This window comes from Nicotiana tomentosiformis, chromosome 9 (assembly GCF_000390325.3).
Source record: "Nicotiana tomentosiformis chromosome 9, ASM39032v3, whole genome shotgun sequence".
Classification (NCBI taxonomy): domain Eukaryota; kingdom Viridiplantae; phylum Streptophyta; class Magnoliopsida; order Solanales; family Solanaceae; genus Nicotiana; species Nicotiana tomentosiformis.
The window spans coordinates 16,275,883-16,420,061 of NC_090820.1; the positions used below are offsets into that span (position 1 = coordinate 16,275,883).

Here is a 144,179-nt window from a genome sequence, read left to right on the forward strand (position 1 = left end):
CGAGCCAGACCTTGCTGCCCATGCTGCCGAGGAGGTGTTTCAGATGTTCACCAACCCCGTTGTTCTCCGAGCAGAGGATGATGAGATCCAGTTGGAGGAGCCCGATGGTGGTGATGCTGCCATGCACCGTGAGACCACATAGGGAGTTTTATTTACTCTCTACCCTCCCTTATTTTGATTTTGCTAAGCATTGGGGACAATGCTTATTTTTATTCAAGGGGTGGTCTATTTTGGTTAGTTTGATTTGATGACATTGGCCTGTAATAACTTTAATAATATTTTTATTTTATCTTTATTTTCTCTTTCATTATGTATATATTCCTCCCTCTCTTTTGATGTATATATTCTATTCCCCTCGGTTTGTATATTCATTTGTCTTACTTTCAATAGCTTATTTTATATCTTCTTTATTTTGTTTTCTTAGTAGTCTAGCTTCTTATTTATGTTAATAGCTTCTTTTTTATTCGGTAGCTTCTTTTTATGTTTAAGTGAGCAATAAGCCTTTGGTTTTCTTAATGCTACGGTTCTTTCCAAATGTGGGTTTTGTGTGAACCGGGTGGATCTTCCCAACGATGGATGGCGTGACAATCTTCTTAAGGGATTGAGTCTGTTTTTGATGTTTAGGTAGAAATAATAGTGTTAATGAATAAAAAAGGATCAAGCATGCTTTACTTGGTACCAACACACTTAACTACACGCTTATGGTTAAAAACAAGCTTTTGGAAAGAAATAGCTCTAGTTAGTAACCTTGTGACTCTTGTGTTGACTTAGGCAATCATCGGGTGGTTTAGTTGAACAATTAGCGATCTTCAATCTTGAATAAGGTTGTTGTGGGCCCTCGACTCTATCCTCTTTAAAAATCCGATTGTGTGAGAGGTGAGACATTTTGTTACAAGTCCAAGTACCCGTGCGAATGGTCTAGAACTTGGCCCAAATGTGTTTCTAGGCAAAATTCTAAGATTGCTTGGATTGAGAAGTGATTATAGGCTCTCCTTGACCCATTTTGAAACCTTTCATGGCCTACCAATGATGTTATCCTTAGTCAAACCTTTTGAGCCTAAAGCCCTTTTCATTCGATAATCATGTTACAAGACTTTACCTGTTTTATAATGACCCTCTCTTGGCACCCGAGCTTTCCTTAGCACTCATGAGAAACAAATGGAGAAAACATAAGTTTGGGGGAGAGATGAGGAGTTTGAAAGTGGTATCAAGGAACAAGAATAGAAAATAAATGAAGAAAAGAAAAGGCAAAGAAAAAGAAAGAAAGAACAAAATAAAAACACAAAAAGAGAATGAATAATTTGAAGGGTTGAAAGGATTCAAAAGAAAGAAAAAGTGAAAAGCATGGAGAAAATAAAGAAGGATAATATGAATATCATGACCAAGAAAGAGTGATGTCAGTTCTCTCTAGTTCCCCTAAGGAAAAATAAAATGATTCAAAGAGTCGGTAAAGTATGAGCCAAAAAGAGAAAATGGAGTGTTAAAGGAAAGATGAACCCGTTCCATTCCAATATTTCCCCCTTAGTCCTAAAGCCTTCATTACATGCCGAAAAAGTCCTACGCGATTTCAAGTCGAGTAAGCTTACATTAGTGGTGATCTACATGAGGGGCAAGCATATGATACTTAGAGCCGTACTTGTGACATTCTTTTGAGAGTGATGAGCGAACCTTTCACGAATCATTGAATTGATTGCTACATTCTTGAGTGAGATGAGCTTACGGAGAGTATAAGAGAAGGAGTTTGGGATTCACAGTGACCTACATGAAAGTGAGAACTTCCTTGATGAGTAAAGTCAACTCTTGATGCTCAAGTGTCACATTAGAGATATTTGTGTTATAACATTCAAAACATGGCCTTGTTGATAATTCATGAGTGCGTGGGTAATTGTTGGTCCCAATAGATGTGTGTTTGATGCAACTTAGGCCAGTTGAAATAGCTATTTTCCTGAGGAGGTGGGAATTACCTTATTTGCTCAAGGACAAGCAAAATCTTAAGTTTGGGGAAGTTGATAAGTAGGAATTTTGACTACTTATTTCCACTCTTTTACTTTAGTTTTAGCTCAAAAATGCTTAAAGGTACTCCTGAAAACTGATAAAATGTGCTTACTTGCAGGAGCATTGAAAAAAGAGCCAAAACGATGAAATTCAACTCAAGAAGGAGTATTTTGGGACAAGGACTAAAACCAAGCAAAGAGAGCAAAGTGCGGACCGCAAACTATGAAGGACCTATGATAGAATTACTTTGTAAAGTGCGGACCGCACAATTATTGTGCGGCCGCAGAAGATGAGGTTTAGAGAGATGTAGTTATGAGTCCATGAAGAAGTGCGGACCACACTATTATTGTGTGGCCACAGAATACAAGACTGCGACTTCTCTCAGAAATATGCGGTCCGCTGAAGTCCATCATGTCAAGCTCAAATTCAAGAGTCCGGCCGCACCCTAAAATGTGCGGTCCGCACCCTAAAATGTACGGTCCGCACTCAGAAATGTGCGGTTCGCAGAATCTGAAGATGTGCGTCCGCAACCCAGAATTGTGCGGCCGTAGAAGTCCATCTTGTCAAGCCCAGCTTCAAAGTCCAGACCACACACAAAATTGAGTAAACAACCTTGGAATCGGTATTTGACGGCCTTAATAGGTTTGTATGATTATTTCGGACTTGGACGTATGCTCGGATCGGGTTTTGGATGACTCGGGAGCGTTTCGACGCCTAATAGTGAAGGTTGGTTCTTTGAAGGTTTAGAAGTTCTTTAAATTTGGTTTGGAGCGGGTTTTGGTGATATTGAGGTCCAAATGAAATTCCCAGACTGGGGATGGTTCCATAATGTCATTTAAGACTTGCACACAAAATTTGTTGTCAATCCGAGTAGTTTAGGTACGTTTCGGCGCATTGGGAGTAAATTGAAGAACATGAAGTTCATAAGTTTGATTCAATTGGTTTTGGGGTGCGATTCTTAGTTTAAATGTTGTTCCGGGCATTCTGAGAGTTCGAGCGAGTCCGTTTTATAATTCCAAACTTGTTGGTATGCTCAGGCGGGGCCAAGGGGGGCGCGAGTGTCAATCGGACGAGGCTCGGACCAAGATGGAAGTTTGGAGCAACTGCTGAAGCTCTAGTTCTGTCATAATCATACCTGCGCTTGGCCAGCCGCTAGTGCAAGCTCGTAGGTGTGAACCAAGAGCCGCAGAAGAAAACCATTAAAGACAGCCCAGCCATCGCAGATGCGAAATATTTGGCGCACTTGCATGACCGCAGGTGCGAGGGACCTGATCGCAGGAGCGGACGTGCTCCCAGAAGCGGCCCCGATGATCTGCAGATGTGGAGCCTGGCCAGGTGAGAGGAATGCACACCTGCGGGGATTTTGCCGCAGGTGCAGAAATCGCTGGGCAGAAGGGTTCATTTAATACGAGACTTAGGCCATTCTAACATATTTTCTTTCACTCTTGGGAGATTTGAGAGCTTTTAAGGAGGGGATTTCGACCTAGCTTTTGAAGGTAAGTAATTTCTACCTAATGTAAGTTTAATACATAGATTATGGGTATATTGTAACATGAAAATTTGTGGAAATCATGTGTTTAGGTGAAAAACCTAGGTTTTAATAAAAATGAGATTTTACCAAAAAAAATGGTTATGGAATATAGTGAAAATCATATATTTATGTTTCTAAGGTTACATGTAGCAACGTTCTTTGATATTTTCTAGAATCAGAGCACGTGGGCCCGGTGGTGAATTTTTAGAATCTTACATTTAGGGTTGGGTAACCCCTATAATAGTTGGAATACGAACTCTTGAGCACGTATTGATTAGTTGTATATTATTTGATTAGTTTTGATTGATTCGGTACCGACTTGAGGGTGTGAGTGCATTCTTGAACCGGGAAGTAGGCTTTGAGACGAGGTAAGTCTCTTTTCTAACCTTGTAAGAGGGAATTAACCCCATAGGTGAACTTAGTCAATATGTACTTCTATTTGTGGGGGGGCTACGTACGCGCGATATGACGAGAGTCCGTGCGTAGGTACTATTCATGCTCATGTCCGGGTAGATTTAGGCTTACACCATGCTTTGTTGATACCGTTGCTTGTTTATCCTCACTAGTTGTTTGATTAAAGTTGAAGTTGAGGGTTTCAATATTTAAAGCTCCAAGTTGAATTTCTTATTTTTAGAAAGGAATTGAGAAATACTACGATGAATTGAGAAATTATATGTTAAACCGCTTCACAAAAATATTCCGAGAGTGGGTTAAACTTCCACTACTCTCATGGGAGCGGGATGTTTGCCTCGGCAGGATTTATTGATATATTATATGGTTCGGGCCGTTCGACCCTAGGCAGTGCACAATATATTATTATGTATATTTGGATCGGGCCTTACGTCCTCGGCATAACTCGTGCGTAGAGATACCGAAATCCCTTTTTATATTTAGTAATATTTCACGGGCATGAAAGGTGAAAGGAATAGATGAGAGAAATGGTTTGATTCTTACTTGAAAGAAGGATTTGCTTACTTACTTATTGTTTTGAGAGCTATAATCATTGTATATTACATGCTTAATTAGAACTTCCTATTATTATGTTTTTGGCCCTTAGTGAGTGTCGGAGTCGACCCCTCGTCACTACTTCTTCGAGGTTAGACTAGATATTTACTGGGTACATGTTGTTTATGTACTCACGATACACTTATGCACTTGATGTGCCAGATCTGCGATAGGTGTATCTAGTTACCAGTTCGGCGTGCATACTTGACTTCTAGCTTGAGACTAAACGATGAGCTGCCCTTCCGAGCCGTTCAGCAGCAACCAGAGTCTCTCTTTTGGATTTATATTTCTGTATATTTCCTTGAGACACTAGATTAGTATTCTTTTGTATATGTTGCTAGTAGCCCACACACATCTGACACCAGGTCTTAGCACATACTAGTAGACTTATGATTTTGGATTTATTGTTATGACTTCGATTTGCACTCAGTTGCTTTTGTTTAATTACTTTACAACAGTAAATTTCTAAAACCTTTATCCTTGAGGAAAGTTGTTCATTTTGCAAACATATTAAAAGTGGAAACCACTAGATTTATCAGTGTTGGCTTGCCTAACAACGGTATTGGGCGCCATCACGGCCTATGAGGAAATTGGGTCGTGACAGTACCCAACCAAGAAATGCTACAATTAATACTAAGCAACAAGACAAGCGAAATATATGACAATTAAAGTGTACAAGTAAGACAATTAAGGCAAGTAGCAATTAATCATGGAAGCATGGACAAAACTGTAATTTTAATACGGGAATAATAAATGACAAGTAGCAAGTGAAGGCATAGGAGGCGATTATATCATGTAACAATTAAGACATGGAATACAATAATTAATATAGTATAGGAAAGCCTGAAAAAATTACTTTGACGGCGTATATACACTCGTCACCTTGCATATATACCGCTACACATGTAATTCACATAACACATAGCTCAAGGGTTCCTATTCTCTCAAATCAAGGTAAGACCCAACACTTACCTCGCTCCCCAAGTAAATTAAAGCTCTATCGAGGCCTTTCCTCTAAAATCCGCCTCCAAACCAATCGAATCTAACCAAAATTGACTCAATAACATCAAACAATTCTAGGGAAATCAATTACAATACATAAAGTTAAGATCTTTACACTTTTTTCAAAAAGTCCACAAAAGTTAACCCCGAGCCCGCTTGGTCAAAACGTGAGATTCGACCAAAACCCATTTACCCATTCACCCCCGAGCCCGAGTATGTAATTATTCTTGAAATCCAACCTCGATTTTAGGTCTAAATCCCAAATTTACAAAAAATCCAATTCTTCCCAAATCCCTAATTTCTACCATGAAAATACTATATTTGATGATGAAAACTTATGAAATGTAATGGGTAATTGAAAAGAAATAGATTAAAGTCACTTACCAATGAATTTAGGAAGCAGATCTCTTGGCAAAATCGCCTCTAGGGAGTTTCGGGTTGAGATTTTGAAAGAAATGAGCTAAATCCCGTTTCCCCCCTCTTTTACCTACTGTAGATGTCGAATTTGCGATATCTTGTTTGCAATTACGAACATTGCAAATGCGAGCAAGAGGTCACAAATGCGAATCCTTCTCGAAAGTCAGTCATCGCAAATGCGATGTTTTGGTCGCAAATGTGAACCCATACCACTCGCAAGTGTGGACCATTCATTCTCATGTGCTAAGGTAGCTCAGGACACACTAAGTCGCAAATGTGTCTCTGGCTTCGCAAAAGCGGCAGCTGCAAGTTCGCAAATGCGAACATTTACCTCATAAATGAGAGACTCCCTCAATCCATGCCATGCACGCTAATGCGAAGCCTTGTTCGCAAAAGCGAGGCTCGCAAATGCGAGATCTGCAGCAGAGCACCAACAACAATAAATGCATCAGATATACTTCTAAGTTCAAAATCATCCGTAGCCTATCCGAAACTTTTCGAGCCCCTCGGACTCCAAACCAAACATGCATACAAGTGTAAAAATATTATATGAAATCTGTCGCGTGATCAAAACACCAAAATAACACCTAAAACTACGAATCCGACACCCAAACGAATGAAATTTTCAATGAAACTTAAGAACATGCAATTTTTCAACCGGACGTCCGAATCAAGTCAAATCAACTCCGTTTTACACCAAATTTTGCAGACAAGTCATAATACTATAATAAACTCATACCAAGTTCCGGAACCAAAATGCGAATCCGATAGCAATAAAGTCAACTTACGGTCAAACTTAGGAATTCTTTAAACCTTTAAATTACTAGTTTTCAACAATTTACGTTAAATCAAACTAGGGTCTTCCAAATTCGATTCCCGGCATACTTCCAAGTCCCAAATCATGATACGGTCCCATCAGGACCGTAAAAACACTGATCCGGGTATGTTTACACAAAACATTGACTATAGTCAACTCAAATGAGTTTTAAGGCACAATTTCACATTTTAATCATTTTTCTCATAAAAACCTTCCTGAAAAAGGGCACGAACTGCGCACGTAAATTAATAAAGGCTAAACGGAGCTATTCGAGGTCTCGAAATATAGAAATAAAGGGTAAAACTATAAATAACCTATCGGGTCATCACATGTAATTTCCTCTTAAATATTATTTTCATGAACCAGATGCAAAAGAATTCTTTTATGTGATACAATTTTTAGCGAATAATTAATTAATGAGAAAATTCATAAAGTAATTATTATTTACCAATTATTAAAGAACAACTAAGAATTTGTTTATGAATATAAATGTATGAGAAAGAGTCAATACCATTGATGATTTTGCAAACATAAAGATCTAAAAGTTGAATGTTAGATCGATCTTTCTACTCTTTGAAAAATAATATTTATAGTGGATAAAATTATAATTACAATTAAATATTCAAAATAAGAGATGAACTAATATTAAGAATCCGAATCAACAGAAAATAACTTATTTTTTTCTGTTAAGACCAAATAATCAAATCTTTCAATTAATTATTTAGCAAGAGATCCAATTCAATTATTTCTTAAATTCATCATATGAGTAAAATTATTTTTCAAGTTAAAATAAAATCTTAAGGTACATAAATCTATTCCATAAAAGAGAGTTAGAGATTAACAAAAATTAGACCACAAAGTAAAAATTATTAATATAGTATTAAGAAGGCCATACAAGTGTCAGAGGAAGCATAATCAAAGATAAATAGTGAACAAGAACATGCTTTCAAGACTAATAAAGAGTCGAATATGGTATAGGGGGATTATCCTTTGTAGATGTCTCTGGCGGAATTAAAATAATATTCCTATATCACGCATTACTTACAAATGTCAAATCAAGAGGCATGATATTGTTAGTGATACTAAAAAGTGGTGTGTACCCGCAACGATCTCATTACAACTCACTTTAGATTTGATATACCTCTTCAAAACACTGAAATAAACAACAACAACAATAACAATAAAATATCCAGCTTAATCCCATACGCAGGATCTGGGGACGATAATGTGTACGCAACCTTACCCCTACCATATAAAGTCAGAGAGGATATTTACGACAGACCCTCGACTCAAGAAACGGTAAAAATAAAGCAATAAGCAATAACAACAGTAATATAATAAGTTAATGAAAGCGAGTTACATAACAAGTAATAAAGAACTAGGATAAACACTGAAATAACCATCACAAAAATATTAAAGCTGAGCAATATTACTAAATTTATAAGGAAAGCCAAATTGTTAATATGGGATGAAGCACTTATGGCTAAGCGTCAAAGGATCGAAATAATTGCCGAAAGTTTTAGAGATATATTGGATATCAATGAACCGTTTGGTAGAAAAGTAATAGTTTGGTGATTTCTGTCAAGTACTATCAGTAGTTCCAAAATCGACGAAAGCAAAGTTTGTAAAAGCTAGCTTGCCAATATTGTACTTATAGACTCGAATGAAAAAAATTTAAACTAATAAGAAATATAAAAGTAAGAATAGATCTAACATTCAGTGACTTCTTACTTCCAGTAGAAAACGATAAAGTGCATCCAATAAAAGATAATTTGGTTCTTCTAGAACATTTGTTTATCAACCCCAATAATAATAATAGTGCATTTAATATGAAAAAATATTTCCATCATTAGATTAAACACAATTTGTTCAAACTAGATAATAGAAATTAAAGAGTTATCTTAGCTAGCAGAAAGGAATATATTGATCAATTAAATAAAAGGTTGATTGCTAAGTTTTATGATAAAAATAAAATATTTTTAGTTTTGACTCAGCAAAAGATTATACCAACAATTACTACCAAGAAGAATACTTAAATACTTTAATATCAAATGTACTTCTACCATCCAGGTTTGTTGTCAACTTCATTATTTCTTACGTATGTTATTGTCGCCATATGTATATAATAGACTAAGTTAAAATTGATCTTCCATTGCATATAGGTAGATTTTGAAGAAAACTGTGCTCGTCATGCTACTGAAAAACTTAAATCCGCCAAATAGATTATATATTAGTACACAGATAGTATATCAAAGTTTTGACAATAACATCATGTGTAACGACCTGACCGGTCATTTTGAGCTCTAGTGCATTGTTTGGCAGTTTGAGACCTTGAGTAGCTTCACTTCATATTTTATGACTTGTACTCATGGTCGGAATTGAACTTCGAAAAGTTCGGAGTGGTTTCGGAAGGAAATTTCTTAATTCGGAAGCTTTAAGTTGGAAGAGTTGACCAAGATTTGACTTTTGAGTAAACGACCTTGGAATCAAAATTTGAAGGTTCTAATAGGTTCGTATGATGATTTCGCATTTGGGCGTATGTTCAGGTTGAGTATCGGACCACCTGGGAGCATTTTAGCGCTTATTGTGGAAAATTGGCATTTTGAAGGTTTTAGAATTTCATAAGTTTGATTTGAAGTGAATTTTGGTGTTATTGATGTTCGTTTGGGGTTCCAAGCCTTGTGATAGGTTCGTATCATGATTTTTGACTTGCACGTATAGTTTGGCGTCATTCCGGAATGTTTAAGTATAATTCGGATGCGTTCGACAAAGTTTGAATATTTGAAAATTTAAAGAAAGGTTTTGATCGTCAATTCGTAATTTTGATATTGTTTGACGTGGTTTGAGGCTTCGATTAAGTCCGTATCGTATTTTGGGATGTGTTGATATATTTGGATGGGATCCCGGGGGCCTCAGGTGCGAATCAGATTGGAAACAAATCGAGTTTGGACTTGGAAGAATTGCTGAGGCAACTGAGATTTGGTGCAATCGCACCTGCGTGGAAAGGGCCACAGGTGCGAGCTCACAGAAGCGGTCAAAGGGGTTGTAGAAGTAGAGGGGAGTGAGGTTGGCCGGATTCGTAGGTGCGAGGAATCCACTGCACTTGCGATCTTGCAGAAGCGAAATAGGGGAGGTATTTCTGCAGAAGCAGAGGAACGGGCGCAGGTGCACCTTAGTAGGTGCGAAAGCTTGTCCGCAGATGTGGAGGACGGGAGGCCTTAAGAGAACCGCAGAAGCGGTATTTTGGCCACACCTGCGGGATCGCAGATGCGGTCAAGTGACTGCAGGTGCGTTGATCGCTGGACAGAGGGCCATGATAAGTGCGTGGGTTTGGCTCATTTTCATTGCATTTCTTCCATGGGAGCCGGCCTTGGAGCGATTTTGGAGCGCCATTTTTATCGTTTATCATGAGGTAAATAATTTCTACAAGTTGCGAGTTAAATATATGAATTTGTGCTTGTAAATACAAGGAAAATTGTGGGAATTTTTGGATTTTAAGAGAACCTAGAAATTGGTATTTCGGATTTTGACCATGATTTTGGAAGTGAAGATAGGAATAAAATATGTATTTGAGTTCGTAATATTATGGGTAAAGTTTATCTTCGAAAATTTTCAGAACCCGGGCACGTGGGCCTGAGGGTTGACTTTATTGAATTTTTGAGCGAAGTTGAAATTTTTTATAAATTGATTAATTATAAGCATTGGAGTATATTTTGATTGATTTGCATATTGTTGACTAGTTTTAGATCGTTTGGCTTTGAGTCGAGGTGTTAGAGAGGCATTGAAGCCGGTTATGGAACTTCGGAGCGAGGTAAGTCTCCTGTCTAACCCCGTGAGAGGAAATTTACCCCGTAGGTGTTATATTCTTATGTGCTACATGTTGTGGGAGCTACGCACATATGAGGTAACGAGTGTCCATGTGTATGCTAGGATTCCTGATTTTTCTGGGTAGACTTAGGTTTACACCATGCTTCAATTGTAGTATTTGAGTTATTCTTGCATGTTTAATTCCTTTATTTTGTGTTACGACCTGAGACTAGTCTTGCATAGAGTTATAGACTCGCTATTGTAGAGATTTGATGAGCTAACTGATTAGCGAAGAATAATTGTGTTTACCTTACGAAATTCTCTCGCATAGTGCGTTTTCATTGAAAAGCTTCTTTACATTTCATAACTCACACGCATCTTCGTGAGTGGGATCAAGGACCCATTAAAGCTTCATATTCTAATGGGATCGGGCCATTCGACTCGGCAGTATCATATTCTCATGGTAGTGGGCTGTTCGCCTTGGCAGTATAGTAGATGTATCTATAGTTTATGTCGTTCGACCCTCGGCAGTGTACACATTATTATGGGATCAGGTCGTTCGCCTCGACATTTCTATAAATACTCTTATGGGATCGCGCCGTTCGCCTCGGCAGCGTCGTGCGTAATATTTGACAAGAAACCATCGTATCCGTGAGTTTTCCTGATTTGAGTTGTGACGACCTATCTAGTGGGAACCATTTTACATATATACTCCGGTTGAGGAGGCTACTGATAATTGAGAGCTTGTGTTTACTGTTCAAAGGAGGATTGTACAACTTACCTATATTTGTTTATATTGTTTATTTACCCAACCTCATATTTGTTTACTTTCTATTGTATTTGATTTATTGGACCACTAGTAAGTGTAGATGTCGACCCCTCGTCACTACTTCTCCGGGGTTAGGCTAGATACTTACTGAATATGCATTGATTTACGTACTCATGCTACACTTATTGTGTACTTATTGTGTGTGTGTATATATATATATATATATATATATATATATATATATATATATATGTGTGTGTGTGTATGTGTGTGTGTATGGTGGCCTTTGGGGCTCAACGGCGCTGCTATTGAGGGGACTTCACGGTGAGCTGCATTCCATGTTACAATCCGCAACATACAGAGTCTCCATCAAAGTTATTTACATTCTCCTGTCTAATTTGTATTCTAGACAGATATTGTATTTTATTATATTCCTAGTAGATGCGCATACACTTGTGACATCAGGTTTTGGGGGTTCTTAGTGGATGTTCATTATTGTAGTCACATAATTATTATCCTTTTATCTTGTAATTTATACTTTATATGGAAATTTGTAAAGAGGATGTCACGACCCAAAATCCGACTAGTCATGATGGCACCTAACCCAACCCTCTAGGTAAGCCAATTATCAAATATTCAATTCCAATAACAATTATTAAAGCAATTTAAGTAAAGAAATTATCTGAATCTTATACCTTCCCCAAGAACTGGTAGTCATGAGCTTCTAAGAATAGAGTTTACGAACCGGAAATGAAATAAATACATAGTCTGTTTGAATAGTACATAAACAGAGTTTTACAGATCTAAAGCTACCACGAACAATAGGAAGCTACAGTCGGGACGCATGTACATCTTCAATCCAGCTCCCATCGAACACAACAACATCAACAGCCAACATCTGCACGCAAGGTGCAGAAGTGTAGTATGAGTACAACCGAACCCATGTACTCAATAAGTAACAAACCTAACCTTCGGTTGAAAGTAGTGAAGAGCTAACAGAAAGGTCGGGTCCAACACCAATATTCCACAACAGTTCATAACAACAAAGTACGATAACAAAGAAGAATCTCAGAAATAAAAGCTTCGTTCGTTCACAGTTCCAGAAAAATATAGGCATTTCTTTTCAAGTATCTCAGTGAAAATCTAAATCTTTTACCGAAAAGCCAATATACGAGTAAGTTTGAAAACTGTGATTTTTCCCTAAAACTCCTTTCAACAAATAGTAAGATGTTTCATTTTTAGATAGCATGAGGAAGGTACTTCTCTATGCCTACATGTCAAGATACAGGTAAAATCATAAATGTCCCCAAACTGGGTAGTAGAAGAAAATGCACCTCTATGCATGTATCTCAGGTACGCATGTCAAATGCAATGCATCCCGATGATGATCTCATGTACTCACGCTCTCAGAGTGCTCAATCTCACTGCCTTGCATTCTTTATCACTATGCTCAGCACACTCAATCACTCAGCACTGTACAATACCCGCTGCGGCATGCAGCCCGATCCCTATTTATAGTCCACTGCGCTCACTGGGGGTGTGCAGACTCTGGAGGGGCTCCTTGCAGCACAAGCGCTATATCGATGTGGCGTGCAGCCCGACCCAATCATATAAATAGCCATAAAGCTCGTTGCGGCGTGCAACCCGATCCATATAATGTAATCAATATATCGCTGCGGCGTGCAGCCCGATCCCATAAAATGTAATCAATATAACATACTGCGGAATGTAGCCCGATCCCAAAATATCACTCTCACTTAGGCCCTCGTCCTCACTCAGTCATCAATCTCTCCAGTCTCTCTCACGCGCTCACAATGTTATGAAAGTAGCCCGATAATAATAATATGATGTATCAATAAATAACTTAGACTGAGATATGATATGAATGCATGAATATGAATGAGTACGAAATATCAATGAGATGACAGTAAGAGACGACCATTATGGGTCCAAACAATATCAGCATAATGCCCAAACATGATATCTAGCATAATTGACAGCTTAACTACTTTACCACATGGTGAAAACACGGATATCAACAAAATAGAGCCACTATACAGTGCCATGGAAACAATAGAGTCCCAATTCACATGGTGCACGCCCACACGCCCGTCACCTAGCATGGGCGTCACCTCAATATCGATCACATAACACGTATTTCAGGGTTTCATACCCTCAGCACTAAGATTAGAAGAGTTACTTACCTCGAACAAGCCAATACCAATACCGAACATCCTCCCCCACTTAAACATACGTTCGTCCTCGAACGTGTCAAAAATTGTTCTCAAAGCCATTAAACCGCCGTATAACCTTACCATGCACATACCCGGGGGTGATCTCACGTCACCCTATCCCATATAGGCCCGACAACAGAACATAGCTGTAGTTCTTAATTCCACCTAGCCCATAAACCTTAGAACCCAATTTCCTACATCCACAATTTCTATAAGATCAGAATCTCGCATCTACACACTGTATAAGTCTGAACAAGCTGTATCAAGCCATATCTATAACCCAAGATGTAATCACATGATGTACCACACAACTCAAATACTCAAAGCAAAAATTTCAAATCACAGTAGCTGCTCAAAACAACCCAATACCGGTAATAGACCTCATATCAAACAAAGCCTCGCTCTAAAACCTTCATACACTGCCGATGCTGAAAGAAACATGCAGAACTCATAACCATTCATCATATCAACCAGTCATGGAACTCTCTCTCATTCGACAAGAACTATAGCAAATTCTAAGCCGACTTTCGATATTATCCTTGCAAACATGCTGTAATCAAATCTGATAGTATCCATCCTAGGTCCTCATCTCATCCAACATGACCACTCTAGTGACATGACACATTAATACAATCTACAACCACAACCCGTGCAATCCTTGCATGAAATAACAACATTCCAAACGTATACAATCACGGGTGCCACCCCAATGCAATACTAGGAACCCATCACACTGTAGAACCATAACACACCAATCTAACACAAAGGATCATATCTCAACATAGCTCTGCCTCCATGCACGACCCCATCCAAACACTGAGCTATATGAAATACCTTAGCCACCATGCTCAAAATCAATAACCACGCGCAATCCGACATCGAGTACTCAGAGTGCATTACTATAACCATGTAGAAGCAAATGACGCAATGCCACACAAACCCAAAGGAACATAACCAATGCGTAATCAATCATGAAATACCCAACTACGAATCTCACTCTTTCCGCTATAAGACCACAACAGAACCGCACCATGTGTGCCTAAAACCAACGAATCACAATTCCTCGTAGCATAGAAGAGTAACTCACAGAAAATTTCAGAACACAAATAAGCTCAACAACAACCGAATGACACATCCCTCAACAATAGCAGTATGGAGCCAACTAATTCGGCTTGGTGTAGAATACACACCCTAATTGGGCCTACTAATGGACCCCCAAATCAACTCCGGGCACCCACACGTGGATAAATAACCCTCCGAAAGCCCACAATGACTGAATCGTAACACATACTATCGTCTAGCTAACTTGGGCCATGACTTCACAGTCCACAGCCATGAAATAACCTCCTATTGAGAACTCCCAGTCTACAAATTCATATAACACACGAATCACATGTCTGATACCAACTCCACCGCCATAATGTCTAACATATCTCTCATACACGATCATCCCAAGAGGAATACTTCTAAAATTCTTCCGTGCCACCTAGAAAAATTTGAATATCAGCAGTCGATCAACCAGGAGAGTGCTGCAATACCAATGAAGTATCCATAAATTAAAACACATTGCCCTTTCTGAAATGTATACTCTCATCAGGCCATACCGATTAGTAATGTCATTTACCTAGTCATCTGAAACCATCCATGCTGCCTACGAATTTATGTCCTTCCCTTCAAAACTGAACTCTGACCTTGCACATGCAAATCTCAATCCCACACAGCACACCTCGTCTACCATGCCATCCTGTGATGAGTACAAGAATCTCATAATAAACTCTGAGTCACTAGCAGAATACATACTGTTGCGACCAAACACACTCACGCAAGTATACATGGTCGTCAAGTAATATAGTAATGAGTAGAGTATCAATCCCATGAAGACTTATGATTAACTTTTGACTAACTCAAACTCAAATAACTTATCGATTCGAGCGATTTCTCACAAAATAAATAATTTTCTAATTTACTACCTAAAAACTATCAAGTAATGAAATACTAAAGATTAACCATAACACTTAAATGATTTCGAATAACAATCAATAGGAGATAATATTCCAGGGTCACAGGTTATCTAACAATCATGTTGCATTCTTAGATTAAAATAACTAATTGATTTATCTAGATTGTTGATTTACAGGGTTGATATTACTCATAAAAATCTGTCGAGTTCTTACTCGCCTATTCAAGATAACTTAATGCCTATATGTCTATGGAATTAAGATTAACAAGAATGCATTTACACTTCCTGTATTTCAACCGAGCAAGACAATTAGGTATATTTCTATCCTAATTCCGAATCCGTTCCCCGATGTCCGGGTTCAAGAACTTGCTCTATTTAATTCTATATGCAATCTAGAATTCTCACTTTCGAGTTCAACTCTAGATTCGTAGATAGTAATTCACTATTAGCTTCTCAGCAAATTAATTAAAAATAGAATTAAATAAACAACCCAATATGATAAAATCAACTTTGTCAAATTAAACTTCAAACATCAACATTCATGTATCGCCCATGACCCTAGAATAATAGGGTTCTTAGCCACTCATGTTCATGCAATCATCAAATAATTCACAAGAGTGCATAATAATCAATAAAAGAAGGAAAAGTAAGAACTCAAGATGAATTCCGTGGTTCCCCATCTTTGTCGTGGCTTTTCCCCCCTTCCCAATATGTTAGATCATCTAAAAGAGGCGTTTTTGGCTTATATATTGCGTACAAAAGTCGTGGGCCAAAGTTCTCCTATTCCTAATCCGACTCAGCTTCAGGGATTGATGCTGGGGTGGATGCGTCGCATCCACCTTGTCCTCCACTTCTCAGCTTCGCATGCTAGGGTGGATGTGTCGCATCCACCCTTTGTTCCTCCATCTCAGGTTTGCCCAGGTGCGGATGCTATGACAGATGCTATGGGCCGACTTCACTGCTAAGGGTGCACGAAAACTGATTTTTTCTCTAGATTGGATGCGATGCATCCAACCCCTCTTCCTCTACCTAGAGCACCTTTTCTTCATAATTTTGCACTCCAAAAATCCTAAATCATCACACACAACTCAATTAGTCATAAAATCAATAATTTAACCATGTTGGGCATTTTAAAGATCAAATAGCATCAAAAAGTGGTTAAAACATGGGTAAAGTAACATCAACACATATCGAAATATGCCCAACATCACCACCCCACACTTAAACCTTTGTTCGTCCTCGAACAAACCATCACTATATTAGACGAAACAAAATTAAGCTCTTATCATTCAAAGCACACTACACCTATGACCATGGTTATTTGCAACAATTAGGCTCTAGAATATGCATCACACACACTTCCCTTTACTTATGTCATTCTTTAAAAAAAAATATTAGAACAAAAACAACATGCTCACAACAATCCTAACCTCAAAAACCGACTCAATGTCATAATGCACTCATGGCTTGAACACCCAACATCATAGAGAAGTCTAATAACGTTACCTATCCCTCGTGAAACCATGTGCCCTCACAACAAGAACAAGAGAGCGAGTTCAATCCACACATTCGAATCTCATGATCAAATATATTTTAATGACTCACATATATCAAAGAAAATCGCTCACTCTCACAAAGAAGTCACATGCATGCAATTGGTACCATAGGCTTGCCCTTAATGTAAATCTCTACTAATGTAAGCTCGCTCGATCTAAAATCAATTAGGACTTTTTCATGATTGTAATGTGGGTTAAGGGATGGATAGGATATATTTAAGGAATAGTGACTCACCCTCCTAAGTACTTTAATACATCACAAAATTACTTTAAGCGTATTTTCTTCAACACCACTTCAATTTCACAAACAATATCACCCCCAAAACAGTCCCTTTTTCTTTAAGCACTACTTTAGTTCATACCCACTAGCAAGAACAAGACAACAATTTATTCATTTCTATTTTTCCTTCTTTTTTTTTTCAATTTCCGCTAGTGGTGTAGTATTTTACAAAACAAGTGCCCCTTCTTCCTTTCATTGGTTCCACTCAAAAGTCACCCCACACTTAGTCCCTTCTTACTTCTTTTAGCGCTCATCTACCAATTAAAGTGCTTTAAGAGGTAAAATGATCAAAACAATGTCAATTAAGAATAAAAAAGGTATAGGCTTGTAATGTGGGTACCAAATAAAAGTCAATAGGCTCAAAATAGTTAACTAGGGATAAATTTTATTTATGATAAGCAATAAGCTCAAAAAGATCAAAGAAAGCCTAAAATCATTTTTCAAACCGAGCATCACCTCAAATTTCGCTTCAACTCACATACCGGGCAAGTTCTAGATACAAGTACAATAGATGGACTACACAAACACAAGTACAATACATGGCCTTGCAGCCTCCACTCACATACCGGGCAAGTTCTAGACACAAGTACATTCCGACTCTCAAACAATGTAAGTATTCACGGAGCAACGAGATATTAAGCATTAAGTACAAGGTGAACATAAGTCATGTAAACGAGACATAGGCGCCACAAAACATGCTATCCAATTTAACAAGGCATCATCGATAATTTCAAATCATACAGAAGATACTACACATGCCAAAGCATAAATATGCTACTATCAAAGAAGTCAAGGGCGCCTAGGTTCATCATTCTTGCTCCTTTTATTCCCTAAATTCCTAATCTACTCTAAAAATAAACAATTACTACCCGGTTCAAAATACATCCCATGAAAAAGAACCGAGGCACAAAGAAAAACTACAGGAGATTATTACTACCTAAAGCAAATTTACTAACTACTCAAGGCTACTACTCTATTTTTGTGCTTTTCTTTAGTTTTTTGTCAATCTCCTAATACTAACACTAATTTCAAAAATCAAATGAAAATCTTTTTGTATTTTTCTAAGGACCTTAATCCCTCGAGAGAACTGTCTAGGTAGTCCGTCATTGGGAAAAGTCCTTTATTTTCTACGACTACACACAACAATGATAAGGCTACTTACTACGACTACACATAATAATGAACTGAGAGTTACTCAATATAGATGAATTTACTAACTATTACAGGCCATTAATCCAGTGAATATTATAGCCCTCAACAGTATCAAAATCAACAAAAATTGTAACAGTTAAGTACATTCATCCACAAAAATAAGAATAACCCCCCAACCCACACTTAAAATCGTTCTTTGTCCATAATGCACACAAATAAAATAAAGTAGGGTGAGAAGAAACTCCCTTAAGTCAAGGTGGAAGGCTCATCCGCAGTCTGTGGAAGAGCATCAGCATCCATGGCATTCATCAAGACCCCCTTCAGCCTTGCAATAGCATCCTCACGAATATGGAGAGTTGTCACAGTCATATCATCACCAACTGGAGCTGAGTCTGTAGCAGGTGGTACATCGGCCTCAGTAGGCATGGTGTGTGGAGCCTCAGGGACTATAGGAGGAGCAGAAGTGGATAGTCCAGCAGTGGACGATGCAAGCAGCTGTGAGATGTCTATATCTGCACATTGAACCAGAGCACGGAGCAGTAATGATACCTCCCTCATCATCGTGGCCTGCTCAGTCTAGACTCGGCTTAGATACGCACGAGTCTGACTCAACTCATCCCTGGTGGCACTCAACTCTACACGAGTCGCTATCAACTCAGCCTTGTTCTCTTGCACATCAGCTTACATATGCTCAAACAACTGTTAAATGGTGAGCTTAGAAGACCTTCCCTTGTTCGGCTCTAGTACATGAGTAACATCATATGGTCCTGGAGCTTTAGCCTCAATGTCGTCATTCTCCTTGTCCCATAGTACTCCCATCTCTGTCAAGAAAGCCGATAGGGTATTTGCAAAGAACAACCTCCACTTGTAGTTCATCCTGCTGTGCTGCATTTGGTCATGCATGATGGCTCCCAAGTTGAGCGGTATCCCCTCCAATAAAGAATACAATACTAGTGCTCGGTGTCGAGGGACATCAGTTTTGTGTTGGCATAGCATCAGGCGGTTGCATATGAAATTTAGAACCACACGTGCTAACACACTCATGAATTCCTTGGCCAGGGAATTGTACTCCATACTCCCATGCTTCCAATTTGCATCCTTCCTGGTAGGGAATAGGACCGACGTAATGTGTGCATAAACTGGTGCTTTGCATATGGCGTCAAACCTATTTGTTAGTGTGTGTGGCACCCCTAAGAAATTATTCAGAGCTTCAGCTGAGACATTAATATCCACCCCTCGTACTCTCACAATGCTTCCCCTGGAGTGATACCAATTGGCATAAAGCTCTCTAACGATAGTGAGGTTGGCCTTGCCGTGGCCCTTCAAGATAGGTCCCCATTGTTGCACCTCTCGAATTGATTTTAGAAACTCTGGGTACTTTTTCTTAAGTGCTCCGATGTTGATTGGCTTTTCTGGAATGTACTTCTTTGAACCCAGTATCTTATTATAAGCTCGAAATGCCTTTTCATTAACAAAGTTCTTCTCCCAAGCAGCTCGGTCTATTGGTTCACCCTCATCTTCGTCACTCATGTCGACATATAGAAGCTCATTATAAGAATCAAACTCGGACTCAGATTCTGCAGTAATCTTCTGCTTTCCTTTATCATTCGGGTCACTCTGTTAGGAGGCTTTTCTCTGGTTCGGCACAGGTTCTCTTATCTCTATCCCTTTGCTTGGCGGCTTTAATGATGTTATTGTAATACCCTTCTTCACTGTCCTCCTTACTAATGGTTCCTCTTCTTCTTGCTCTGACTCATCAATCAACTACCTAGTCTGCAGTTCCTTCTCCTTGTAAGTCCGCTTCCTTTTTTTCTATGGATTTGGTGCACTTGTTGCCTTTCCGGTAGGCTTTTTGGGCGGTTGCTTGTTATTATCTTTGTCTTGTTGCTTGGACTGTTTGCTCGTTGCTGCCATTTCTGAGCCTCAGTACCTGCAATGCAAAGAAATCAACAATTAGCGTATAGAACAGTGAAGTTCAGCTATAAAGCAGTTGCAACATCTTGCACTTCCAATCATTCGCATAGTCATGTCATTCATTGCTTCATGAAACTATAGCCCATGGCTTTCAGCAGGGATATGATAACTCTTTTCAAGTTTACAAATAAGCACTTTGCTATATAGATATCATTATGCACAACATGAGGTTTATCCGAGCGACGCTCACTAACCATGTTCAATTACACATAGCAGCTCACTCGACCCCACACTTATTCTCACGACATATAATTACGCATAGAGCTCACACAATTCAAATCGAGTAACACTTTACAATTCAAGACGTATAGCATGTGCCGGATATCCAATTTATTTAGACAATCTATCATAGGCTCAAAACATTCCGACAATGCTGTACACAATCAAGACAAACGACCCTACACTTATTCACTAGCATATACCAGTGTTGCTCGGTTACTTAGACTTCACCGGCACCTAAATTTACCTCACGGGCAATTCATCGAACATGTGATATACAACACTTGTGCCTAGTTTCTTCTATCAGTAGGGTAAGTTGACTACCCTCCCAAAATTAACGAGATGAAGGGAATTATAGTTTATCATCTCACAACCATTACAACTAACAGGAATGACATCCCCAAACCTCAAACTTTTTGAATCACATGTGTGACATTTAAATTGATAAAACTTAACCAAGGGGAATTTGGGGCAGGGGGTCTGTTGCTACCAGCGAAAGAGAGAAGAGAGGAGAATGAGGAGAGAAAAGAAAAAGAAACAATGAGGAAGAAGATACATACCTGTCGCATTTGGTGTGAGGCAGTGGTGGTGCGAGGGAGAGGAGATGTGGTGGTTGCAAGTGAGATAAGAGGGAGGGTCTGGGAAGAGGGGAATTTCACGTTTCACTGCTAAGGGATGTTGAGCATATGATGTGTTAAAATATAACACTTACCTGTGTGTGCAAGCTTGGATGCGACGCGTCCCCACTGCTTTCTCTGAAATTGTTTGGACGCGGCTGTGGACGCTATAGGCAGACTTCATTGCCTTGAGCAATTGGTCCATCAAATCTTTTTTTTATGCTGAGGGGGATGCGACGCATCCACCCTGTTTTCCTAAAAAAAATTAAAATATAAGAACTAATTCCTAAAAATTGTACTAACTATGAAAATAAAAGAAAAATAGGACTTGGGTGGCCTCCCAAGAAGCGCCTGATTTAACGTCGCGGCACGACGCAACATGTTCTTCACGCCTCCACCAAATCCATCGAGGTCTTGGGACGTGCAATGTCACCACCCTAAAAGTGTTTTACTCTCTGGCCATTTACCAAGAATGTCGCATTGGAACTCGTATCACGTAATTCCACCGCCCCATGAGGTTTCACACTAACCACTTCAAACGGACCCGACCATCGAGATTTAAGCTTTCCGGGAAAAAGCTTTAGCCTCGAATTAAACAAGAGAACTTCTTGACCTGGCTCAAACTCATGATGTTGGATGTGCTTATCATGCCACCTCTTTGTCTTTTCTTTATACAATTTGGCATTTTCATACGCATGCAATCGAAATTCATCAAGCTCGTTGAGTTGTAGCAATCTCTTCTCACCGGCCAAGTCTATCTCCATATTTAGCTTTTTAATCGCCCAATAGGCTTTGTGTTCAAGCTCAACGGGCAAGTGTCACGCCTTCCCATAAACCAACCTGTACGGAGAAGTACCTATGGGGGTCTTGTATGCAATGCGATATGCCCATAATGCATCATCCAGCTTTCAGGCCCAGTCCTTTCTATTTCCACTTACTGTTTTCTCCAAAATTTGCTTTACCTCTCTGTTGGAAACTTCTACTTGACCACTCGTTTGGGGATGATAGGTAGTGGAAACCTTATGCTTAACTCCATACTTTGCAAGAACATTATTCAGCAATTTATTACAAAAGTGAGTTCCCCCGTCGCTTATCAACACTCTTGGAGTCCCAAAACGTGTGAAGATGTGCTTATTTACAAAGCTTACCACTACCTTTGCATCATTAGTAGGAAGAGCAACGGCCTCCACCCACTTAGAAACATAGTCGACCGCCACCAAGATGTACCCGTGCCCATTAGAATATGGGAACGGTCCCATGAAATCAATCCCCCAAACATCAAAAAGCTCTACTACCAGAATATTTTGCAAGGGCATCTCGTGTTTCCTTGTGATAGTTCCGGTTCTTTGGCATCTGTCACAATTTTTAACAAAGGCATGTGCATCCTTAAACAATTTTGGCCAATAGAAACCTGATTTTAGCACTTTTTGGGCGGTTCTATCTCCGCCGTGATGACCTCCATATGGCGAAGCATGGTAGTCATGCAGTATAGCATTCATCTCTTCCTCAGGAACACACCTTCACACCAACTGATCTGTGCACTGCCTATATAAGAATGGCTCATCCCACATGTAGAGCCTCACATCATGTAAGAATCTTCTTCTATTGTCAGGTATCAATTCTAGTGGCGTCACCCCACTTGCAATAAAATTCACATAATCTGCATACCATGGGGCTTCACCTGAGGTGACTGCTAATAACTGCTCATCAGGAAATGTTTCTTTGATTGACCCTCCTTCAGCTACATGGTTCCGACTTTCTAATCTGGACAAGTGATCAGCCACTTGATTTTCTGTTCCTTTTCGATCTCGGATCTCTAAGTCAAATTCTTTCAAGAGGAGGACCCAACGAATCAGCCTCGACTTGGCGTCTTTATTTTCAAACAAGTATCTGATAGCTGAATGATCTATGTAAACGATGACTTTGGTTCCCACTAGATAGGATCTGAACTTGTCAAACGCCCACACCACTGCAAGCAACTCCTTTTCAGTAATTGTATAATTCATCTGAGCTGGATTCATAGTTTTGCTCACATAATAAATAGAGCAAAAGATTTAATCCCTCCTTTGCCCCAAAATAGCTCCGATTGCTATGTCACTTGCATCGCACATCAACTCAAATGATTGCGCCCAATCTGGGCCAATGATAATTGGTGCAGTCACCAACCTTCCCTTCAGCTCCTCAAATGCTCTCAAACAGGCATCATCAAACTTGAATGGCACATCTTTATCAAGAAGCCTGCACAAAGGAGAAGAAATTTTCGAAAAATCTTTAATGAAACGACGATAAAAACCTGCATGGCCCAAGAAACTGCGAATGCCTTTGACGGATGTCGGTGGGGGCAATTTTTCAATCGCCTCCACCTTCGCTTTGTCCACCTGCAAACCACTTTTGGACACACCTTGTGCCCCAAAACTATACCTTCACGTACCATGAAATGGCACTTTTCCCAGTTTAGCACCAAGTTCGTCTCTTCACACCTAGCAAGCACTTTATCAAGGTTCATTAAACAATTATCAAAAGAACATCCAAACACAGAAAAATCATCCATGAACACTTCTACAAATCTTTCAACCATGTCAGTAAAAATACCCATCATACACCTTTGAAAAGTCGCAGGTGCATTACAAAGACCAAAGGGCATTCTTTTGAACGCATACGTGCCATAAATACACGTAAAAGTCATTTTCTCTTGGTCTTCTGGGGCTATAGCAATCTGATTATACCCCGAATAACCATCCAGGAAACAGTAGTATTCCTGGATAGCTAACCTATCAAGCATTTGGTCAATAAAGGGGAGGGGAAAATGGTCTTTCCGGGTGGCATTGTTCAATTTTCTATAATCTATGCAAATTCTCCATCCAGTGACAGTTCTTGTAGGAATTAAGTCATTATTTTCATTAACTACTACAGTCATCCCCCTTTCTTCGGCACACATTGAACGGGGCTTACCCATTTGCTATCAGAGATTGGAAATACAATAGCTGCATCAAGCCACTTAATCACTTCTTTTCTTACCACCTCTTTCATGATTGGATTTAGTCGGCGTTGTTGCTCTACACTTGGCTTGTGTTCGTCCTCCATGAGGATTTTATGCATGCAGAAAGCTGGACTAATGCCTTTAATGTCAGACATTGTCCACCTAATTGCTCGCTTGTGCTCACGTAGCACCCTCAATAGCTTTTCTCCCTGCAATTTAGACAAGTGAGAAGAAACAATAACAGGTAAAGTGTCAGAACTACCCAAATAAGCATATTGAAGGTGAGGGGGTAGGGGTTTAAGCTCCAATTTTGGAGCTTCTTCAATTGACGGCTTTGGAGGGGGACCACTTGGCCTATTCAGGGGCTCAAACGGGTGTATTCCTTGCATGTAAGCACATGATGCATCTAGGATATGCATCATCTACTCAACCTCATCATCAATCATCAAGCTATGAAACAACATGAGTGCTTTTTCTAGAGAGTCATCTAGATATACACTCGTGTCAAGGAGTTGCTCATCCACCTCCATAACAGATATCATAGAGAGCTCCTCATAGTGGCGGGGAAGTTGGATTGCTTTGTAGACATTAAAGACTGCTTCCTCGTTGTCCACCCTCATAATCATTTTCCCTTCTCTCACTTTAATTATTGCATCACCAGTAGCCAAGAGAGGTCGTCCCAATATGATTGGAACTTGTTCATCAGCCTCAAAATCTAGAATAATGAAGTCAGCTGGGAAGATAAATTTCCCAATTTGCAGCAGCACATCTTCAATCACTCCTTCAGGGTAGGCTATGGACCTATTAGCTAATTGCAACATCACAGTGGTTGGTCTTGGAGCTCCCAGACCCAATTGCTTAAACAAGGACAATGGCATCAGATTTATGCTCGCCCCCAAATAACAAAGAGCACGACCCACATCAATATTACCGATTCGCACTGGAATAGTGAAGCTGCTAGGATCCTTAAGCTTTTGAGGAAGCTTGTTTTGGACCCTTGAAGTGCACTTCTCAGTAAGTGCAACTGTCTTGAACTCAGTCAATTTCCTCTTGTGAGCCACTATATCTTTTATGTACTTAGCATACTTTGGAATTTCACGAAGTACATCCACCAATGGTATATTTAATTGAACCTGACTCAACATAGAGAGAAATTTTTTGAACATACGATCGTCATTCTTTTTCTGCAATCTCTGGGGGAAAAGTGGTGGTGGCCTTGCAGCCTCCACTGGCTCTGAACTTGCATTATTTTTCTTTGACTCGTGTATTTCCTTAGGGGTCAGCTCCCCCTCAGGTATAAGTTTATCCTTTCTCTTCTTTGGCACTTCCTCTAGTTCCCTCCCGTTTCTGAGTGTAACTGCATTAACTTGAGGGTTCTTCTCTGTATCACTGGGAAGAGAGCCTGTAGGTCTAGTATTTTGATTTGCTGCTAACTGCCCCATTTGCCTCTTAAGATTTCTGAAATCGGTCCTGAGCTATTGATTGTCAAGTAACAACTTTTTTAGCAAGTCATTCGTACTCTCTTCTGTTTGTTGGGGTGGCTTCTGAGGCTGATTGAAATTTCCTTGAGGCCTATACTGATTCTAATTCTATTGATTTTCGCCCCATGAGAAGTTAGGATGATTCCTCCAATTTGGATTGTAAGTGTTCCCATATTGTGCATGCTGATTCATCGGACCTCTGTTTTGTTTCCCCACATAGTATATAGATTCAGGATTCATGGGGCACGTGTCACTCATATGACTGTCACCATATAGTTCATAGCAAATAGACATTTGCTGTATATGTTGCATCTGTTGTGTTTGTTGCATTGTCATTCTGTTCATCTGATTTGCCAGCTTTGCAATATCTGCTCTCATGGCTGAGAAGTCATCAAGCTCAATCACCCTGGCTGCCTTCTGTTTAATTGCTCTTCTTGCGTCCCCATCTCCTTGCCAATTATGGTCATTAGCAGTGAAGTTATTTAGCAAGAGTTGTATTTCACTATACGGCCTCGCCATGCAACTACCCCCATAAGCTGAATCAAGATTCATCTTTGATGCCTCGTCTAGCCCATCAACAAAAGTGTGACCCAATACCTCATCAGTCTGACAATGATGCGGGCAATCTCTGAGTAGTTTCTTGTATCTTTCCCAAGCTTGACGAAGTGTCTCACCATCCCGTTGTTGGAACCCAAGAATTTGGCTCCTCGGCGATTTTGTCTTCTTAGTAGAGAAAAACTTGATTAGGAATTTCCTTGCTAAATCATCCCAAGTGTGGATTGAGTTCGCAGGCTCCTTTTGCAACCATTCCTTAGCTTCCCCCAACAATGAAAAGGGAAATAGGGTCAGCCTGACATAGTCCTTGGAAACGTTCGGATAATTGTAAGTGTCCGCAATTTCCAAGAAGTTTTGAATGTGCCTCTGCGGGTCTTCATGAGATAGACCCACATATTGCCCTGTGGACTGAATCAGCTATACCATGTGCTGTTTGAGTTCAAAATGCCCCGTGATATCAAGCTTTACGAAAGCCTGAGTCATATTAGCAAGATTGGGCCTTGCGGCTTCTATCACCGGACGCTCCTCATTACCTGTCATCTCTATTGGATGTGGTTGAACTACGATGTCCAACTCTCTTTCTATTCTCGTTCTAGCTTCGACTTCCTCCTCACTCTATGAAGTGTTCGTTCAATTTCTGGATCAAAAGGAAGGAGGTTGTTTGCACTTCTACTCCTCCGCATTCAAGAGAAGATCCTGCGTTAACACAAACAAGGCAAACTGAAAATTAAAACTTGAACAAATAAGTAATAAAAGCATAACTCAGTCAAGTAGCTAATTTCAAGGTCCCCCGGCAACGACGCCAAAAACTTGTTGTGACCAAACACACTCACGCAAGTACACGTGGTCGTCAAGTAATATAGTAATGAGTAGAGTATCGTTCCCATGAAGACTTATGATTAACTTTTGACTAACTCAAACTCAAATAACTTATCGATTCGAGCGATTTCTCACAAAATAAATAATTTTCTAATTTACTACCTAAAAACTATCAAGTAATGAAATACTAAAGATCAACCACAACACTTAAATGATTTCGAATAACAATCAATAGGAGATAATATTCCAGGGTCACAGGTTATCTAACAATCATGTTGCATTCTTAGCTTAAAATAACTAATTGATTTATCTGGATTGTTGATTTACAGGGTTGATATTACTCATAAATATCTGTCGAGTTCTTACTCACCTATTCAAGCTAACTTAATGCTTATATGTCTATGGAATTAAGATTAACAAGAATGCATTTACACTTCCTGTATTTCAACCGAGCAAGACAATTAGGTATATTTCTATCCTAATTGCGAATCCGTTCCCCGATGTCCGGGTTCAAGAACTTGCCCTATTTAATTCTATATGCAATCTAGAATTCTCACTTTCGAGTTCAACTCTAGATTCGTAGATAGTAATTCACTGTTAGCTACTCAACTAATTAATTAAAAACAGAATTAAATAAATAACCCAATATGATAAAATCAACTTTGTCAAATTATACTTCAAACATCAACATTCATGTATCGCCCATGACCCTAGAATAATAGGGTTCTTAGCCACTCATGTTCATGCAATCATCAAATAATTCACAAGAGTGCATAATAATCAATAAAAGAAGGAAAAATAAGAACTCAAGATGAATTCCGTGGTTTCCCAGCTTTGTCGTGGCTTTTCCCCCCTTCCCAATATGTTAGATCACCTAAAAGAGGCGTTTTTGGCTTATATATTGCGTACAAAAGTCGTGGGCCAAAGTTCTCCTATTCCTAATCCGACTCAGCTTTAGGGATTGATGTTGGGGTGGATGCATCGCATCCACCTCGTCCTCCACTTCTCAGCTTCGCATGCTAGGTTGGATGCGTCGCATCCACCCTTTGTTCCACCATCTCAGCTTTGCCCAGGTGCGGATGCTATGGTGGATGCTATGGGCCGACTTCACTGCTAAGGGTGCATAAAATCTGATTTTTTTCTCTAGATTGGATGCGACGCATCCAACCCCTCTTCCTCTACCTAGAGCACCTTCTCTTCATATTTTTGCACTCCAAACACCCTAAATCATCACACATAACTCAATTAGTCATAAAACCAATAATTAAACGATGTTGGGAATTTTAAAGATCAAATAGCATCAAAAAGTGGTTAAAACATGGGTAAAGTAACATCAACACATATCGAAATATGCCCAACATCACATACCTGGTCAGTCGGAAACCTTCAATTTGATCTCATCCCGAAGAAAATTCCAATACGCACATATTTCTCACGCTGGTAAGGAATATACCCCTCGAGCCATGGTAAAAACCATTGAGAACTCTTCGAAACCATTTGCACACAACCACGCTATTAGAACCGAATATCTCTAACTCAACCCAGCTATGTAGGTCGACAAAACACAAGAGCATGCCACAAAACACTTGTGGAGACTAGCCACATCATAAGTACCCAAAGACTAGATTATATCTGTTACTGTGCTGATCCAAACTACTACCACGCTGTCCTATTTCTCCCAGTCATTTCCAAATTGCCTTCAAACTGATACTTCTCCTTGCTGGAACATCACGACCCTTAAACAAAATTTACCACACAAGAGACCCTAGTATAGAACCACAACGCCCTAAGGCCTATAAGCTGCTGACTTCTCTCTTAACCATTCCAAAGCACTACAACTGAGACATCCACTCTGAAAGACCTTATGTGAATTTAAAATTGTTCCTCTTCCCTTTTTGTTATACTAAAATGTATAATACATAGTCATACAGAATTACCGCAAGTTTCGACACCATCCAATGTAACTCTCAGTTTCTAGCCATATACACATCTTGAAAATTCCAAATCGCTACTTATAAATCTTGAATCCATTACAACCATTCTCGAGAGTCATCCACTCTACTCAAATCTCAATTAAACCGACCAAACGACCTGTGCCCCATTAGCACACCAACACCCGAGGGAGTAAAGAGTAACCTACACTCCTAAGCAACCGAGCAAATTCCTACTCCATGCACACTACATCCTTTGCAAATAACCACTCAATTATTCCATAATGCCCATATACCCATAGAGTGTAATGCAACCCGTATCCAGAAATTTCCTTACCCGAGTCATCCTTGACCTTGACCTCGACCTCTACATCTCATAACTGATTCACCAGTATACCTCAAATCGAAAAAAATACAACACATAATTGTGCAATCAACTTGTCGATAGAAGACTCCCCCACTTGGCTCAAAGCCATGGAATAAAACATCCGACTACTTACAATAACCATACCCCATTACTACCATGATACCACAGTGAGATTCCATTAAATCCTTCATTCGTTCATGCAACACAAACCATCTAGTACTTCAAATCATCTGTAGATCTCGCGTTCATCCTCGTGACGGTTAAGCCAACTTCCACAGGCGATCCAAACTCAAATTGCAACATATATCATTCACTAGTAAAAGAGAACTCTCTACCAAACATCATAAGGACCACACAACCTCAGGACACCTCGCAGGAGATAACCTACCTGCTCTACCTCAAATTGACATCTCTCTATACCCTTCCACAGTCACGACTACTACGCAATCACTTAATCTTCTTGATTCTGAACTCTTCAAAAGACAAGACAATCTACTTCATTCCACAACTAAACAACATGAGAGATCCCTCAACACACCCATAACTCGAGACCATATGCCAAATTAAGATAGAAATCAAATACCCTATAGTCCTTGCTACCTCTCAAGTAAACTCTTCTCGTCACATTCGAACGATCCGAACACATCTCGCAGTTACATCATACTCACCACATAGTCATTTCACCGCTCATCGAGCAACAAATTCCTCTCATAGGGACATTACCGGACATATGAGTACAAATGTATAAGTTACCACTAAAGCTACCGGGCTCAAGTTGTGATCTAACCATGGCCTCGAGTCCTCCAGAATGGCCCATCACCAAAACACGGAATATACATCTCGAACCTCGTTCATAGAATCACAAGCTGGCTATGCACAGCTGATACCGAGAGCTCATGTGCGCATACGAATGCGTGGAAGGAATTCAAAGAGTTATGCTTCAACCTGAATCAATGTCGCATGATAAGGAAAGAAAGATGGGAAGTATATCCTAAATTTCTTGTAGCCTCTCGAAGATAGGTATGGACGTCATCATACCGATCCGCAAGACTCTACTAGACACTTGCTCTTGACTTGTAGAACCTATGAACCTATAGCTCTGATACCACCTGTCACGACCCAAAATCTAGCTAGTCGTGATGGCACCTAACCCAACCCTCTAGGTAAGCCAATTATCAAATATCCAAGCCCAATAATAATTATTAAAGCAATTTAAGTAAAGAAATTATCTGATTCTTATACATTCCCCAAGAATTGGTAGTACAAATCACGAGCTTCTAAGAATAGAGTTTACGAACCGAAAATGAAATAAATACATAGTCTGTTTGAATAGTACATAAACAGAGTTTTACAGATCTAAAGCTACCACGAACAAGAGGCATCTATAGCCGGGACACAGGTATATCTTCAATCCAGCTCCCATTGAACACAACAACATCAGTAGCCAACATCTGCACGCAAGGTGCAGAAGTGTAGTATGAGTACAACAGACCCCATGTACTCAATAAGTAACAAACCTAACCTTAGGTTGAAAGTAGTGACGAGCTAACAGAAAGGTCGGGTCCAACACCAATATTCCACAATAGTTCATAACAACATAGTACGATAACAAAGAAGAAACTCAGAAATAAAAGGCTTAGTTCGTTCACAGTTCCAGAAACAAATAGGCATTTCTTTTTAAGTATCTCAGTGAAAATTCAAAATTTTTACCGAAAAGCCAATATACGAGTAACTTTGAAAACTGTTATTTTTCCAAAAACTCCTTTCTACAAAGAGTAAGATGTTTCATTTTCAGATAGCATGAGGAAGGCACTTCTCTATGCCTACATGTCAATATACAGGTAAAATCATAAATGTCCCCAAACTGGGTAGCATAAGGAAATGCACCACTATGTATGTATCTCAAGTACGCATGTCAAATGCACTGCATCCCGATGATGAGCTCATGTCTCACGCTCTCAGAGTACTTAATCTCACTGCCTCGCATTCTCTCTCACTATGCTCAGCACACTCAATAACTCAATGTTGTACAATACCCGCTGCGGCGTGTAGCTCGATCCATGTTTATAGTCGACTGCGCTCACTGGGGGTGTGCAGACTCCGAAGGGGATCCTTTCAGCCCATGCGCTATATCGCTGCGGCGTGCAGCCCGACCTAATCATAAAAGTAGCCATAAAGCACGTTGCGGCATGCAACTCGATCCACAAAATGTAATCAATATATCGTTGCGGCGTGCAGCATGATCCCATAAAAGGTAATCAATATAACATGTTGCGGCGTGCAAAACGATCCCAAAATATCACTCTCACTCAGGCCCTCAGCCTCACTCAGTCATCAATCTCTCCAGTCTCTCACACGGGCTCACAGTGTCATGAAACTAGCCCGACAATAATGATATGATGTATCAATAAATAACTAAGACTGAGATATGATATGAATGCATGAATATGACTGAGTACGAAATATCAGTGAAATCAGTGAGATGAGAAGCGACCACTATGGGTCCAAACAATATCGGCATAATGACCAAACATGATATCTAGCATGATTGATAGCTTAACTACTTTATCACATGGTGAAAACACGGATATCAACAAAGTAGGCCCACTATACAGTGCCATGGAAACAACAGAGTCCCAATTCACATGGTGCACACCCACACGCCCATCACCTAGCATGGGCGTCACCTCAATAACGATCATATAACACGTATTTTGGGGTTTCATACCCTCATCACTAAGATTAGAAGAGTTACTTACCTCGAACAAGCCAATACCAATGTCGAGCAAGCCAAGCGATGCTCCAAAGATGCCATCACGCGCATTCCGACCTCCAACGGCTCGAAACTAACCAAAAAAAACTCAAATACATCAAACAATCCTAAAGGAACCAATCCCGATCGAAAAAGATCAAATCTTGAATCAAAAGCCCAAAACCGGCCAAAATCCCAACCCGGGCCCGCACCTCGGAACCCGAATTTTTTTTAAAATTCAACAACCCATTCAATTATGAGTCCAATGATACTAGTTTCACTCAAATCCGACCCCGATGCGATGTTCAAAACTCAAAAATTCATATTATAAAACTTTAGGCCAAAACCTCAACAACTCCCATCAAAAGGATCATAAACCAAAGATGTTCTCAGAACATTTGATGAATGAATGTATAGAGGATGGCAGAGATGCGTGTAATCCTCCTCATGAAAAACGATGCGAGATGAGGAGGAGGTAGTAGATGAAGAATTATCGTCTAGTATTTCAGATATCAGAACCCTAATTTCACAATTGCATATGTAATACCAAAATATCAATTCACGAGCAAAACCCTAGCATTCAAGAAAATAATCAAAACTAACAAAATTGATGAATTGATAAATCAAATGAACTAATACATGAAGATTGCAGAGTATAAAATCATCGAAAAATTTCAAATTATTGGCGAAATTGCCGAAAAGATAGAGCAGCGGAAAGCAAAATCTCAACAAAATCGAACGAGAATAAGATTGATATGCAGCTAGTCACCATCAGAGGCTAGATATCTAGCTCTAATAGCATGTTAACATGAGAAAATCAAAGGAAAATGATATAATAACATGAGGATTCAGATGTATCGAAAGAGAAAACTCAATCTCATTATCAGCTAAAGAGGAAAATGTCAGAGAGCCTTTACAAGTATTGGGTCAGTGCTATATATACATGAACCCAATCCACTACCCATTGACTGAAAATAATAAAAGAAATACATGGGGTACATAATTACATTTTGGGCCGCCCAATATTAATAATAGCAGATAAAATAAATCTATAGGCTGCTAAGTAGGTTCATCAACAATATTATTTCCAACATCATCTAACAGAGAAGAATTTTGTTTGATTCCTTCACAAGAATTAATCTTATTCAACTTCTTTGTATTTATAAGAAAAATAATGCATGGTCTATATATGCTAAAAAGACCCAAAAAATTGATTCTTTATATTGATCTTTCATATTTAGTGTTCGGTACCTCCCTTTTCACTGTAAATTTCGTAAACTTAGTGTTGTCAAGCTAGCTATATGTAACGACCTAACTTGTCATTTTGAGAATTAACATTCCGTTCAGAGACTTAAGGTCCCGAGAAACTTTGTAATATGTATTATGACTTACGTGTGTGGTCGAGTTTGGTTTTTAGAATGTTCGGAATTTAATTAGAAGAACAATCCTTATTTTTGAAGTTTAAATGGAAAGAGTTGACCGGAGTTTGACTTTTAAGAAAACAACTCCGGAATGGGATTTTGATGGTGTCAATAGCTTCGTATGGTGATTTTGGGCTTAATCGTATGTCCGGATTTGGATTTGGAAGTCCATAATTCCATGCATTTTGACGAAAGTTGGAAAATGGAAGATTTTAAGAAAAACAATAATGTTTCCTCGGAGTTGACCTTGATGTATTGAGATTAGACTTCGATTCCGAAAATTTTAATAGTTTCGTTAAGTCATTAACGACTTGTGTGCAAATATTGAGATCATTCCGTATCGATTTGTTATGTTTCGGCACAAGACCTAACTTAGGACGAGAGTATCTATATATATATATATATAATGTGATGAAAAACCTATCAAATGAAAGATCTTCGAGACTAGTTTCTAACTCTTCAAACCGTTCGTCATTTGGATATTTCTATAAGAAGTTATGATCAAATTACCGAAGGCTGGCCGAGGAGACTGCTGATGCGAATCATCTGAGGCCGCATCCGAAAGAAGAGTTGGCAGTGAAGTATTGCAATAGAATCCGGGGCAGCATCCGAAACCCAAATATCTGGGCCTATAGATATCATTACGGGGTTCATTTTTTCCACTTCATTTGGACGAACTTTGGAGCTCTTCTCCACTCACTCAAGACCACCAAATCCTCTTTTCTTCAAGGTAAGCAATGCCCATTATCTTGCAATGAAATTCCATCATTTATACACTAGTATTGATGAAATCTACACACAAAATACTTAGATCTTCAAGAAAAATTTTCAAGAACTCAAAGGAGGGTTTTGCAAGATTTCATCCAAAAAGGTAATCCTTCACACTTAGACTTACATGTATGGATTTATTATGAGTATGTGATCAAGACATAGGTATTAACACTTATTGGATGGTACTTGGAAGCTATAAATACGTAAACTAGATTATTGGGTATTGTACAAATTTTGTAATAAATTAATTAGGAATAATTGGGTGGATATGAGTTCATTGATGATTTTAATGGTGCTAAAGAAGGTTGTTTGTAGACAAAGAATGGTTTAGTATATCTTGTTGGTGGGAAGGAGGGATTTTTGGATGAAGAAACACCATTACTAGAGGTAGTAAAATACTATGTACTCTAGGTGTTTGATAAAATGCCTAAATGAAAAATAATCTGGAAATTTGTTTACTAATAGTGGTGCAATTGTGTTGCATTATTGTAGATTAAAATTTGTTTAGTGTATTGGACCATTGTAATATTATTAAGGGGATAATTTCATATTTTAGCCGTCCGAAGGTAGCTTCACTCGCGAAGAATATTTAAAGCACTGGCTTAGTTTCGTCGAGGTAAGTATCTTGCCTAACCATGTGTGGAGAAATTTTTCCGTAGGCATTGAGTCTTATGTGAAAATTGTGTAATTAAAAACTATGTACGCGAGGTGACGAGTACGTACTTGGTTTATATGTGTAAATTATAACGGTTGAAATTCATAGACATCCATATGTATTAAATTGGAAAATTATTGGAACTTAGTAAATCCTTGATTTATCATGCCTCATTCCTTGTTTGTCGAGTTTGTATAGTATATGATAATTTGGTGTGATTGCCACATGGATTTTTATGTAAATTCCTCGTGTTTGTTGATTTGATATTTTTTGAAAATAATCACATCATGGATTTTTCATTTGCAATTAATTAAATAAGTTTAAATTGATGCGTTAATATATTTATCAAAATTTGGATTAAAGAAGGTGTTGTCCTATGCTGAGTTATTTTTCCATCTCTGTTGTTATTTTTGAGGTTTTATATACGTTGTGTGGATCCTTGGGCTTTTTGTTGAGAAATTTATTGATTTTGCTACATCTTTGGAATTTGGTTGTGGTTAGTGGGCAAATTGTGATATGAATTATTGTATTGTGTTGTCATTTAAATAATTTTCTCGATGTTATTTATGCTTCCTACCTTGCTTGTTAATGATATACATGTGCTTGGTAAGGAAGAGTGAAAATCACGAAGGGTGATGTCGTGCCATTTGAAAGTGTAAAGCACGAAGGGTGATGCCGTGCCATTTCAATTATAATATCATGTGAGGGAGAGTGTAAAGCACGAAGGGTGATGCCGTGCCATTTCAATTATAATATCATGTGAGGGAGAGTGTATAGCACGAAGGGTGATGTCGTGCCAATTGAGAGTGTAAAGTACGTAGGGCGATGTCGTGCCATTTCAATTATATTATCACGTAAGGATGAGAGTAAAAACACGAAGGGTGATGTTGTGCCGTTATTTTTATATTATTATATGTTCATGGCACGAAGGGTGTTTCTATGCAGGCGAGGACAAGAGACATACATTATATTATCTTTTCGTTGTGTATACATTCATGTCTTTATCTTGAGATGTAATTGTGCACCTATGTTTTCTCTGTGACTTGTAGTTGTTATTGCTTCCTGTGTGCCTACCACTTTATTTCTTTTATTGTTATTGTCATTTTCCCACCTAGTAGGTACTGTTATATGTATGCTCTATGAGAAAGAGATAAATGCACGAAGGTGTTGTCGTGCCAATTGATTTGATCCCCTCCCCCCTCTCGGCAATGCACACAGTATATATATATATATATATATATATATATATATATATATATATATATATATATATATATATATATATATATATATATATTGGGTGAGAATGAGACAAGTGCACGAAGGTATTGTCGTGTCATTTGATATGATATGTTTAATATACATATATATATTGGGTGAGAATGAGACAAGTGCACGTAGGTATTGCCGTGCCATTTGATGTGATAAATTGAATATATTTCTCACACCAGGAAAGTTAAAGTAGGTGTTAAATGGTGACTATTTAATTGAAAGAATTATATTTGAAAATAATTTATTTGAAAGAATTATATTCGAAAGATATTTATTTGAAGGAGGTATATTCAAAACATAATTATTGGAAAGTATTATATTCTAGAGTCTTTTATTGAAAAACTTATAGATAAAAGATGTATATTTTGAAGGACTTGATTATTTGTTGTACTTGTGTTCATTATCTGTTTGAGCAATATTTATGGAGTTCTTGTTGCCTTGCTATTTACCTCACTAGTTGATTATTATTTCTTTCACTGCTATTTGTTTTCTACTATTTTTGTATACTATGTTGCACAGGTTATTAGACTAGTGAGTGTCTTGACTGTACCTCGTCACTACTGCACTGAGGTTAGTCTTGATGCTTACTTGGTACCGACTGTGGTGTACTCGTACTACACTTCTGCATATTTTTGGGCAGAGCTAGGTATTAGAGATATCGAATTCGTACAAAAGATTAGAGTGTGATCGCAAGGATTCAAGGTAGGGATGTTTGGTCGTCGCAGTCCCTTTGAGTCTTTCCATTTTTATTGTACTGTCCACTCTTATTCGCACAGTATTGTATATTCGATCCGTGGGATCACTTAGTTTCGACATTTGTATTAAATTATATATGTAGAAAAAAATGGCTAAAAATGTAATTTTAATTGGCTTAACTAGTCGTAGAGACTAAGTTCTATCACGACGCATGTGGTGGGACTTTAGGTCATGACAAGTTGGTATCAGAGCTCTAGGTTCATAGGTTCTACAAGTCATGAACGAGTCTAGTAGACTCTTGTGGATCGGTACAAAGACGTCTGTACTTATCTTCGAGAGGCTATAGAACTGTTAGGAAATATTCCCATTTCTTTCAATCATATCATGAGTAATTTGTTGATTTTTGAGTTTGAGTCTTTGTACCTCTATTCTATCACGAATGGTGAGGAGACGTGCTACCGGGTTAGCTGAGAAAACACCTGTGCATTATGCTAGGGTTGCAAGAGGCCGGGGCCGAGGTAGATGCCGAGGAATGGCACGTGCCACAGTTAAAGCACCTGTCAGAGTAGCAGTTCAAGAGCCGCCAGTAGCTCCAGTTGGGGAACAAGTACTAGAGACACCTGTTGTTACTCCCAGACTTCAGGAGACTTTAGCACAGTTCCTGAACATGTTTGGTTCATTAACTCGGGCAGGAATGATCTCCGTTGCACCAAATATTTCACAGTTTGGGGGAGGAGCTCAGACTCCTACCGCCTATACTTCAGAGCAGTAGGTTCACATTGGTCAGTTCCGGGTGTGGTGCCGGTACAACCTGTTATTTTGGTTCAGCCTGAGATCAGGCCAGAGGTATCAGAAGAAGAACAAAAGAGACTTGAGAGGTTTAAGAAGTATAATCCATCTACTATAGTGGCACAACTACCGAGGATGCCCAGGAATTTCTAGAAAAGTGTCACAGTATTAACCGCACCATTGGAATTGTGGAAGTGAGTATAGTTGCCTTTACTATATTTCAGATGTTAGGAGCAGCGTATCAGTGGTGGCAAGTTTAGGAATAAGGTAGACCAGCTTGTGCAATGCCATCAACCCGGGCTCAATTTTCAGAGATATATTTGGAAGAGTGTGTTCTCCAGACTCTTCGGGATGCATGGTGCACAGAGTTTGAATGGTTGTGTCAGGGCACCATGACAGTGTCAGAATATATTATCAGGTACAGTGAGTTAGCCCGTCATGCACCTATCTTGGTTCCTACAGTTAGAGGGCGAGTCCGCAGATTCATTGAAGGGCTCGATTTAGATTTTAAAATATGCATGACTCGAGAGTTGCAGACTGACATATCCATTTCAGCAAATAATAGAGATTTCCAGGATGTTAGAACATGTTCGAAGTGAGAAAAGGGAGTCTAAGGATGCCAAAAGGTCTCTGAACTCTAGAGGATTTAGTGGATTCTACTCTGCAACTATGACTCATCATAACAGAAGCTCAGGCAGTCGGTCAGCCCAGTCCGCAATTCAGAGTACTCGTAGTGCTCCGATTAATACCTTTAGTGCACCATCGGCACAAGGTTCTTACTATGGTTATTTCAGTTATCCGGCATAGACTCAATACTAGCAGTCGCGCCCTCAGAAGATTTGTTATGAGTGTGATGATACTAGGCACATTATGAGAATTGTCCCAGACTTGGGATGGGTGCATTTCATCAGGACACTCAGGCTACATGATTTATTCCAGTTAATACTCCACGTGCATAGTCAGTTAGGGGTGGAGGACATGCGCCCAAGAAGGGGGAGGCCCAGCCCGTTGATATAATTGTTATGATTTCGCTGAGGCCAATACACCAGATGATGTCGTTATAGGTATGATTTAATTTATAATAAAAGGAGCACTATTCTTATTTTGATTCAATTCTGATTATCGATGTGAGACCTCCTATCGTGCTCCGTATAGGGCGAGTTTGTAATTTGTACACCACTCATGTGTTTATCCCTGTTGGGATATTTGATGGTGTTAGCCCATGTCTATCATGTTGTTTTGCATACTATTGAGGGCTATGAGTTCAAAAGTGACTTTATGTTACTCACTACAATGGGTTTTGATGTAATTTCGGGATAATTGATTACAATTTTATGAATTATATGCCCTACCGGTATGGGGGTTTATTATGTGTTGTGAAATTGTTTCACATAATTTATCAAAAGAAATATAAAACTTTAGTTGGCACAATGTGCAAAGTACTTGTGATTCAGAGTTGAGGATGGGATTCTTGTGGTTTAATGCGGTTTGATATGTTTAACCCGGGCTATGTGCCGCGGTGGAAGTTATATCAGGATGAGATCCTTGTGGTTAAATTCATGTGTTTAAATTCTCCCTTTGTGAAATTTAATTTGTACTATAGTACTAATAGAGAGTCATGCCTGTTAGGCTTATTTGATAATTCCTTTATGTGTTTCTGTGCATATTTAGCCATATTCGTGCTGTAATTATTGAGCTTTAGCCTACGAGGTGAGTGCCCAGGTGGCGTTAAATATGACTCGTTAATTCAGGTAAATAATTCTGAGGTCTTCATGCCTCACGATTTGCTGTCAGTATTGTGAAAACAAAAATGAAATGAGAGTTTGATTAATATGAGGTTGATTGAGGATGCTGGAATTAATTATGAACAACTATTATGACCAGAGATGTGATTATGGGAATACATATTATGTGTGCGTAGGCACGAGTTGCTATAGCTGATTGAGACTAGTACCATGTGTTGATATGAAAATCAGGCCTTTTGAAAATATTTGGAGTGTAAGAAACTGGTTTTAAAGTGTATAAATATGTATAAAAGAAATAATCTCAACTGAAATGGTGTTGTCGGACCCATGTTAAATTTGCAGTGATGTAGAATCACCCGCGAGTATGTGTGTAAGAATACACTCAGTAATTTAATCTCCTCAGAATAATTCTTGGCACGTTCGAGGACGAACGTATGTTTAAGATGGGGAGAGTGTAACGACCCAACTTATTGTTTTAAGAATTAACGTTTTGTTCAGCGACTTAAGGTCCTGAGCAACTTCGTAATATGTATTATGACTTACGTGTGTAGTCGAGTTTGGTTATTGGAAGGTTCAGAATTTAATTAGAAGAACAATCCTTATTTTTGAAGCTTAAATGAAAAGAGTTGACCGAAGTTTGACTTTTGAGAAAATGACTTCGGAATGAGATTTGATGGTGGCAATAGCTTCGTATGGTAATTTTGGACTTAGGCGTATGTCCGGATTTGGATTTGGAATTCCGTAGGACAATTCGACGCACTTTGGCAAAAGTTGGAAAATGAAAGATTTAAAAAATAATAATGTTGATCGGGAGTTGACCGTGATGTATCGGGCTTGGACTTCGAATTCGGAAATTTGAATAGCTTCGTTATATTATTTACGACTTGTGTGCAAAAATTGAGGTCATTCCGGATCGATTTGTTATATTTCGGCACAAGACCTAACTTAGGACAAGAGTATCTACATATATATATATATATATATATATATATATATATATATATATATATAATGAGTTATGTGATGAAAACCTATCAAATGAAAGATCGTTGAGTCTAGTTTCTAACGCTTCAAACAGTTCATCATTTTGATATTTCTACAAGAAGTTATGACCAAATTACCAAAGGCTGGCCGAGGAGACTGCGGATGCGAAGCATACGAGGCCACATCCGAAAGAAGGGCTGGCAGTGAAGTGTTGCCATAGCATCCGGGGAAGCATCCGAAACCCAAATATCTGGGCCTATAGATACCATTTCGGGGTTCATTTTTCCCACTTCATTTGGACTAATTTTGGTGCTCTTCTCCATTCACTCAAGACCACCAACTCCTCTCTTCTTCAAGGTAAGCAATCCCCATTATCTTGGTATAAAATTCCATCATTTCTACACTAGTATTGATGAAATATACACATAAAATACTTAGATCTCCAAGAAATATCTTCAAAAACTCAAAGGGGGGTTTTGCAAGATTTCTTCCAAAAAGGTAATCTTTCACCCTTAGACTTACATGTATGGATTTATTATGAGTATGTGAGCCAGAAATAAGTATTAACATTTATTGGATGGTTCTTGGAAGCCATAAATACTTAAACTAGATTATTGGGTGTTGTATAGATTTTGTAATGAATTAATTAGCAACAATTGGGTGGATGTGAGTTCATTGATGATTTTAATGGTACTAAAGAAGGTTGTTTGTAGACAAAGAATGGTTTAGTATCTCTCGTTGGTGGGAAGGAGGGACTTTTGGATGAAGAAACACCATTACTAGAGGTAGTAAAATTCTATGTACTCTAGATGTTTGATAAAATGCCTAAATGACAAAAAATCTGGAAATTTGTTTACTAGTATTGGTGTAATTGTGTTGCATTATTGTAGATTGAAATTTGTTTAGTGTGGTGGATCATCGTAGTATTGTTAAGGGGCGAATTTCAGATTTGAGCCGTCGGAAGGTGGCTTCACTCTTGAAGATCAATTAAAGCATTGACTTAGTTTCGTCGAGGTATGTATCTTGCCTAACCTTGTATGGGGGAATTTTCCCATAGGCATTGAGTCTTATGTGAAAATTGTGTAATTGAAAACCATGTACACGAAGTGATAAGTACATACTTGGTTTATATGTATAAATTATATCGGTTAAAATTCGTAGACACCCATATATATTAAATTGAAAAATTAGTTGAACTTAGTAAATCCTTGATTTGTCATGCCTCATTCCTTGTTTGTCGAGTTTGTATGTTATATGATAATTTGGTGTGATTGCCACTTGGATTTTTATGTGAATAATCATATCATGTTTTTTCCATCTTCAATTAATTTAATAATTTTAAATTGAGGCGTTAATATATTTATCAAAAATTGGATTAAAGAAGGTGTTGTCCTATGATGAGTTAATTTTCCATCTCTGTTGTTATTTTTGAGGTTTTACATACGCTGTGTGTAGCCTTGGGCTCTTTGTTGAGAAATTTATTAATTTTGCTACATCTTTAAAATTTGGTTGTGGTCAGTGGACAAATTGTGATATGAATTATTGTATTGTGTTGCCATTTAAATACTCTTCTTGATGTTATTTATGCTTCTTGACTTTCTTGTTAATGATATACATATGCTTGGTAAGGAAGAGTGAAAAGCACGAAGGGTGATATCATGCCATTTGAGAGGTGTAAAGCACGAAGGGTGATGCCGTGCCATGTCAATTATAATATCATGTGAGGGAGAGTGTAAAGCACAAAGGGTGATGACATGCCAGTTCAATTATAATATCATGTGAGGGAGAGTGTAAAGCATGAAGGGTGATGTCGTGCCACTTGAGAGTGTAAAGCACGACGTGTGATGTCGTGCCAATTGAGAGTGTAAGGCACGACGGGGGATGCCATGCCATTATTTATATTATTATATATTCATGACATGAAGGGTGTTTCCGTGCAGGCAAGGACAAGAGACATACATTATATTGTAATATCTTTTTGTTGTGTATACATTCATGTCTTTATCTTGAGATGTTATTGTGCACCTATATTTTCTATGTGACTTGTAGTTGTTGTTACTTCCTGTATACCTCCTACTTTATTTCTTTTATTGTTATTGAAATTTTCCCACCTAGTTGGTACTGCTATATGTATGCTCTGTGAGAAAGAGATAAATGCACGAAGGGTGTTGCCGTGCCAATTGATTAGATCTCTCTCTCTCTCTCTCTCTCTCTCTCTCTCTCTATATATATATATATATATATATATATATATATATATATATATATATATATATATATATATATATATATATATATATATATATATATATATATATATATATATATATTGGGCGAGAATGAGACAAGTGCACGAAGGTATTTGCCGTGCCATTTGATGTGATAATTTGAATATATTTCTCACACCAGAAAAGTTAAATGAGGCATTACATGGTGTCTATATAATTGAAAATATTATATTTGAAAAATATTTATTTGAAAGAATTATATTCGAAAGATATTTATTTGAAAGAATTATATTCAAAAGATATTTATTTGAAAGAATTATAATTGAAAGATATTTATTTGAAGGAAGTATATTCGAAACATATTTATTGGAAATGATTTTATTCTATAGTCTTTTATTGAAAAACTTATTGATAAAAGATGTATATTTTGAAGGACTTGATTATTGGCTGTACTTGTGTTCATTATCTGTTTGAGCAATATTTATGGAGTTCTTGTTGCCTTGATGGTTATCTCACTTGTTGATTATTGTTGCTATCACTGCTATTTATTTTTTCTTATTTTTGTATACTATATTGCACATGTTATTAGACTAGTGAGTGTCTTGACTGTACCTCATCACTACTCCACTGAGGTTAGTCTTGATTCTTACTGGGTACCGACTATGGTGTACTCATACTACACTTTCGCACATTTTTGTGCAGAGCCAGTTATTGGAGATATCGGATTCGGACAAAGATTAGAGTGTGATCGCAAGGATTCAAGGTAGGGTTGCTTGGTCGTCGCAGTCCCTTGGAGTCTTTCTATTTTTGTTGTACTGTCCACTCTTATTCGCACGGTATTGTATATTCGATCCTTTACTACATGTCACAATCCCAAATCCACTAGTCATGATGGCACCTAACCCAACCCGCTAGGTAAGCCAATTATCAACAATCTAATTCCAATGAAATTAATAAGGAAATTAATTAAAAGAAGATATATAAAACTAATACATTTCCCCAAGAACTGGTAGTACAAATCATGAGCTTTTAAGAATAGAGTTTACAATGCAGAAATGAAATGCATACATAGTCTGTTTGAAAAGTACATAAACAGAGTTTTATATATCTAAGGCTACCACGAACAAGAGGCTGCTACAACACGCAGGTACATCTTCAGATCCAGCTCCCAACGAACACAACAACATCAGTAGCCAACATCTACATGCAAGGTGCAGAAGTGTAGCATGAGTACAACCGACCCCATGTACTCAATAAGTAGCAAAGCTAACCTTAGGTTGAAAGTAGCGATGGGATAACAAAAAGGCCGGGTACAATACTAATATTCCACCATAGTTCATAACAGCATAGTACAATAACAAAAGAGTATCTCAGAAATAAAAGGCTCAGTTCGTTCATAGTTCCAAAATAAATAGGCATTTCTTTTCAAGTATCTTAGTGAAAACCCAAATCTTTTACCGAAAAAAAAAATCCAAGTTACGAGTAAGTTTGAAAACTGTGGTTTTTCCCAAAACTCCTTTCAATAAATAGTAAGATATTTCATTTTCAGATAGCATGAGGAAAGTACTTCTCTATGCATACATGTCAATATTCAGGTAAAATCATAAATATCCCAAAACCGGATAGCATAAGAAAATGCATCTCTATGCATGTATCTCATGTACGCATGTCAAATGCAATGCATCTCAATAATGAGCTCATGTACTGACACACTCAGAGTACTCAATCTCACTGTCTCAAATTCTCTCTCACTATGCTTAATGCTCAGCACACTCAATCATTCAACACTGTACAATACCTGCTGCGGCATGCAGCCCGATCCATATAGGACAATAAGGCCCGTTGCGGCATGCAACCCGATCCACATATATATAGTCGACTGTGCTCTCTGGGGGTGTGCAGACTCTGGAGGGGCTCTTTCAGCCCAAGCGCTATATTGTTACGGCGTGCAGCCCGATCCAATATTGTTGCGGTGTGCAACTCGATCCAATATTGTTGCAGCGTGCAACCCGATCCAAAACCTGATCCATATAAAATATAATCAATATAATATGCTACGGCGTGCAGCCCGATCCTAAAATGTCTCTCTCACTCAGGCCCTCGGCCTCACTCAGTCATCAATCTCTCCAGTCTCACTCACGAGCTCACAAGGTTATGAAACTATCCCGACAACAATGAAATGATGTATCAATAAATAATATCTGAGACTGAGATATGGTATGAATGCATGGATATGACTGAGAATGAAATATCAATGAAATCAATGACATGACAGTAAGAGACAACCACTATGGGTCCAAACAGTATCAGCATAATGCCTAAACATGATATCTATCATGATAGACAGCTTAACTACTTTATCACATGGTGAAATCACGGATATCAACAAAGTAGGGCCACTATACAGTGCCATGGGAACAATAGAGTCTCAATTCACATGATTCACGCCCACACGCCCGTCACCTAGAATGTGCGTCACCTCAATACCAATTCCATAACACGTATTCGGGGTTTCATACCCTCAGAATTAAGATTAGAAGAGTAACTTACCTCGACCAAGCCAATTCCGATACCGAGCAAGCCAAGCGATGCTCTAAAATGTCATCTCGCGCGTTCCGACCTCCGAACGGCTCAAATACTAACCAAAAATAACTCAAATACATCAAACAATGCTAAAGGAACCAATCCCTATCAAAAAGATCAAATCTTGAATCAAAACCCCAAAATCGGCCAAAAGCCCAACCCGGGCCCGTACCTCGGAACCTGACAAAATTTATAAAATTCAACAACCCATTCAATTACGAGTACAACCATACTCTTTTCATTCAAATCCGACCCCAATTCGATGTTCAAAACTCAAAAACTCACCCGAGCCTCTCAGGACCCCGTCCGTATATACCAACAAGTACCCTAACATAACACAGACCTACTCGAGGCCTCAAAACACACATAACAACAAAGAAATGACGAATCACACCTCAATTCGAAATCACTTCCGATTGACCTCAAATTTTGCACACAAGTCACATTTGACATTACGGACTTGTTCAAACTTCCGGAATCGGAATCCGACCCCGATATGAAAAAGCCCACTCCCGGTGAAACATTCCAAAATTTCAATTTTTGCCATTCCGAGCCAAATTCAACTACGAACCTCCAAATCACAATCCGGACGTGCTCCTATGTCCAAAATCACCCAACGGAGCTAACAAATCCATCAAAATTGCAATCTGAGGTCAAATGTTAAAAAGTCAAACTTGGTCAACTCTTTCAAATTTGAAGCTCCCTAGCTGAGAATCATTCTTCCAAATCAGTCCCGAATAACATGAAAAACAAACCGACGATTCACACAAGTCAAAATACATCATACGGAGCTACTCACGCCCGTAAACTACCGAGCGAAGTACAAAGGCTCAAAACGACCGGCCGAGTCGTTACATCCTCTCCCACTTAAATAGACGTTCGTCCTCGAACGTGTCTAGAGTTGTTCTCAAAGACATCAAACCGTCGTATAACCTTGCCATGCACATACCCGGGAGTGATCCCACATCACCTTATTCCATATAGGACCAACAACACCAGATAACTGAAGATCATTACTCAAACCTTAGCCTATAAGCCTTAGAATACCGTTTCCAACATCCAGAATTTCTATAAGGACATAATCCCACAACCTACACACTATATAAGTTTGAACAAGTTGTACCAAAAGACGTAACCATAACTCAAATACTCAAAACTCAAATACCACATAGCTCAAATGCTCGAAGCAATGATTTCTAGTCACAGTAGCTGCTCAAAACAACCCAATGCCCGTAATAAACCTCATATCAAACAAGACTCTATTCTAAAATCTTCGTACACTACCGATGATGAAAGAAACACGCAAAAACTCGTAACCATTCATCAGATCCACCAGTCGTGGAGCTCCCTCTCCTACGACAAGAACCATAGCAAATTTCTAAGCATACTTTCGATATTATCCTTCCAAATATACCACAATCAAATCTGATTGCACCCATCCTAGATCTGACGACTTCATCTTATCAAATACTAGCTACTCTACTGACATGCCACACCAATACTATCTAAAGCTACAACCCGTGCAATCTGTGCACCAATAAGCAACATTCCAGATGTACACAATCATGAAAATGACTCAAGCAAGAGAACTGCCCCGCAAGCTCGACGCGTACCACCCCAACGCAATGCTAAAAACCTATCAATCAAAACACATAAAACTAACACGAAGGATCATGTCTCAACATAACTCTACCGCAATGTGCGACCCCATCCAAACACTAGCCCATATGAGACACCTCGAGCCACCATGCTCAAAATCAATAGCCACACAAAATTCGACATCAAGTACCCAAAGTGCATTACTATAACCACGGAGAAGCAGTTGACGCAATGCCGCACAAAACCCAAAAGAACATAACCAATACAACCTCAATCATGCAATACCCAACTACTCATATCGCTCAAATTCCGCTATAAGACCACAATAGAACCGCACCATGTGTTCCTAAAACAAACGAATCACAACCCCTCGTAGCATAGAAAAGTAACTCACCGAACATATCGGAACACGAATAAGCTCAACAACAACCGAATGGCACATCCCTCAACAATAGCAGTATGGAGCCAACTAATCCGACTCAGTGTAGAATACATACCCTAATTAGGCCTACCAATGGACCCCCAAATTAACTCCGGGCACACACACATGGATAAATAACCCTCCGAAAGCCCACAATGACTGAATTATAACACATACTATCGTCTAGCTAGCTTCGTCCATGACTTCACAGTCCACAGCCATGAAACAACCTGCTCTTGAGAACTCACAGTCTACAAATCCATAGAACACACGAATCACCATGTCTGATCCCAATTTCACCGCCAGAATGTCTAACACATCTCTCATACATGATCATCCCACGAGAAATACTTCTAAAATTCTTTCATGCCACATAGCAAAAATTGAATATCAACAGTCGATCAACCAGGAGAGTGTCGTAATACTAGTGAAGTGCCCATAAATCAAAACACATTGCCCCTTCTGAAATGTATACTCTCATCGGGCCATACCAATTAGTAATATCATTTGAGCCACAGAAGCAATGACAGGAGCGCAGAAGTGGACTCCTTCGCAGATGCGATCACTCAACTGCAGAAGCGGCCTTCACACCTACTTACCACCATCCGCAGAAGCGGGCTAGATCCCAGACCTCAACGATCGCAGAAGCGAAGATGCACATGCGCTCCAAAGTGTCGCAGGTGCGAAAACACCAGAACCAGATCTGTTCAGAATTATTATAAACATCTTAAACTCGTCTGAAATACACCCGGGCCCCTAGGACCTCGTCCAAGCATACCAACAAGTTCCATAAACTAACACGGACTCGCTCGAGATCTCAAATCACATCAAACAATGGCGTAACAATAAATCGCACCATGAATCGAACTTATGAACTTTCAAATCTTCCAACTTCTAAAACTCGCGCCGAAACCTATCAAACCAACCCGAAATGATGTCAACTTTTGTAGGCAAGTCCCAAATAACATAACAGAGCTGTTCCAACTCTCGAAATCGCATTCCGACCCTGATATCGCCAAAGTCAACTCTTGGTCAAACCTCTAACCCTTCAAAACTTTAACTTTTCCAACTTTCGCCGAAATGCTCCAAATTACCCTACGGACCTCCAAATCCAAATCCGGATGCACGCCTAAGTCCAAAATTACCATACGAAGTAGTTGCGATCATCCAAAAACCATTATTGAGTCGTTTATACAAAAGTCAATTTTCAGTCAACTCTTATCGCTTAAGCTTCCAAAACTTGCATCCTTCTTCCGATTTGACTCTGAATTATCCGGTAACTAAATTCAACCACGCACGCAAGTCAATACACATAATATGAAGCTGCTCAGGGCCTTATGCCGCCGAATGGGACATAATTCTCAAAATAATCGACCGAGTCATTACATCCTCCCCCTCTTAAACAAATGTTCATCCTTGAACGTGCCAAGAATCGCCACGAAGTCATCAAATCACTGAAGGCACACATCCAATATATACTTGCGGGTGACCCTACGTCACCCCAATCCACATAAGCCTGACAACACCATCTCAATTGTAATTTATCCTTTCTACCAACACAGGTGAGCCTTAGACTCAAACTTCTTACCTTCTATTCATCTCCAAAAGACCCGATTCTAAATCCATACCCGGTATCAGTCTCAACCAGTTTCGGCAACTCATGCCTACACCCGCAAGGTATGACCACACAACGTGACACACCACACATAGGCCCATGATAATATTTCTGATCATAATAGTTGCTCGTAATAAAAACCAACACCAATAATTAGTCTCATATTCGTTAGCAACCCATTTCAAACCTTCACAATGCTGACAATGATGTAAGCAACACGACGATCTCATAACTATACACCCAGATCAGGAAGTCACATCTAACGCCAGCGGGCACACACCCCGTAAACTAAACTCGAATAAGCACCAGATGAAAAGGAATAAATATGAAAAGAGAAACACATAAGAGAAATATCAAACAAGCCCGACAAGCACAACTCTCTATCAGAACCGTGCTACGAATCAATTTAAAAAGAAAGAATCAAGGTATATGAATAAACAACAAGGATGTCATCCTGATATAACACCGCGACACGCAGCCCGGCTCAAACATATCAAATCACAAGGAATCGCGAGGGTCTTGCCCTTAACTCTAAATCACAAGCCGAATACACATCATACCAATTGAAATCTTCCACTAACTCAATTCTGCCAATCAAATCACAACACTTACTGAAATCTCACCCTGGTAGAGTATCAAATCACAAATCGTAACCAAAATACTCAGGAATCATATCAAAACCTACCGTAATGGACAACAAGAATTCACTTCTAGCCTCGTAACTTTCAATAATGAATTAAAACAACGATTGACATGGCTATCACTCATAGAATCTCCCAATAGAGGGAAATACATAACATAATAGTAAGTCATGAACTCACCCATATGTGGAGCAACCAAATAGGGGAACTCGCCCCGATAAGCAGAGCCGAAACAAAATACTAATGGTGCCCCTCTGTAACAAATCAAAAGCATACATGTATGATATCATCTAGCACAGCGGCCTCCAGCCTACTATATGAGACACATCAACGGGTCGGGCCTCACCCTCTTGGGCACCCTCTACTCTCCTGAATACCCCACTGTGACACATCTGTCCGGAGTCTAGGACAATATCTCACCCTGTGGCTGGTATCTCCACACTCGAAGCAACCTCTCTACTGACGTGGTTGTAGGAACTGTGAGGTACGAGTACTCTGAGACCCATGAGTACCTAAAACACCGTGCGAAGCCGGAAGTGCAAAATGAACTGGCTGCCCACAAAACCTCTACTATGCCGTACCCTACCTCCAAAATGAGGACCAGTGGATATCTCCGGTCTACGAGGCCTCCTGACCTCGCATGTCCTCTCTCTCATGGTCCCGCCTGTACTCTCTCTCATGTCCCCGCCTGTCCTCTCTCTCCTGATCCCACATGCCCTCCACTCAAAAAGCGATCCCTATCACCTGCTAAAATGAATCATTCGACTCTAACTCCCGAGCCATGCTGAATCGAATATCATGCCTGAGCCCCTCAATGAATCTACGTCATACTCTGACACTGACATAGTGCCTTGGCACAGCTACTCAAACTCCACGCGTCATGCATCTCAAAGGGACTGAGGTACAAACTCTCTCAGGAACATCTCTTAAAACAGAACCCATGTAAGTGAAGTTGACTCGGTCAGGCTACCCAACTCATATTCCCGCCACCACTGATGAGCCGCTCCCCTGAGATGGAACGTAACAAAAGCAACCCTGCTTGTCTCCACAATACCCATAGTACAAAAAATGCAGTGACACTCCTCTAGGAAACCCTGGACATCATCTGTCGCCAATCCACTGAAGGTAGGAGGGTAGTAATTCTTGTACCACTCAAGTCTAAGTTGTTCTTCCTCAAATGTTGCTGCCTTAACCACTGGCTGAATCGGGACCAGAGGTTGTGTCTCCATGACACTTTGAACCTGACCAACATGAACTCACTGCTCTGTAGTGTGGGTTGCGGGAGTCTGGGTTCCTCCCCCAGTCTGTGAAGTAGCTGGTGCAACCAGAATCAACCCCGCTTGAGCCAATGTACCAAACATGCTTAGGAACTGTGCTAAGGTCTCCTGGAGTCCAGGGGTAACATCAGGCACCTCTGGTACCTTCCCCCTAAACTGGGACTAAGACTACTGGCGGCTCCTCTGCTACTGATCTGGTGGGTGCCCTATCTGTGGCATGTGCTCCTTGTCGGCCTCTGCCCTTAGCGACATCTGCTCTGGGGGTAACGTCATCAGTAATTGCAGCTTGTGTCCTCACCATTTGTGAGAGAATCAAATGATAAAAGTCCAAACTTCGAGATCAATGAACGCGCACGATAAGAATGAAGGAAGTGAAACTGTCCTAATAGTTCTGTAGCCTCTCGAAGATAAGTACAGACGTCTCTGTACCGATTCGCAAGACTCTACTAAACTAGCTTATGACTCGTAGCTCCTATGAACCTAGAGCTATGATACCAACTTGTCACGACCCAATTTTTCCTTTGTTGGGTATCGTGATGGAACCTAGTCTTAAGGACTAGGTAAGCCTAACATTTACTGAATAACAATAATAATTAAATAACATCTAACAATTTTTGAAATGGAAATCTCTACAAAGTTTGCTACAAATTTCTAAATACAACTATTTAGAAATAGGTAAAACAGTGTGAATACAAAATAGAAAGGTGACTCTAAAGCCTGCGAGAATAGTAATAAGTGAAACTAGAAGTGAAACTAGTAATTAAGAAACGTAATCATAATGAGAACAACTGCATATTCAGTGAATACAATGACCTAAGAACCCTAAAAGGCCAATTTTTCACAAATAAGTCTGAGCATGTACTCATCACCTCGCTTACAAGGACTACAATTAGCATAGAAGAATCAAATCCTAAGGGATAGTTCCCCCACACGAAGGTAGGCAAGGTGCTTACCTCAAAGAATACAGACCGATACTCTAAAATGAACTTCTCAGGTGAAATGACCTTCAGACGGCTCAAATCTACCCAAAATAACCAATCGATTTTCTTGAATAACCCTCAAATAAGCTCCCAAAACCGAGGACTAAAACTAAAAAAATGGAGAATATGGCAAAACACTCGAATATAAACTCTCTCCCCAGGACTTCCGCATATGCGGACGATTAAGCGCATATTTCGCTATCGCATTTGCAGGTTTATAAAAAATATCTGAAACTCGTCTGAAACACACCCAGGGCCCCTGGGACCCCGTCCAAGCATACCAACAAATTCCATAACCTAACATGGACTCTCTCGAGGTCTCAAACCACATCAAACAATGCTAAAATTACAAATCGCACCTAAACCTATCAAACCAACCCGGAATGACGTCAACTTTTGCAGGTAAGTCCAAAATAACATAACGGAGATGATCCAACTCTCGGAATCGCATTCTGACCCCGATATCACCAAAACCAACTCTTGGTCAAACCTCTCAACCTTCAAAACTTCAATTTTTTCAACTTTCGCCAAAATGCTCCAAATTACCCTACAGACCTTCAAATCCAAATCCAGGCGCATGCTTAAGTCCAAAATAACCATACAAAGTTGTTGCGATCATCCAAAACCCATTCCGGACCCGTTTACACAAAAGGTAAATTCCGGTCAACTCTTACCGCTTATGCTTCCAAAACTTGCATGCTTCTTTCGATTTGACTCTGAATCATCCGGTAACTGAATTCAATCATGTACGCAAGTCAATACACGTAATACGAAGCTGCGCAAGGCCTTATGCCACCGAACAGGACTTAAATTCTCAAAACGACCGGCCGGGTTGTTACAAAATTGTACGTTGATAGTTAGTCTTAATTTCACTAACATATTTCGTCAATTAGTTAGCAGTCTATGAACTTATAGCCACATTGTTATTTCCCTATCAACTAACAATTCCATCAATCAAGCAAGTAAAACTACAAAGGTCAGCACGAACCATTAAGTATTGCAATAATATTTTCAAAAGTTAGTAAAAATACTTTTATTAAAAAATTAAATTTCCACATTGTTGCATTAATCTTTTTATGTCAAGATCAGCAACAAAAACTTACTTCATAAGGTCTGAAAATACGTTAAAATCTTAGTACAAAACCAACAATACCAAAATAGTTAATTTGACGTTAATAAAAATTAATCAATAGATATGAACCTCATCGTGACTTGTATCGATGATTTCTTTTATCCATGAAACCTCTGAAAATGAAAAATGTTGATATTCACAAATTACTTGACTTCATGGGATTTATCTTCACTTTGGGTCTAGCAGACGTAAATATCTCATCATGAGTAGATGATTTGAACGCAAGAACCTTCATGTTAGTGGCCTTATTGAACAAAATTTCGGGAACATTAAATGCCTCATTTTTTTTATCATTCTAAAAGGTGAAGCAAAGACTAAAGGGATTACCTCATTAAAGAGAAGCCACCAATCGCTAGAGAATTTACTTTTAGTTGAATAACATTGGCATTGGATAATTTTTATCATCTGTCGCGCCCCTTTTCTCGCGAAATCAGCTTTCGATATGTGACAACTCTTTTAAGGAAGTATTAAAATAGGAGAGTCACCACCTAACAGTTTAAGGTGCATTAGGGCACCTATTTGCATATGACTCGGGTTAAACTAGTTTGCATCACCAAAAATCGGGTAAGGGCTCGAAATTACCTCGCAGAGAAGGAGTTAGGTACTCTTTGAGGTCCACAACTGTCGGTCTCGGCCGAACTTGAATTATATGAATTAGTCATATAAATGAAGACAGAGAAAAACAAGAATTTTGGAAAATTTATTAAAAGACTTTGAGTAAATACGAACACTTGATTCAAAGATAAACAAGAATAAGATTGGGGGTTCCTGGGGGAGGGGAGGGCTAAGTGTTTTTTAGCCTAAAGGATGACCCCGTGCAACATAAATAATACTTCATTACTCCCTCGAGATGGGGTGTTACTCGTATTATTCAGCGGGCATAGACTATCATCTCCTGCTACCCGATTACTAACTTTAAGTTATTATCTAAAGCGCACTAGTTGATTCTAAATCGTGCTTTATGCGTGCACTACCCGTCCCATACCTATGGTCCAGGAGGCATTTGGACCTCTATTTTGGGTGGTTCTAGATTTGACTTAGGCTGCTCAAAAAATGTTAAAACTAGGCGACAGTGCAAAACAGATAGGACTGCAATTAAATACAATTAAAGGCTCAAGTTAGCTTCCGCTATTAGACAACAAAGGCACGCAGACAGATTTCTATGTAGGGTATTAGGCAGTTTCAGAATTGAGGGAGATTGAAGTCGTTAAGCCCTATAGACATCGCTTCTAGATGATCCGATTCAGATATGCAGGCTATTTTAGACCTATAATTTCTAAATTACCAGTTCTGAATACATGTTGCTGCGAAGTCACTTATTACAGATTATAAGTTAATAGACCTATAGGCATGATCTCTAAATGGTTTGCACAGATAGTGAAACTTATTGGAAATGCTCAAAATTACCTATGCTTCCTAATAATTGCATGGATGAGTAATGAAACAACCTTTGAAAAGCGAGCAGTGATGTCTTATAGGCATGATCTCTATAAATTGACGAATGGAACTGATTTTATACCTTTAGCTTTTATAGGCATGTTGTCTAGATGAACGAAGCGAATTAATTAGTTAAAATCCTATAGGCATGGTATCTAATAAACATGGTGCGGATTAAAGAACCGTTGTTAGCAATTATTTCCTATAGGCATGCTATCAAGCAACACATAGCAGTAGATATGGGAATAAATAAAGCACAAATGCTTTGATAGTACACTAGCTATATGAGTGTGTGATTTACCTAATGACATGATCTCTAATAGTGCATAAAGGGATTTAAATATAACACGTCAGAAAGCAAATGTATCACACAAATCATATGAGCATGCTTTCTACCCTTTTTATGCAAGTATTAGGAGATACCCCTTTTCAATTTCACTATTACCCCAATTATTATTACAGAATTATTACAGACCCAATAATGAATAAATTACAAAGTGGTACAAGTAATAACAGTAGGCCCAAGACAGGCCTAAAGAGATACTCAGCACTGCCAGGCCTTCAACTAAGCTCTTTGTCCATCTTTTAGCACACACGGATCTCAACCTAGCCGAGAAACCATAGGAGAACTCAAACCAAACCAAACAGCCATGGTTTGATCATAGGATCCAGAAACTAATCACTCACACAAATTAATTTGCACATTTAACAGATAGAAAGAGGGACAGAGCTGAGTAGTAAAGAAAGTGACCGAAGAACCTCATGTCCTAGTGTGTCAGAGTTCACAAGGGTCTCAAAATAGACCCCGAGCAGTGCTCACACTAGGGAGGTTAATAGAGAAAGCTTTAGTGGCCTTGGCTTTCAGTCGACCAAGAATTATAGGTTCAGATTATGGTAAATAACCAATGAGAATGAAAAATAGTGATCATTTGGTAGAATTTTAAAAAGTGCTTAATTTTTAGAAGCAGGCATTGCAGAGGTGATCACACAATGAACATATCAGCAAAGAGGGTAAACAAAGTTAAAAGACAGGTTGATATCACAAGTCCAAACTTAGAATATTGGGGCAGAAGATATTTATGGGAAGCAAAGGGGAATTATGACTTCTGGGATTCCAAACTAATAAGCAAAGGTGCATTAGGCAAGTAAGACAAACAATAGAACATTAACCTAACAAGTTCAAACCTAAGGGTAAAATTATGCTGCACACCAGAAGTTAAACAGACCAACTCATAGCAACAAGGCAAAATAGAGTCAAATGTCATGAGGGAAACTCAAGTTGGGAAGTATTCTAAAAGGTTCCAACTAGTTGCTAGGGAGTCCAGAGTTAGGCAGGGCAAGGATATACTAAGTGATAAAATGATCATAGGAGCAAATCATAGCTAGAATGATGTTTTTAACATGGATTGGTGCATATCACAGATACAAATCAATCACTATAGAAATCCAAGACAAGGCAGGAAACAAACTGATGTCATATGGCCAATGTAGACTCTCAAAGTACCAATATATTAAGATAAACGACTTCAAATAGTCTAAATTGTTCCAGTTAAACATAAACACATTTCAGAACTGGCAGTTTAGGCATAAGTAGATGCTAGAGAGGTTTATATCACAAACAGAGTCGATACTAGCAAGGTTACACATAGAGATAGTCTAGAAACACATTGGGTTATGGAATTTCAGAGATGTGAATATGAAAATCATGAACACAAGAGAATGAATATTGCAAAGGCTAAAGAACTCACCAATTACTGATTGACAAGTAGACAAAACAAGCAAGAACAGATTCCACAACACTTTGAACGTAAATATAGCAGTATAACCCAGGACCTTAGATGCATCAATTTCCCAAGGGCTTCGAGGAATCCGTGGCAATGCCCGCACCTAAGGAAGGTAAAAAAATAGGAATTCCGATGGCCTTGGATTTCAGCCGGCCAAGAGCCAGAGTAGAACAAGAGAATAAGCGAACAACAGAGTGAAGATTTTTAGCTTTTTAGTGGGAATTTTGTGATTCAAAGTCTGTCCAAAAAGGAATGGGGGAGGGGTTTATATAGTAGTGAAAACATCGAGCAATAATCAAGGAAACAGAGTAAATTAAGCAACAAATAAGGAAAATAAACATGCAAATCAATCTGAAAATCAATTTAAGAGAGAAATCTGTAAACCCTAGTTTTTAGTGTAAATCAACAGAATCTAAACAAAAAATCGGACTCACATAGTATCATAGGACGTATATAGACAGAATAGTGTTCAAAATCAGAGATTTCAACCATTTTGATTCGATTTTAGAAGAGATTTGCTTGCTATGTTTAGGCAAGCACTTAAGTAATACCATAAGAGAACAACCAGTACCAAAATGGGGTCATATATGGCAAGAAATGGTAGTCGAATCCCATATTTAGTGGGATTAGGAGAAGAATTTAGGGGGGTTTAGGGTTCTTCAGAGAGAGAAGGGGAGATTGAGAGAGTGTGAGGGAGGTGGGTTAGGGGATAATAGGTTAGGGTTTGGGGGCTGGGTTAATTAAAAAGGGAAGGGTGAATAAGGGTCGTTGATCTTGAGAGATTAATGGCCAAGATTAAAAGTTGGAACGGGCGGGTCATGAAGATGGGTCACCGACCAGGGTTTGGATTAGTGGGTCATTTGGTTTGGGCTGGGGTATTTGGGCTAGATGTTTGAGGGTTTTGTGCCATTTATTTGGTCTGAAATTGGTTTTAAAATGGGCTGTTGTTTAAATACCCAATATTTATAAAAGAAAAATAATAATAATAATTTATAAATATAATTAATAAATAACAAAAAATATTATTTGTGCACTAAAATGATGGGAAATAATAACTTAACATTAATATAAAAAGTTATTTTGGCAAAAGTAATGTAATTATACATTAATATAGGTTATTATTGCAAAAACGTGCAATTAGCCTAAAAATGCAAATGCAGTTATAGAAAAATAAAGTAGAATATTATAAAACATACATGTTGGTGTAAATAATAAGTTTGGATGATTAAAGCATCATCAAAATAATTTGAAGGGTAATTATTGAATATTTATGTAATATAATGCAGCAAGAAATTAATTTAGAGCTTCTAAACATTATGGAAAATTATGAAAATTGCTTGTATGGGTTTGTAAACTAAATGATGATGAAAATATGCTATTTTGAAAGTATATATATATTTTTTTAAAATATGAGGGAAATATTGGGTATCAACAGCTGCCCCTCTTTACCCGGGAATGATGAAAGAATTGTCGGGTAAAGAAATGATGACCTATTTTGACCAAATGGGATGATTTGTAAAATAGAGGCCGAACTCTTATTTCTGAGTTGCCTACATATCTCTGTTATTACAGGAATCAGGTCGCGTGTTGTTCTGGATCCAGCGGTGAATTGAGCCGATGGAGCTGTTGCAGGAATGGTCGTATGCTTCGGAAAGTGTTCCTTTAGGTAGGATAATATCATATGAGTTTATATGAGGTTGTGAATGGATGTATCTTAGAACGGTTATGGATGAGCATTTTAATGGTTATCAAGTGGAAGCGGGTAACAGACGGTGGTTGGCTGCATTTGAGATAATTTCAGGATGTGAGCACCAAACGGAAACCGGAGCAAAGATTGCTCCCGTTTAAAAGAACGGTTACCTCCTGGATTACCTGCAAAACTTAAAAGCAATGCATGCAAGTATATATAGGATTATTGCGAGAATTTAAACATGATGCAAATTCTCTTTGGACCATGAAAGTTGTCTTTGGACGATGAGGATGATGTGCAATATTGAGAGATGATGTCCTGTGCCATGAATCGCGTGATAAGGGATTCGCAGGCCATGAAATGATGTTCTCGGGCCATGAAAATGGTGCCTCTGAACTATGACGTCTTTGAATAATGATGTACAATATTGAGAGATCCTCAGGCCATGGTATGGTGTCTTCCGGCTATGAGGATGATGCCTTTAGACTATGACGCTTTTGGACAAAATGGCGATGTTTCAGTGAATGAGATGCAAAGACATGATGATGGGTCATATGCGAAGAGAAACAAGACAGAGCTTAGCCCCGAGAAAGTTGAAAGTAGTGCTAGATTTCAATAGCAAAGCATTTGGTATTATGCAAGGAAAGGCAAAGCTTAGCCTTATGTAATTAGGGATGCAGTTCTTAGCCTCATGCAGGAAAGGGAGACAGGGCTTAGTGTCATGCAAGGAAAGGCAGAGCTTAGCCTTATGCAATTAGGGAGGCAATGTTTAGTCTCGTGCAAGAAAGGAATACATGGCTTAGTCTCATGCAAGGAAAGGTGGAGCTTAGCCTTATGCAATTAGGGAGGCAATGCTTAGCCTCATGCAATAAAAGGAGACATGGCTTAGTCTCAAGCAATGGAAGGAAGTGCTTAGCCTTATGCAACTAGGGAGGCAATGCTTAGCCTCGTGCAAGAAAAGGAGACAGGGCTTAGTCTCATGCAATGGAAGTCAATGCTTAACCTTATGCAATTAGGGAGGCAATGCTTAGCCTCATGCAAGAAAAGGAGACATGGCTTAGTCTCATGCAATGGAAGGCAATGCTTAGCCTTATGAAATTGAGGAGGCAGGGCTTAGCCTCAGGCAAAATAGGAGATAATGCTTAGTCTCATGCAAAGAAAGTCAATGCTTAGCCTTATGCAATTATGGAGGCAATGCTTAGCCTCATGCAAGAAAAGGAGACAGGGCTTAGTCTCATGCAATGAAAGGTAATGCTTAGCATTATGCAATTAGGGAGGCAATGCTTAGCCTCGTGCAAGAAAAGGAGACATGTCTTAGTCTCATGCAAGGAAAGGCAGATCTTAGCCTTATGCAATTAGGGAGGCAATGCGTAGCCTCATGCAAGAAAAGGAGACGGGGCTTAGTCTCATGCAAAGAAAGGCAATGCTTAGCCTTATGCAAAGAAAAGACAATGAGTGATAATAGAGTATTTCTTAGCTGGAAACGCATTTGCGTTTGGCAATCTTGTCATTACAAAGATAACGATTTTGATATGTGTGCGTATTCCTTGTTTCTGTATCTAAAACAATATCATGAGTTTTGCGGGGAAGGTTGGTTTGTGCTTTCACCTTCTTGATTTGCTCTTGATCTTGCTTCGACATCCTATTCGATTTATCCTAGGTAGCATCTGGCTATTAATAAAATAAAGTTTTTGAGAAAACATGCGTGCATTTGATGAATGTAGTCAATAGTAGTATGCAATATCAAGTAAGTTAGATGAACCAATGACTGTGACACTTTTAGAGACATTGCGACTTCCTAACATTTAGAATTTTGAGGGTCCTCCTCGAAATTCTACCCCAGTTAAATAAGCGATTCTTTGACCGTTCTGCTCGTGACGAAGTTGGCTGGACTTGCTCCGGAATTTTGAGGGTCCTCCTCAAAATTCTGCCCCAGTTTCTGACCATGTATCGATGATTTCTTTTATTGCATGAAGCTAGCTTGCTCTAGGCCTGACCCTTTTGTTGAAAGCTCTGGACATTCTGTTCTGGTAAAATTGACCGTGATATACTACATTCATTCTTTTTCCGTCAATGAGAGCTAGTTTCTCATAACGACTTCGTATCCATTTTGCATCACTAAGTTCAGCCTCTTGTATGATTCTCAAAGAAGGAATTTCTACTTCGGCGGGAATGATGACTTCAGTGCCATAGACCAGCAAATAAGGAGTTGCCCCAGTTGATGTTCGAACCGTGGTACGATATCCAAGTTTGGCAAATGGTAACTTCTCATGCCATTGTTTGTGATTATCTATCATCTTGCTTAATATCTTCTTGATGTTCTTATTGGCGGCTTCCACATCTCCATTCATTTGTGGCATGTATGCTGTGGAATTCTTATGCTTAATCTTGAAGGTTTCACACATAGATTTCATTAAGTCACTGTTAAGGTTGGTGGCATTGTCGGTGATGATAGATTCTGGCACCCCGAATTGATAGACAATACGATCCCTAACGAAATCTGCGACGACCTTTTTAGTTACAGCCTTGTAAGATGCGGCTTCAACCCATTTTGAGAAATAGTCTATGGCCACTAGAATGAACCTTTGCCCATTTGAAGCGGCGAGTTCGATTGTACCGATGACATCCATTCCCCAAGCGGAGAAAGGCCAAGGTGCACTTGTTGCATTGAGTTCATTGGGTGGCACTCCTATCATATCTGCATGTACTTGGCATTGATGACACTTTTGGACATACCTGATGCAATCCGTTTCCATAGTCATCCAGAAATATCCTTCTCTTAATATCTTCTTAGCTAAAACAAAGCCATTCATGTGTGGTCCGCAAGTTCCGGCATGTATCTCTTCGAGCAATTTGGATGCTTCCTTGGCGTCGACACACCATAATAGTCCTAGATCTGGAGTCCTTTTGTACAGAATTCCATCACTTTTGAAGAAATGGTTGGACAATCTTCGGAGTGTGCATTTCTGAGTATGATTTTCGTGCTCCGGGTACTCTCCTTTTGCCAAGTATTCTTTGATGTCATGAAACCACGGATTCCCATAATATTCTTCTTCAATATAAGCACAATAAGTTGGCTGATTATGGATCCCTACTGGAATAGGATCAATGAAATTCTTGTCTGGGTGTTGTATCATGGAAGATAGAGTGGCCAATGCATCTGCGAACTCCTTCTAGATTCACGGAACATGTTTTAATTCTATTTTTGTGAACCTCTTCATCAACTCTTATACGTAGTACAAATATGGCAATATTTTCATATTCTTTGTAGCCCATTCTCCTAAAACCTGATGTACCAAAATGTCTGAATCTCCAATTACCAGCAATTCCTGAACGATCATGTCAATGGCCAACTTGAGCCCCAAGATGCAAGCCTCATATTCTGCCATATTATTGGTACACAGAAATCTAAGTTTTGCGGATACCGGATAGTGTTGACCCATCTCTGATACAAAAACTGCTCCAATACCTACTTCTTTGAAGTTCACAGCTCTATCGAAAAACACTCTCCAACCGTCATAGGTTTCGGTGATATATTCTTCTACAAATGATACCTCTTCATCGGGAAAATATGTTTTCAGTGGTTCGTATTCTCCGCCCACATGATTTTCTGCCAGATGATCTGCCAACGCTTGTCCCTCGACCGCTTTCTAAGTTACATAGATGATGTCGAACTCACTCAGTAGTATCTGCCATTTTGCTAATTTTCCCGTAGGCATTGGTTTTTGGAGATGTATTTTAACGGATCCATTCTTGATATGAGATATGTGGTGTAGGCACAAAAGTAGTGCCTCAACTTCTGAGCTATCCACGTTAAAGCATAGCAGGTGCGCTCCAGCAAAGAGTATCATACTTTGTAGGTCGTGAACTTCTTACTTAGATAGTACATGGCATGTTTCTTTCTTCTTGTCTCATCGTGTTGTCCCAAGACACAGCCGAAAGCCACATCCGATACAGATAAATAGAGTAGCAAAGGTCTCCCAGGTTCTGGTGGGACTAGAACAGGTGGTTTGGATAAATATTCCTTGATCTTGTCAAAGGCTTTCTGGCATTCTTCAGTCCAACTTGTTGAAGTTTCTTCCTTTAACATTTTGAAAATCGGATCACAAATCACAGTTAATTGTGCTATAAAACGACTGATGCAATTGAGACGCCCCAAGAAACTCATCACATCTTTCTTGTTCTTTGGAGGTGGCAAATCTTGGATAGCCTTGACCTTTGACGGGTCTAGCTCAATTTCTCGATGGCTGACAATGAACCCTAGCAGCTTTCCAGCGGGGAACCCGAAGGCACACTTTGCGGGGTTCAGTTCAGGTTGTACCTTCGAAGTCGACCAAAGAATTTCCTCAAATCTGCTATATGATATATGCTTCTTTTGGATTTGATGATGATGTCATCCACGTACACCTCTATCTCTTTGTGTATCATGTCGTGGAAAATGGTTGTCATGGCCCTCATATAAGTGGCTCCAGAATTCTTTAGGCTAAACGACATCATTTTGTAGCAATACACTCCCCATGGTGTAATAAAGGCTATCTTTTCGGCATCCTCTTCATCCATCCAGATCTGATGATATCCCGCGAAGCAATCCACAAAGTATTGGAGTTCATGCTTGGCACAGTTGTCGATCAGTATGTGTATATTGGGCAATGGGAAATCAACTTTGGGACTTGCGCAGTTTAAGTCCCGATAGTCGACACACACTCTGACCTTCCCATCTTTCTTTGGAACTGGCACAATGTTAGCTAACTAAGTCGGATATTCAACCACTCTGAGAACCTTGGCTTTGATCTACTTGGTGACTTCCTCCTTTATTTTCATACTCATAACTGGCTTGAATCTTCTGAGCTTCTGCTTTACAGGCAGACACATAGGGTTGGTAGGTAGTTTATGATCCACTATGGACGTGCTCAAACCAGTCATATCATCATAGGACCATGCAAAGATATCCTCATACTCCTTCAAGAACCGGACGTACTCTGCCTTCTCTAATGGTGATAGGTGAATGCTTACACGTGTTTCCTTAACTATTTCAGAGTCTCCCAAATTAACTGTTTGAGTCTCATCTAAATTGGACTTAGGCTTGTTTTCATAGTTTTCCACTTCTCTGACAATTTCCTCAGGTATTATATCCTCCTCCAGATCCTCTAAATCATTATACTTATGTTGTGTTGTCTCATTACATGTCACAGTCGTAAGTTCATCGGGATAGGTAATAATAGTGTTGTAGAAAAACTTAAAGAATAATAATAAATACTAAAAATAACAATGCATTAGATGAATCTTGAAAACGTCAAATAAGTACGGCTCGATGACCCGAGCAATTATTTCAAACAAAACATGCTTATAACAAAATACTGAAAATGTCTTAAATGCTCATAAAATTGCTTTTAAAATAAATGATGCTAATTTCCAGGCTATCCAAGAATTCGACGGGCCCTTGATGGTGCAACAGTCCATTTCTTGAGAATAGCTCCCTTCTCCATGGTCTGAATAATGAGGCCTTCTTCCTCCCTTTCCTCAACTATCGCACTGCAATCCATGTCTTTTTCATCTAGAAACAGATTCCTTATATCAACTAGAACTTCATCTTCTTTGAACTCCCACATCATGTTAGCTTGATGAAATGACTGGCTCAAATGTGGTACTGGTTGCTCTAGAGGGTAATAAGGACCACGCCATGGTGGTGACCAATTCTGATACTTGTGCAAGGTGTATTCATACCAAAGCCCAAAAGTTGTGCTGTGACGCTTTAGTTATATCAATTTTGTAATCCCCTGGAGATTCTTACCGATACCTTTGCCAGATTCATACCATGTCCATGCCAATATGTCTTCTATCTTACTGCTCTACCATTTGTCCTTTTCAATTTTGTTGACGCGCTCGATGCGATAGTATGTTTCTCCCCCCAACTTCCTACTTTTCTCAATGACCGGAATAGTTTGATTGGTGTAAATAGGATTACTCCCGTCCCCATGGATGATCACTTCCTGATGGTCCCACTCAAACTTCATGACCTGATGTAGAGTAGAGGCTACGACTCCAGCGGCGTGTATCCAAGGTCGTCCCAATAATAGATTGTAGGTAGCAGATATGTCAAACACTTGAAACTCAACATCAAACCAGGTTGGGCCTATCTGTAGGTTGAGGTTGGTCTCCCCAATTGTGGCCCTTTGAGACCCATCAAATACTTTCACATTCATACTTCCTGCTCGTATCTCGTGTAGACCTTTACTCAACCTTTTCAAAGTAGTTAGTGGATAGATGTTGACTATCAGGACTCTGGCAATAAACTTGTCTTCAAACTACACTGTGATATGCAGTGCCATGTTATGACTTAATCCTTCTGGTGGCAGCTCGTCTTCATGAAAAGTGATCTTGTGGCTTTCCATCACTTGCCCTACCATGTTAGCCATCTCTCCACTGGTGATGTTGTTGGGTACATAGGCTTCGTTCAACACCTTCATCAGGGCATTCCTATGTGCCTCGGAGTTTTGCAGCAGTGCTAAAGTGGATATTTGAGCAGGGGTTTTGTTCAGATGATCAATCACAGAATATTCCCTTGCTTGCACCTTTCTCCAAAGGTCATCCGGGCCAGTCTCAATGACAGGTGATTTAGATGCAGTTTCTATGATCGTTCCTCCTAAATGCTCAGGTGTATAAACCCTACCAGTTCTGGTCATGTCTTGCGCTACACCTGTTTCTTCCATTTTTGCTTTTCCTTTTCTTCCTGCTTCCATAACATAATCCCATGGTATAGCATTAGACTTATAAGACGGCATTGCTGCTACCATCACGGTGAAGGGTGTTGTTACTTCAACCTTAAACGGAGTTGGTGTAGCTACCTCAACTTCAATTGGTGCCTGAGTCAGTACCATCATAGGTGTGAGAGTGATTGGAGATGTTTCAGAATTATCCCCTTCCCCAATGAGTCCAATTGACCCCTATGAGTCTCATTCTTCATCGGTCTCTATCACGTTTACTCCTCCACCCCTGTGATATGGGAGATGATTGTTACGAACATTGGGTGTAGCCTTTTTTTCCTATACGACTTTGGTGTCAATTAATGTCTGAATCTTATCCTTCAAAGTGCAACACTCATCAATAGTATGATCTTTCATTCCTGAGTGATAGGCACATGTCTTGTTTGGATTAATCCACTAGGAAGAGTTTTCCATAGCAACAGCGGAAATGGGAGTGATATAACCGGCAACCTTCAATGTCTCCTACAACTGGTCTATAGGTTCAGTAATTGGGGTGTATCGTCTGGGTGGTCTGCGGTCGAAATTTGGTCTATATTTTTGGTAGTTTTGGCGGGCTGGTGGTGAGTGGTATTATGCGGGTTGGGTGTTGTAGGTATGGTAAGTGGTGGCATGTTGTTGGTATCTGGGAGGTGAAGGCTGATATATGGGTGGACGTGTTTGGTATGTGAGAGGAGACTTCGGACCTTGGGCTACCATTACTGCACCTACTTCTTTCTTCTTGGAGATACCTCCTGAATGCGGGGCCTTATTTTTGGCTTGGAGTGCTTCAAAATTTGTCACAATTCCGCTTTTGATCCCTTCTTCTATTCTCTCACCCAACTTGATGATATTAGAAAATTTATGGTTTTCAATAACCATCACTCTTTCGTCGTATTGCGGATCCTGAGCTCTGACGAAGAACTTATTCATCTGTTCTTCTTCCAGCGATTGCCTTACTTTTGCAGCTTCAGACCTCCATCGAGTAGCATACTCGCGGAAAGTTTCCGTTGGCTTCTTCTTGAGATTTTGAATGTAGAAAACGTCTGGTGCGTTTTCTGTGTTAAACCTGAACCGATCCATGAAATCTGATGTCATGCTCACCCAATTAACCCATTTCTTTGTGTTCTGACTAATGTACCAAGATAGGGCATCTCCGGTGAGGCTTCTCATGAACAGCTTCATGCGGATTCTTTCATCCCTGCCAACTCCTACAAGCTTGTCACAATATGTTCTTAAATGTACCTTCGGATCACCAGTTTTGTCGAACATTTCAAACTTAGGAGGTTTGTAACCCTCTGGCAGTTCAACATATGGCTGGATACAATCTTCGTAATTCAAACCCTCAATGCCTTTTCCCCTTTTGACACTTTGAACCCTGCCAGTAAGTTTCTTGAGTTCCTTTGCCATGTTCTTGATGAGCAGGTCCTTCTTGGCAGATTCGGGTATGTATAGGGTCTGTTGTGGGATGTGGGGTAAGGTTTCCACATATATGGGATTTCTTTGGTGGACTCCGGAAATCTGGGCGTAATGGTGGTCATTGGTTTAGTTTTGAGGGTTAGGAGTAGGTTGTGGTGCATTCTGAGGGGTGTGGTATGTGGTTATTTGTGGGTATTGAGTTGGGTGGTGATGGTGTTGTTGGGGAGTATATATCGGTGGAAGGTTGTGGTTCTGAGAAGGTGTGGAGTATTGATGTGGTATGGGAGGATTCGGTGGTGGGTTTTGATTCTGCGTGGTTTGGGGAGGTGTCGAGTTTTGGACGTTTGTGTTTTGTTGGTTGATGTCAGGGACGTTTAGGGTGAGGGAAAGGTTTTCCAAGTTCCTGACCTGCTCAAGTTCCCCTTGTAGTTCCAATATTTTATGTTCCAGACATAGGACCAATTCGTTATGTGCTGGATTAATACGACCGTCCGAGGTTTCAACGTTCTCTGCATTGTCCTTTCTGATACTGCTTAAATCGTCCATTTTTTCTTTCCCTTTACTTTTCCCTTTAGGATAACTTGGTGGAGGAGGAGGTGGGGGACTTCTAGATCTAGTATGATATGCGGATGATGCCAGCATGCACAAACCAACATTTGGGGAATGGGAATAAATAAAAAAACAAAAACAAAAAGGTAACCAAGTCAGTAAGGGATGTTGAAATAATACTTGCAATATTGAACATGTGTTGCAGAATCGGTAAATAAATTCGCGTCCTAATTTGGGGGACCTCGTTGTGCCCGAGGTAGGCCTAAGTGACACATAGACTTGGAGAAAATTTATCCCAATAATTGTGTCATTTTATTAATGCGAAAATGGATCAAATTCTGACTGAAACGACAATAATAAGAAAGTCACTAATGGCATTTGCCCTATTACATTCGAAATCTAAAACTACGCTAAAATGCAGTAAAGAACATCATTTCCTAATCTATTTGGCCCTAGAGGGACCTTATCCATGCTTGGCCTTCTTGGATCCATCAATCAAGTTCCCCAGGTCGCGCATGTCCAATAGTAGGTAAGCCTTTGCTAGGCGCCCTCCCTCACTGCCTTCCGTATTCTGACAATAAGAGAGCCTCTTCCCCATCTTCCCCTCGAGTCCCATTAACCCTTGCTCCAAATATTCTAATCTTTCTGTTGATTTAGTAGCAATTTCTTTCCATTCGCCGATAACTTCCATATCTACTTTGTAATGTTCCAAATGTCTAGCTTCAGACTCAAAAACCCTCTTGCGCAGCATCCTATACTTGACTTGTGCTTCAGCAGCGTCATCGATAACCCTATTTTCCAGATTAATCCTTGGTTTGACATCTCCCGCTATATCATCGACCAACCACGATGGGTAGAAGTATACATGGCCGGCATGGTACCTGTCTGGCTCAATAGTGTCTTTCTCTACAACGACCTTTTGATTCCACATATGTTTTTCCTCGAACATGAACAGAATGATGTTCCCTTTAAAGTTTGCTTTATACTGGACCATGTTGGAAACCCGAGGTATAACCTGCTTTCTTCCCGCTTTCCTCATTACCCTTATAGGAGCATAAGGATAGATTCCTCTTAACCCGATCATCACTAAATGAGTGGTTTCTCTTGACCTGATGATGAACTCGCTGCTAGGGAACCATTCGAACATCCAATGTACCCTTTCGTCAGTCAAATTGCTGAAGAAACGCACCCAACTCACAGCATTTCTAGGTTGCGCGAACCTATCTGAGATAAATGTCCTTATTTTTGGATGATGGTAGGATATGTAGTCATTCATTGGTCATCGCAGAAGTTCCTAACGATATTCACCTCTCTGGAAATGTTCTAATAACCAAACCTGTAGCAACAGATTACAACCCTCGAAATACCTATACCCTTGCTTGCATCGATCTAGAGCTCGGTACATTTTGGCCAAGATCATGGGGAGGATAGTGTAAGTTTTTCCTTCATTTCCTTCCATTTGAGTCCTAGCGACCATGGCTAAACGAGTGTAGATCCTCCCCCCATTCATCGGAAATATCATCAACCCCAAGAAGCAGACAATGAATACAAAATCTCGGCGGTGTGTCCAGCCCAAAGAAGTAATGGAAAATTCATCATGGTGAAAGCGATATGACTTGCTATGCCCATAACGTTCATAAAGGAATTCAAATGGTATGTATGACTCCTTCAGAAAAAGTAATTCATCATTCTTCTTAAAACCCATCATTTTCAAAAAACCATGGGGAGTGCAATTTCCTGGTACTAATAAATCCGGACTATCCCATGGTAGCCTAGCGAAGCTTCCTATTTCCTGTAAGAGAGGGATCATCTCTACATTACCAAAGCGAAAGACAACTCTTTTCTCATCCCAAAACATAGTGGCGGCCTCAATCAATGCGTTATTTGGCCAGATGTCCAATAATGAAGGTAAATTTCTGAGGACCATTTCACATGATTCTGGTCACTAGGTGAGAGGCTCTTCCACAAATCAAGCAGCAAAGGTGGGATGTTTTGAACCATGCCGAACCTGGGAACTTCGTACGTCATTTTCTGCAAAAAAACAGATAGAGTTAGCCCTTTTCCCCTCTGGGTCTGACTATTTACATATTAATTATCAACATATCGGCATGTTTTCTCCAAGTAATGCACATAACGTGATGGTATCCATTGAGATTATGAAAATCCCGTCGGACTTTGGACAAGGCTTATCTTAGTGGATTATCACGTGGACAACGTTCTAACCCATACTAGATTTGACATGATGCATGCAAAGTTGATATTGGAGTGAGGTTTCTAGAAGGGTCTAGACCGGTACCCTCAAGTGGACAACTTGAGAGGGAAAGGCACGAAACCATCTACTGCACTACTGATTGACTAGTTTTACCACAAATAAGCCTTTTCCAAATTAAAAGGGTAATTTTGGGAATAACACAGACACTCATCAAGTGCCGCTATGGTATTAGTTGGGCACGAGTGGAATTTGATGTGGAACATGCTTATGCAAAGATAATAACACATTGCCAAGTATGTGCATGTTAAATATTTGAAAGAAATAAATGCAATATTAAGATAAAACATAAAGGACGTAAAAAGAAAGACAAAAGAAGAAGTTAGTTCGTGGAACATTGGGAATATAATAAAGTGAGCAAGGGAGTAGGGGTGGGAGAGACATGATATAGATAATAAATATCAGTTAGAGCAACTAAGGGCGGATATGGAAAGGGATGTTACAACCCAAATTCGCATACCATAGATCACGCCATAAGTTAGTCGACGTAAATCCAAGAAGATATTATCTTTGAGATGATAAGAAGTTAATCCTATTGGTCTTAAACGATACAAGGGTGTATAAGAGTGGTTAACAAGTATTTGAAGTTAAACGAATCAAGGATGTTGTAACTCGTATTTTTGGGTAACACTAGAGGTGATTAATTGTCCCAAGAGGTCTTGTTTTAATGTATTTGAATCATATAATATCCGCATCATAAGTCTTGAAGTCAAGCGAGTTATGAAACAAAAGTCGATAAAAGTTGTCGCAACTTAGGTTTATAATTTTACTTAAACTTTAGGTCAAATGTTACTACATTTTTCTCCCAATGTGCTTGGAATTATGGGGTGATATACATTTCAAATTGAAGATCTATGAGTCTAGTTTCTAACGCATTAAACCGTTTATCGATACGATCTCGAAATAGAGAGATATTCGCATTTTCGCGAGAGTGCGCCAAGCTGCTCTCTATGGGGCCCACAAAGGCGGTTTAAGACATATGGACATATATAAGATACCTCAACCCCGTTTTAAGTCATTATTTTTCAGTATATTCAGACCTTATAACCCTAAAAACAGTCTCTCAAGGTTCTCTCATGATCCAAGACCCAAACAAAGGGCAAACAACACAAATCAAATGTCGGGAATCCCGTGGCGCTAGTAAGTTTCTTGTTCTTCTTGTTGTTGCTGATTTTTGTGTTGTTCCAGCTCATGTGGGAGGTTGTTTTAAGTGTTTTATGTCCTATAAATACACCTTCAAGTTTTTAATATCAACCCTAGGTGATTTCAAGTCTTCTAAAGTAATTCTAGTGCCGAAAAACCCGAATTAATTGCTAGTTTCGCTTCCTTGTTCTTGTGGCAGAATTGAAGGGATATTTCGTGGAAAATTAAGTTCAAATTGGAGTTGTTCTTTCTGTTTAAAGGTAAGGAACCTCTTACTCTATATATATTTAAGATTATCCAAGTTGCAGCTAAGTCGTTGAAGCTAGAACTTGTAAAATATATATCGAAAGGCTTGGTAGTAATGTTGTTGGTTGGTGGACTGTTTTGGAGGCTCAATATGATTATTAATGATGTTGTTTGGGCTGTTTGGTGATTTTATTGACTTGTGGGAAGTCATATAAATAGGGTAGGTGCTGTCCGTTTCATCGTAAAATAGGTTGTGGTCGATACATAATAGTTACGACGCTTAAACGATAATGATAGTGTCATTTGTCTTATTGTAGACTAAGGAGTCATGACATTTGCATAGCTTGAGGTTGGGCAGTATATACAAGGTATGTGAGGCTATCCCCTTCATTCTTTTGCACGACTCCGATTGTACATAATGTAATGAACGAGCTCCCAAAGATACTCTACTCTTAGAAGCTAGCAGTACTTACATTGCTGCCCTTCTTATGAAACGATTGATATTGATGTTACTTCTCTTATTCTTATATTATCAATGTTGTTGGTAGTTCCTGATTCTTATAAGATTCTTGATGAAGAGTTAATCCTAATAACGTGTACGAAGGATACCAACCTTATGTCACTCTGAAAGGTTCAAAATGTGATTCCAATGAGTCCAGCATGCATCATATATATGTATCTATTTTACTCTACCGAGCCGCGCTATAGTCGGCCGGGTATGGCACCTATTGTGCAACCACTGATCAGTTGGGTTTTACCGAGCTCCACGTGGCCGGGTACGATTCTACCGAGCCCTATGATGGCCGGGTACGTTTTACCGAGCCTATTATGGCCGGGTACGATATGATGATGGTGATGCCCACAAAGGCGTATGTTTTAAAAGTTTATGTATATATATGTATGTATCATGTATTTCATGTCAGTAGCCCTCAGAGGTACCCAGATGTCACAGGTTGTATATTCTCTATCCCTGTTTATATTACTGTTCTTACTTATGCTTTCTTGCCTCACATACTCAGTACTTTATTCGTACTGACGTCCTTTTTATTTGTGGACGCTGCATGTCGTGCTGCAGGTCCTGATAGACAGGTAGACATAGCTCCCCCACCACAGTAGGCTGTCCAGTTCAGCGGTTATTGGCGAGATCCCTTCTCCGGACTTGCCGTGGTCTTGGTATGCATTTTTGTTATAGACATTATGGGTATGTCGGGGCCCTGTTCCGGCAATGTTGTAGCACTTATGTTCCTTTAGAGGCTCATAGACAGGTGTCGACTTATGTATGGTTTAGAATGCCTTTTCGGCTGATTTTTGTTGTATAGTCTTTCATGGCATCATGATAGCTCGTACCTTATATATAGTTTCTTGACAGTCTTGTCGTCCCATGTTATGTATGTTCATGACATTATCTTTCATTGTTGGATGTTCATGATCCATGTCTACTATTTATATTGATCTTGTCGGCCCTTAAAGATAATAAGGAAGGTTAGATAAAATGTACGTTGGTGCTCGGCAAGTATGGCCCGGGTGCTAGTCATGACCCTCCAGTTGGGTCGTGACTATGGATGTGCATGTTATAACAAATTTAAGCACATAAAGATGGAGAAGGGAAGGGTCGTTCATGTTATAACGGTTTTAGACAAGTAAAGCTGAACGGGAAAGGGATGTGCGTGTTATAGCAAATCTAACAAATAAAGATGGAAAAGGAATGTGCATTTATAACAGAGAAAACCAATCCACATAAGCCAAGTTCATTATGGTAAGAGCCTAAGTGTATATCCCCAGCAGAGTCGCCATGTTGTTGCGACCATTTTCTCGCGAAATCGGGTTTCGACATATGATAACTCTTTTAAGGAAGTACTAAAAGTGGAGAGTCGCCACCTAACGGTTTAAGGTACATTAGGGCACCTATTTGCATATGACTCGGGTTAAACTAATTTGCATCACCAAAGATCGGGTAAGGGATCGAAATTACCTCGAAGAGAAGGTGTTAGGCACTCTTCGAGGTCCACAACTGTTGGTCCCGGCCGAACTTTAATTATATGAATTAGTCAGATAAACAAAGACAGAGAAAAGCAAGAAATTTGGGAAATTTATTAAAAGACGTTTGAGTAAATACGAACATTTGATTCAAAGATAAACAAGAATAAGATTGGGGGGGGGGGAGGCTAAGTTTTTTTTAGTCTAAAGGATCACCCTGTGCAACATAAATAATACTTTGTAACTCCCTCGAGATGGGGTGTTACTCGTATTATTCAGCGGGCACAGACTATCATCTCCAGCTACCCAATTACTATCTTTAAGCTATTACCTAAAGTGCACTAGTTGATTATAAATTGTGCCTTATGCGTGCACTACTCGTCCCTTACCTATGGTCCAGGAGGCATTTGGACCCCTATTTTGGGTGGTTCTACCCTTGACTTAGGCTGCTCAGAAAATGTTAAAACTAGGCGACAGTTCAAAACAGATAGGACTAGAATTAAATACAATTAAAGGCTCAAGTTAGCCTCCGCGATTAGATAACAAAGGCACACAGACAGATTTCTATGTAGGGTATTAGGTAGTTTCAGAATTGAGGGAGATTGAAGTCGTTAAGCCCTATAGATATGGCTTCTAGATGATCCGTTTCAGATGTGCAGGCTATTTTAGACCTGTCATTTTTAAATTACCAGTTGTGAATACCTTTTGCTGCTAAGTCGCTTATTACAAATTATAAGTTAATAGACTCATAGGCATGATCTCTAAATGGTTTGCACAAATAGTGAAACTTATTGGAAATGCTCAAAATTAGCTATGCTTCGTAATAATTGTGTGGATAAGCAATGAAACAATGTTTGAAAAGCGAGCAGTGATGTCTTATAGGCATGATTTCTAGAGATTGATGATTGGAACTGATTTTATACATTTAGCTCTTATAGGCATGCTGCCTAGATGAACCAAGCGAATTAATTAGTTAAAATCCTATAGGCATGGTATCTAATGAACATGGTACGGATTAAAGAACAGTTGTTAGCAATTATTTCCTATAGGCATGCTATCTAGCAACACATAGCAGTAGACATAGGAATAAATAGAGCACTCATGCTTTGACAGTACTCTAGTTATGTGAGTGTGTGATTGCCCTAATAACATGATCTCTAATAGTGAACAAAGAGATTTAAATATAACAGGTCGAAAAGCAAATGTATCACACAAATCCTATGAGCATGCTTTCTACCGTTTTTATGCAAGTATTAGGAGATACCCATTTTTCAATTTCACTATTACCCCAATTGTTATTACAAAATTATTACAGACCCAATAATGAATAAATTACAAAGTAGTACAAGTAATAACAGTAGGCCCAAAGCAGGCCCAAAGAGATACCCAGCACTATCAGGCCTTCAACTAAGCTCTTTCTCCAACTTTTAGCACACATAGATCTCAACATAGCCCAGAAAGCATAGGAGAACTCAAACCAAACGAAACAGCCATGGTTTGATCATAGGATCCAGAAACCAATCACCCACACAAATCAATTTGCATATTCAACAGACAGAAAGAGGGACAGATCTGAGTAGTAAAGAAAGTGACCAAAGAACCTCAGGTTCTAGTATGTCAGAGTTCACAAGGGTCTCAAAATGAACCTCGAGCAGTGCTCATACTAGGGAGGTTAATAGAGAAAGCTTTAGTAACCTTGGCTTTCAACCGGCGAAGAATTATAAGTTCAAAATAGGGTAAATAACCAATGAGAATGAAAAATAGTGATCAACTAGTAGAATTTAAGAAGTGCATTTGCATTTTTAGAACCAGGCATTGCATAGGTGATCACACAATGAACATATCAGCAAAGAGGGTAAACAATCTTAAAAGACAGGTTGATATCACAAGTCCACACTTAGCATATTAGGGCATAGGACATTTGTGGGAAGCAAGGGGGAATTATGACGTCTGGGATTGCAAACTAATAAGAAAAGGCGCATTAGGCCAGTAAAACAAACAATAGAACATTAACCTAATAGGTTCAAACCTAAGGGTAAAATTATGATGCACACCAGAAGTTAAACACACCAACTTATAGCAACAAGGAAAAACAAAGTCAAATGTCATGAGGGAAACTCAAGTTGGGAAGCTATTCTAAAAGGTTCCAACTAGTTGCTAGGGAGTGCAGAGTTAGGCTTGGTAAGGATATAGTAAGTGATAAAATGATCATAGGAGCAAAGCATAACTAGAATGAGGGTTTTAACATGGATTGGTGTATATCATAGATACAAATCAATCACTATAGAAATCCAGGACAAGGGAGGAAACAACCTTATGTCATATGACCAATGTAGACACCCAAAGTACCAATATATTAAGTTAAACGACTTCCAACAGTCTAAATTGTTTCAGTTAAACATAAACACATTTCAGAACTAGCAGTTTAGGCATAAGCAGATGCTAGAGAGGTTTATATCACAAGCAGGTTCGATACTAGCAGGGTTGCACATAAAGATTGTCTAGAAACACATTGGGTTATGAAATTTCAGAGATGTGAATATGAAAATCATGAAAACAAGAGAATGAATAATGCAAAGGCTAAAGAACTCATGAGTTACTGATTGACAAGTAGACAAAACAAGCAAGAACAGACTCCACAACACTTTGAACGTAAACACAGTAGTATAACCAGGACCTTAGATGCGTCAAGTTCCCAATGGCTTCGAGGAACCTAGGGCAATGCTCGCACCGAAGGAAGGTCGAAAAATAGGAATTTCGGTGGCCTTGGCTTTCAGCCGGCCAAGTACCAGAGTAGAATAAGAGAATAAGCGAACAACAGAGTGAAGATCTTTAGCTTTTTAGTGGGAATTTTGTGATTCGAAGTCTGTCCAAAAGGGAATGGGGGAGGGGGGGTTTATATATTAGTGAAAAGATCAAGCAATAATCAAGGAAACATAGTAAATTAAGCAACAAACAAGGAAAATAAAATTGCAAATCAATCTGAAAATCAATTTAAGAGAGAAATCTGTAAACCCTAGTTTTTAGGGAAAGTGTAAATCAACAGAATCTAAACAAAAAATCGGACTCACATAGTAGCATAGAACGTATATAGACAGAATAGCGTTCAAAATCAAAGATTTGAACCATTTTGGTTCGATTTCGGTAAAGAATGGCAAGCACTTAGGTAATACCATAAGAGAACAACCAGTACCAAAAGAGGGTCAGATATGGCAAGAAATGGTAGTCGAATCCCATATTTAGTGGGATTAGGAGAAGGATTTAGGAGGGGTGGCGATTTAGGGTTCTTCAGAGAGAGATGGGGAGGTTGAGAGAGTGTGAGAGCGTCGGGTTAGGGGATAATAGGTTAGGGTTTGGGGTTGGGTTAATTAAAAAGGGAAGGGTAAATAAGGGTCGTTGATTTTGAGAAATCAACGACCAAGATTAAACGTTAGAGCGGGCGGGTCATGGAGATGGGGCACCGACCGGGTTTTGGATTAGTGGGTCATTTGGTTTGGGTTGGGGTATTTGGGCAAGATGTTTGAGGGTTTTGGGCCATTTATTTGGTCCGAAATTAGTTTTAAAATGGGTTGTTGTTTAAATACCCAATATTTATTAAAATAAATTATAAAAGTAATTAATAAATAACAAAAAATATTATTTCTGTACTAAAAGGATGGGAAATAATAACTTAACATTAATATAAAAAGTTATTTTTGCACAAGTAATGTAATTATACATGAATATAGACTATCATTGCAAAAACGTGCAATTAGCCTAAAAATGCAAATGCAATTATAGAAAAATAAAGTAGAATATTATAAAACATACATGTTGGTGTAAATAATAAGTTTGGATGATTAAATCATCATAAAAATAATTTGAAGGATAATTATTGAATATTTATGTAATAAAATGCAGCAAGAAATTAATTTAGAGCTTCTAAAAATTATGAAAAATTATGAAAATTGCTTGTATGGGTTTGTAAACTAAATGATGATACAAATATGCTATTTTAAAAGTATATATATATTTTTTAAAAATATGAGGGGAAAACTGGGTATCAACAGCCGCAATTCCATGATATGGATATGGAATCTCCTTATATTTCAAGTGCATCATGGTACCTTGATAGTAAACTCAAGTTCTAACTCTGTAGAAGTGCGAGCGAAAAAAAAATGGAAGCGTTAAAATAAAAAATACTACGCTATCAAAAAGAGACGATGCACCAGCAATATAATTTTTACTATCAGAAGCGCAAAGTTGTTAAAAGCACAATGACAGAAAATCAATATTGCGTACAAAATAATATCTGCATGAATTTAGAGAAAATCTTAACCTAATTTTTTTTTTGGTCTATAATGTAGTTGAAGAAGTCTTCTTTCCAACGGCATATGTGGATCATGGTTTTGACGTGCCTGCAGCGAGATGTTTTATTTTTTAATCAGGACGTGTAAAGCTGTAAAAGTATAATGACAATTTAAAACTGAGTTCAAAAGAATATTTGTATTAATATTCAAAAAATGTGGACCTATGTGTTGTATATATTGTAGATTCAAAAGTTGTAATTCCAACGGCAAAGCAGATCACATTTTGGACGTGTCCGAAACAAAAGATGTTGGAGCATTTGTCTTGATCACACAACAACGCTAAGGTGAATATACAATCTTATATTTGAGCAGAATGACTGGCTTGTATCTTGGGAGGGTGAATTATGGAATCTGGTAAGGATAAACTTGCATAGTTAGTTTGCATAATAAGGGCCCAAACATTTGCTTATTTCAGTTTAGTTTCTAGGATCATTCACTCCTCTGTACCATTTAAAGCACCTCAATTAAGGCAAATGCACAAAGTTTCATTTCATCCAACCAAATATAACTTGGACTATAAAGTAGTATTTACAGCGACCCCGGTCAGAGTGCCTTCAAAATACTTCTCCCACCTGATTTTATACGATTCTTAACGAAAAACGCATTAGGAATAAAAACTTACGAAAGTTTCTCTTTAAAATGCTTTTTAGCCAACTATGTTGGCCGTAGCGCTTTCTCAGTTTGTAAATAGCCCAATAGTAGCTGTACAAAATACATGCAATTAGGAGAAATGTAAGAGTCATCCAAACCTAAACTTTCTCTAGCAACAGAGTGGAGACACATTCTAAACAAAATAATTGTTGCTAATATTCCCCAGAAATTATTGGCTTTGGTCTGTTTTTATTTTGGAAGAGTAAATACGTGTTCTTTGAGCAAACTATCAAATGTATTACATTAATGTTTAAAATGAAAAAGGATTCAAGTTGTATTATCTTTTGTATTTTTTCACTCAAATGGTATGTTGCAAAAACAGGACCCTCTTCCATACACATACCTTGAATGTCATCATATTGAATAATGAAACTTTTTCACCAGCAGGGGCGAAGCAATGTTGGCCCAAGGGTGACCGAAAAATTATAATACGTATAAGGTAAAATATTATTTGTTATTGATTAAAAATAGACTTTGAACACCCTTGCATAGCCCATTAGCAAAGAGTGTTCAAAATTTGAACATCTTATTGAATTTTCTGGCTTCGCCACTGCCAGTCGCTGACATTACATAAGAGTCATTCTTTGAAAGGGCTATGCAAGGAACAACCTCTTCCAAATTGACACCTGAGACATTATTAGCCATAAGAAGACCATTGTTCGGTTGCCAATGTTGTGGAACAACATTAGTAGTGGCCGTTAAGACCCCAAGACATTTCAGAAGTTTGTTTGCACGTTTTGAAAATAAATATGTAGCTAAGACAGAGTTCATCTTTATTACTTTGCCACTTGGATTTTGCTCATTGCGGGCCCACTTCCACAGCTTTTGAGGACCATTTGAACCAAGTGCCAGGATACCAACACCAGAATTTGTATAAAGAAGCAGTGCAACCTAACTACAAGTGCGAGTTGAAGGATTACATGTTGAATCACATTACAGAAGAAGTGCACACAAATAATCGTACCTGCGCGTTGTATTTTTTTTATCACATCAGCAGATAAGTTGCTATGCAGCTCTTTATGTATGGGAATTTACCCTATAATACATGATAAAAATTAGAAGAATGGCCTTAACTATTGATATTGAAGAGCAGCAATTTAATTAATATTAATATATACATATTACTTTATAAACCAATAACAGAGAATCACAAACTGATTAAAACATTTATCCAAAAGTACAACATACCTATTAAATGTTTCAGGAATGAATGCAAGAGCTGCTCTTTTTCCATTTGGTTCATGAATGTTAGCAAGAAATGTAGTATATAAACCTCAAAAATAACACTAGTTATCTTTTGATAATCAAATTAAATTTTGAAAAACATCTTTAAATACTATATTTATAGCTTCGGTACTTATTTGTCCATCATCATCATAAACCAAAACTTTTAATACTTTTCTAGTTGTAACCCGGGAAAGAGCAACATATAGCTGTCTGTGTATAAACACTGATTTCTTCAAAAATAATTCCACGTGAGACAATGACTGTCCTTGACTTTTATTGATTGTCATGGCAAAAGATACAGTGATTGGAGATTAGCTTCGCTTGAACTTAAATGAAATTCTAGCATCAGACGGAGACAATGTCATTTTAGGAATAAAACCTTTCTGTCCTGCTAGAACTTTGGCTTCAATAACTTGATTTCCAAGTTTAGTTATGATCAACCTTGTTCCATTACACAATTCTGCTGACTGATCAATATTTCTTAATAACATCACTGGTACACCAACCTTTAGAGTAAGAGTGTGATTTGAAATTCCGAAACATTTAATAGTATTCAAGAATTCTGGTGTGTGTACATGTTCTAATGCTGAATAAGTCTGATCAGAGGTGCAAATTGTATCGGAACTCAAATATGATTTATCAGAACTATGATTGAGTGAAATCATATATTCATTGATTGATTCCACTATATCAAGAGTTGGAGCAAGAATGGCTCTTTGTTGGAAGTATCCAATATCATTGCAACGACGGATGAAATCAGGATGTGTACTTTCTAGAATTGCAGATATTGGATCAACAGATTCGTTTATCAAAAGATCATCTGGTATTTGAACTTTTTCATTGCCATCAACTGAATTACCAATCATACCATCACCAATTGCCAAAATCCAATATAAAAAATCTCTCAACTCATCCACATGGGGCGTATTTCATTACTTTGCAATCTCATATTCTTTGATAGCATTAAAAGTTGACAATAAGGCCATAAATAAGATGAATTGAGAGAAGCATTAACAATATTTTGTCTAGTACCTTTTGGGATGACATGCAATATTTATCTGAAGTCACCACCAAGAATAACTGTTTTACCTCCAAATGGTCGTTTTAAATCGGATGCATCTTTAAATCTAAGAATATCTCTTAAAGTTTTATCAAGAGCTTCAAAACAATATCTATGCATCATCGGTGCCTCATCCCAAATAATCATATTTGCCTTGACAATCAAATTTGCTAAAGGAGTACCTTGCTTGATATTACATGTTGAATCTTCAGTTAGATTGAGTGGAATTACAAATCTTGAATGAGTTATTCGACCACCTAGTAACAACAGAGATGCAATCCCGCTAGATGCAACAGTTACCACAATATCTCCTCTAGATCTTATGGCAGAAGCGAGAGTCCTCCAAATAAAAGTCTTGCCTGTTCCTCCAAAACCATATAAGAAGAAAAATTCACCTTTATTTTCATTTACAGCTGTTATTATTTTCTCATAAATTGACTTCTGCTCATCCGTCAAATTCTTTAATAATTGTTCATGTTCCTCCGCCAGTGCGCGTCTATTATAACGCAATTCATCACGAATTAATCTGTTACTATTGTCAACTTCTTCCGCACAGTAAACAGGCCTTGGCATTGTTGGATAATCCTGAAAACTTCTTCCATATCCTTTTAAAAAGTTTTCCAGTTTTTGCAAACAACGATTTTTTAATTCATCTTCTGTGAGATCAGCTTCTGAAATAACATAAAATAGATAATAATTAAATAAATTAGAGTTTAGTTGAGCTACATGAAATGAATAATAAGATAAACATAAAAGTAAAATGCAAAATAATGGTTTAGATAAAACTGAAGTCCATTTAATTTTAACGAATTTAAAGGAATATGATAGTCCAAACCATATGGTTCATTTTATCGATAAAAACCACAAATAAGTAAAGATGCATTTTGTTATACCTAATGTATCAAGAAAGGCAAGTTTGATTTCCAATACTAACAAATCAAAACTTTTTCAATTAAAGTAGGCAATGCATAATTACTGATTTTTAGCTGTTACAAATTGTAATGGAATGAATTATAAAGAATTAAATGTCTATTAGTATTTATTTCTAGTAAATGCATTCATCCGTACTTATTCCTATACTATAAACGCAATACTATAGGAAAACTAAACATAACAAAACATAATTTTTAGAACCTGTAGGTTTGGGATTCATTTTGAAGGAAATGGAGGGAAAAAAGTCAAGTGATTTACTATCATATTGAATTGAATGAACTACTAACAAATTAAATTAACTAATGTAGTTATGCAAATCATCCACAATTCATAAATACGCTATGATAACTTGAAATTGGAAGCATTATTTGAGTACCTCGGTTATCCAAAATTGTTGTTTCTTTATGAAGGATATCTTCTGATAGTCAATGACATGTTGCTTGCCAAACATTTTCTGGACGTGATATTGAATTTGATAAAAGTAGCATAGCAAATAATTGCTTAAGATATGATGGTATTCCCCAATTACTTGTTTCTACTGTAGCATCCACATACTCTTTATCATCATCTAATAAACCCAGAACATAACATGCATCCCTAAAAGTCTTATGATCAGGACTATTGATTTTTTTGAGATCCTCATAGAACTTTGGACTTTTAATGACATTCAACAACAATCTAAGGTAATATTGCTCACCAGATCCGGGTGAAACAAAGAAGATTCTTGTTACACCCCATGTTTTCGTACGTGAAAGTACGCCATAAGTAAATTCGTGAAGGTGAGAGGGTAAGCGAATCGAAGAAAGTGAGTTTCGTCGAAGTTTGTCAATTTGGGATAAAATACGGTCCGAGCTATAATATTCGATATTTATGGACTAGTACCATACAAGGTACCATATGACCATGATAGTAAGGTGTATAACATATATTAAAAGTAAGTAGTATTTTAAGTAATTTGAGATAATTTATAATTATATGAATAATTGGGTAATTATTAATTTTAATGGGAGATTAACTAATTAATAATCTTTGGATAAGAACATCAACGTGGCAGCCAAGAAAGCCAAATTGTTTTACTCTTAAGTTCATATATAGGTACTAGGTAGCACATTTAGAGGATTATGTAGTTTAGTCATCTAATAAGTGGGGCCCACACCCACTAAGAGCTTTCCAACATTAGTAAGATGCTTTATTTGTTAATACCTAAAGATCAAGAATCAAAGAATTGAGTCACTTGTGTAAGACAGTGGGCTGGTCGACTTAACCATGCATCTTAAGGTCCTTCAGTGTAACGATCCGGCCTGTTGTTTCGAGAGTTATAATTTCGTTACTTCATTTTTACTTTTTTATGTGTTATTTAGCTGCATTGTGATGTATCGGGTTGGTGGGTTCGGGTCCGAAGTGGTTTCGGAGTGGAATGAGACACTTAGTCTCCTATTTAGAACCTTAAGTTGGAAAAGTCAACCGGATATTTATCTATGTGTAAACGATCTCGAATTTGAATTTTGATAGTTCCGTTAGCTCCGTTAGGAGATTTTAGACTTAGGACTGCGCCCACAATGTGATTTGGAGGTCCGTGATAGAATTAGGCTTGAATTGGCGAAGTTAGAAATTTGGCGATTTTAGTCGGCAGTGGAAAAATTTGATATCGGGGTCGGAATAAAATTTCGGAAGTTGGAGTAGGCTCGTAGTATCATTTTTGATGTGTGTGCAAAATTTGAGGTCATTCGGACGTCTTTTGGTTGGTTTCGGCATCAGTTGTCGAATTTGAAAGTTTAGAAGTTCTTAGGCTTGAATCCGAGGGTAATTTGGTGTTTTGATATTGTTTTGAGTGATTCGAAGGTTCGACTAAGTTTGTATATTGATATAAGACTTGTTTATATTTTTGGTTGAGGTCTCGAGGGCCTCAGGGTGATTCCGGATGGTTAACGGAATTGTTGAAGTCGAAAAATGCAGTTGAAGCTGCTGCTACTGCTATTTCCGCACCTGCGGAAGGAGGAGTCGCAGGTACAAGGTCGCTGGTGCACAAGGGGAGTCCGCAGGACAGGCAGTGCTGGGCTACGTAGGATGCGCAGATACGAAGAATTGGCCGCATCTGCGAGCCCGTAGGTACGAGACCTGGGGAGCAGATGCGGAAAGGAGAGAGCTGGACAAGCTTCGCAGAAGCGGAGGAAACGCGCAGGTGCGCCTTCGCAGGCACGAAATTTTGGGCTGCAGATGCAGAACCTGGGCTCATAAGTGAGTTCTGCACCAGCGATGGATTTTTCGCAAGTGCGGTTGCGCAGAAGCGAGAAATTGTCCGCATGTGCGAAAAAGCCTAGCAGAAACCATAAATAGAACCCTTCGTGAATTTGGTTCATTTCCACCATTTTCAAGTCGGTTTTTGGAGCTTTTGGAGTGATATTTGAAGGTTGATTCAAGGGTTATCAATGAGGTAAGTTGCTTGAGCCCTAATACTTGTATATATGGTGATTTTCCATTGTTTAATCATGTAATTAGTGAAAATGAGGGGTTAGGGCTTGAGATTTTTGGAGAAGTAATTTAAGGATTTGAAGGATGAAACGATGTTAGATTTTGATGAATTTGGTATGGTTAGACTCGTGAGTAGATGGGCCTTCTAGTTTTGTAAATTTTGTTGGATTTCGAGACGTGGTCCCGGGGGACGGGTTTGAGCCAATTTCGGGATTTTGGTCTAAATTGGTAGTTTTTCTTGTGGAATTCATTCCATTAGAATATATTGATGGTATTGTACTGATTGTGAATAGATTTGGAGCATTTGGAGGCCGAGTCTTGAGACAAGAGCATTGCGGGGTAGAGATTTGACCGGTTTGAGGTAAGTAACAATTGTAAATCTAGTCCTGAGGGTATGAAATCCCGGATTTTGTATCGTTTACTATTTTGAGGTTACGTACATGCTAGGTGACGGGCATGTGGGCATGCACTATTGGGGATTGTGACTTGGTCCGTCCCGTAGCAACTGTAAAGTTGCATATTTTATTGAAACTATATGATACTTATGAGTTTTAGAAATAGGTTTCTGTAATTTGGGTTGAATGTCATGTTTGGGCCTTGTGCCAATGCTGTTTGGACCCTTAGGGGCCTTTTCTTACTATCCTATCGCTGTTGTCGATTTAAAAATCTATACTCAGTCATGGTTATACCTGTTTACTGCATAACTCATTTTTCTTATTCTATTTTGATGCATATAATTGTTGTTTGGGGATGAGTACCTTGTTTTTACTGAAATGCCTGAGTGACTTGAGAGGTTTATGACTGAGTGAGGACGAGGGCCTGATTTGTGAGGATATTTATGGGATCGGGCTGCACGCCACATCATCTTTGATATAGGCCGAGGGCTTGAGTGATTTATGCCATGATTTGGCTTGATATAGCGCTTGGGCTGAAGGAGACCTTCCGGAGTCTGTACACACCCCTAGTAAGTACTGGTACCTACTGAGTACGAGTGCCGAGTGATGAGTGACTGTGAGGTATGCCCGAGTGGCATGGGTGACTTTGAGGTATGCCCGAATGGCATGAGCGATTGTAAGGTTTGCCTGAGGGATTGTATACGAGTGATTGTGAGGTATGCCCGAGGGGCTGTTATTTATAATTTTATCATTTTTCCTCACCTTTTCATTGAGCCTCTTTTTGAAACGGTTGAAGAATATCTTTAAATGATTTTTACTGAAACTAGGTTTAAACGAGATATTTTAATTCAAATCCTGATTTTTAAAGCATGAGGTATTTTACTGAGATTTCATGATATGAATGTTATATGCTTTATTGCTCGTCACTACTACTCAGTCTTTATTTATTGTTGTTACTTACTGAGTTGGCATACTCACGTTACTCACCGCACCTTGTGTGCAGATCCAGATGTAGCTGGACACGGTAGCGGTTGTTAATTATTCTGGTTGCAGATTTTCTTGGAGATAGCAAGGTAGCTATTTGGCGATCGCAGCCCCTACTCTTCTCCCTCTTATCTTCCTCTAGTTATATTTAGTTATTTTCTAGGCAGAGTTAGCCTTGATATTGTTAGACAGATTGTAGTAGATTCTCATGACTAGTGACACCCCGATGTCGGGCATTTCTCTTCCGCACTTTTGTTTTGATTTGAACTCCTTTACGAAGGTTTTTATGTTAAATAACATTGAATTTATCTTTGAAATGAAAAATATCGGTTTGTTTTAGAATGAGTCGGCTTGCCTAGTACCACGATAGGCGCCATCACGATAGGGGTTAGTTTGGGTCATGACAGATTGGTATCACAGCCCAGGTTACATAGGTCTCACGAGTCATGAGAGGGTTTAGTAGAGTCTTGCGGATCGGTACGGAGACATCTGTACTTATCTTCGAGAGGCTGCAGAACCTTTAGGGAGATTCCACATTCTTGAATTCTTGTCGTGCGAATCTGTTGATTCTAGTAACTAAACATTTATTGTTTCATTCTCTCACAGATGGTGAGGACTCGTACTACTGGTTAGGAGGGCCAGCCACCAGTACCACCATCCATGGCCGCGAGAGGCCGAGGCCGCGGTAGAGGTCGTGGTAGGGGCAGAGGTGCAGCCCGTACCGTATCTAGGGCAGTACCTACAGATCCACCAGTTATCCTAGATCAGGACCAGATTCCAGTTGTTGATGCACCAACTCAGACACCACCTGTGCCTATTGTGATTCCAGGCCTTCAGAAGGCCCTAGCTCAGATTATGACAACGTGTACTGGCCTTGATCAGGCGGTCTCTATCTCGACGGCAGCAGCCACTTCTCAGGATGGGGGAGGCTAAGGCACTCAGACTCCCATCGCTCGCACAACCGAATAGGTTGTTCAGGGACTCCAGACACCGAGGGCACCACCAGCCCAGCCGGTTGCAGTTGCTCAGGATTATGTGGTTCCTGCTATGCCCGAGGATGATCACCGTAGGTTGGAGAGGTTTGGGAGACTCCATCCACTACCTTTCAGTGGCACAGAGAGAGAGGATGCTCAGGACTTTTTGGACAGGTGTTAGAGGATACTCCGTACTGCTGGTATTCTGGAGACTTGTAGGGTCCCCTTCACTACTTTTCAGTTTTTTGGGGCTGCACTCAGATGGTGGGAGACTTACGAGAGGCGTAGGCCAGTTGGCGCAGCATCCCTTACTTGGAAGCAGTTCTCCGTGGTGTTTTTGGAGAAGTCCGTGCCTCGATCCCGCAGAGAGGAGCCGCGCAGGCAGTTTGAGCGGCTTCGCCAGGGTGATATGTCTGTGATGCAGTATGAGATGTGGTTCTTTGAGTTGGCCCGTCATACTATCTGGTTGGTTCCCACGGACAGGGAGAGGATCATGAGGTTTATTGATGGTCTCACTTATCAGTTACAGTTGCTCATGACCAGAGAGAGGGTTTCGGGTGTTACTTTTAATGAGGTTGTCGACATTGCTCGGCAGATTGAGATGGTTCGCGGTCAGGAGAGAGTTGAGAGGGAGGCCAAGAGGCCTCATGGTCAGGGTGGATTCAGCGTTGCTCCTTTTGGGGGTCAGTTCCAGCACGGTAGAGGTCGTCATTTCAGACAGGCCCAGTCAGCTCTGCGATTTCACCGTGATGCATCATCTGGCCATAGTTCTCACAGTTCTCATTAAGGCCACTCATCACTTAGTGCCCTTCCAGCTCAGAGTTCGTCCCTTGCTCTACCTGTTTAGGGATCTTCCATGCCAGGTTCTTCTACCAGTTATCCCGGTGCTAGGGGTTCCCTTCAGTTCCCGCCACCAGCACCAGAGAGTTGTTTTGAGTGTGGGGAGTTTGGGCATATGTAGAGGCATTGTGCTCGTCGTCATGGAGGTCTATCTCAGCAGAGGAGTCAGCCTCCGACTTCAGCACCAGTTACCTTACCACTCACCCAGTCAGCTCGGGGTAGAGGTCAGTCAGCTAGGGGTCGCCCTATAGGGGGAGGCAGATCAGGGGGTGGTCAGGCCCATTTTTATGCCCACCCTGCCAGACCAGACGTTATTGCTTCAGATGCTGCAATTACAGGTATTGTCTGAGTTTGTCACAGAGATGTCTCAGTATTATTCGACCCTGGTTCCACGTATTCATATGTTTCCTCGTATTTCGCCCATTTTCTGGATGTGCCTCATGAGTCTTTAGTTTCATATCTTCATGTATCTACTCCTGTGGGCGATACTATTGTTGTGGACCACGTATATCGGTCATGTGTGGTGACTATTGGGGGCCTGGAGACCCAAGTTAACCTTTTATTGCTCAGTATGGTTGACTTTGATGTGATATTGGGTATGGATTGGTTATCTCCATGTCATGTTGTTCTCGATTGTCACGCTAAGATGGTGACGTTGGCTATGCCGGGATTTCTGAGAGTTGAGTGGAGCGGTTCTATAAACTATGTACCTTGTAGGGTAATTTCGTACCTGAAGGCTCAGCGAATGGTTGAGAAGGGTTGTATATCCTATCTGGCCTTTGTGAGGGATGTTAGTTTAGAGACTCATGCCATTGATTCTGTGGTGGTACATGATTTTCCGGATGTGTTTCCTGCAGACCTGCTAGGCATGCCGCCTGACAGGGATATTGACTTCGGTATTTATTTGGTGTCGGGCACTCATCCCATTTCTATTCCACCGTATCATATAGCACCTGCGGAGTTTAAGGAATTGAAAGAACAACTTCAGGAACTCCTTGATAAGGGGTTTATTCGGCCTAGTGATGTCACCTTGGGGTGCACCAGTTCTATTTGTAAAGAAGAAGGATGGTTCCATGAGAATGTGTATTGATTACAGGCAGTTGAACAAGGTCACAGTCAAGAACAGGTATTCTTTGCCTCGTATTGATGATTTATTCGACTAGCTTCAGGGAGCGAAGGTGTTCTCCAAGATTGATTTGAGGTCTGGTTATCACCAGCTGAAGATTCGAGATTCAGATATTCCTAAGACAACTTTCAGGACCCAATATGGCCATTATGAGTTCTTAGTGATGTCTTTTGGGCTGACCAATGCCCCAACAGCATTCAGGCATTTGATGAACAGTGTGTTCCAGCCCTATTTGGACTCATTCATTGTTGTATTCATTGATGACATCCTGTTGTACTCTCATAGCCAGGAGGAGCACACTCAGCATTTGAGGATTGTTTTACAGAGATTGAGGGAGGAGAAGCTTTATACAAAGTTCTCCAAGTGTGAGTTTTGGCTCAGTTCAGTAGCATTCTTGGGACATGTGGTGTCCAGTGAGGGTATTCAGGTTGATCCGAAGAAGATAGAGGCGGTTCAAAGTTGGACCAGACCGTCCTAAGCTACAGAGATTCGGAGCTTTCTCAGTTTGGTTGGTAATTACCATCGGTTCATTCAGGGTTTCTTGTCTATCGCGTCACCCTTGACCAAACTGACCCAAAAGGGTGCTCCATTCAGGTGGTCGGACGAGTGTAAGGAGAGCTTTCAGAAGCTCAAGACTGCCTTGACCACAACTCCAGTGTTAGTTCTGCCATCAGCTTCAGGTTCTTACACCATGTATTGTGATGCCTCGAGGATAGGCATTGGATGTGTTCTGATGCAGGAGGGTAGGGTGATTGCCTATGCCTCATGCCAGTTGAAAACCCATGAGAAGAACTATCCTGTCCATCATCTTGAGTTAGCAGCCATTGTTCACGCCTTAAAGATTTGGCGCCATTATTTGTATGGGGTTCATTGTGAGATCTATACTGATCATCAGAGTTTGCAGTATCTGTTGAAACATAAGGATCTTAATTTTCATCAGCGAAGATGGTTGGAGCTTCTTAAGGACTATGATATCACTATTCTGTACCATCCGGGGAAAGCCAATGTGGTGGCCGATATTTTGAGTCGCCGGGCAGAGAGTTTGGGGAGTTTAGCATATCTTCCAGCAGCAGAGAGACCTTTGGCATTGGATGTTCAGGCCTTAGTGGGCCAGCTTGTCAGATTGGATATTTTGGAGCCTAGTCGGGTATTGGCTTGCGTGGTCTCCAGGTCTTCTCTTTATGACCGTATCAGGGAGCGCCAGTATGATGACCCCCACTTACTCATTCTTCAGGACAGGGTTCAGAGAGGTGATGCTAGAGATGTGACCATTGGTGATGATGGCATGTTGAGGATGCAGGGCCGGATATGTGTGCCTAATATAGATGGGATTCGGGAGTTGATTCTTGAGGAGGCCCACAACTCGTGGTACTCCATCCATCCTGGTGCCGCGAAGATGTACCAGGATTTGAGGCAGCACTATTGGTGGAGGCGGATGAAGAACGATATAGTTAGGTTTGTGGCTCGGTGTCTCAACTGTCATCAGGTTAAGTAAGAGCATTAGAGATCCCATAGTTGAAGTGGGAGCGAATCACCATGGACTTTGTAGTTGGGATCCCACGGCCTTCGAGGAAGTTCGATGCTATTTGGGTTATTGTGGATCGGCTGACCAAGTCCGCGCACTTCATTCATATTGGTACTACTTATACTTTAGAGCGGTTGGCTGAGATTTACATCCGAGAGATTGTTCGCCTGCATGGTGTCCCAGTTTCCATCATTTCAGATAGGGGCACTCAGTTTACCTCACAGTTTTGGAGGGCAGTGCAGCGAGAGTTGGGTACTCAGGTTGAGTTGAGCACAGTTTTTCACCCTCAGACGGATGGGCAGTCCGAGCGCACTATTCAGATATTGGAGGACATGTTGCGCGCTTCTGTCATTGACTTTGGGGGTTCATGGGACCAGTTTCTGCCACTCACAGAGTTTGCATATAACAGCAGCTATCAGTCGAGTATTCAGATGGCTCCGTACGAGACTTTATATGGGAGGAGGTATAGATCTCTGGTAGGATGGTTTGAGCCAGGATGCATTAGATAAGGTGAAATTGATTCAGGAGCGGCTTCGTATGGCGCAGTCTAGGCAGAAGAGCTACGCGGATAGGAAGGTCCGTGATGTGTCTTTTATGGTTGGGGAGAAGGTTTTGCTGAAGGTATCACCCATGAGGGGTGTTATGAGGTTTGGGAAGAGGGGCAAGTTGAGCCCCCGGTTCATTGGGCCTTTTGAGGTACTTCAGAGGATTGGGGGGTGGCTTATAAGCTTGCCTTGCCACCCAGCTTGTCGATTGTGCACCCAGTGTTTCATGTTTCCATGCTCCAGAAGTATATTGGAGATCCGTCCCATGTTTTGGATTTCGGCACGGTTCAGTTGGAGGGTGATATGACTTATGATGTGGAGCCGATGGCTATTTTGGATCGGCAGGTTCAAAGGTTGAGGTCAAAGGATATAGCTTTAGTGAAGGTGCAGTGGAGAGGTCAGCCTGTAGAGGAGGCTACTTGGGAGACCGAGCGGGAGATACGGAGCAGATATCCACGCCTATTCGAGACTCCAGGCATATTTCTAGACCCGTTCGAGGACGAACGAATGTTTAAGAGGGGGAGGATGTAATGACCCGACCGATCGTTTTGAGAGTTATAGCCCCGTTTCCCCATTTCTGCTTCTTTATGTGTTATTTAGCTGCATTGTGATGTATCAGGTTGGTTGGTTCGGGTCCGGAGTGGTTTCGAAGAGAAATGAGACACTTAGTCTCTTACTTAGAACCTTAAGTTGGAAAAGTCAACTGTATGTTGACCTATGTGTAAACGATCTCGAATTTGAATTTTGATGGTTCTGTTAGCTCTGTTAAATGATTTTGGACTTAGGAGTGAACCCGGAATGTGATTTGGAGGTCCGTGGTGGAATTAGGCTTGAATTGGCAAAGTTGGAAATTTGACAATTTTGGTTGGCAGTGGACAAATTTGATATCGGGGTCGGAATGGAATTTCGGAAGTTGGAGTAGGTTTGTAGTGTCATTTTTAACGTGTGTGAAATATTTGAGGTCATTCGGACGTGGTTCGGTTGGTTTCAGCATCGGTAGCCGAATTTTAAAGTTTAGAAGTTCTTAGGCTTGAATCTGAGGGCAATTTGGTGTTCTGATGTTGTTTTGAGTGATTCAAAGGTTCGACTAAGTTTGTATGTTGATATAAGACTTGTTGATATTTTTGGTTAAGGTCACGTGGGCCTTGGGGTGATTTCGGGTGGTTAACGGAATTGTTGAAGTTGGAAAATGCAGCTAAAGCTGCTGTTACTACTATTTCCGCACCTACGGAAGGAGGAGTCACAGGTGCGAGGTCGCTGGTGCACAGGGGGAGTCCGCAGGAGTGGGCAGTGCTGGGCTATGCAGGATATGCAGGTGCGAAGAATTGGCCGTATCTGCGAGCCCACAGGTGCGAGACCTGGGGCGCAGATGCGGAAAGGAGGGCGCTGGGCAGGCTTCGGAGAAGCGGAGGAAACGCACAGGTGCGCCTTCGCAGGCGCGGGATTTTGGGCCGCAGATGTGGAACCTAGGCTCCTAAGTGAGTTCCGTACCTGTGATGGATTTTCCGTAGGTGCGGTGGCGCAGAAGCGTGAAATTTGTCCGCATGTGCGAAAAAATATGGGCAGAAACCATAAATAGAACCCTTCATGAATTTGGTTCATTTCCACAATTTTCAAATCAGTTTTTGGAGCTTTTGGAGTGATATTTGAAGGGTGATTCAAGGGCTATCAGTGAGGTAAGTTTCTTGAGCCCTAATACTCGTATATATGATGATTTCCTGTTGTTTAATCATGTAATTAGTGAAAATGAGGGGCTAGGGCTTTGGATCTTTGGAGAAGAAATTTAAGGATTTGAAGGACGAAATGATGTCGGATTTTGATGAATTTGGTATGATTAGACTCATGAGTGGATGGGCCTTCTAGTTTTGTAAATTTTGTCTGATTTCGAGACGTGGGCCCAGGGGCCGGGTTTGAGCCAATTTCGGGTTTTTGGTCTAAATTGGTAGTTTTTCTTGTGGAATTTATTCTATTAGGGTATATTTATGGTATTGTACTGATTGTGAATAGATTTGAAGCATTTGGAGGCCGAGTCCAGAGGCAAGAGCATTGTGGGGTAGATATTTGACCGGTTTGAGGTAAGTAACGATTGTAAATCTAGTCCTGAGGGTATGAAACCCCGAATTTCGTATCATTTACTATTTTGAGGTGACACACATGCTAGGTGACGGGCGTATGGGCATGCACCGTTGGGGATTGTCACTTGGTCCATCCCGTAGCAACTGTAAAGTTGCATATTTTATTGAAACTATATGATACTTATGAGTTTTAGAAATGAGTTTCTGTAATTTGGGCTGAATGCCATGTTTGGGCCTTGTGGCAATGCTGTTTGGACCCTTAGGGGTCTTTTCTTACTATCCTATCGATGTTTTCGATTTTAAAATCAACACTCAGTCATGGTTATACCTGTTTACTGCATAACTCAGTTTTCGTACTCTATTTTGATGCATATAATTGTTGTTTGGGGATGAGTACCCTGTTTTTACTGAAATGCCCGAGTGGCTTGAGAGGTTTATGACTGAGTGAGGCTGAGGGCCTGATTTGTGAGGATATTTATTGGATCGGGCTGCACACCGCAACATGTTTGATATAGGCCGAGGGCTTGAGTGATTTATGCCATGATTTGTCTTGATATAGCGCTTGGGCTGAAGGAGCACCTCCGGAGTCTGTACACACCCCCAATAAGCGCAGGTACTTACTGAGTGCGAGTGCTGAGTGCCGAGTGATGAGTGACTGGGAGGCATGAGTGACTGTCAGGTATGCCCGACTGGCATGGGTGACTGTGAGGTATGCCCGAGTGGCATGAGTGATTGTAATGTTTGCCCGAGGGGTTGTATACGAGTGATTGTGAGGTATGCACGAGGGACTGTTGTTTATAATTTCATCATTTTTACTCACCTTTGCATTGAGCCTCTGTTTGAAACGGTTGAAGAATATCTTTAAATGATTTTTACTGGAACTAGGTTTAAACGAGATATTTTGATTCAAATCTTGATTTTTAAAGCATGAGGTATTTTACTGAGATTTCATGATATGAGCGTTATATGCTTTATTGCTCGTCACTACTACTCAGTCTTTATTTATGGTTGTTACTTACTGAGTTGGCAGATTCAAGTTACTCCTTGCACCTTGTGTGCAGATCCAGGTGTAGCTGGACACGGTAGCGGATGTTGAGTATTCTGGTTGCAGATTTTCTCGGAGATAGCAAGGTAGCTGTTTGGCGATCGCAGCCCCTGCTCTTCTCCCTCTTATCTTCCTCTAGTTGTATTTAGCTATTTTCCAGGCTGAGTTAGCCTTTATATTGTTTGACAAATTGTAGTAGATGCTCATGACTAGTGACACCCCGATGTCGGGCTTTTCTTTTCCGCACTTTTATTTTGATTTGAACTCCTTTACGAAGGTTTTTATGTTAAATAGTATTGAAATTATCTTTGAAATGAAAAATATCGGTTTGTTTTAGAATGAGTCAGCTTGCCCAGTACCACGATAGGCGTCATCACGACAGGGGTTAGTTTGGGTCGTGACATTCAGAAAACAAATATTTCCCATACCAAATATGGATGACGTTGTTTGTTGATTCCGTGCTAATATGATAAATTCTGCTGTCCACATTCCATTAAAACTTTGTAGGGGAGAATGTATGACAATGCTATAGCAGCGTGAATTGCAAATTCTAAGAGAGCACGATACAATCTTTCTCAAGAATATCATACAGATTTTTCCCTACTTCGATCCGTCGTTATATGTTTTTCACAAAAGACGTGTGTTAGAAGGATTGTCAAGAGAATCGGTTCAGGTATGTTAAGGATATCCCTTCTTTCTTTTTGGCATGATCAATAGGATACAAATGAAACTAGCAAATGCACAACTTTCGTAAATGACTCTATTCATAGAAGTACTAGAAGTGCCTATGTTCTTGATTCCCCATATGTCCTATTATTCTATCATCTGTTCATGGGTCTCAGAAAACTACGTAGTTGATAAAGTTTATTTCATGATATTAATCAAAGGCATATTGATCTTATGACATTCAGAGAAATCTTATTAACGCACTTTTTATGCATTTCATGCATTTATATATGTACATTGACCCATGACCAGATAGCGTTATATACGTGTATATTATATGTATATGGGATATGGGAAAAGGATACGGCGTTATATACACACCACCACCTGATCAGCTGGTATATGTTGATGATTTTGCCCACAGTGGACGAGATGATATGATGGGATGCCCACTAAGGCTTGATGATGTTATGTACGCATATACCTATGCATGGTATGACATTTATACGCATATGCATGGCGTTGTAAATATTAATGATTCATAGAGTTATTCAGACTTACATGTTGAGTCTTTTACTCCATGTTTCTCTCATGTCTATCGTTTACTGATTTTCATTCCTTTCATACTCGGTACATTATTTTTACTAATGTCCCTTTTGCTTGGGAACGCTGCGTTTCATACCCGCAGGTCCCGATAGATAGGTTGAGAGTCCTTCAAGTAGGCTATCAGCTCAGCGAAAGGTGTTGGTGCGCTCCATTTGCTCCGGAGTTTCTTATTTGGTCAGTATGATCAGGACATGTGTTGATTGGTATGGCAGGACCCTGTCCCGACCTTTATGATATTTATGTACTCTCAGAGGCTTGTAGACAGATGTCATGTATACAGATACTTGTATGGCCTTATCGGCCTATGTTTTGAGTATATTAAGGATCATGTCGGTCTTATAGGCCCGTACGTCATATGTATAAGTCGGTATATCAAGTCGGGTCACCCTATATTGAGTACTTCCCCGTGCTTTATTTTATTCATCTAATGACAACCTTTCTGGTTCATTTACCTATGATAATATGATACGTAGGATACATTACGTTGGTACTCGGTAAGGCATCGAGTGCACGGTGCGACCCATCTGGTTGGGACGTGACAAAAGTGGTTTCAGAGCAGTTCTGTCCTTGGGAGTCTACAAGCCGTGTCTAGTAGAGTCTTATTTATAGGTGTGTTGTGCACCACACTTATAAGCAGGAGGTTACAGGGCATTTAGGATTGTCACTCTTTTTTCTTACTCTAGATCATGTGGTAGAGCTCACTTGTAAGAATTCAGACTCCTAAATTCTATTTTATTCGTAATAAGACGATACCTACATCCAAAAGACAGCTGGTAAGAGATTGACTGTGGCCATGGAAGAGTTGGGTCAGAGGAACTCGATTTTTGCATGATGCTTATAATGAGTAAATGTAAGGTATTCAGCAGATCATGTATGTACTAAGACGTGTAAGATTTTTTATAAGGATCCTTAAGTCAAGAATATCTATCCACCCATATGGTGAAAAGCAATGAGAGATTTAGAAGGTAGATACAATTTTCAACAAGTAAAAGAAGCAAGGTGAAGAAAGGTATGAGGTACCCAGCTAGTGAAGAATATCATTATATACCATTGAGGAAGAGAGATATAAGCATTTCGAGTTACCTTCAACAGCAACAGAGGTATGTACAATTGGCCACACCCATCTCAGTTATGCCCTATGGGAGCTAACAAATATAGTTTAAGAGAAGGACGGCTTATGTAGATCCGGCTAGGTTTGGAGTAACCCAAAATGGTGGATGGATTGTTTGCATTAGTTGATATTTCCGAAGGATATTGCAAATGTGGTAATGGATCTTCTTTTGAGACACCCAGATGGTGCTCTCTAAAATAGTACAGCTAGATATGGGTACCATAAAGATAGGTACTGAAATCCTGGAAGGGATAAATATTACCTTAGCGTGGCTCCCATCCTTAGTAGAGAAAGAATGTTAGGAAACTCGAAGAGCCAGTGGATGGAGCAAAGGGGAGCTAAAATCAAAAGGATGTCTTGTTGAAGTATTTAGAATAAGGTGATAGACAGAAATGTTAGCGGGGAAATAAGAAGAGATAACATAAAGCATTGTGAGTAAGATGTGATACATGGATGACAACGGTAGATCAAAAAACGAAGATGACAGTGTTACAGAGTCTATAGTCAAGGGAAGGAAAAGACGAGAGGTGTCAGTCCTGGAGACAACAAAAGAGTATAGGCCATAAAGTCATATCCTCATTTCAAAAATATAAGTTTGTGACTCTAATGTGATTACCAAAAGGAAAAGTTACACCCTAGAGTAATAGAAACCAGTATAGACTGATGAACAAGATAAACTAAACATGAATTAGGGACTGAGTAATAGTCGGCATCATGAGAATTTCAGAAATTGAGTTCCGGCGATAATAGAATGGACGACAGAAGAATACCCTTTAAAGGTCATTCAAGAAGACGTTTCCCTAAAGCAAGCAATGTGAGCAAAGTTAAGCTTAAGGGACTATGTGTGCCAATTACGCTAAGTATCACCCTTGTGAGTAAGGAATTTTGTTATCCTTGGTATAGAAGGATTACCGCAAGGCGAGTAAGGGTCATTAATGACGTGAAAAGACGCCAAGGATGAAGAGGTAAAAAATCTATAGGTAGATCGTCGTAGCGCTAAATCTTAGTACTCCCCTAAATGGGAGAATATGGAGCGATGAGGCATTAAGTCAGAATTAAGTGGTCCTGGTAACTATGAAATGATAAAGGAAGAATATGATAAGAATAAAAAAGGGATAAGATTGCACTTATTCAAATCCTACAGATATGCTACATTTCCAGAACATTATGCAAACACGACGTCAAGGAAAGGAAGTAAGGGTTCCTACCCGAGATGTTATTGATAAATAAGGAGCCAGTGCGAGACGTAAGTTAAGACAAAGGGAATAACCCAAGAGGGATTGCGTGGAATACAGATATGAGAATGGACCAACGAGCAGTTAGTAGTTGATTCAAGAAGAGTCTAGTTATGGCTAGACAAGAGGTTATAGACAAATCAACAAATCGTGCAAGATAAACATAGTGAACCCCAACATAGGAATTCAGTATCGCAGATACGACATCGTGACACTTGAGAAATATTCAGATAGAAGTTGGGATAGTTAAAGGTACCGTATGAATGTTACAGAAATAAAATCGAGTGTCACTGGGAAGACAGTCAAAACTTCAGTTCAGAAGCAACCCTACAAGCACACGGGTGTGGAAGTAAGTAACTACGGATAATTATATACGAGGAAGGACATCCAAAATTCCGTCGAGTATATGATGTAATAAGCTCGCAACTTTACAAGAGTGAGAGGGTCCTCCCTAAATACTACAATGAAAGACTAGTTGAGGAAATAAGGAAGAAGGCTTCAACCTAAGCGTAGTAACTTGAAGAAGAAATGGCCATGTAAAAACTGTCTCACTACAACATTGTATGCGCTCCATAAGAAAGTGGCACCTATCGTGGCTAGTGAACGGGAAGGAAAATCAAAAGTAATATTCGAGATCATATGAGTTGTAAAAAATTCTAGCATGCGTGGGAACTAAGATAAGCTAAGTATGCACGCAACAAAGGGGCAGAAAGCTGAAAAGGAACGAAAGGAATTATTCGATTAATGATCCAAAGTTAGTTACGTTATGAACACACTTAAGATTTTGGAGTATTATCCATTCAGCATATTTGTTGACAATCATACAGCCGTAGAAGACTCTAGTATAAGTTAAAAGAAATAAGTGAGTCCATGTCATAGACAAAGGATTGAATTGTTAGATGATGGTATCACGAATATTCCATATCGTCCATGAAAGGCTAAAGTAATAACTAATACCATGAGCCACAGATCAGAAGATAGCTTAAGCCTGCATAAAGGTTGATCAGAGGGAAGACGAAACTAAAGAGTTACATCAACTAAGTAAATCAGTAGTCTGATTATTGGACCAAGAAAATTATAGACCTCGTGATTGAGAACATTGCATGATCACTCTTAATATCTGAGGTACAAGAGAGATAGTTCAACAACCATATTCTATAACGGCTCTACAATAAAGCCTGTTAGGAAGAGTACCATCCTTATAGGAAGTCAGTATAAAGCTTCCATCGGACTGTGTATGCACCTGAGGTGTAAGTATTATAATAGAGCTTCAAGTTGTGGATGTGAATTATACCTATGTGGAAGAAAAGTTATGAAAGAGATAGAAGAATAAGAGGTGATATTTTAAGATAAGTAAGGTAAAGGTGAACAACGTACGAGATATTCAAGTGCAGAAGGTTGTGAATAGTCCATACTTTAGATAGAAGGCAAGAAGCGCTGGGATTCAGTATCCAGGAATGATAGCAGCATCGTCAGTGGCATATCTTCCAGACTAAGGTTTCTAGGTACTGAGAGGTCTAGTTAAGAGAGTAAAGAAGAGTTATAGATGATGTAATGTCTCGCTTGATGTTCCATAATAACAGAAGAAAATCTATGGTGCAAGCAAGTTGAAGGAAGGTTGCGAGTAGTATAAATGGATATGTGTAGGTCGCAAGCTAAAGTATGGTAGAATGACAAGGTTTTAGGAATACATGAGCAAGGATAAGAAAGGGCAAGTGAGAAGGTGTCAAGAATGGATAAGTCCTCATGATTAAGCCCATGCAAACAATAGAGCTGATGGTTTCTCTAAGTTATAGAAAGCTCAGTAGAGCCTGAATAAACTCAAAGGAGTCTAAGACTAGTAGCATTTAGAAGAGATGTAACATTGCCCTGGTAATAGAATGAGGGTGTAATTATGATAGATAAAGGATGACGTTTGGGCCTCCGATTGAGTAATGATTTGAAAAAAAAAGGATTTCACGGATGACACGAGATTAGAATACCCCCTAGACATAAGCCCTAGTGACAATGTATTGCGTAAGAGGTTTCAAGTTATAAGTGGTAGATTGTAGATCAATATTGAGGTGAATCAACAATGGATGGATAAAAGTTACAAAGTATGAGATGAGATCAGGCTGTCATTCTTAAGATAAACAGTAACGAGGAAGTATTAAAGGACTTAGATTTATACATATGGAATAAGCAATGAGAGTAACTTGGAGTTTGGTAGCAGAGATCAGTAACAATAAACCGAAGTAGGAGTTATGGTACAATATGACTTATTTAGATGTAGTAAAGCCATAGGCACCCAGAGGGTCAGCTGGTCAAAATTCCGGAGGGAAGAATCACATAGGCGCACATACAAGGACAAAGTCGTACAGACTGCATGATAGAAAGTAGCAATAGTTACGAAATTGGAAGAATTCCGACCACAAGTCGTGGTGTGAGAAATAGGCCTAAAGGGGGGAATGCACTAGCCTTTGAATTTATTCACATAACAGTTGATGAGATGGCAAGGAGAGTACTAAAGTATTCGCAAAAGCTATAGGTTATGATAATGTTTAGTGCATCAGTCAACATTCGAGGACGAATGTTCCAAAGGGGGTATGATGTTACACTCCATATTTTCGTATGTGAAATTGCGCCATAAGTAAATTCGTGAAGGTGAGAGGGTAAGCAAATTGAAGAAAGTGAGTTTCGTCGAAGTTTGTCAATTTGGGATAAAATACGGTACGAGCTATAATACCCGGTATTTATGGACTAGTACCATACAAGGTACCACATGATTATGATAGTAAGGTGTATAAAGTGTGTTAAAAGTAAGTAGTATTTTAAGTAATTTGAGATAATTCTTAATTATGTGGATAATTGGGTAATTATTGATTTTAGTGGGAGATTAACTAATTGATAATCTTTGGATAAGAACATTAACGTGGAAGCCAAGAAAGCCAAATTTTTTGACTCTTAAGTTCATATATAGGTGGCACATTTAGAGGATTATGTAGCTTAGTCATCTAATAAGTGGGGTCCACACCCACTAAGAGCTTTCCTACATTAGTAAGATGCTTTATTTCTTAATACCTAAAGATCAAGAATCAAAGAATTGAGTCACTTGTGTAAGAGAGTGGGTTGGTCAATTTAACCATGCATATTAAGGTCCTTCAGAAAGCAAATATTTCCCATACCAAATATGGATGATGTTTTTTGTTGATTCCATGCCAATGGGATAAATTATGCTGTCCACATTCCATTAAAAAGTTGTTGGGGAGAATGTATGACAATGCTATAGCGGCGTGAATTACAAATTCTAAGAGAGCACGATACAATCTTTCTCAAGAATATAATACGGATTTTTCTCTACTCCGATCCGTCGTTATATATTTTTCGCTAAAGACGTGTATTAGAGGGATTGTCAAAAGAATCGGTTCAGGTATGTTAAGGCTATCCCTTCTTTCTTTTTGTCATGATCCATACGATACAAACAAAATGAGCAAATGCACAACTTTCATAAATGACTCTATTCATAGAAGTACTAGAAGTTCCTATGTTCTTGATTCCCCACGTGTCCTATTATTCTATCATCTGTTCATGGGTCTCAGAAAAATACATAGTTAATAAAGTTTATTTCATGATATTAATCAAAGGCATATTGATCTTATGACATTCGGAGAAATCTTATTAACGCACTTCTTATGCGTTTCATGCATTTATACATGTACATTGACCCATGAACAGATGGCGTTATATACGCATATATTATATGTATATGGGATATGGAAAAAGGTTACGGTATTATATACGCACCACCACCTGATCAACTGGTATATGTTGATGATTTTGCCCACAGTGGCCGAGATGATATGATGGGATGCCCTCTGAGGCTTGATGATGTTATGTACGCATATACCTATACATGGTATGGAATTTATATGCATATACATGGCATTATAAATATTAATAATTCACAGAGTTATTCAGACTTACATGTTGAGTCTTTTACTCCATGTTTCTCTCATGTCTATTGTTTACTGATTTTTATTCCTTACATACTCAGTACATTATTTTTACTAACGTCCCTTTTGTCTTGGAACGCTGCGTTTCATACTCGTAGGTCCCGATAGACAGGTTGAGAGTCCTTCAAGTAGGCTATCAGCTCAGCGGAAGGTGTTGGTGCGCTCCATTTGCTCCGGAGTTACTTATTTGGTCAGTATGATCAGGACATGTATTGGTTGGTATGGCGGGACCCTGTCCCAACCTTTATGATATTTATGTACTCTTAGAGGCTTGTAGACAGATGTCATGTATACGAATACTTGTATGTCCTTGTCGGACTATATTTTGAGTATATTAAGGATCATGCCGGTCTTATAGGCTCGTACGTCATATGTATAAGTCGGTATATCAAGTTGGGTCACCCTATATTGAGTATTCCCTCATGCTTTATTTTGGTCATCTCATGACAGCCTTTTTGGTTCATTTACCTATGATAACATGATACAGAGGATACGTTACGTTGGTGCTCGGTAAGGCATCGGGTGCCTGTCGTGGCCCATCGGTTTGGGACGTGACAATTCTTCTAATAGAAAATACATATGTTTTTCTTTTTTTCCATCTTTTCAATTTTTGTTTCCAAACAAACCTAAGAGGGAATTCTGCATAAGTTAATCCTCTTGCTTTAGAAAATGCCTTATTTGCTTCAAACCAGCTTAAAACATAGATTCCTTTACGGTTGGTCTATTCATAACTGCATCAATTGCATCATCATCCTAAAATATGACATTTTGATTATTCGGTAGGTGAAATGATAGCCTTTCTACAGATGGTTCTCTACGGTATTTTGGGAATTTAAAAATTCTCCAAGCAGCTTCACATGGTGATATGTATCTGCAATCATAATACATATTTATTTCATCAACAACCCCTGTGTTTTCCTTATTTACACTTTGAGAGAAAGTTGCGGTGACACGATCATTTTCTTTATTAACATACTTAAATAAGTACTTAATGGATCGTGATTGATTGCACCATTCTACATTAATATGTGCACCATATTTCAATAATAAAAATCTATTGTGTGGCACAACATATCCAACTCAATACCAGATCTCAATATAGTTCTACCATCCTCCCTTCTTCTATAAATAAGATATCCATCTTCATCAACTGTGGTTGATGGTACAAATTTTTTTGGAAAATGCTTTGTACATTTGTCGTTCTGCATGCAAGGAGAAAATTTTCTAGCAGAACCACACGGGTCATGCATCATAAAATTTGTAACAGCCTTATAATATTGAGGATCGACTTTTTTATCTGGTAATTCTGCTGAAATTATTCCATCAATATATGCGATATTTGGGTATTTATTACGAAGAAAAAGCAAGATGTGTGCACACAACAAAACAAAGGCATGATAGTACTATACTCAACTACTCGTGCCGTATGGCTCTTCGCTTTTAGAATTCAACTATATAAATTACTACAAAAAATATTCATTAGATAAGTAAGTATTTGTATATGTTGTTTTTAGTATTAACTTTTAATAACTTAAAATAATAATGTAACAATTGTTAAAGGAATATAAATATTATACCTGCTTTTACTTCTCCAAAAACTTTATTGTCATGCAGGTCCTTTATCATGCGATCCAATTTGATTTTGAAAATCCTTGTTAAAATGTCAGGACGATCTTCAGGAGATAGTCCCCTATTCTCCACAAATCTAGTAATTTCAGGCCATTTTGGGTTGCATGTAAATGTGATGAAGAGATCAGGGTACCCTGCCCATTTGCAAATTGCCATGGCATCTTGATAATTTCGCAACATGTAACGTGCACCCCCCGTGAAGTTGGAAGAGAGTACAACTCTTTGTCCTTGAGAAGAAGGTTCTATGTCTCCATGCAAAACAACATCTTTAAACCCTTTATAAAAGTGTGCTCTCAATTGTTTCTGATGAAGCCTAATAAACCTCAATCGAGAAGATTTCATCATTGTATATCCATCTACCATGAATTGCTGAAATAATCTTCTGGATGACACAATTATTGGAACTTCAGACTTCCTTTCTTGAATTTTATATGATAAGTATTCGCGTGTGCTAACACATTTCCTTCCACCAGTAAAATCATCACTTTCATTTAAAGGAATATCTTCTCGGTATCCGTATTCACCATATGGAAATAGTAACGAATATTGCTGACACGACCCTAAATTCTCACCTTCGGGACCGCGCCTAGCATTTCACTTGCTAGGCAAGCCAACATTAGAATAATATTAGCCATTTTTAAATAATTTTAAATTAATTAATTAATATAAAGAAACAAATACGGAAGTAAGGTCTGAAATATTGTGAATAATCCATAATAATAGCGATGTCTAAATACCATCCCAGAATTTGTGTTACAAGTGCACGAGCTACTAGAATAATACAAATAAAGGCCTGAATGAAAATAAAGTTGTCTGAAAGAAATACACATCTATGATAAAGTGGAACGGGACTTCAGAACTGTGAACGCCATGCAACTATACCTCAAGTCTCCTACGAATAACGGAATCCGAGCAAATCTACTATATGTTATTGGGACCAACTCCGGTATCTGCACAAGAAGTGCAGAGTGTAGTATGAGTGCAACCGACCCCATGTACCCAGTAAGTGCCGAGCCTAACCTCGACGAAGTTGTAACGAGGCTAAGGCAGGTCACATACATTAACCTGTACTGTCACAACCCGATTTCATCATAGGTAGTGATGGCGCCCAATACCGTTGTTAGACAAGCCAACACTGATAGATCTAGTGGTTTTCATTTATATTTTTTTATATGTTTGCAGTGTAAATAACTTTCCGCATTTTATACAAGAATTAGAAATTTACTGCTGTAAAGTAATTAGACAAAGCAGCTGAGAGCAAATCGAAGCCTTAATAATAAATCCAAAAATTATAAGTCTACTAGTGTGTGCCAAGACCTAGTGTCACAAGTATATGGGCTACTAGCAGAATATACAAATGAATACTAGTCCACTGTCTCAAGGGAATAGACAGCAATACAAATCCAAAAGAGAGACTTTGGCAACTGCTGAACGGATCGGAAGGGCAGCTCATTGTGTAGTCTCGAACTAGAAGTCAAACGTGCGCGCCGGACTGGAATCCAGATGCACCTGCCTCAGATCCTGCACATCAAGTGCAGAAGTGTAGTGTGAGTACGTAAACAATATGTACCCAGTAAGTTTCTAGCCTAACCTCGAAAAAGTAGTGACGAGGGGTCGACTTCGACACTTACTAAAGTCCCAAAAAACATAATAATGTGTAAAGCAGGTAATATACAATAATAGTGGCGCTTAAAAACAATAAGTAAATCCTTCTTTCAAGTAAAAGTCAAACCATTTCTCTCATCTATTCCTTTTACCTTTCAAGTCCCTGAAACATTATTAAATATAAAAAGGGATTTCGATATTGCTACGCACAAGTTATGCTGAGGATGTACGGCCCGATCCAAATATACATAATAATATAATGTGCATTGTCGAGTGTCGAACGGCCCGAACCATATAATATCTTTATAAATCCTGCTGACGCGAACGACCCACTCCCATGAGAGTAGTGGAAGTTTACCCCGCTCGCAAAATATATTTGCGAAGTGGTTGAACATATATTTTATCAACTCATCGTAGTATTTCTCAATTCTTTTCTAAAAATAAGAAATTCAACTTGGGGCTTTAAATATTGGGACCTTCAACTTCCACTTAAATCCAACAAATAGTAAGCATAAACAAGCAACGGTATCAATAAAGCATGGTGTAAACCTAAATCTACCCGGACATAAGCATGAATAGTAGCTACGCACGAACTCTTGTCACATCGTGCGTACGTAGCCCCCACAAATAACAGTACATATTGATTAAGTTCACCTACGGGGTTAAATTCCCTCTTATAAGGTTAGGAAAGAGACTTACCTCGTCTCGAAGCTTACTTCCCAATTCAAGAATGCGCTCAAGCCTCAAAATTTGATGCCAAACGACTCGGAACTAGCCAAACATTATACAAATCGATCAATCTATGCTTAAAAGTTCATATATCTACTATTAAAGTGATTACCCAATACAAATTGTAAGATTCCTAAAATTCACCCCCGGGCTCACACGCCCGGATTCCGGAAGTTTTGAAGAAAGTTGTTGCCCATAACCTTAGGAACATAAATATATAATTTTCACTAAGTTTCATAATCATTTCCGTGGTAAAATCTCATTTTTATTAAACCCTAGATTTTTCATCTAAACCCATGATTCCTACCAATTTTTATGTTAAAATCTACCCATAATCTATGTATTAAACTCACATTAAGTAAAAATCACTTACCTCACAAGGCTAGTTCGAAATCCCCTCCTTAAATTCTCTTTAATAGCCCCAAGAGTGAAATAAATGGCCCCAAAAATGCCTAAGTCTCGATTTTAAACTTACTGCCCAGCTGTCTTCCGTCATCGCGAACGTGGAAGGGACCTCACATTCGCGAAGGAAAATGGTTCAAGCCCCTGAGATGACTCATCGCGAACGCGACTAATTCAACGCGAATGCGAAGAGCAAAAGCGGCCCAAGCCCGGCCTAGGGTACTCTACGCGAACGCGAGTCGCCTCACGTGAACGCAAAGCTCACAGGTCCTAGACCTTCGCGAAAGCGGACTAGCTATCGCGAACACGTAGCACAGAATTCCCCATCCCCCAATTCCTTCTACGCGAACGCGAGAGTCCTTCCGTGTTCGCGAAGAAGGAAACCAGAACTGGAATGTTCTGGTTTTTCACACTTAGCTCCGAGGGGTCCGAAACTCACCCGAGCCCCTCGGAACCCTATCCAAAGGCACCAACAAGTCTGAAAATATGATACGGACTTTCTCGAACTCTCAAAACACGAAAATCAACAACGTAACTAAGAATCGCACCCCAAAACAAATTGAATCAAACTTAGAACTTCAAGTTTCTTCAATTTATTTCCAATGCGCCGAAACGTACTTAATCTACTCGGAATAATACCAAATTTTGTGTACAAGTCTTAAATGACATTACAAAACTATTCCCAGTCTCGAAATTCCATTTGGATCTCGACAACACCAAAACCCACTCCAAACCAAATTTAAAGAACTTTTAAAACCTTCAAGAACCAACTTCTACTATTAGGCGCCGAAACGCTCCTGGGTCATCCAAAACCCGATTCGAACATACGCCCAAGTCCGAAATCATCATACGAACCTATTGGAACTGTCAAATCCCGATTTCGAGGTCGTTTATGCACAATGTTGACCGAAGTCAAACTTGGCCTTTTAAGCCAACCTTAAGGAACCAAGTGTACCGATTTCAACCCGAACCCTTCCAAATCCCAAACTAACCATACCCGCGACTCATAAAATAGTAAAACCATGTACGAGAAGTCTTATTTAGGGGAACGGGATTCTAGAAAGTAAAACAACGGGTCGAGTCGTTACATGTACACAATAACAATAATAACAACAATAATAGAAATAAAACATGTGTCTCTTTTCAGCAGTTGAAGCCCACTCGGCAGTCATAACCAATTATTATTTCAATCAGTTTTCGTTGCGGCGTGCAACCCGATCCCACAATTTATTCATATTCAATTTTGTTGCGGCGTGCAACCCGATCCTCTAATATATTCATTTCAATCAATTCTGTTGCAGCGTGAAACCCGTTCCTCCAATATATTTATTTCAATCAATTCTGTTGCGGCGTGTAACTCGCTCCTCCAATATATTTATTTCAATCAATTTTGTTGCGGTGTGCAACCCACTCCTCCAATATATTCACTTTCATTTCCGTTGCGGCGTGCAACCCGCTTCTCCAATATATTCATTTACCAATTCTTATAAAAGAAATTACTCCAATAAATGCAACAATTAGCATGAAATTATAAGACAACAAGCATACAATAATTATGATTTATTAGAAATAAGTGATGACAAGTAGAAATTAATTATGAAAATTAAGGATGTAATAAGCAATTTAATAATAAGTATGCTAAACGTCAAGTGGCAATTAAATCACATAAATAAAATAATCATGTAGCAATTATAGCATGGATTCAAGGCATGATATTGAGCAAAGAACATGAGAGAAATAATTAATTCATGATTTAAAACGATTTATGATTTTTCAAGTAATTATACAAACAGTTAATTTGACGACGTATAGACACTCGTCACCTCGCCTATACGTCGTTCACATGCATTTCACACAACAAATAATTTAAGGGTTCTATTCTCTCAAGTCAAGGTTAACCACGACACTTACCTCGCTTTGCAACCAAATTCAAGATTTTAATAAACCTTTGCCTCGCCAATTTGTATCTGAAATCCTCAAATCTAGTCATAAACAATTTAATATACTGAATACAAATCGTAGGAATTAATTTCATCTGAATTTACTAATTTTTCAGATTGAAATCTGAAATTCATCTCAAAAAGCGACAGCGGGACCCACTTCTCGAAATCCCGAAAAAATTTTCGAAATCCGAACACCCATTCCGATATGAGTTCAACCATACAAAAATTATCGAATTCCGACATCGGATTACCTTTCAAATCCTCAATTAAAGTCTTTGAAGATTTCTACCATGTTCAACTCAATCTTTATCCATTTGAACTCAACAATCTTCCCACAAACCTTATTGGTACAAGCATGTATAAATAATACTCTCACATCCAAGAATCATCTTACTAATTACCTATATCTAGTTGGATTTCGAAATTGAAGGATTGGGAAAAGAAATTCTTACCTCATTGAAGCTCTAGCAACCCTTTGATTCGATTTCAAGGTTTGATTCAAGGTAGAGTAGCGAAATCCTTAGTCCTTCTTTTCCTCTCTCTTGAATCGCTCTCCTCTCTCTCTAAAACACCAGAAAATACCCAAAATCTGAACCCTAAAATGAGTTAAATGAAATGGGGGTCGAGTTATAAAAACTCTCCAAATTTTCGGACCGCGCTACAAACCAGGCTAGGCATGCTTTGTAGCGAGCTACAGACCAGGATTGGCACGCTTTGTAGCGAGCTACAGACCAGGATTCACGAGCTCTATAGCGAGATAAATACCAGGCTTCGCGAGCTAAGTACCAGGCTTCGCGAGGGATATAGCACGGTTTAGCGCGCTACAGACCTGGCTTCGCGAGGTCGAAATGATTCAACTCCCTAACGCACTGTTTAACCCAATAAGTCCAAAAATACAATACATTAGCCTACCTTGGCACCACGAAACCTTAAATTTCTTAGCAAAAGTTTACGGGGCATTATATTCTTTCTCTCTTAGGATCATTCGTTCTCGAATGAGAATTAGAGTCCGCCCCAAACACATAACATAACTTATCTCTTCTTTCACCCATTTCAATTTCCCAAATTTTTACTAACTCCCAAAATTTTCAAAAAATTCGTCAGATTTTTCTTTGTAACTGGGCCTATCCACCTGCAAAAGAATCCCAGAAACCAATCCTAACAATACATACATAATCCAATCAACGTAACACAACATGAAAATAATACTAATGGTGGCATCATAAGCAATATGTTACTAGAAAAGGAACGCCATTAACATCAACTATTCAGGTGATACATAACTCATAGCAGGTAAGCTCTTAACATTTTCATAGAACACATAAATGAACATTTAAATTAATGATGACATTTTTGGGTCATCACAATTGCAAATTTAAGTATGCGGCATTTAATTCATTTATCCTTTGTAGTTGTCCTGATTGGCTTTCAACAATGATATCTGTGTTAGGCCTTATTTGTTCAAAATCAACGACCACCAAAGCAGCTACCTCTGAAACTGTCGGTAAGTTGTATCTTCTTCCATTATAGCCAATCTTACTTCGATCTACTTGAAATCGATCTCTTACCATTCTAAATGACTTTGCAAGAATATTATGGTCATCAAGCATTTGCTTCAAATCAGTAACAATTTCAGCATGAAACTGATTGTTACTTTCACCATAACTGTAAGAATATAATATTCAATTCACTAAAAATATTTATCTTTTATAAAATTTATTATTAAAATATTATTATTAAGCAATTGATCAATACTAACCTGATAACATGAATTCTATTTTCCACTTCATTTTCTGTATCCTAGATATACAATTGTGCAAATTTTGGGATAGATCCTTGTGGAAGTAATAAGCTTCCAATTTGGTGATAATTTTGCCTAGATAATCTGAATGTTCTCGGACCCTTTGTTTGGTTGACAGAGATATCAATCTTTCCTCCCATTGATGTAAATGAGAACAAAGAATTATATGTCCGTATATTCTCTCTGAAATATTTACTTTTTGCACCTTCATGAAATTAGAGTTTGTTAAAGAAGATATATGTATAAATTCTTGTGTTGGTTTATTTTATTCAAATAAATTTATCTATTAACCTGATCCAAACAATAATTCCTTTAAGATGGAAAGCGGCTCTTTTGGATTTGGTAGCTTGATCTTTTCACGATTGCAGCACAAATTGAATACTTAATTTTTTTTCTTTTACTTCTTGTTAATTCTTTCCTCATACCAGAAATATGCCCCACAATATTCACATTCATAAGTAGCATCTCCTATATCCCAGTAATCTAGTATAGTGAGAGTAAAATAAAGGGTTAAAGTCACAATACTTATTATACAGAAAATAGAATAATGTTGTATATGTAAATTTAATAAACATCATACTTACCTTCATTGAAAATTGTCCAGCTTTCGACTTCATCCTCTACATATAATAATATTAAAATATAAAAATTAAGAAGTCAATATAGTTTGAATTGTTAATATATTTTCACATGATCGATGATTGTTGGGTTTTTATCCACATACCTTCAAACACATCTTCATCATCATTTTCATCATGATCTTGTAGCATTGATTGCATATCGCCTTGATGCATAAAATAAATATTAATAAACTTGTATGTATGACTGTTAGTTGTGGTGTTCTTCTAATAGCATACCTGGTATATCACCATATATTGACATCCTCAAATTCTGGAAAACAAAATTAAACATTAATAGTTAGCATAATTTATTTGACATTCTTGCATTTAATATAGATCTTTTCCGTAATAGCCTCACGGTGCAAGGCAGCAACAACAACAACAACAATAATAACAACCCAGTATAATTTCATTAGTAGGGTATGGGGAGGGTAATGTGAACGCAGACCTTACCCCTACCCTAGGGTAGAGAGACTGTTTCCGATAGACCCTCGTCTCCCTCCCTCCCAGAACTCACGGTGCAAGGCATGATTTTAATAAATAATTAAGAAATGTTTAAACTGAAATAAGTACATTTCACTATTTCTTTCTCAGTACAGAAATTTATAACATCATTAGAAAGTACACAAATATTATGCTAAGACATATGAATATACGCATAGGAAGTAATGGCATACAAATAACATATTATACATAGCTCATAGGTACAAAGGCTATTTAAAAGGCAAACATATATAAGTTATTAAAACTGAAAAGTCATCGAAAAGGAAAACATTATTGTATTATCCTTCCAAAGGAACACTACTGACGACATCATTAACAAAAACATGATTGATGTAAGAGGTACTATATATCTGAAACAGAGTTTCAAATATATTATGAAAGATCACTAAAGTAATACGAATCAGGAGAGCATTACCAAAAACATGATCAATCTAAGAGAAAATATGTATTACAATAAATTATTTTTTCAAAATTAGCTTGCATCAACGCATCAAACTTAGTGAAAAATAGTTTTTCTTACAATTTATGGTTGATGACCTTTAGTCGGCACTTATTAGAATAATCAAACTCTAATATTACCCTCTAAATTACTAAATATGTAAGCATAAAAAAAGTATACATCAAAATTAATTTTTTAGCATGGGAGGATCCCTCTAAATGTTCGTCTTGTTTATTCTATACGAACCTACACACGATAATGACAAGAATTTATAAATGTTTATATTTCTTAATGTTCAGTTTTTTAGAAAAGCTCGAAAGTGAATACCATTTAGATAAATAATTTTTTTGTCAAGTTAATGATATTACTTCTAAAGAGGTCCAACATAATTCAAGTTAAAATGGTCCAAATGAAATATAGTTTTTCCTAATAACTTTGAAATCTAACGGGCAATATTATATTTGTTCACCTAATAAAAAATAGTAGGACATGCTGTTTTGTTGATGAATTTTTGGTGCCTTGTGAATTGGTTTTACGATGTATAAGTATATAATTTAAAATATCATATTTTATGTGGAGAGCCGATGCACTGTCACAAACTTTTATATCCTCAAATTAATTATAAGTAATAATAAATATGTAGTTGGAATTTATGAAAGACTCATGTTTTTACATAAAGTTCACTGAAATATTTACCTTGCAATAATGGTAGCGCTTTTAAATCCGGTATAAGATGATATGTTTGCACATTTGAAGTCCACAAACCACATCGCAAATTTTGGTCTGGCATTGAATTTGGACATAGTGCTTGAGAATTAGACGATGAAACGGGTCCACAATTCTTTATGTGTGCACTGCATAATGGAGTCGAATTTTGACGATTTGTTATGTCCGTTAATGATTGTTTTATTTTTTCTTTTTCAAAAGCATTCTCTCTGATAGTAGTAGGATCAACAAAGCCAGTGAACCATAAAAATAAAAAAATTAGCTAATAATTAGAAATTAACAAAATTAGGGAAAGTATCAAACCATTAAGGGATGTCATGCCATGACGCGTTTTAATATACATCTACTTCTATGTGTTAAGTGTAAAATTTTAATAATGATCAAATATCCATAAAGAAGTCTTGACCAATATTATATTAATATATGCAGATTCAGATTCAGGTGAAGCAAGCATTGCCAAAAAGGAATGAAGATCCACTCCATGACTATGTATCTTGAACCATTACCTTACATGTAACTCACCTGCAAATACAAATAGCAGATTCTGTATGAAGGAAGACTCAAAATGGAAAGGGAACATAATGTAATGGGAGACAACTTGAAGTATTGTTCCTCTACCTAATAAAGCATGGAGCATGAAAAGCACTCCCTCGATAAATTAATCCAGCCCATCAACTGCTCCTTTCTTCGACAAAGCATGGAGCATGGAAGCACTCCCTAGATCTCGGCTTGGAGCACTCCCTGTATTATTAAATCCATCCCATCCTTCTTGAATGAATTAAAGACACGGGTCATGAATCAAATATCAATAAAACATTGTGTGCACCAATCAAAACAAATCAAAACAGCTCTCAAATCTGGTCTATAAAAAGATTGTCATACTCAAGGATTGGGTGCGCAACTACACAAACTGATTCTAAACTTTTCTAGTTCTTAGTACAAATAAAGTATTCTTGAATCTATAAGTGTCATAAAAGATAGGAAGAGATAGAACACAAAAATAGAGTTGTGTCAACATTACAAAAGCTATTATCACTGAATGTTATTGATGGTGAGCGAACCAAAACTATCATCATTGTAACCTATTATCAAAGAACTAAGAAGTACCTTGTGACCCAAGGAAAACTGGATATAAGTACCTCACCAATATAAAAATTATTGTGTCCTGTTATCTTTCAGTTTGCTTGGTTTACTTCTCTTTAACTGTTCACTGTGCAGAATCTAGTTGACTAAACTCATATTTAGTCAACTATGTTTTAATCGACCATAATTTATCCCTCCCTCCCCCCCCCCCTCCCCCCTGTACTTTCAATTGGTATCAGAGCAAGGCTCACAAACTTTGCTTAACAGATAGTGAGAAAAAGATCATGGGATCAAATACAGTCGTCGATACATTATTTCAAGAGGGAACCTCTCAGGTACGACCTCCATATTTCAACGGGCAACACTTTTCTCACTGGAAGGTTCGGATGGAAACATACACTATGTCATATGACATCAAAGTTTGGCGTGTGATCAAAAAGGAAAATCTTCCAATTCCGTCAAAAAGGGATAAGGATGGTCAAGTCATAGTATCAACTGACCCACTTGACTTAGATGATTACACTGATGAACAGACTGTTATCATAACTGTGAATGCCAAAGCAAAAAGTCTTATGTACAATGCTATCAGTGGAAAAGAGTATGAAAATATTCGAGTTGTGAAACTGCTAAGGAAATGTGGGATAAATTGGAAGTGACATATGAAGGGACCAACAAGGTAAAGGAAACAAGGATCAATCTTCTAGTTCGTGACTATGAACTATTTCAAATGAAAGATGGAGAGTCGGTGGAGGAAATATTCTCTGGGTTCAGCAAAATCCTTGGAGATCTAAAATCACTTGTAGACAAATCAAAAGCGGAGAACATGTCAGAAAAATTCTTAGAAGTCTACCCACAATTTGGCAGCCCAATGTTATTGCTCTAGAATGTCAGGACCTTTACAAAATGTCCTATGATGAATTTAGAGGTGATCTAATTGCCTTTGAGAAAACTCACTTGGACAGGCAAATTCAACAATAAAAGAAGAAAATGGTTGCCTTTAAAGCAACTGTTGTTGAACCAGAAAATGAAGAAGAAGAGGAAGGAGGAGAACATGATGAAAATATAGCCATGCTCTCCCAAGTTGTCACAAGTATGATGAGGAAAAACAGATATAGTAGGAGAGGTAGATCAAACTTCAGAAAAGGAAGGACGAATAATGAAAATGATAAAAATGATGGAAGATGCTATGAATGTGGAAAATATGGACACATTCAAGATGATTGTCCAACTGAAGAAAAAGCTAAGAAGGAACTTTCAAAAGAAGAAGTCCTTTGGAGCCTGGAGCGATGAAGAAGAATCTGGCCATAAAAAAATTACAATTATGTGTTTCATGGTCATAAAAGAAGATAGCAATAAAGACTCAGATGATCTTGGGCTCATGGAAGACAAAGGAGCAGATGAGGAAGAAGACTCTGGCAAACTTTGTCTTATGGAAGTCGGGGGAACCAGTGAGGTACGTCTTCCTACATGTCCCAACTGTTATGAACTTCAAGAATTTCTTGATATTGCTCTTACAGATATTGAAAGAGTTTTAAAAGAACTCAGGAAAAAAACTAAAGAGAAAAGAAAGATTGGGCCCCGAAGCTGGAAGTTTGTGAAATTGAGCGTGACATGCTTCAAAATGAAGTTAATAAACTTAAACTTCAATTGAATGGATTACTAAAATCCACAAGTCATAGTTCTGTCAAATCATATCAGACTGTTCCTCATACATCTTTGATTAGAACTAGAAACTCTCAGGGATGCTCTTATTGTGGTAAAAATGATCACAACACTAACCAGTGCAGGAATAGAATCAGAGCAGAAAAGGAATCTATAAATCAAAAAAACTCCATTGTGTTTTTATTGTGGAAAACCTGATCACACTTCTTACCGGTGCAGGATCAAAGACAACAAGAGATGGTGTCACGACCCAAACTAACCCCTGTCGTGATGGCGCATATCGTGGAACTAGGCAAGCCGACTCATTTCCAAAACAAACCGATATTTTCATTTCAAAGATAATTTCAAGGTTATTTAACATAAAACCTCCATTTAAAGAGTTCAAATTAAAGAAAAACAGAAGTGTGGAAAAAAAAAAAGCCTGACATCGGGGTGTCACTAGTCATAAGCATATACTACAATCTGTCTAACAATATCAAGGCTAACTCAGCCCGAAAAATGGCTAAATACAACTAGAGGAAGATAGGAGGGAGAAGAGCAGAGTGCTGCAATCGCCAAACAGCTACCTTGCTATCTACAAGTAAATCTGCAACCAGAATACTCAATACCCGCTACCGGGTCCAGCTACACCTGAATCAGCACACAAGGTGCAGGGAGTAATGTGAGTACACCAACTCAGTAAGTAACAACAATAAATAAAGACTGAGCAGTAGTGACGAGCAATAAAGCATATAACGTTCATATCAGGAAATCTCAGTAAAGTACAACATGCTTTAAAATCAGTGTTTGAATCAAATCATCTTGTTTAAACCCGGTTCCAGTAAAAATTATTTAAAGATATTTTTCCAACAGTTTTTCAAACAAAGGCTCAATGCAAAGGTGAGCAAAAATGATGAAATCATAAACAGCCCCTCGGGCAAACCTCACAATCACTCGTGTCACTCGGGCATACCTCACAATCACTCTTGTCACTCGGGCATACCTCACAATCACTCTTGCCTCCAAGTCACTCGGCACTCACACTCAGTAGGTACCTGCGCTCACTGGGGGTGTGTACAGACTTCGGAGGGGCTCCTTCAGCCCAAGCGCTATAATCTGCACGGACAACTCACGTGCGATAATAATAAAGTATACTGCAGGCGGGCAGCCCCGATCCACACTCATCCTCACCAATCAGGCCCTCGGCCTCACTCAGTCATAAGTATGCTACAGGAGGGCAACCCCGATCCACACTCATCATCACCAATCAGGCCCTCAGCCTCACTCAGTCATAAATATCTCAAGCCACTCGGGCATTTCAGTAAAACAGGGCATTCGGCCCAAAACATTTATATGCATCAAAATAGAGTCATAAAAACTGAGTTATGCGGTAAACAAGTATAAACATGACTGAGTATAGATTTTCAATCGAAAACAATGAGAGGATGGTAAGAAACAGCCCCTAAGGGTCCAAACAGCATTGGCGCAAGGCCCAAACATGGTATTCAGCCCAATTTACAGAAAATATTTCTAAAACATATAAGTATCAATGGTTTCAACAAAGTATGCAACTTTACAGTTTCTACGGGACGGACCAAGTCACAAATCCCCAACAGTGCATACCCACACGCCCGTCACCTAGCATGTGCGTCACTTCTAAATAGTAGAATGATACAAAATCCGGGGTTTCATACCCTCAGGACTAGATTTACAATCGTTACTTACCTCAAACCGGTCAAATCTCTAACCCGCAATGATCTTGCCTCTGGACTCGGCCTCTAAATGCTCCGAATCTATTCACAATCAGTACAATACTATCAATATGCGCTAATGGAATGAATTTCACAAGAAAAACTACAAAATTAGACCAAAACCCGAACTTAACCAAAAACCGACCTCAACTTGACCCTCAAATCTACAAATCTTATTTCAAAATTTCTAAGTTCCAATCTCCGATTTACACCTCAAAATCATGTAATCTAGTCAGATTATTCGATGATAATTCAATATTATGGAGTAGAAATAATCACAAGGGACTTACCTCAAGTTTTCCTTTAAAATATATCAAAACTCGCCTCTCCTCAAGCTCCAATTTGTCAAAAATGGCAAATGGGACGAAGTCCCTGTTTTTATAATTCTGCCCAGACAACCTCGGTTCTGCCTCGATCTTGGCCTTCAATCTTGGCCTTCGATCCTGGTCCTTGATCCTGGCCCTCGATCCTAGGCCTTTGATCCTGGTTCTCGATCCTAGGCCTTCGATCCTGGTTCTCGATCATAGGCCTTCGATCATGGTTCTCGATCCTAGGCCTTCGATCATGTCTTCGACCCGGCCTTCGACCGTGACCCTCGACCCCGGGCTCGATCATGGATTCGATCGTGGCCCTCGACCCTGGGCTCGATTCTGAGAGATTTCTGGGCTCGAATCTGGCAGAAAAAAATTTTCAACAGAAGGAAATTGCAGCAGCTGTTGTAGTTCAATTTTTGATCTGTTAACCATCCGAAACTCACCCGAGGCCCTCGGGACCTCAACCAAATATACCAAAAATTCCTAAAACATCATACGAACTTAGTCAAATCCTTAAATCACCTCAAACAACGCTAAAACCATGAATTACGCCCCAATTCAAGCCTAATAAACTTTGAAAATTTTAATTTCTACAAACAACTCCGGAACCTATCAAATCACGTCCGATTGACCTAAAATTTTTCACACAAGTCCTAAATGACATAACAGAGGTATACTAATTTTCAGAATCAGATTCCGACCATGATATCAAAAAGTCAACCCCCTGGTCAAACTTCTCAAAAATAAAACTTTCGGCATTTCAAGCCTAATTCCTCTACGGACTTCCAAATAATATTCTGGACACGCTCCTAAACCCAAAATTACCATATGGAGCTATTGGAATCATCAAAATTCAAATCCGAGGTCGTTTACACATAGGTCCATATCTGGTCCACTTTTCTAACTTAAAATTTTCAATTATGAGACTAAGTGTCTCATTTCACTATGAGTTCCTTCCGGACTCAAACCAACTAACCCGATATAACATAATATAGCTGAATAACACAAAAAGAAGTAGGAATGGGAAAAACGGGGTTATAACTCTTGAAACAACCGGCCGGGTCGTTACAGATGGGTCTGGCTACCTAAATCCATTAGTCAAGCTAACACTCAGAAGTCTAACCATTCAGGACCCAAGCAGGCTTGGGTACCCAAAAACAAGTAACTTTATTTTGTAGGAACACCGCAAGAAGAATCGAAAAAGGAAAATGGTTTCTTGACAGCGCGTGTTCCAGACATATGACCGGTGACAAATAATTATTCAAAATTATCACCAGACTAGATGGAGGAACAATTACATTTGGAGATAAATCAAAAGAAAATGTAATTGGTGTTGGAAAAGTTCCTCTCATCTCAACATGTGATGTGGATGAAGTGTATCTGGTTGATGAACTTGGGTACAATCTTCTCCGCATTAGTCAACTATGTGACAATGACTACGAGGTTCGTTTCAAAAAACATGATTGGTTTATTGAAGATGAATCAGGTAAAGTTATTCTCTCTGGAAATGGGGAAAAAAATGTTTATACTATCAGTAACTTGGAAAGCGTTGGTAATCAAATTTGTCTAGCTTCCATTCTTGATGACCTGTGGGTATGGAATAGAAAACTTGGTCATGCTAGCATGCGTACCATTCATAATCTTTCTATAAACGATCTTGTCATAGGTCTTCCAAAACTAGATTTTTTGAAAGATCAAAATTGTGATGCATGTCAACTAGGAAAACATACCAGATCCTTTTTTAAAGTCAAAAATGTTGTTTCCACTACAAAACATCTTCAACTATTGCATATGGATCTTTTTGGACCTACTAGAACTGCTAGCATAGGTGGTAAAAATTATGCTTTTTTTATAATAGATGATTTTTCTAGATTCACCTGGGTTATTTTTCTAAGTTACAAAGATGAAACTCTGCGAAACTTTGAAGTCTTTTGCAAGAAAGTACAGCGTGAAAAAGGTTACTATATTTCCTCCATAAGAAGTGATCATGGAGGAAAATTCAAAAGCAAAGCCTTTGAGAACATCTGCAATGATCAAGGGATCTCTCACATTTTTTCTTCCCCAAGATCGCCACAACAAAATGGAGTGGTAGAACATAAAAATAGAACTCTACAACATATGGCAAGAACCATAATTGTAGAAAATTCTCTCCCACACAACTTCTGGATAGAAGCCGTAAGTACAACATGTCATATCATCAACAAATGCCTTATTCTACCAATACTCAAGAAGACTCCATATGAACTATGGAGAGGAAAAAGATCCAACATCAGTTATTTTCATCTCTTCGGTTGTAAGTGTTTTTTTCACAACAATGAAAATGATAATCTTGGTAAGTTCGATCCCAAAAGCGATGAAGAAATTGGTTGGATTCACAACATGTATTTTTCTCGGATACTCTCCCTCCAGTAGAGCATATAGAGCTTTTAATAAGCGTACTTTATCCATTAAATAATCTATACATATTATTTTTGTGGATACTAACCCTCATTTGAAGAATCTATACATGTTGTTTTTGTGGATACTAACCCTCATTTGAAGAATGGTCATCTTACTGAAAATGAAGAAATTTTTATAGTGCCAAAGTTTATCGATACAAGTGGAATTGCCTCTGAAGAAGTGACTGATCAGCAAGATCAGTCCGCTGTGCATCTTACAAAAAATTAGGAGTCCGCTTTGATCAATCCAACCAACTCTGCTGAAAAAGAGTCAGAATTAGTCGTCCCAAATGAATGAAAAAATGAACCTGGATATCCTCATAAGTATATCACTGGAGACCCTCAGGAAGGGATGAAGACTAAAAGATCTCAAAGTAGACATCAAATATCGCTCTCATATCCCAACTTGAACCAAAAAGGGTGGACGAAGCACTTGGTGATAAAAGTTGGATAATTGAAATGAAGGAAGAGCTTGATCAATTTGAGAACAACAAAGTATGGGAACTCATTCCTAAGCCACCAAATGCATCCATTGTTGGAACAAAATGGGCATTCAGAAATACGTTGAACGAATAACAAGTCGTGCGAAATAAAGCCAGACTAGTTGCCCAAGGTTATTTACAAAAGAAGGGATTGATTATGAGGAGACTTTCGCCCCTGTTGATAGGTTAGAATCCATTCGCATTCTATTAGCTTATGTTGCTCATAAGTGTTTCAGACTATTTCAGGTGGATGTGAAAAGTGCCTTCTTAAAAGAATTTATTTCTGAGGAAGTTTTCGTTAAGCAACCTCCAGGATTTGTAAATGAATGCTTTCCTAATCATGTCTACAAATTATCCAAAGCTTTATATGGCCTAAAGCAAGCTCCTAGAGCCTGGTATGAAAAGTTAAGCTCATTTCTAATTAAACATGGATTCAACAGAGGTAATATTGATACTACTCTTTTCATGAAACGATCATCTCTAAGTAACTTAATTGTACATATTTATGTAGATGATATTATTTTTGGTAGTACTAATATTATTTTGTGCAAGAATTTCTCAAATATCATGAAAAAAGAATTTGAAATGAGTATGATGGGAGAATTAACTTTCTTTCTTGGACTTCAAATCAAGCAAATACATAAAGGAATCTCCATTAGTCAAACAAAATATATGAAAGAACTCATCAAAATATTTGGTATGTCTAATGCAAAAGCCATAGGAACACCTATGAGTCCATCGACTACTTTGGATGAAGATAAAAATGGTAAGAGTGTTGATGAAATAATGTATCGAGGTATGATTGGCCCATTACTCTATCTTACCGCTAGTCGATCAGATATTATGTCTAGTATTTGAAAATATGCTAGATATCAGTCAGCTCCCAAAGAGACTCATTTGACTGCTATTAAATGTATTTTTAGATATTTGATAGGAACAGTCGACTATGGATTATGGTATGAAAGTCTGGAAAATTTCAATCTCAAAGGTTTTTCAGATGCAGATTTTGCAGGAAATAAATTTGATAAAAAAAAAAAAACACAAGTGGAACGTGTCAATTACTTGAAAAATCCCTTGTATCCTGGCACAACAAAAAACAAAGTTGTGTGGCCTTATCCACCACAAAAGCTAAATATTTGGCAGTGGGCAACTATTGCACACAAGTGCTATGGATTATGCATCAACTGCTTAGATTATGATTTACATCTTAATTCTGTTCCGATCACGTGTGACAATATTAGTGCAATTTATTTATCAAAAAACTCTGTGCATCATTTTAGGGCTAAGCATATTGAGATCAAGTATCATTTTATACATGATCATGTTGCTAAAGGAGATATTGTGTTAGAATTTATTAATACTGAAAATCAGTTGGCGGATACTTTTATAAAACCTTTGCTTGAAGAAAGATTTCGTTTTCTTCTGAACAAAATTGGCATTTGCACAATTCCCTCATAACCATGGTTAATGTATCCCATAATTACTCTTATTTAATTTCATGTATGTTGTTGTGCCAAAAAATCTCTTAGTACTTAATTAGTCTTCACTTCTATTTGAACTAACGGTATAGTTTTGTAGAAGGAAACTTTTCAGTTGTCTTTCATACGTCGCTCCAGAAATCGAGGCATCCTTTTTTCTTTTTTTAATTCCTCTTCTCTCGAGTGTATCTCTCACTCACTCAAAGGAACCAAATCTCTCTCTCTCTCTCTCTCTCTCTCTCTCTCTCTCTCTCTCTCTCTCTCTCTCTCTCTCTCTGTTTTTCTCTTACTCATGGCCAAAGCAAAACCCTTTCCCTCATCTTCCTTACCCAGAAGAAGCCACTGATTCAAGAAAACCAAAAATGATCATGTTGATATCGAAACCTCAAAAAGCACAGACAACTTACTCACTGAAGAAGAATCAAGTGGCTCTCAAGAAGAAATCCTCATATCTCAAAAGAGGGCAGGAAAACGACCAATAGAATCTATCCCCAAACAATCCTCTCAGAAAAAGGAAAAAATTGAAAAAATGAGTTTTGTCCTGAAGACAAGATGATTTTCTATGGCCTTGAAGAGAAGGCTAGATTTGTCTCCTTCAAAGGAAAGTCAATTGCATTTGATCGCACTGTAAGCTTAAAGTCTATGCAAAATTCTCACTGTGATGTTCTGTCTATTTTAGAAACTCAGAAACTTGTCTCCCTATTTGCTGCTGTTGGTGATATTATCTATGAAGAGCCCGTGCGCATGTTTTATGCAAACTTTTTTGTGAATGATAAAGAAGATCTAGAAACCATGGTCTTAGGAACTCGCATTATCCTTGATTCTTATTAGTTTGAAAAAATCTTTGCCACAAAGTTTATTGGATACAACTTATTTGTACAATATTCCTGGCCAGATAATTTTAAAGTATCTTTTAATAAGGCCAAAAGTGTTCTGTCTGAAAACCTCCCTGATATAGGTCCTAAGAACTTGAACTTTGAACATCGTGTTCTAGCCCATATTATCGCAACCACTTTGCTACCCCGTACTGATTTACTCAGTACTTTGTCTCTCAGAGAAGTATTTGTTTTGTATTGTTTGGTAAATGGTAAAGCTATAATCTGGTTTGTCTGGGTACGTCAATACATGCTTGAAAGTATCAGGGACGTTTCCTCTTCTACGAGCAGCCTGCCTTATGGTCTACTAGTTTCTCACATCCTGAAAGTCATGAAAGTGGACCTATCTATCTATGTTCTAAAGATTATCTCCAGCACCTATGACAAGACTGCTTTTTTCATGATGGGGTATACTTTAATTGAGGCAACGTGGCTTAAAAAGGACAAAGCATCAGAAGTCATCCCTACTCAGAGCAGTGGAGGACTAAAATATGAAGTCAACAAATTCTCTTCTTCAGACCAACTAATGTTGATGCAGCACAACATTGCAGATATCAAAGATTTACTAACCTCTTTGCAGGAGCAGGTGGACAAGATCAGAGAAGTAACCAAGGAAACCGCGGCAGACGTGGCCAAACTTAGGATCACTCTTCAAGCCACAAGGAGGCAAGGAATCAGGGTCATGCAGGCTGTTTAGGAATGCTTAAGACAATCCTTTTTGCTTTGTGTGATAGTTTAAGACTATTTTCTTTTGGTTGTGTCTGGGATGAGCATTAGTCGACTATGCTCACTATAACTGCTTAGATGTACAAATTTAATGCCTGCTTAGCTAGTACTATTACTGCAAGTAGTTTCTCCTATTTTTTTTAATTGATATCAAAGGGGGAGAAAGAAAGAAAAAAAGTTGCAGGTGTGTTACATGTGAACTACAACTACAAGGTTGCAGGTGTGTTACAACCTTACAGGTGAACTACAAGCTTCTTAAGTGCAGATTCAAATCAACAACCAGCTTAAAGACAGGGGGAGCACACTTGAAAAGAACAGGAAAGTATTCATAATTAATAATGATCAAATATCCATAAAGAAGTCTTGACTAATATTATATTAATATATGCAGATTCAGGTGAAGCAAGCATTTCCAAAAAGGAATGAAGATTCACTCCATAACTATGTATCTTGAACCATTGCCTTACATGTAGCTCACCTGCAAATACAAATAGCAGATTCTGTATGAAGGAAGATTCAAAATGGAAAGGGAACATAATGTAATGAGAGACAACTTGAAGTGTTGTTCCTCTAACCAATAAAGCATGGAGCATGGAAAGCACTCCCTCGATAAATTAATCCAGCCCATCAACTGCTCCTTTCTTCGACAAAGCATGGAGCATGGAAGCACTCCCTAGATCTCGGCTTGGAGCACTCCCTGGATTATTAAATCCAGCCCATCCTTCTTGAAGGAATTAAAGACACGGGTCATGAATCAAATATAAATAAAATATTGTGTGCACCAATCAAAATAAATCATAGCAACTCTCAAATCTGGTCTATAAAAAGACTGGCATACTCAAGGATTAGGTGCGCAACTACACAAACTAATTCTAAACCTTTCTAGTTCTTAGTACAAACACTGTATTCTTGAGTCTACAAGTGTCATAAAAGATAGGAAGAGATAGAACACAAAAAGAGAGTTGTGTCAACATTACAAAAGCTATTATCACTGAATGTTGTTGATGGTGAATGAACCAAAACTATCATCATTGTAACCTATTATCAAAGATTTAAGAAGTCCCTTGTGACCCAAGGGAAACTGGATGTAAGTATCTCACCGGTACTGAACCAGTATAAAATTGATGTGTCCTGTTATCTTTCAGTTTGCTTGGTTTACTTCTCTTTAACTATTCACTGTGCGGACTCTAGTCGACTAAACTCATATTTAGTCAACTAAGCTTTAATCGACCACAATTCACCCCATGTACTTTCACTATGTTCACGTTAGAGGTTAGTATAGAAGTATTGAAGAGCTGATTTGAAATGTTGATTTTCTCTACTTCCTACAGACTAAAGCATGTAAAAAAGCGAAATCTAAAGATGATACAGAGAATCAAACAACTTAGTAAGACAAAAAATAAGTAAAGTGTATAAGGAATGGACAAAAATATTAGGTAGTTCAATCAACGAATTTATTGCTGAAAGATTTTGGGTATATTTATTCTGATCTAGTAAAAAAAAATAAATCAGGTAAAAAGAAGGAAAATCTAATTTAAGCCAAATAAAAGAATAGAGGACAATTGATTGGAAAAAAGGAACTGAATAACATACATATTGGTCTCTTTATGAATTGAATATACACAAATAATATGCCACAACTTGGATAGTTAAAAAAAATCTTAAGGACGTGATAAAAAGTTTATGGCAGATTAAACATGCAGGTAGAAAGACAAATCAGGTTAGAAGAAGAAAAATATAATTTACCGCAAAGAAAATAAAAGAACACATACTATAATAAAGTGTTCATTAATTTAAGCAGAATAGTATATGATTTTGTATTGAAAATCAGTAAATAGTTATAAAAGTTCATACCATTGTTATTCGAGGAATATTTTGGTCGTTCTTTGTTCCGTATGCATATTCTATTTTTTCTTGCGAGTTTCTTCAATTCTTCCATGCCAAAGTGCCGTACAAACTGATTTTGCTGTGAGAAGTTTAGATAATATTGGAATTTTTGTGGAGTCTTTCGGCAGATATCAGATTGTGTTGTGAGAAATTTTCAAGTAACTCTGAAGCAACCACAACAGGATTGAGAACAACACTATTTCCTAAGAGAAATTAAGGTACTGTAGACAAACCTAGAATCATGAAAACCTTCGATTCATATATTGTCGTTGATATTGGTAGTTGACCGAACTTTGCGGAGAGAAACTTAATTTGGTGTGACAAGTTGTAGAGTAGTTGAGGTTGCGCCTGTTTTTTGTTTTCATGAGGTTTTTTTTTTTTTATTTTCAGTCCTTTTTAGTGAAGTAATATTTTTATTTTAATATATGTTCCACAAACATTTTTTGGTATCTATTCTGGAAAAAAGAAAATTCTCTTAAGTACACCAGGGAAGTTAATTTTTTATATAACAAATATATTTCCTATTAATTTAAGGAGTTAGCCCATAACAAAACTCTACCAATAAAAAAATCAGTAGGACATCCTTAGAAAGATAGAAAATTCAGGACGATTAGAACATATTTCAGTAGGACTCCATTTTGCGAATAAAAAGAATTGATGATTATATAATGGAAGCTGGAGCAGACGGTTAGTAGTCATACATATACATACCAATAATGTCACGATCTCAAATTCCCTCCGTAGGATATCGTGATGGCACCTAATCTCTAAGACTAGGTAAGCCTATCAATGCGGAATAAAAATTTAAATTTGAAATAAATAAACTACAATTCAAATAATTTCAACTCCCAAAATCCGGTAAAAATAAGTCACAAGCTTCTAAAAATTTATCCTCAATGTCTCTATATATATCAAGGTCTAAAGAAAATAAGGAAGCAACACAATAATGACAGAAGGGGACTCCGGAGTCTGCGGACGCTGGCAGATATACCTCGAAGTCTCCGTGTACAAGTAACTCACTGATGTCGGGACTGGTAAGGAGTACTTGGATCTGCACAAAAAGATGTACAGAAGCGTAGTATGAGTACACCACAGTGGTACCCAGTAAGTGCCAAGCCTAACCTCGGTAGAGTAGTGACGAGGTCAGGTCAGGCCCTACTGGAAAATAATAATTGCATGGTAAAATATTTAACAATATAATAAAATAAAATGACAATGGAAATGAATCAAGTAGCATGTCACCAATTAATTAAACAAAATAATGACAAATAATATCTCGTGAAATCAAAACAGAATGTGCTTTCAACTTTATGAAAATCATAACAAATAATCAAAGGCAACTATGGCCATAAATCAATATCAACAAGGGCACTCACGAGGTACCTCCTCGTAGTCCCAAATCATAAATAAATTCACAATATCTCATTTTCTTATCTCACCGCGGGAGCCTTTACAATTTATTTTAAAGAAAACATTTTTTCCGAAATAGCATCCCGCATTTTAACCATCCGTATCACATCGCATGACTTCTAGTAGTTCCCCCTACTATCCAAGCGTATCAAGCAACCCTTATCTCACCGCATGCGTTTCAATACCCAGACCTTATACCACCGCATGCGTATCAACATCACAATATATCACAATTTGCACATCAAGTGCTCAAATAATTTAACTTGCCAAAATACTTCAACAACAATATTTTTTCACAATAAAGAGCTCACAGCTCCATCACAATGAGTACGGAAATCTTACAAAAATATTCAGGAATAAATAATTCAGCAAAATAATATTTCAAAATCTTTAATACGTTGTTTCAATACCAAATTTAAAAATGTCAAATACTTCATGTTAATAATATTTAATTTAAAGAAAATTAACTTCAAATAATGCATAGAATAAAAGAAACCAAGTTTCAACTAAACAGGTAAAACAATTAGGCGGAAAAGGTCAAGCAACTTTAAAACATTAAATCAATGATGAAGAATATATCAGAATAAAATAGTTTAATTAATGCGCAACAGTGATCTACCCAACTTAACAACGTAATCTTTCACATTTAGCCCGTGTACACATACGTCACCTCGTGTACACGACTTTCAACACATTATAATTTATCACTTCCCTACCAATCCTAGGGGAAATTTTTCCCACACAAGGTTAGACAAGTCACTTACCTCGACTTGCTCCAATTTAACCAAGTAGTATGCCTTTTCCTCGATTCTCCAACTCTGATCGACTCGTACCTAGTCATAATTAATTTGATACAGTCAAATAAAATTATAGGAATTAATTTCATAAGAAAATATTATATTTTTCAATAAAATTCGAAATTAGTTCAAAATTCGCCCGTGGGGCCCACATCTCGGAATCCGGAAAAACTTATAAAATCCGACAACACATTCAATTACGAGTCCAACCATACCAGTTTTACTCAAATCCGACTCCGTATCGATGCAGAAATCTCAAAAATTCGTTTTTATGAGATTTCTAAAATTTTCCCAAATTTTCATCTTAATACACTAATTAAATGGTAAAAACAATGATATATTCGTGTATATTGACCAAATCCGAGTTAGAATCACTTACCCAAATATTTTTCCTTAAAAATCTGTCAAAAATCGCTTCTGCTCAAGCTCAAGTTCGTCAAAAATGGCAAATAGGACGAAATCCCCAGTTTTATAAACTTACAGATCTGTCCGGGCTGGACCTCGGTCATGGCCTCCGATCATGGCTTCGATCATGGACCTCGACCCTATGGCTCGATCACAACCATCGATCCTGGCTATCGATCATGGCTTTGATCTTTATGGCCCTCGATCACTCGCCTTGGTCATAACCCTCGATCCTAGGCCTCGATCTTGGGCCTTCGATCACTGGCCTTCGAGCTTGCCTTCCATCATAGCCCTCGAGCCTTGCCTTCGATCATGGCTCTCGAACTTGCCATCGATCATGGCTCTCGAGCCTTGCCTTCGATCATGGCTCTCAAGCCTGCCTTCGATCATGACTCTCGAGCCTGCCTTCGATTATGGCTCTCAAGCCTGCCTTCGATTATGACTCTCGAGCCTGCCTTCGATTATGGCTCTCAAACCTTGCCTTCTGGGCTTGATTTCTGGGCTCGATTTCCGGCCTTCGATTATTTTTGGGCTCGACTTCTGGGCTCGATTGCTCAGCAGAAGAAAATTTGCAGCAGCTGTTTAAGTCCTATTTTTGATCCGTTAACCATCTGAAACTTACCCGAGGCCCTCGGGACCTCAACCAAATATACCAACAAGTCCTAAAACATCATACAAACTTATTTGAAACCTCAAGTCATATCAAACAACGCTAAAATCACGAATCATGCTCCAATTCAAGCTTAATGAAACTTAGAATTTCCAACTTCTACATTCGATGTTTAAACCTATCAAATCAAGTCCGATTAACCTCAAATTTTGCACACAAGTAATAAATGACATAACATAGCTATGAAAATTTTCGGAACTGGATTCCGACCCTGATATCAAAAAGTCAACTCCCCGGTCAAACTTCCAAACTTAAATTCCTATTTTAGCCATTTCAAGCCTAATTTCATTACGGACTTCCAAATAAAATTCCGATCACGCTCCTAAGTCCAAAATCACCATACAGAGCTGTTGGAATCATCAAAATTCTATTCCGGGGTCGTTTGTACATAATTCAACATCCGGTCACTATTTAAACTTAAACTTTTAATTTTTCATCAAAATTCCATATCTCGGGCTAGGGACCTCAGAATTTGATTCCTGGCATACGCCCAAGTCCCAAATCACGATACGGACCTACTGAAACTGTCAAAACACTAATCCGAGTCCGTTTTCTCAAAATATTGACCAAAGTGAACTCATCTAAGTTTTAAAGCTCTAATTCATATTTTAATCTATTTTTCACATAAAAACTTTCCGAAAAATTTTACAGACTGCGCATGTAAGTCAAGTAAAGATAAATAGTGCTTTTAAAGTTTTAGAACACATAATTAATTATTAACTTTAAAGATGACATTTTGGGTCATCACATTATCCACCTCTAAAGCAAACGTTCGTCCTCGAACGGAGTTAGAAAAAGTACCTGAGCTGGTGAATAAGTGTGGATAACAGCTGCGCATATCATGCTCGATCTCCCAAGTCGCCTCCTCGACCGGATGACCCCTCCACTGAACCTTCACGGAAGCAATGTTATCTGACCTCAGCTTTCGAACCTGCCTATCTAAAATAGCCATTGGTTCCTCAACATAAGATAGATCCTTGAACAACTGAACCGAACTGAAGTCTAACACATGAGACGGATCACCGTGATATTTTCGAAGCATAGAAACATGGAATACCGGATGAACTGCAGAGAGACTAGGTGGTAGCACAAGTCTGTAAGCCACCTCTCCAACTCTTTTAAGAATCTCAAAAGGCCCAATATACCTAGGGCTCAACTTGCCCTTCTTCCCGAACCTCATCATACCCTTCATAGGCGAAACCCGGAGCAAGACCTGCTTACCAACCATGAATGCAACATCACGAACCTTCCAATCTGCATAACTCTTCTGTCTAGATTGGGCTGTACGAAGTCGATCCTGAACCAATTTAACCTTTTCCAAGGCATCCCAAACCAAGTCTGTACCCAATAGCCTAGACTCGCCCGGTTTGAACCAACCCATTGGAGACCGGCACCGCCTACCATACAAGGCCTCATACGGAACCATCTGAATGTTCGACTGGTAACTGTTGTTGTAAGCAAACTCAGCAAGTGGTAAGAACTGATCCCAAGCACCCCCAAAATCTATCACACATGCACGAAGCATATCCTCCAATATCTGAATAGTGCATTCAGACTACCCGTTCGTCTGAGGGTGAAAGGTTGTACTCAACTCTACCCGAGTACGCAACTCACGTTGTACTACCCTCTAGAACCGTGATGTAAACTGCGTACCCCGATCAGAGATGATAGATACCGGTACGCCGTGAAGTCTGACAATCTCACGAATATATACCTGAGCCAGCTGTTCTAAAGAGTAAGTAGTAATCATAGGAATGAAATGAGCTGACTTGGTCAATCTATGCATAATCACCCAAACTGCATCGAATTTCCTCTGAGTCCGTGGGAGTCCAACAACGAATTCCATAGTGATCTGATCCCATTTCCATTCTGAAATTTCTAACTTCTGGAGCAATCCACCCGGTCGTTGATGCTCATACTTTACCTGCTAGCAATTTAGGCACCGAGCTACATATTCCACTATGTCTTTCTTTATCCACCTCCACCAATAGTGTTGTTTCAAGTCCTGATACATCTTTGCAGCACCCAGATAAATGGAGTACCGCGAACTGTGGGCCTCCTGGAGAATCAACTCACACAATCTATCTATATTAGGCACACATAGCCTGCCCTGCATCCATAATACATCGTCATCTCCAATAGTGACTTCCTTGGCATCACTGTGCTGAACTGTATCCTTAAGGACAAGCAGATGAGGGTCATCATACTGATGTTCCCTGATATGATCATAAAGAGAAGACTGAGAAACCACACAAGCCAAAACTCGGCTCGGCTCGGCTCGGAAATATCTAGTCTAATAAACTGGTTGGCCAATGCCTGAACATCCAAGGCTAAAGGTCTCTCTGCTACCGGTAAATATGCTAAGCTGCCCAAACTCTCTGCCTTACGACTCAAGGCATCGGCCACTACATTGGCCTTCCCAGGATGATAGAGAATGGTGATATCATAATCCTTAAGCAACTCCAACCATCTCCGCTGCCGCAGATTAAGATCCTTCTGTTTAAACAGATGTCGTAGACTTCGGTGCTCGGTGTAGACCTCGCAATGGACACCGTACAAATAATGCCGCCAAATCTTCAAGGCATGAACAATAGCTGCTAACTCAAGATCGTGTACAGGATAATTCTTCTCATGCACCTGTAACTGTATGGATGCGTAGGCAATCACCCTACTAGCTTGCATCAACACTACGCCGAGACCAATACGTGATGCATCATAATACACAGTATAAGACCCTGAACCTGTAGGTAATACCAATATTGGGGTTGTAGTCAAAGCTGTCTTGAGCTTTTGGAAGCTCTCCTCACATTCCTCAGTCCACCTGAACGGAGCACCCTTCTGTGTCAATTTGGTCATAAATTCAGCAATAGAAGAGAAACCCTTTACAAATCGGCGATAATACACTGCCAAACCAAGGAAACTCCGAATTTTTGTAACTGAGGATGGTCTGGACCAACTCTGCACTGCTTCAATCTTCTTCGAATCAACTTTGATTCCCTCGCACGAAACTATAACAACAACACCCAAAGAAGTACCCCAGCCTTAACACCACCAATCAAATTCATACTCCGTGCTCACTACATCCTTCACAAATAACAACTCACTCATTCCATGATTTTCATATATTTATAAATGCAATATAACCCGTATCCAGGAATTTCCTTATTCGAGTCACCCTCGATCTCAACCTCTGCAAGTCATAACTAACCCACAAGTATGTCTCAGACCAAAACTAAATTTTAAACATATAACCATGAATTGAATTGTCAATAGCAGACTCCCCCACTTGGCTCAAAGCCATAGAAAACACTCGATAATTCATAATACCCATACTTTATTACTGCCATAATGCTGCAGTCAGTTCAACGAAGATTCTTCTCAAGCTTATGCAATACCCACCATAAAATACCTCAATCATCCGCTAAGTTAGCATTTATTCTCGCGACAATCAAGTCAACTTTCTCAACCCGATTCAAATTCAAATCTCAACACATACGCCCCGTTGATAGAAAAAAACTCTCTATTCACATCATAAGGAACACACCTACATAAATTACTGCGCAGGAGATAACCCACATGCTTAGTCTCAAATTGGCATCTTGTTATACCCTTTCGCAGCCACAATTACTATGCAATCACTTAATCTTTCTAAGTCCAAAATCATTAACCATATAGGAGAATTTAATTTTCCCCAAAATTTAACAAAGTGAAAGATCTTTCAAAACATTCACACTCGAAATTGTACGTCACATCAAAACGAAAATAAAGCACCCAATAGCCTTCATTTACATTTCAAGGAAACACTTCTCGTCACATTCAAATCGTCTTAACACATCCCGCAGTTACATCATACTCATCACAAAGCCATTCCACCGCTCATCGAGCCACAAATTCCACTCGTAGGGATATTATCGGACATATGATTCCAAATGTACAGGTTACAGCTGAAGCTACTGAGCCTAAGCTGCGGTCTAAACCTGGCCTCAAGTCCTCCAGACTGGCCCATCACCAAAACACAGAATACACATCTTGAACCTCATTCATAGAATCACAAACCGGCGATGCACAACTTATACCGAGCGCTCATATGCGCATACAAAATGCGTGAAAGGAATTCAAAGAGTTATGTTTCAAGCTGAATCAATTCCGCACGATAGAATACAAGAAAGTGAAATTTTCTAAGGTTTCGGCAGCCTCTCGAAGATAAGTACATACGTCTCTGTACCGATCCGCAACACTCTACTAAACCTGCTCATGACTCGTGAGACCTATGTTACCTAGAGCTCTGATACCAACTTGTAACAACCCAAAATCTCACCTGTCGTGATGACACCTATTTCAATACTAGGCAAGCCAAAAATCCCAATAAACCACCATTTCTTTTAAATTTGAAAACAAAATAATTAATTTAGCGGAATAAATCTCAAAATTTCAAATATATCACTCCCAAAACCCAGTGTCACTGAGTATGTGAGCATCTAATATGAATACAATGTCTGACTAATAAAAAGCCATTGTCTGAAAGTATAGAACAGTACAATAACTGAAGAAAAGAGAGACAAGGTCAGCGGACGCCAAACAGCTACCTTGATAGTCTCCAACTGATAGTACTCTGAAATCTAACAATCTTCGTGTCCGAAAGTACCTGGATCTGCACACGAGGTGCAGAGTGTAGTATGAGTACAACTAACTCAATAAGTAACAAGACTAACCTCTGGGCTGAAAGAAATGATGAGCTCCGCAGGTACAGTCCAGTAAAAATAATGGTACAGAAATATAGGCATGCTTTCAAGTTCAACAGTAAACTCAGTACAAGTGAAATAGATCAATATTGCATGATATGAGGCATATGACATCTCAGTAGAAAGACCTCAAGTAATTACTGGTCACAAATTATCCGGTCACTCGGTACTGTTTATGGCCAATCCAGTCTAGGGGTGTTCCAACCCGTATATATATGCACATCTACTGACAATCAGTCACCTAGTACCGTATAAGGCCAATCCAGCCCTGGGATAATTTATCCCTAAATATAAATGATGCCGACAAAATCCATGTCCACATAACTCATTACAATACAAATAAGTAAGGAAAGCCCATGCCCTAGGAAAATCCATCCCAAATATATATATATATATATATATATATATATATATATATATATATATATAAAAAAATCATCTACGCTCACTGGGGGTGTGTACAGACTCCGGAGGGACTCCTTCAGCCCAAGCGTAATACAAAGTCAATATGGCATACTGCAGGCGGGCAGTCCTGACCCGTATAATAACAAAGCCTATAAGGCCTGCTGCAGGCAGGCAGCCACGATCCATAAAATAGTAAAGCCAATTAGGCCTGCTGCAGGCAGGCAACCCCGATCCAAAATAAAAGTAAAGCCAATAAGGCATGCTGCAGGCGGGCAGCCCTGATCCAGAAAATAGTAACATATATAAAGCCAAATGGCCTGCTGCATTGTGTAGCTCAATCCCATAAATATCCTCACAATGGACAATTATAACTTAGTGTGAAATGTATATTTTAGAACAATTAATTCAACAATAGCACGACCCCATGGGTCCTAAAATATCGACACATAGCCTAAACATGATCTTTATTACTAGCCTCAGTTTAATTCCTCTAACACGTGCCACATGTTCAGATAATAACATTATTCTTTAATTTTTCTTCTTTACGGGATTTATTCAAGACACACTTTCTGTGGTGCACGTCTACATGTTCGTCACCTATCGTGTGCGTCACCTCCAAATAATTCATATCATACCAAATTCGGGGATTCATACCCTCATAACCAAGTTTAGAAGTGCTAGTTACCTCAAACCGTATAATTCTTTACTCCGGTATACTTTGCCTCATGAATTTGCCTCCAAACGCCTCGAATCTAGCCACAATTAATTCGATTCATTCAATAAAATTTATTGGAATTAATTCCATAAGAAAATGCTAATTTTTTCATAAAAATCCGAAATTTAGCTCAAACATTGCCCGTGGGCTCACGTCTCGGAATCCGACGAAACTCACAAAATCAGACAACCCATCCAATTACAAGTTCAACCATACTAATTTCACTCAAATCCGACTCCGAATCGGTGTTCAAACTTGAAAAATTCATTTTGTGACATTATAGAAATTTCCTTCTATTTCTCTTGAAGATTCAATAATCTTACACCAAAAATGAAGATATATTCATGGAATATAATCACAAGGGAGTTAAGAACACTTACCCCAAGTTGTGTGAAATATTTTCTCTCCAAAATCGCCCAAACCGAGCTCCAAAATATCGAAAATGAGAAAAAAAACTCGGAACCCTCGTTTTAAACACTGCCCAGGCATTTCCGCACCTGCGGTGCCTGGGCTCGCACCTGCGCATCCGCATTTGCGGAACAAATTGCGTGCCTGCGGACAATGCCAACCTTTCAAAACCTCGCATATGCGGGCTCGCAGATGCGCAAACCCTTCGCACCTGCGTTTGTCCTAGGCCAGCCCTAGTCCGCATCTGCGCAACACCTTCGCACCTGCGGCCTCGCAGATGCGGAAATTTCCTCGCACCTACGAACACTGTCAAGTCCCACTCTTGGACGCTTCTGCAGCTTATTTCACGCACATGCGGCTTCGCACCTGTGATCAAAATCTTCGCAGGTGCGACCACACCAGTAGGCAGTAGTTCCAGCAGGTTTCCAAATTCAGAAATCAATATGTTAACCATCTGAAACTCACCCGAGGCCCCCGGGACCTCAACCAATTGTATCAACAAGTCCCATAACATAATACGGACCTACTCGAGGCCTCAAATCATACCTAACAACCTCAAAAATACGAACTACACGCGTATTCAAGCCTAATAAATTTCCAAATTCTACAAACGACGCCGAAACCTATCAAATCACATGCGATTGACCTCAAATTTTGCGCACAAGTCACATTTCACATTACGGACCTATTTCAATTTCCAGAATCGGATTCCGACCTCGATATCAAAAAGGCAACCCCCCGATCAAACTTTCCAAAATTAAATTTTCGGCATTTCAAGTCTAATTCCACTACGAACCTCCAAATAATTTTTCGGACATGCTCCTAAGTCCGAAATCACCATGCGGAGCTATTGGAATCATCAAAATTAAATTCCGAGGTCGTTTACTCATAAGTCAATATCCGGTCAACTATTTCAACTTAAGCTTCTAACATAAAAATTCATCCTTCCAAGCTAATTCCGAAATACCTTAAAACCAAAACCGACAATTCACACAAGTCATAATACCTCATAGGAAGTTATTCAAGACTTCAATTAGTTGAAAGGAGCGGAAATGCTCAAAACGACTGGTCGGGTCGTTACAAAACTACCCGGACTTTAGCATTAATAGTAGCTACGCATGGACTCTCATCACCTCGTGCGTACGTAGCCCCCACAATTAGCAACAATTATTACTTTAATTACCTATGGGGTAATTTTCCCCTCACAAGATTAGATAAGAGTCTTACCTCGTCTTGCTCCAATTTAATCTACTAGTAGACTCTTTCCTCGATTATCCAACTTTGAATGGCTCGAATCAAACCAAAAATAATTCGATACAGTCACCAAAAATTATAGAATCAATTTCATAAGAAAATACTACATTTTCAATAAAAATTCCGAAATTAATTAAACATTCGCCTATGGGGCCCACATATCGGAATCCAGTGAAAGTTACAAAATCCGATAACCCATTCAATTACGAGTCCAACCATACCAGTTTCACTCAAATCCGACTCTGAATCGATACCGAAATCTCAAAATTTTGTTTCTATGAGATTTCTAAAAATTTCCCAAATTTCAATCTCAAAATACTAATTAAATGGTAGAAACAATGATATATTCGTGTATATTGACCAAATTCGAGTTAGAATCACTTACCCTAATGTCTTTTCCTTGAAAATCTATCAAAAATCGCCTCTGCTCAAGTTCCAATTTATTAAAAATGGCGAATGGGATGAATGCCCTCCTTTATAATTCTGCCCAGGCAGCCCTCGATCCTCGGCCTCGATCGTGGTTCGATCATGGCCCTCGAGCCTGGGTCTTTGAGCACGACCTCGATCCTCGACCTCGATCATGGCTTCGATCATCGGCCTTGATCGTGGCTTCGATCATAGCCCTCGAGCCTTTGTTTTCGATCATGGCTCTCGAGCATGGGCCTTCGATCATGACCCTCGAGCCCTGCCTTCGATCATGACCATCGACCATGGCCTCGATCTTGGGTCTCAATCCTGGGCCTCGATCTTGGGCCTCGATCTTTGGCTCGATCACAACCCAGAATTTTCAGGAGAAAGGAAAAATTGAAGCAGCTGTTTTAAGTCCAACTTTTGATCCGTTAACCATCCGAAACTCACCCGAGGTCCTCGGGACCTCAATCAAATATACCAACAAGTCCTAAAATATCATACAAACTTATTTGAAACCTCAAATCACATAAAACGATGCTAAAACCACGAATTATGCTCCAATTCAAGCTTAATGAAACTTAAAATTTCTAACTTCTACATTCGATGTCGAAACCTATCAAATCAAGTCCGATTGACCTCAAATTTTGCACACAGGTCATAAATGACATAACAGAGCAATGAAAATTTTCAGAATTGGATTCCGACTCTGATATCAAAAAGTCAACTCCCCGGCCAAACTTCCAAACTTAAATTCCTATTTTAGCCATTTCAAGCCTAATGTAACTACGGACTTCCAAATAAAATTATGAACACGCTCCTAAGTCCAAAATCACCATACGGAGCTGTTGGAATCGCCAAAATTCTATTCCGGAGTCGTTTTCTCAAAATATTGACCGAAGTCAAACTTGGACTTTTAAAGCCAACTTAAGGAACCAAGTATTCCGATTTCAATTCAAATACTTCCAAATCCCGAACCAACCATCCCCGCAAGTCATAAATCATTAAAAGCACATACGGAAAGTTTTATTTTAGGGAACGGGGTTCTAAAAGTAAAAACGACCGGTTAGGTGATTACAGTTGCACTTCTGTAAGACAGGAAATACTCTACTTTAGCTCCCTTCGGTGGCTTTGCGTTTATTGCTGCTTGGGCAAGTTTATTGTTTTAGGTGAATGAATGTCCCAACTTACCACATCGAACTTGAAGTTGCTAAACTTGATTGATACTGCAGATTTAATGAGCGCTTGGTGAATCAGACTTGCTCGTGACACTTCCCTGTTTCACTTTCGGTAAATAGGAATGAAACTGGTGGAAATTTCCTGTAAGCATCATTTGACAGTTCTTAAATGTGTAAAAGAGATGTTAAGTTCAATATATTGTATGCTTCATATAGACTATTCTCTCCTCATGTATGTTGGTATTAAGCAACAAAATTGATTTGAAATTTCGTTAAAAATAATGCATGGTGAAATGAAAAGCGCGCTAAGAAAGGTTGCTTCGATCCCCCTTGATGTGCAATTGTCCACCAGTAGTGGAATATCAGAAGCCATGACAAGTGATGCAAGTTGTTTGATGAGGAAACATTGTATGCACTGAACATCTTCTTGCTAGAAGTTTTGTTTTTTGCCCTGCTTGTATTGGACTGTCATGGTTTATACAGAATCCCTGCAGTTTACTACCTCTGTACCTTTTTACGATTAAAAGAACTACATCTATCCCATTTTGTTAGACCTATTTCCTACTTTAGTCTATTAGTACAATGTTAAGTGTTGCCCATAATTTATTGGACACCATTTTCTTCGACAGTTTGCACCAATTCCACAATACATTGCCACTCTAGTGAAAACAATTATGTTAATGTACAAATAACTGCTTCAGTATTTGGTTAAACTATACTGCTAACCATTAAATACATAGAGTTCCAATTACCATAGTTGTCCAATCAACCATGAAAACCAGAAGAAAAGCCCAGCGAAAATCTGCACAAAAAAGACGGTCCGAAAGGTCACCTACCCCTTAAAAATGCAGCTCTAAAGCCTCCATAATTACTGCAAACCAGCCATGAATCACCTCTAAACCTCCATTAAAACCACCCTTAAGCTCCATCGACCCACAACGACAACAAATAAAGAATAGCCATGTAAATAATCACTTGAAACTGCATAGAAGCAGTTTACAAGGCACCAAAAACTCATCTGCTAAATCCAAAAAAAGCAACCTATAAATTTATTTCTTAGCAACTGCAACACTTAGGTTTTTAACAGAATATGCAGCAACTTTCTAAAGTTTCCCGGACAGTTCCTCTTATGATTATTGTAAGAAAACATCCATCAGAGAAAACAGGGGAAGCAAAAATTTATTTTGAATTCTAGGAGTAGACAATGTAAGTTAAGCTAAAAGTGCTGATTTGAAAGAACATTATTAATGATGTACAACTACCTGAAAAGCATCTCCCAAGTATGAGCTAACGACTATCGAATGTGTATCGTACAAATATTGAAAGGATGAATTGAAATCTTATCTTCACCAACAAATATATTCAACATTCGATTAGTTCAAATAACTAACATGTTCAGGAAAAAAAATAACAGAAAGAGAAAACTAAGCAATAATTATGGAATACCAGTATTTCCTTTCAAAACCTACTTAGAGAAGCAAAAATTAAATTTTATAGGTAAAGTCATTCCAGTACAGCCAATTATGGATTCTTTTCTTTTTTATCACTTTTCGAACCTTGTTGCTAGAAAGTTGACAATTCAGGTCGTCATTTGCTACTACTCCTGATGCCTTATTAGAGGATCTAGTTCTCTTGTCATACGTCTTGAAAGGAGATACTTTTGCTTTCCAATCATCACCATCTTCTACCATAGATGATCCACATTCTGATATGCTTTTCTTGATGAGAGTTTGTGAAGTAGACGTTATTTGACTTTCGACCATAAAATCCTACAGAAATAGAAAAAGTGTAGAAGTAGTTGGAGAGCGATACTACACTTTCTTGTATAATATTTACTATTTCTTAAAAACTAAATAATTAATAATGTCATAACATTATTAATTTTTGGATGATTACCCCAAATAGCTTCTCTCCACCCGAACTTTGTCCATCAGGAATCTCTGAATCCTGTTACAAAGAAAAATATCATAAAATAAACATTAATGTTTCAAGGTAACATACTGATAGACAACTTAATTTAGTTGTAGTTAAATGCATTTGGAGTTTGGTAACTAAGTATTTTACACTGAATGTGTCTTCGAGTGAAGAGTGGCAGTATTCCTTTAGGATATCATAATCATCAGTTATCTTCACAACAGTGTAGACTTGGTCGTCATCCACAACAGAAGCCTACACCAAATTTCATAGGTTAGAAAAGTTATAATTGACAACTAAATTAAGTTCACAACAAATAAAGAATAGCCATGTAAATACGAAATAATCACTTGAAACTGCATAGAAGCAGCTCACAAGGCACTAAAAACTCATCTGTTAAATCCAAAAAACGTAACCTATAAATTTGTTTCTTAGAAACTGCAACACTTAGGTTTTTAACAGAATATGCAGAAACTTTCTAAAGTTTCACGGACAGTCCCTCTTATGATTGTAAGAAAGCATCCATCATAGCAAACATGGGAAGCAAAAATTTATTTTGAATTCCAGGAGTAGACAATGTAAGTTAAGCTAAAAGTGCTGATTTGAAAGAATATTATTAGTATACCTCAATTAATCCTTGCTTCAATTCTTTTGCGGACTTTTCTATAATCTGCACAGCTTCGCGATTCCAAAGCAATAATGACATAAAAGCGGTTCCATCAATAATACGAACTTCAAGTCGATACCTGCAAGTCCAATTTTTTTAATCTTATGCATTTCCTTTTTATATGTTTTAAAACCATATGATATGAAAATTACCTGTGACCAACAGAACATTGTTCTTCATTGCATTTCTTACAAAACAAATTGTTCCCAATTTTATCAACCTTTTTAGTGCACTTGTTGCATGCCAAGTATGACCATCCTCGTTCAAGTTCCAAATTAACCAATTTTGCAGCAATCCAGTAGGTACATTACTATTTAAGGAAAAAAATATTATTCTAAATTAAACTAAGAAAGCATAAAGTAAATATAACTTGAATACTAAATTTAACTCACTTATGTACACTGAATTAAATCGGTTATAGTTTTAAACGATACAATTCCTTTGACTAACTCATTTCTGACAGAATAACTTTGCTGCGAGTTTGTTTCAGTAATCCGCTCACGGTTAGATTGACATCTTGCAACTAATCTGCATAAGTCGCAACGGGGTCAAAGTGATAAAACTTAGTAACATTATGTAAGTACCATTAAAAAACATTACACCCTTTACAAACCTAGATTTAAACTCAACATACTGCGGCAGAGTAGAATTTATCCAAAGTTTTGTAGAGTACTAACAATTATGCACTGAGTAGTTACCTATAGATAAGATAAATAAAAAATTATAAATTATAATTTTTTTTGAAACTAAATTTAAAAGATAGATGTAAAATTGGTAAACCTCAGAATTTTTGAGGTTTCATAAATTGTAAAACAATAATCAAAGGTTCTTCTATAGCTCCATTCAAGTGAGGCTGAATTTGATCCACAAATTCACTCCATAAGGTTGCCGTAATTCTATTCCTCCTATAAGTTTCAGGGTAACCGTTCATCAACAAAATAATATAAATAACTAAAATGTAAAAATATAGTTTGTATCATTGAATAACTTACCGTTCATCTTCGAGTTGAATATTGAGAAAGACACTTTTGTTATCTCCTTGCTTGTGGGTCTTAACATCTTCATATGTCACAACCTGACCAATGACATCTACAAATATAAAAGTTAGTTAGACAATTTTGTAAAACGTGGTAATAATGGAAGAGAAGAATTACCGAATAATTCTGCCTCATTGTGATGACCCGATATGTCATTTTTTTTAATTTAACTTTCATTTATGTATTCCGAGACCTCGAGTAGCTCCATTCAGCCTTCCTCAATTTGCGTGCGCAATCCGTATCTTTTTTCGAAAAATTTTATGTGAAAAACCAAAGAAAATATGAAATTTTGCCTTTAAAACTTATTTGAGTTGACTTCGGTCAATGTTTTGAGCAAACGGATTCGGATCAGTATTTTGACGGTTCCGGTGGGTCCGTATCATAATTTGGGACTTCGGCGTATGCCCAGAATCAAATTTGAAAGTCCCTAGCAGGAATTATCGCCATTTGACAGAAACTAGAAATTTAAAGGTCTAAAGAATTCTTAAATTTGGCCATAATTGAATTTTTGTTGATACCAGATCCCGAATTGGATTCTGAGAGTTCGATCAACTTCGTAGCAATATTTATGACTTATGTACAAAATTTGAAGTTATTTCGAGGTGCGTAGGCACGTTTTTCGTTAGTTTTTGAAAAACTAAAATAAAATAAAAGGTTTAATTTTATAAAGCTTGAATTTCTAAAGTTTGACCGGAGTTTGAATGTTGAGCAAACGACTCTGGAATGGATTTTTGACGATATCAATAGTTTCGTATGGTGATTTTGGACTTAGGAGTGTATCCGGATATTTATTTGGGAATCCGTAATTGATTAAGCTTGAAATGAAGAAAATAAGAAGTTAAGTTTGGAAGTTTGACTGGGGAGTTGACTTTTTGATATCGGCATCGAAATCCGATTATGAAAATTGGAATAGCTTTGTCGTGCCATTTCTGACTTGTGTGTAAATTTTGAGGTCATTCGGACGTGGTTTGGGAGGTTTCAATGACGTTTGTGAAATTCAGAAATTTTTAAGTTTATTAGGCTTGAATCCGTGTGTAATTCGTATTTTTTGATGTTGTTGAAGGTGATTCGAAGGTTTGACTAAGTTCGTATGATGTTATGGGACGCGTTGGTACGTTTGGTTGAGGTCCCGAGGGCTTCGGGTGTGTTTAAGGTGTGTTTGAGATCATTTTGGGCTACTTTGGATACTGATTTTATGATATATGGTGTTGATCTTTGCGTTCGCGAAGAAGGATTTGGCTTCTGGGATTTTGTTCTTCACGTTCGCGAAGGGACTCTCGCATTCGCGAAGAAAGAAATCTTTGTTGCAATGGTCTGACTTTGAAGGCTCATTTCTCGCAATTTATAAGGAATTTAGAGATGATCCAAAAATAAAAGTTGTAACCCTTTGTGTCTATTTTTTAGAAAAGTAAACCATTTATCATTTGGAGTTGTGTACCAAAGGTTATGGTGGATACACTACAGATTGTCAGGAAAGAGTTTTGAAATCTCTGTTGCACAAGACTGACTTTGAAAGCTTATATCTCGCAATGTATAAGGAATGGGGAGATAAGCAACAAATAAAAGTTATATTCCTTTGAGTCTAATTTCCAGAAAGTTAAATCATATGTCATTTGGAGTTTTGTACAAAAGGTTATGACCATCATACTAGAGGTTGTCTGAGAAGAGTTTGAAAATGGTTGTTAGAGAATTTGTTCATCGCGAACGCCAGGGAAGGGTCGCGAACATGAAGAACAAATCCCTGGGCAGTAGAATATAGTCCAAATTCGTCTCATTCTTCCATTTTTGGACCAAGGAAGCTCGGGTGAGGCGATATTTTGAGAGTTTTTCAAGGACAACATTGGGGGTAAGAATTCCTAACTTAATTTTGGTTAAATTATATGAATCTATTGTTGTTTTTATCACTAAATTAGTGAATTGAGTTGAAAATGGTAGAAATCCTCTAAACTTTAATTTAAGATTTTAAGGGTGATCCGTTATCGGAATTTGATAAATATGGTATGGTTGAACTCGTATCGGAATGGGTGTTCGGATTTCGTAAAGTTGGTGTTTTATTATGCGGAATTATTTCCGATGAATTTTAATGAAGTTGTACAATTAATTTGGATAGATTTGAGCAGTCCGGAAGTTAAATTCAAGCAAGAAGGCGATTTTGGAATATCGGCATAACTTCAATAAGGTAAGTGTCTTGCCTAACCTCGAGTGAGAGAATTACCCCTTAGGCATCGAGTCTTATGTTCCATTTGTGGAATATGAAAAGCCGTGTACGCGAGGTGACGAGTACGTACTCGGGCTTATATGTACAAATTTTATTGGTTTAAAGTTTTGGGCATTCTTATGTATTAAATTAGATAATTGTTGGCATTAGTAAATTCTTGAATTATTACGCCTCGTTCCTTATTTGTCAAGTTTGTATTTTATATAATAATTTGGTGTTATTGTCACTTGAATTTTATGTGAATTCCGTGTGTTTGTTGATTTGATATTTTTCTTGGAATTAAATTCATGATGGAATCCTTATCTGCAACTATTTATTAAATAAGTTTAAATTGAGGAGTTAATATAATTATCAAGAATTTGGATTAATGAAGGCGTTGCCCTATACTGAGTATTTTTCACCTCTGTTGATTGTTTTGAGGTTTATTATACGTTGTGTGGAGCCTTGGGCTATTTGTTGAGAAATTTATTGATTCTGCCACATATTTGGAAATTGGTTGTGGTCAGTGGAAAATTGTGATATGAATTGTTGTATTGTGTTGTGGTTTAAACACTCTCCTTGATGTTATTTATGCTTCCTACCTTACTTGTTAATGATATACATGTGCTTGGTAAGGAAGAGTATAAAGCACAAAGGGTGATGCCGTACCATTTGAGAGTGTAAACCACGAAGGGTGATGCCGTACCATTTGAGAGTGTAAAGCACGAAGGGTGATGCCGTTCCATTTGAGAGTGTAAAACACGAAGGGTGATGCCATGCTATTTCATTTATATTATCAGGTGAGGATGAGAGTAAAAGCACGAAAGGGTGATGCCGTGCAATTATTTTTATATTATCATATATTCATGGCATGAAGGGTGTTTCCGTGCAGGAGAGGACGAGGGACATACATTATATTGTGATATCGTTTTGTTATGTATACATTCATGCCATTATCTTGAAATGTTATTGTGCACCTATGCTTCCTGTGTGCCTCCACTTTATTTCTTTTATTGTTATTGGTATTTCTCACACCTAGTTGGTACTGTTATATGTATGCATGGTGAGAAAGATATAAATGCACGAAGGGTGTTGCCTTACCAATTAAGTTGATCTACATATATATATATTGGGTGAGAATGAGACAAGTGAACGAAGGTAATGCCATGCCATTTGAGGTGATATGTTGAAGATATTTTTCACGCCAGGAAAGTTAAATGAAGTGTCACATGGTGACTTTTATTTGAATGAATTATATTAGAAGAATATTTATTTGAAAGAATTACATTAGAAGAATATTTATTTGAATGAATTATATTAGAATGATATTTACTTGAAAGAATTTTAATGGACGGATATTTATTTGAAGGAAGTATATTCGAAATATATTTATTGAAAAGAATTATATTCTAGAGACTTTTATTGAAAAACTTATAGATAAAAGATGTATATTGAAAGAGCTTGGTTAATTGGTTGTACCTGTGTTTATTATTCGTTTGAGTAATATTTATGGTGTTCCATCAGAACACTCAGGCTACAAGCTTTATTCCAGTTAATACTCCACATGCATAGCCAGTTATGGGTGGAGGACAGACGGGTAGAGGGCGCCTAAGAGGTGGAGGCCTGACTCGTTGATATAATTGCTATAAATTGGCTGAGGCCGATACACCAGATGGTGTAGTTACATTATGATTTAATTTATAATAAAAGGAACACCATTCTTATTTTGATTCGAATCTGATTATCAAGGTGAGAACTCCTTTCATGCTCTTTATATTTGGTGGATTAGTGAATTTGTACTCCACTCCCGTGTTTATCCTTATTGGGAGATTTTATGGTGTTAGCCCGCATGTATCATTTTTGTTTTGTACATTATTGTGCGTTATGAGTCCAAAAGTGACTTTATATTACTCTCTACGGTGGGTTTCGATGTGATTTCAAAATAATTGAATTCAATTTTATGGATTATATGCCCTACTGGTATGAGGGTTCATTATGTATTGAGAAAAATTCTTTACGAAATTTATTGAAAAGAAGAAAGAAAGGAAATTGAAAACTTCAGTGGGCACAATGTGCAAACATACTTGTGATTCGGAGTTGAGGACGAGATCCTCACATTTTTTTATATAGTGAGAAATAATTAAACTAGGCTATAAGCCGCGGTGGAAATTATATAAGGACGAGGTCCTTGTGGTGAAAAGAAAGACTTATGAGTTTAAATTCTCCTTTAGTGAAATTAAAATTTGTACTATAGTATTAACAAGGAGTCATGCCTGTTAGGCTTATTTGATAATTCTTTTGTGTGTTTCTGCGCATGTTTATCCATAATTGTGAGGAAAATATTGAGTTTTAGCCCATGAGGTGAGTGCTCAGGAGGCGTTAAATGTGGCTTGTTAAGTCGGGTAAATAGTTATGAGGTCTTCATGCCTCACATTTTGCTTTCATTGTTGTGAAAATTCGAAATGAGATTTTTGGTTAATATGAGGTTAATTGGCGATGTTGTAATTGATTATGAACAGCTATTAAGACCAGAGATATAGTTATGGGCATACGTATGATGTGTGCGTAGGCACGAGTTGCTACCATCGGTTGAGGCTAATACCGTGCGTTGATATGAAAATTAGACTTTTTGAAAATGTTTTGAGTGTAAGTGTAATGAACCCGGCCAGTCGTTTCGAGAGTTATAGCCCCGTTTTCTCCATTTCTACTTCTTTTTGTATTATTCAGCTATATTATGTTATATCGGGTTAGTTGGTTCGGGACCAGAGTGGTTTCAGAGTGAATTGAGACACTTAGTCTCTTAAG

General features: G+C 38.6%; 1 protein-coding gene and 1 long non-coding RNA gene across 3 annotated transcripts; both read right to left on the minus strand.

The window, feature by feature from the left end:
- Window positions 1-23,389: 23,389 nt before the first annotated feature.
- LOC138898429 (uncharacterized) lies at window positions 23,390-66,090 on the minus strand. The gene is made up of 9 exons (XM_070184496.1): window positions 65,926-66,090; window positions 64,513-64,803; window positions 63,794-64,245; window positions 63,394-63,682; window positions 62,801-63,196; window positions 61,794-62,261; window positions 60,821-61,113; window positions 60,172-60,676; window positions 23,390-23,713 (listed from the first exon to the last, which is right to left on the minus strand). The coding sequence occupies exons 1-9, from the start codon at window positions 66,088-66,090 to the stop codon at window positions 23,390-23,392; spliced, it is 3,183 nt and encodes a 1,060-aa protein (XP_070040597.1).
- A 55,529-nt stretch (window positions 66,091-121,619) lies between these two features.
- On the minus strand, window positions 121,620-123,519 carry LOC104091833 (uncharacterized). 2 transcript variants are annotated; one of them, XR_685288.4, is made up of 3 exons: window positions 123,135-123,505; window positions 121,856-122,004; window positions 121,620-121,758 (listed from the first exon to the last, which is right to left on the minus strand). It is a non-coding gene; the product is annotated as an uncharacterized lncRNA (long non-coding RNA). The 2 variants fall into 2 exon arrangements; XR_004505882.2 differs by having other exon boundaries at window positions 121,620-122,004; window positions 123,135-123,519.
- Window positions 123,520-144,179: the final 20,660 nt, after the last annotated feature.

Excerpts from the sequence above, each read along its gene's own strand:
- LOC138898429 (XM_070184496.1), bottom strand. The coding sequence starts at position 66,090 with ATGGCAAAGGAACTCAAGAAACTTACTGGCAGGGTTCAAAGTGTCAAA. Across the intron at positions 64,246-64,512 it reads CGGATGACCTTTGGAGAAAG|TTTGAAGACAAGTTTATTGC; the intron begins GTGCAAGCAAGG and ends ATCACAGTGTAG. Across the intron at positions 60,677-60,820 it reads CCAGATCTAGGACTATTATG|GTATGTCCAAAAGTGTCATC; the intron begins GTGTGTCGACGC and ends GGATTGCATCAG.